General features: G+C 42.6%; 6 protein-coding genes across 10 annotated transcripts in view; 5 read left to right on the forward strand and 1 right to left on the reverse strand.

Moving 5' to 3' along the window:
* The window catches only part of trim24 (tripartite motif containing 24), a 21,558-nt gene extending 3,772 nt beyond the window's left edge, over positions 1-17,786 (reverse strand). The window contains exons 1-15 of one of the 3 annotated variants that reach the window (XM_079493736.1): positions 17,009-17,786; positions 16,489-16,607; positions 15,093-15,240; positions 13,486-13,618; positions 12,571-12,687; positions 12,113-12,227; positions 11,779-11,925; positions 10,861-10,975; positions 10,201-10,394; positions 9,243-9,536; positions 7,634-7,756; positions 6,844-6,973; positions 6,213-6,273; positions 5,190-5,322; positions 40-404 (exon numbers count right to left, since the gene is read on the reverse strand). In XM_079493736.1, coding sequence (XP_079349862.1) covers positions 40-404; positions 5,190-5,322; positions 6,213-6,273; positions 6,844-6,973; positions 7,634-7,756; positions 9,243-9,536; positions 10,201-10,394; positions 10,861-10,975; positions 11,779-11,925; positions 12,113-12,227; positions 12,571-12,687; positions 13,486-13,618; positions 15,093-15,240; positions 16,489-16,607; positions 17,009-17,291 — 2,477 coding nt within the window. In that variant the 5' untranslated portion in view covers positions 17,292-17,786. Of the gene's footprint in view, positions 1-39; positions 405-5,189; positions 5,323-6,212; positions 6,274-6,843; positions 6,974-7,633; positions 7,757-9,242; positions 9,582-10,200; positions 10,395-10,860; positions 10,976-11,778; positions 11,926-12,112; positions 12,228-12,570; positions 12,688-13,485; positions 13,619-15,092; positions 15,241-16,488; positions 16,608-17,008 lie in introns of all 3 variants that reach the window. The other 2 variants (XM_079493735.1, XM_079493734.1) reach the window with 2 other exon arrangements.
* A 6,932-nt stretch (positions 17,787-24,718) lies between these two features.
* Positions 24,719-32,391, forward strand: LOC306916615 (aldo-keto reductase family 1 member D1-like). 2 transcript variants are annotated; one of them, XM_079494570.1, is made up of 10 exons: positions 24,719-25,114; positions 28,621-28,731; positions 28,928-29,095; positions 29,209-29,325; positions 29,719-29,796; positions 30,201-30,323; positions 30,483-30,592; positions 30,798-30,963; positions 31,068-31,150; positions 32,028-32,391. In XM_079494570.1, the coding sequence occupies exons 2-10, from the start codon at positions 28,639-28,641 to the stop codon at positions 32,068-32,070; spliced, it is 981 nt and encodes a 326-aa protein (XP_079350696.1). In that variant the 5' UTR covers positions 24,719-25,114; positions 28,621-28,638; the 3' UTR covers positions 32,071-32,391. The 2 variants fall into 2 exon arrangements, with proteins under 2 accessions (XP_079350696.1, XP_079350697.1); XM_079494571.1 differs by lacking the exons at positions 24,719-25,114; positions 29,719-29,796 and having other exon boundaries at positions 28,580-28,731.
* A 350-nt stretch (positions 32,392-32,741) lies between these two features.
* Positions 32,742-60,241, forward strand: kdm5a (lysine demethylase 5A). The gene is given in 33 exon segments (XM_079494683.1): positions 32,742-34,264; positions 35,083-35,160; positions 35,539-35,661; positions 36,851-37,021; positions 38,234-38,428; positions 39,205-39,283; positions 39,897-39,988; positions 40,096-40,254; positions 40,756-40,875; positions 41,347-41,505; positions 42,200-42,381; positions 42,590-42,752; positions 43,714-43,833; positions 44,005-44,199; positions 44,586-44,767; positions 45,438-45,562; positions 45,958-46,108; positions 46,277-46,397; positions 46,973-47,149; positions 47,602-47,780; positions 47,991-48,129; positions 49,069-49,248; positions 49,564-49,572; positions 49,574-49,600; positions 49,602-49,658; positions 49,661-49,774; positions 49,776-50,132; positions 51,166-51,324; positions 51,900-52,028; positions 52,425-52,572; positions 52,725-52,945; positions 53,985-54,470; positions 58,793-60,241. Coding segments are annotated over 33 exon segments (5,298 nt in total). The 5' UTR covers positions 32,742-34,117; the 3' UTR covers positions 59,147-60,241.
* Positions 60,242-65,605: 5,364 nt separating this feature from the next.
* LOC306916377 (sodium- and chloride-dependent GABA transporter 2-like) lies at positions 65,606-79,916 on the forward strand (the record flags this gene model as incomplete). Its single annotated transcript, XM_079494210.1, has 15 exons — positions 65,606-65,612; positions 67,090-67,284; positions 68,963-69,097; positions 69,828-69,968; positions 70,330-70,414; positions 71,283-71,415; positions 71,721-71,855; positions 73,775-73,878; positions 74,551-74,675; positions 75,303-75,415; positions 75,804-75,941; positions 76,688-76,790; positions 77,401-77,501; positions 77,653-77,823; positions 78,200-79,916. The coding sequence occupies 15 exons, from the start codon at positions 65,606-65,608 to the stop codon at positions 78,350-78,352; spliced, it is 1,839 nt and encodes a 612-aa protein (XP_079350336.1). The 3' UTR covers positions 78,353-79,916.
* Positions 79,917-86,533: 6,617 nt separating this feature from the next.
* Positions 86,534-110,750, forward strand: dyrk2 (dual-specificity tyrosine-(Y)-phosphorylation regulated kinase 2). 2 transcript variants are annotated; one of them, XM_079494324.1, is made up of 7 exons: positions 86,534-86,665; positions 89,140-89,219; positions 93,686-94,016; positions 97,097-97,260; positions 97,977-98,366; positions 107,276-107,366; positions 107,483-110,750. In XM_079494324.1, the coding sequence occupies exons 1-7, from the start codon at positions 86,623-86,625 to the stop codon at positions 108,106-108,108; spliced, it is 1,725 nt and encodes a 574-aa protein (XP_079350450.1). In that variant the 5' UTR covers positions 86,534-86,622; the 3' UTR covers positions 108,109-110,750. The 2 variants fall into 2 exon arrangements, with proteins under 2 accessions (XP_079350450.1, XP_079350451.1); XM_079494325.1 differs by having other exon boundaries at positions 86,579-86,665; positions 89,146-89,219.
* Positions 110,751-121,168: 10,418 nt separating this feature from the next.
* Positions 121,169-126,269, forward strand: LOC306916423 (uncharacterized protein). Its single transcript, XM_079494266.1, has 6 exons — positions 121,169-121,426; positions 123,227-123,392; positions 123,738-123,839; positions 124,377-124,502; positions 125,852-125,893; positions 126,024-126,269. The coding sequence occupies exons 2-6, from the start codon at positions 123,237-123,239 to the stop codon at positions 126,117-126,119; spliced, it is 522 nt and encodes a 173-aa protein (XP_079350392.1). The 5' UTR covers positions 121,169-121,426; positions 123,227-123,236; the 3' UTR covers positions 126,120-126,269.
* The last annotated feature ends 17,910 nt before the right edge of the window (positions 126,270-144,179 follow it).

Here is a 144,179-nt window from a genome sequence, read left to right on the forward strand (position 1 = left end):
GTCCATCAACCAGTTGACTAAACTTAATTTTTTGCTCACCTGGGGGACTCGTTGAGCGCAGGTATGTGACAGTTCAGGTGGAACACTTTTGGACACTTGTCGCAGCAGAGCAGTTCACCTCCGTTCTGACACACAGCGCACCAGTCTTCGTTGGGGTCTTCCTCTGGCGCAGAGGTCTTTACTGGCTGCGGTTGGGTCATGGGTTGGGGTTCTGGTTCTGGTTCTGGCTCCAGTTCTGTCTCCAATTCAGGCTGGGCCTGTGGCTGCTGTTCCTGTGGGGTTCCTGTGGGGCCGTTGGGTTCTGCTGCCGGGGCCGGCTCTGGCGGAGTCTCCCTCTGTTGCTGGGAGTTGGACTGGACCCCAGTGCTGCTGTCTGGTAGACTCGCCCCTACACTGGACTGCACCTGTGGATATATTCATATCTATTGAATAATTTGAAGATGAAGTTTGGCTGGGTGACGAGAATAGATGGTGGTTCCAAAGTTCTTCCATTTGAGAATGATGGAGAGTAAGAGTAAGGTGCTCTTGGTCACTTTAAACGCTGCAGAAACTTTCTAGTATCCTTTCCCAGATCTTTGCCTCAACACAATCCTGTCTCGCAGGCCTATTCTCTTGACCTCATCATGGGTTGGTTTTCACTCCGACGCCTGTATGCACACCATCAAATGTGAGACATTATCTGGTAGGCGACAGGCGGCCGTAATATCTGGTCCAGCAAATTATTTTGTAAATAGTTTAAAATGATGAACAGACAAGACAGTCCCCAATTACATGGATATGAAAACTGAAATGTTGATTAATGTGCACTGTCCCTGGTAAAAAAATAAACAGAAAATCCACCTCCACCTGAAGAAATGTCTATGTTAATATTGACAAGCTGAGCACATCTGCAAGTTGAGTGAGCAGTCAGGCTAAAACTAAATACAAAATATTGTGTCACATGCCTTACTCAAATGTTTCTCTACTTATACAGATGTACATTTAGGTAGGGTACCGGTAAGTGATATTTAAAATGCTTTGTTAAAAAGGTTAAAGCCTACTTCAGTAATCATTGCGATTGCTAGTGTGTTCAGTAACAGATCTCCATCTCTTGCCCACTCATCAGCTTCAATTTTAGTGTTCCAATTTTGTCTGCACATTTCTGTGTGTAATGACATGCAATTTAACTTGTTTAATGTGTATCCCATATGAGTTCTCTCATACGGGATGTCCACCACACCTACACAGTGGTGTCATGGTGTTTTTTTTTTTACTGGTACCACACAATTTATGTCACTTTCACGCACGCACGTGCATGTGGGTGCATGTACGTGCATATTGTTAAATAGTGTGCGAGAGTTTTAGACAAACACAATAGACTAAAAATAGTCAGACAAAACTAAAAAGTTTGCTTTGGACGAATGAATCTGTTCTTTGGAGGAGGCATTCTTCCTGTGTGCAGATTAACACCACTCAGACAGCAGCAGTAGACTACTGGATCCATCTAGCCTACTGCTGTAAGTGTGCATGCTTACCGTATAGGCTACGTGTGCTCAGGAATAAACAGTTAAAGCTGTTATGCAAAGTAGTATCCATTTGATTCGGCACGGTACGAAAATAGAGGGGGGGGGGGCAGTAAACCTAGACCATGGGTACTTGGTGCGTCTTGGAAAGTCTGGTGACGCGAGGTCGATTAGGTGCGTCTTCTCTTGAATCTAGGGGGACGCGTTCCGTTCCGTCCCTGCGCGTGCACGTCACAATTACTGGTACCACGGCGTGGTACTGCGTTCTACGAGCATGACACCACTGCACCTACACAAACATAATATTGTGGTGCACTGTGTGTGTGTGTTTTTCTTATAACAATTAACTAGCATTCACTAGTGTCTGTCTGCAGCCAGCATGCATACAATAAAATAAAAAAATGTCAATAAAAGAAGCCGCCTTGTTTTTACATCATTAGTTTATTCAAATAATTGTTTCTTCGGAATACCATTTCTTTGCGCCACGGTAAAGTGCAGAGTTAGAGAACATTCTATAAAGGAAAAGTGGCAGCAACATAATGACAATTGGAATCCGACATAACATTCGAGCACAATGATACCGATTTAACCAAAACAAATATACATTTTTAAACCGCCTCATAACTGGGAGGCGGTTAGTAATCCACACATTGTAGTGTACCTTATTGATTTTAACACCTAAATCCATTCCATGTTTTCTAAAAAACTATAACTTATTTATTTTAAAAAAAATAAGAAAATCACAAAAATGTTATGCTGCTATATACTGTACATAGCAACAAGAACTCCAAAAGGAGTTCCCGTCTTGAAGGGTAAACACCAAAAGGGGTTCCCGTCTAAATGGGTTTACAAGAACTGTATTTTTGATTGCATCAAGCTTACAGCTTTCAGTTCAAGTAACCTAGGCTTTCTACTGACAGTTAAAAAGAGCCTTTTTTATAACTTGCAACATTTCCATTGAGGCTCCGTCCATTTGCAACAAAGCTCAGTTCATGGAAGTGAGTAGCTGCTGATTTAAAATTCAGAAGTCTCCAACTTTCTCCTTTCAGGTGGCTTCTGAGCATGGTTTTGATTCTTTTTTTTTGTTGCAGCGAGAATCCCTGCTCTGCTGGTACACTTGACACAAGGCCACTTTTGTCCCCTTTAGATAAATGTTGTGAAGCTCTTGGATAAAATATCACAGGCAGTTTGCAATCTTAATCCTCGTAGTCCCAAAGTCACATTTGTGCTACTAATCAGTGCAGGGTCACCGTTGAAATAATCCACAATGCGGCTGGTGAAGCAGATTCATGATGATCTGTGTGGAAATGGTGAGAGATAATTAGTATGACCTTTTTTAGAGGGCTTCAGTAGTCCTCCATTGTATTTGACCTTTTACATATTTTAGTCTGTGCAAGCCTACAAGCAGTGTGCAATAGGCCGATTATCTTTTGAAATCTCAATACATGTAACATCATATTTGTGTAGCGTCATATCACGTGTAATCATTTAGCATGTGGTTTCAATTGAGATATTTTGGTCGAATACAATGATTTAAAAAATAAATTCAGGCTGCTGACAAAATAGCCTACAGGAAAGCAATAGCCAGAATAAAAGGACTCACCGGCATTCTGTGGCTATCTTTTGGGTTTTGATGACAGCTAGGTCCTCCTCTGGGAAGCAAGGTTATAAAGCTTCAGTCAGAGGGTTGATGTAGCACTCTTTGTTTGTTTAGTCACTTCCCTGTGTCATCTCCACATCCCTGTAGACACAGTTGTTGCATTCATCTTGGAACCTTTGTCACTCTGGGTCTGAAGGCTTCACATAGCTGTGAGAGTGCAGTGACACTGAAATGTTTTACAATGTCTTTCTGGAATACAAGATTGAGCTTGTTCATGACAGGGAGGACATCACAACGAAGAAGGTGTGATTACAGGCAATGAATACTGAATAAAGGTTAGAAGCTTGTTCATTGCACTCATCAATTGCCCCTGGGTGCCTCTTCGGTGATCTCCTTGATGATTAAAGGCCAGTTGGATTGGATGCCCTCTACTCAGTGACGTAAGGAAAGCACGTGGTTGTTGCAGGCTCCGTATATCCTCACCCTGAGGGAGGCCAGGCCTTCAGTTGACGGAGGCGACTCAGTCGTGTGGTAGAGTGATGGTAGAATCAGTAGACCCCATTAACACTGTTTATTCATGGCCTTGGTTGCTGCCAACTGAGCACAATGTGCAATAAGAATAGGGACTGCCCCTGTGGCTTGCCTGGTAGTGTGCGTGCCATGAAGGGAATGAGTCTTTCCCACAGCTGGCCTGGGTTTGGGTCCGACCTTGGGCCCTTTGCCGTGTGTCGTCCATTCTCTCTCTCCTGCCTTTCCTGTCTCTCTACTGTCACTGTCGGATAAAGGAGAAAATGCCAAAACAAATAATCTTTAAAGAAAATTGATTGTCCTTTTTGAGTAAAGCTCCCACTCCTGCGCTTTTCCCCATAACTCTGGCCCCATCCGACCCCAGACCGATGTGTTTACTCCTCGACATGCAGCACACCCACCACCTTGTCATACAGTTTTATACATTGAGCAACCTCATCTTCAGTAAAATTCCCAAGAAAACGGGTCTCAGCTTTCTTCCCACTTTTCAGTTTCAGAAATGTTGAGTTTTCAATCCACTTTTATATTGACTTACTCCACAACAATTATGAAGTCACTCCTCAGTTGTTGGTTTTTTTTCATCCATCTCTTTAAGATTTATAGACATCAATGATTTCTTCAAATAATCAAACGAGCCATGATGTTTGTATATGCCTGTCAGCCAATGGCTGAAACTGAGGACTGGGAATGTAGTATTTTGTCATGTAGAAAACTACTTTCAGCTGCAACTCGACTGTGTTCCTGGTAGAGCTCTTCACGGGTCCAAAACAAATGGTCCCGAACCAGAAATTCGACACCAACTCTGGGGGAGCCTGGGATTGAACTGGGAACCTTGCGGTTTCCATCTGGCTGCCGCAAAAGTTAAACTTCATTGCATTTGTCTTCCATCAGTGCAGCATGTCGCGGTCGCACCGCACACAGTCAGACAATAGTACAGGTCTTCTCGGATCCACTCAGGTATTACACAGATACAGACCCGAGTTTCGTGGGACATACGGCCGATTCCGACCCAGCTCCGAGTGATGATAAAACACGGATCCGACCCGTGCGGGTCTCGGGTCCTCTTATGCGCTCCTACTAAGAAAACACAACGACAATCCCACATTGTCCAGTGTTGTGGACTTAAACCAATGGTTCTTTAAGTGGGGTCCGGGAACCCCAGGGGTCCTTGAGGGGGTTCCAGGGGATTTTCAGCTAAATTATTGATTGAATTATCTTACCTGCCCTGATGAAGACTTGTTTGTAGTCGAAACATGTTGGATTTTTAAAACATTTCTAAATAAAGTACTTTTTTATCCACCCTCTCCTCATTTTTAAACTTTTGAGTGCTCTGATCGCCGCCTTCTTTTTACTAAATTATTGATAGTTAGGAACCAAGTGGACCCTTACAGGTCTGTCACTCTTGACAGTATACAAATGATAACAAATTGAACCTTGCAGGTCCATTTGTACCCTGTCAATGTTAAGGGAGTCCGTGGCCTACTGCATACTAAACCGGGGGGTCCTTAAAATTAAAGTTTGAGAAGCACTGATTTATAAAACCTGAGTCATTTGCTTACAAAATGAACTTCATCTTCGTCCTCCGGCTCGTCCTTGATGACGATGATGGGGCCGGGGGACGACCTTCGTCGTCTCTTGGCTGGGGTGGAGGCTGGCGGCTCAGTGGAGCGCTGCTTCCAAGATGTCGACGTCCTTCAAACACACACACACACAGAGAGATACAGTACAGAAACACGGGTTAGGGAATGAGTTATATGCACACACGCCATTTTGGAAAGAACCTGGGCCCCCTACTTCCTTCACAAGTGTTACTGGTGCTGATACTAATCAAGGTTCTGTTCCATTCTGGTGAAACAGAGTCAGGGTGCTGCAATTGTGCATGTTGGCTCACAGGAAACACTGAGTATGTAACTCTGAGATTGTACAAAAATGGAACCAAATGGACCCGTAAGGTTCATACGTTTTTGAAACTGAAAGGGAAAGCTATGGTGAACTGTCAAAGTGCTAGTCGCCACGTTAGCGACCATATTTACAATAGGAAAACCATGCATCTGTCACTTAAACATTGTAGGTTACACACGTTGGAATTACTTAATGGAACCTGCAGCATTAGGTGTGTAAGGTTTGTAGTGGTTGTGCTAATGATAAACGAGCACCTGCTGCTAAAGGGATTTTCCTGCTGCTTAATGTTACAAAAACACTGTAGCATTGCATCTTTTGCATCTGCCCGTGTGAACGCAGCACATTGTGGCAGAATAGGAACGTCCCCGTCCCCCCCACCGCTGTGCGCACCAAGCTACATCTCCAGGTGCTCCTTTGAGGACTAGCCCAAAACAATAATGTGCACCCCTGCCCATTAAGACCCAAGGTCAATTCTACAAATTCCTTCTAACAACGATGTTGCTATACGCAGTATACGGTACATATAGCTAAATTCTAAAATGACAGATGCTTTCCCGGTTTCCTTCAGAGACGTTTTACTTTTGGCTGACTAACATTAAGTTTCAAACAGCTTTTCAGTAGCAAAAGAACTGTTGCAATCTTAAAAGATTTAAATAAAAAAGGGACAGAGTGAGCCTTACCCTGTACTTCTGTCTGAGGAGGAAGGCTTAGCCATCGGTGAATCCTGTCTTCCTTGCACTCCTTGCATGACAGACGGAACAAAATACATTTAAAAAAAAAAAAGGACTTGATCTCATGTTAACACGTTGACGTTAGTGACAACAGAAATAACTGATTAACTTCCAGCCGATAATGAATTATATTCATCAAATTATGTGGTTGCAGTGATGCTAATAGGGTGCATTTTGCATCCCAAAACACAGATTATTGATAATGGACACATCCGTGGACCTTTCTGGGGATCCCATGGACACACTACTGTAATCAGCACTGTACTGTCATTTGGTGCCATTTAATCTACTTTGTTTGCATATACTTTGCAATTGTCAGTTTTAGAATTGTGTTTATTTCTTTCAGATATATTTTCTGCATGAATATAACCATATAAGATGAAATGGGAGTTAAATGCTGCAATTTGTAAAAATGACAAAATATGACTCCTACCGTCGTTGAAGTGGGACTCATACAATGTCCATGGGACCAATCTAAAAGACCACCCCTGGGTCCCAGGACCCATTAGATTGAAAACCTATTTACATCACTGCGGTTGTGTGAATATGTATAAATGCAATCTTGTTTGGTCAAGTATACCGGTCCTGTCTGTGGCCGCTGAGGCAACGTTCTGGGTGAAGCTTCTAGGGATGGAGATGGTGATGGACGGGATGGTACTACCACTGGCCTCAGTCCTCTTCAGGAAGTTGGGATCCATTAGACCCCGCTGCTACAAACAAAACAAGTACAACCCAATAATTCAGTTTTGGTTCTGCCAACTGCAGCAGTACACACACAAGGATTTGTAGCCCCAAAGGGATAAAGAAAGAAAAAACTATAATTAAGATAAACAACTTTATGAAATTACCCTGTCAGTGCTATTTCTTAAGTTAAAAGGGATGTGACAATATATCAGAAGACAATCCATATCAGATCAAACCATCAGTATCAACTGAATTTTGAATTTGTATGTCCAATGCTTGAACAGGCTGTCTATAGGTGACTTGGAAGCACCACGTGCATGTATGTACACATGGTGCTTCCATGTCACCCATTATTAAAAAACATTGTAAGGAATTCTTGTTTTACTAAACTAGTAAAACAAAGTGTTCAAGTGTTGCAACCCCCTAAACTAATGCTACAACTTCCATTATCTCAAGAGAGGCATGTCCGAAAAACTTTACCAATGTTGTACCTGGATTAACGAGAAAAAAATAAAATGAAATACAATCAGCTGATGGATCAGTTGATCAAAAACCAGCCTCTCCAAAAAATATATGACATTGTACATCCGTAGTTTCATATGATACAACAAGAAACTGTGTTTTCCACAGTTGGGCCCAAAACAGGTCTTGGGTCAAATGTTCCACCATTCTGTTCTTTGACCAACCTGCTGTAATTGAGCTTGTGTGGCTGATCCGGAGGTGTGGGGGTGGGCGTAGCGTGAGGTGCCCTGCATGGCGTCCATGGGTTTGGGAGGGAAGTTGGAGCTGTGAATCAGTTCTCTCAGGGACTGGATGGAGGAAATCATCAGAATAAATGTTAAAACATGTTACACTATATCCGAGATGTTGATTTATAACCTGGGGGTTATTTAGCCCATTAAGACCTAAGGCTGATTCTACAAATGCCTTAATCTAAACCAGTAGTTCCCAACATTTTTCAAAAATGTTTAAAAAGTGAGCTTGTATAGCTTGAATAGCAAAGCCAATGCAAATATCTAAAATGACAGATGACAGCTTGTCAACATACTGAGGCACAATGTTGTTGACAATGTGTTGAAACCATTTAGTTTTCACCGTCAGTGGATCAACACCAGCAGATAACACAGCCTAAAACATCAGTGTTTTCTCATGTCCAGAGTCTCAACACAACCATCTATTATGATATTTTACAGCACTGTGTGCCTCCGTACATTGACAAGCTTTATGTTGATGCTGATCTTCCTTTTCCAGCAGTGTGTGTTTCCAGAGCCAAAACTACTAGTAACTGGTGTACTGACCATGGTATTACTGTGCTTAACTGACCAGCCAACTGGCCTGACCTGACCCCACAGAGAATCTAGGTTGTATTATCAAGAGGAAGGTGTTTTCCACACCTTCTGAACAATACAAATTAATTTACGGCTGTTATCAAAGCAAACCTGGGCTTCCATAACACCTCAACAGTGCCACTGGCTGATCACCTCCATGCCACGCCCCATTGATGAAATTATTTGTTCAAAAGTAGCCCAGACCAAGTATTAACTGCATACATTAATATACTTTTCAGATGGTCGACATTTCTCGTTTAAAAAAAAAAAAGTTTAGTGGTCTCGTAAAATATTCTAATTCATTGATAGGATTTTTTGATTTTCATGACCTGTACGGCATAATAATCAAGATTAAAACAAAAAAGGTTTTAAATCACTTTATGCACAATGAATTGAGAATATATGAAAGTTTCACTTTTTGAATTATATTACAGAAGAAAATGAACTTTTACAAAATATTCTAATTAGTTGAGATGGACCTATATATCTGTGTGAGATTAGAGAGATACAACCCCAGGGGAAATATGCTTCATCACTCACCCTGGCCTCATTTTTAAATGAGATCTCCTCTCTGATTAAAAATAAGTCTTTGGAAGAAGGAAAGAACCTAAGTACTAGGCATTGTTAAAGACCATCTGACTGAAAAGGCTTTTGACGACGATATCAAGACGTATTTCCTAGTGAAACAGGGGCTGGTTGCTTCCTCAGCCAATCAAGCTATCAGATTTAAACTCCTGCACACAGCGTCATCATTTTATTGGTTGAAATTGGTACTTAGTACCTGCCGATGTAATCACGCATTGATATGACAGGTAGTAATTAACACAGGACTTTTGTATCTACAGTAAATACAGACATTTTAAAATGAACACATTTCTTGCCCACTATTGTTAGCTACAGTATACAGGACAGTCTATGCCACCGTGTTGCCCATAAGCATCCACCCTCCAAGGCCCCACCCACTTACTTGAGCTGGGGGGAATCCCGTGTTGTGGAGCATAGACGAGGTGGGGCTGCGCGGCTGTGCGTTGGGGTGAGAACTTCCGTACCTACGCCCCTGCTGCTGTTGCTGCTGTTGCTGCTGCTGCTGCTGCACCAGGGCAGGGGGACCCTGCGAGGGGGAGCCCGTCCCCTGGATGGGCCTCGCAGGTGGTGGGGGCCCGGGAGGGCCGGAGGCCCCAGGTGGCCTGACGTTTTGGTACCAGGACCAGTGGTTGGGTGGAGGCTGCTGCCGGTTGGGGTGCTGCGCCAGCTTCTCCACCTGCAAGGAGAGGGGTGAGGGAGGGGTGAGGGGAACCGACCAGGGCTGGGTTGAAAACATGTTCAATGCGATCAATTTAGGAAGCGTTTTTGTTTTCCTTAAAAGAAGTACAGAAAATATCATAAATCCATGATGAAATGGGTTAAAAATAAAAAACTTGTATTATTGATGATGCTTTCATATACACTATACAAATACATATTATCAATGTAATCACAAAAGGGTATATTAACACAAAGCAATATTTTATTAATCAATTACAAAAAAAGAAAAACAGATATGGCCAAAACAGTTCAACCATGTTCTTGTCTTCTCACACTGCTGTATCAAACACACGGCAATTAATTAATTTGACTTAGTTATTAAAATCAACGATGATAGCTTAGCATCCCGGACATCTGAATGCAAAAAAGCTAGCGGATGTTTACGTCTGTTGAACCGGAAGTGATATCGCCAAAATCGGCATAATGGTGAAGTTACCGCCACCATCAGGACTGGGTATAATACTATAGGATTGCCGTGTTAAAATGAGATAGTGTGTATGTCACGGATTTTTCTATTGGCATTAAAATGACGAATTAAACATATGAATAGTGCAGGCAGAAGGCACAATCCACTTTTAATTAGGCTGGCCATAAGCCAGTTAAAATGACTGAACCCTCACCTGCATCTGGAGCTGGGCCAGGGTGCTCTGGCGCTGCTGTGCAGTGGTGGCGGACAGACCCCCAGTAGGGCCAGGGGCCTCTGCTCTGGTGCCAGGCTGATGGCCAGGCTGCTGGCCAGGCTGCTGGCCAGGCAGGCCAGGGGCCAAGGGGCCAAGGGGCGGCCGGCCTGGGGCCCTCTCTACTATCAGAGAACCTGGGAAAAACACAGTGAACCACTTTCAACTAAGAGAAAATGGCAAAGATGCAACTCTACAAGCTACGTTTCATGGCAACGCCTTCTGCTGGTGCAGCAGTCACCACCCACAGTTCACGCACAATTCATGTAATTAAAATTATATAAGTCTAGGAGAGGATATTAAAATAAATTGAAATGATGTTCAGTTTAGTCATTAGCTTTTTCTAAATGTGATGATGTCCTTGTTACTTTATTATTCTGTTAATACCATGCTTTGAACTCTGACTGTCAGAGTTAACCTTAACACCTTCGTATTTTTATAACGTCCAACAGTATTATTGTCAACCACCGTTTTGTGGTCGCGTAAACCTGGCCAGAACATGGTCACTCCAACCAGACACATTGTCAAATACAGATGTCTGCATGTTATTACTTGAATTATTCAAAATATTCTTATAAGTAGTTGTGATCTTAGAAGTCTTACCCAGGTCTACGTTAGTGGCCCAGAATCCAGAGCGACACTGGAAGCGAACCGTGCTCTGTGGGACAATGGAGGAGTTGCAGTTGGCCCTCATCAGGTAGTGGATCTGGAAAAGGATCTGGGGAGGGGGAGGGGGGTGTCACTAACTCATGTCAGAGAGCCTTCCATCATGTACTTAACTTAAACCCACCCTATATACCAACTTCGTTGCCTGGGGTCCCCCATAAGTCTTATCTTTAAACTCCTCCTTTTCCCCTCTACAACAAACATAGCCAATCTACAATCTCTGTAGCGTTGCGAGCTTGTAGATATGACAAATGTTATGACATGCCCAGAATAGGGACATAAGGGTTCAACTCTAGATGCAGGTTTTCCCAGGTGAACTATTTGCTTAGTTCAGTTTGGTTTACCTGCACAAATCTCAGGGGTTATAAGAGTCATATAGGAAACAGGCTCCTCCCGGTGTTGTGTCTAAGTGTTGGTAGGTGTGGTACTCCACCTCTCCCAGGGGGCTAGCACATTGAAACGGGGATAGGCGCAGCTGATACTGACTAAGCCTCTCCGACCCTACTTACTAAAGGCAGACGGGAAGCTGAAGCGATGAATGCGGTGAGAAAGGAAATGAAGAAAAACAGAAAGATGGCAAGCATACAGCACCACATTTGTGAATTAGAAATCACATAAACACCAACGGACTTGCAAAAACCAATCCCTCAAGGATCATCCGTCAACTCAAAACAATCTATTTGATGAATTTCTCAATTTGTATGAATTCTTGTTCTAACATGGGGGATCTATCAAGCAATCCCTCTCTCTGATTAATGTCTCTAGTAAACGCTCTGCGTTTCCCATAGGATGAAGATGAAATGTCATGGTGTCACATCCCGTTAGATCAAAGAGTGTATATTTTAGTGTTTGTACCAGTCTCTTGCAGTAGAGTAGAGCTGTGCCGCTGTGGCTGGCTGTGGCCCACTTTGTGAAGCTGATGACATGGTCTAGATGTCTGGTCAGAGAGCTCACGTCTTCCTGCTGCTTTTTCAGCCCGGACTCGTGGTCCTTGGTCAGAGCCTGAGAATCAAACATATTGCTTTATGTAACTAAATTTGAAACAACATTATCCAAAAAGAAAGAAAAAAAATAATCGAGAGGGACCAAAGGTCACACAAGGATTTGGCAACTAGTACTAAATTGAGGAGAAAATGGGGATATGCAAAATAAATAAATAACAGATTGTGGATGAGCTAGATATGCATACCTCAAGCTGGTTAACCAGGATCTTTCCCTTCCTGTTGATCTCCATGATCAAGTTACAAATGGACTTCTTGATTTCATTGGTGACCGTCTTGCGATTTTCATCAACTTGCTGGAGCCTATCATGAAGAAAAGACAATCTATGCTTAATGCTGCCAAGCATAAAGCCAATTCCGTCTCAATGTAAATAAATGTGGATAAAAATGAATGAATCTCTATCATAACAAACGTAAACATCAATCCCCAGTTTCAGAATAGGAACTCCGTTATGGGTGACGGTAGCAGGCAGGATAGTTCTGACTATTCGGCTGTCTTGGATGCACGATCATTTTTCAGGAAATACATCACATCGGACAACCAAAACAACAGTTTAACAAATTAATTAATACATTTGGTTACCATTTTTGTCTGAATAAAACAAGCTTTAATATTACCACACTCTAGTGTAGAGGATTCCATTACCCAGTACTGATACACTTGGAGACGTCCTCAATGGCCTTCCGTTTCTCCTGTAGCTGAGCTGTCATTCTCTCCAAATACTGCCTGTGGTTCCTGTATGCATCCTCAAGGAACTGGTAGCTATGCAGAGAACAATGATATAAGCATACAGAAACAAAACTGCAACATAGCTGCCAATGATTAATTTAATACATAGGAATGGAAACAAGGAGCCAGGGCTTTTTCATGCCTTTGAGGCATTGTTGTATAACTGTACTTATACTTTTTTCTAACACGTATTCAATCAAATGAATAATTTCCATCCACAATTTTATGATTTCCAATTGTTCCCCATGCACAGTCCTTTTGGTGACAAATCCCCCTGTTGGACTGGGGATGGAGTCAATTATCACTTCTCCAAATACACATGGAGTTGCCAGACACTACTTTTCACCTGACATTGAGGGGTTTCACCACAAATGTGTAACGCATGGGGAGGTTCATGATCTCTCCCCCAGTTCCCCACTCCGGTGAACAAAACATGCATCACAAACAAGTTGTGTGTCTTAGTTGAATCCTTGATGGATCCGGTTTGGCTGGGCGCTCCAAAGAACACAATTGACCGTGTTTGTGGGTGGGAAGCCAGCTGGGCAGGGCGATCTCTGTCGCTGCACTACAGGACTCCTACAGGATGGTCTGTAGAACCAGAGCTGGGAAGGATAGCATGTTCATCCGCACACATTATGACCTCCTGGTGAGTGAGACTCCACAATGCCAGCTGAAACAATGCAGCTGCCAATGCCATGTGTATCAGAGCAGACATGTGGCCCAAAAAAAAGAACAGTAGGGGACAACAGTGACAGGAACTATACACAAGTAAGGATTGCGTCATAATAACTACATTTTAAGAAAATTGGGATAAATAACAAGATTGTGTACTTGTGGTCCTTGTGCCTGAGTAGCTGACAGTCTCGGCAGGTGAGCCGGTCACACGTCTCACAGAACAGCTTCAATGGCTCCTGCTTGTGGATGTCACAGAACACAGGCTTCTGTGAGGACAAGCCTATTGCCTCTGGAATATACAAAAGCAAAGAGGGATGTTTTTTTTTAATATACATTATTATTATTATTATTTCTTTTGCATATTATTAAGTAATTCTCCTGATCCGAGCAAATCCAGTCAATAAATAAAAATGGTATCAAGATGGTCATGTTTGAGTAATATTGGGAAGTCACTAATTTTGCATGTCACTTAAACCCTATATATTTTGCTATATACTTGGCCCCCTCTTTTTGTCCCTCTGTCGCAACAGTCTTTGTCGAAAATAACAATCTAGTGTGAGCGTGAATGTCAGTGATGGGACAACGGAGTGACGCTTAGTTAAGAGAGATGTTTTTCAACTCTGTAAGCTTGATATTAATTGACTCACATGTCACGCAGGTTGTAGATCTGCTATTTCACACACCCTGACTGGTCAGACATATTTACACACTGCTATGTGGACTGTAAGTAAGTAATGTGGACTGTCCTGAAATTACCTGTAAAACTAAGTGTCCCAATCCAACCACAGTGCATTTGATTCATTCAAATAGGCCAGGGGTGGGCAACTGGCGGGCCACATGCGCCCCCCCCCCCCTTCACTTAATGCGGCCCTCAGGTTAATGTCAGAATATACTGATATAATATTGGTTTCAGCTGTTTACAATTCCACAACATGCCAAACACGACCCGCTTTAATTACTTCAGTCTAAATTAGTAGCTCATTGCTCAACACAAATATAATTAAAGGCATTTGAAATGACATAAAAATGTTAATTTTCAGGATTCCAATTCAAAAATAGCAAAAAAATAATTCAAGATTTCAATTTGAAAATAGCAAAAATAGCCGATCTACAAGCTCAAAACTGCGACGCGTTTTGAGCTTGTAGATCGGCTATTTTTGCTACGACATAGTAATATATGGCCCTAGGGAGTGAGTGTGGAAATATAGCGGCCCTTGCCATCGTCAAAGTTGCCCACCCCTGAAATAGGCTAAAGGCTGTGACAGCTTGTCAACTGAAAAGCTGTTGCTTTATATCTGAAGTTTGGTAGCATTAAGGTGGCAGATAAGACAAAAGTAGTTTTTCCAGCTGATTTTTGCCAGTCTAGGTGAACATCTGTTAAAAATGATTACATGTGATCCTTGAAACAGCAAACACCATAATACCAGACAGCATGTGACATTGCATTATGTACAGCTTGCAACTCTCCTACAACTTCAAAATATTGAACAATCAAAGAGCTACAGATTCAATACGTTTGTCACTGTAGCCAAGCACGCCTCCAATCTCAGTTTTGTTACAGATTGTCTTGGAAACCTGTAATTTCATGTAAAGATTTCTTACACAGGCCATGCAATTCCATTTTAATGTAGGCCCACGTACCTTCTATTTTTCTATGTGCAGACATTCTGTGGTACTTTCAGCCCAGGGCTACTTAAAATTCAACTGCCTGTCAATTGGCTTGAACTTGACCAAGCAGAGTATGTGATGGTGAAACACATTACCTGGAGACATCTCCTCCTTCTGCCGTATGGTGTGATCCCTGGTGAACTTGACCCTCTGGTGGGCCTCGATACACGTCACGCACAGGAACTCCACACACTCCACACAGTACCCTGTGGCCTCTGTGTTGTCATCACAGCTCATGCACACCTAAAATGGAAGGGCCAAGTGATGTGTGGGTATGAGTCACAGATACCCAAGAAAGTTACCCCAGGTCAAACAAAAGTTAGGACGGAGAATCAACGCTATGTAATGAAGCTACAGTAAGGACACGATGCACTAGGAGGTAAAGAAAAAGAGCTGAAAGTTCAATGGAATGCTTTTAAATTCATGAGAACTGGGTGCACAAGAATAAGACCAAAATATTTTAAAATGTTTGCAACCTTTGTCAGATTATCGTCTTTTTAGATAGCTCAATACAATTACATTTGTGTGCAGCACATCAAAAACAAGGCGTGAAGAAAGAAAGTGACGTTCATGTCCATATGGATACAGGTGCTTCTCAAAAAATGTGAATATTGTGGAAAAGTTCATTTTCTTCCATAATTCAAAAACTCTCCCTCTCTAGGTCGTCCTCAGACGAGTCCTCCATCTTCACTTCCAGTCAACCCGGTTCTCCATACATTTGGCCACTTCGTTGGTACGTTGCGCATCTGCTGAGTTGACTCCAGTGTGAAGTTAACATAGCCCCAAATCGTCACTGTGTTTTATCAATTGCAGAGTCAACACAACCATCTATTAGGATATTTTACAGCACTGTGCACTTCCATATGTTGACAAGCTTCATGGATACACTGATTTCCTTTTCCAGCAGCACTTGGCACCTGCCCACAGTGCAAAAACTACTAGTAATTGGTGTACTGACCATGGTATTACTATGCTTAACTGACCAACCAACTGGCCTGACCTGAAACCCACAGAGAATCTATGTTGTATTGTCAAGAGTAAAGTGTGAGACACTAGATTCAACAATACAAATGAGTTTAAAGCTGCTATCAAAGCAAACTTGGGCATACCACCTCAACAGCACCACAGGCTTATCACCTCCATGCCACGCCGCATTGATGAAATAATTCGTTTAAAAGTAGCTCAGACCACGTATCGAGTGCATAAATTAACATACTTTTCAGATGGTTGACATTTCTGTATTATAAATGTTTTTTAGTGGTTTCATACAATATTCTAATATTTTGAGATAGGATCTTTTGATTTTCATGAGCTGTATGCCAGAATCATCAAGATTAAAACAAAAAGGGTTTTAAATATATCTATAATATATGAAAGTTTCACTTTTTTAATTATATTACGGAAGAAAATTAACTTTTCCACAATATTCAAAAATGTTGTGAAGCACCTGTACCTTCTTTTCATAGCCTCGAGGAGAATCAAGATACCAACCTGACTGCTTTTCTCCACCGTGCTGCTTGGCACCTCCGCTGAGTCTTTGACAAAGAAGTTGTCCAATACATCCATCTCCCAACATTCTTGTCTACACACAGGGCAACGAATGGCACCTACTGCTAGAACAATTATTTAAAGAAATGATAAAACAAAACATGCAATTATTTAGCAAGGGAGCTTCGTTGCGAGTTGAATTTCTATTCTCTATATTTCTTAGCAGAGCATTTTGGCTAGTCGATTAAGTCTTGCTAATTTCATGTCATGAAAGGAGAATGCAACGTGTGGTAAGTTGGATGCTGTACATCAACTGTGCAAGCCAGTTTATTATAAACTGGAATCATATAAACTGTTTATATGATATAGTTTACAATACACAAAAGGAATCAAATCACTCCTTGAGACAAGTGACAGAAACATTTGTGAGTGACCATGAGGACCATAATTTGGTTCCATCGTGTGTATCCTCCTCTCAGAGTTGAATGAACATAGAAGATGTTACTTGTGGTTGCTTTCTCACATGGTTTGTTGCTGTCGGGAGGAGGCTGCGGGTCTCCGCGCCGGGGGTCTGCGCTCCTGAAGGGGGGCGGCAGACACTTCTTGCAGAAGGAGTGGAGACATGGCAGCAGCTTGGGCTCCCTGTTGTGGAAGCTCAGCTTGCAGCTGGGACAGGTATCCATGAGCCCGAACGATGCGCCTCCCTGCAGCTGCTTCAGCCTCTCCTCCTCCGCGGGGAGAGACTCGGCCTCGTTCTCAACGATGATGACGATATCATCGTCAAGATTCTGAGTATTATCATCCATTTTGATGCAGCTTCCTTTTTTCTTTGCAATCGATTAATAGTCAATCAATCAATATGATATTTTCCGAATGGGAACAATGCAATGGCTTGGCTAGCCTTAAATGTTCTCTGGCTCCAGCAAAGCCAGACGTGCACATCAAATATTATTGTAATTCATTACAACACTCGCGGTGCAGTTATTTCCTTAATTACGTTATTTGAACTCATTAACTGCGATTAGTTGAGTAAATGTTCTTCCCGTTTTACAAGCTAAGCTAGCTAGCTAGCCAACTTTAGCTCACCCATGTGTCCGATAAAAAATAAACCCCTTGGAAGACATTTTTACACAAACAGATGGAGTATATAACACGCACAGATTCATAGACGAGTAAATTCTTATAAATATTCGAAACTGTAAAGTTCGTAGAGGCGTTAAAAAAGGCAAACATTTGTGCATTCTTTCCAACAACACTACAACTACCCACACGCCATTGCGATTGTTAAAAGGTAGGTACGGTGGTTGTCTGAGTACAAACCTAGATGGACTTGCTCGTCAGTCCAAATAGCAAACGAGCAACGACAGACCCCTATGCGACAGATACATGCACTGCACTCTCAATTCAATTCAAAGGGCTTTTGCATGAGAAACCATACTTTCACATTGCCAAAGCAAAAAGTGGAACAATACAATCAAAACAAAATGTATGTACAATTGAAAGTCAGAATCTCCAATAAATCAATTTCTACCAAGATCACTCAATGCAGAATTGCAGGGGGGGCAGACTTTTGTCCGACATACCATAGGACCATAGAGTATAAAGCATAGGCCTATCGTTGGATAAGATTTTGTCCACATTTTGCAGTATTGATGAGTATCATCAATACTGCAATACTACCTTTTCTGTATCATGTAACTTGAGTATGTTAAATGAATGTTTCATTTTACGCTCTCAAGAGTTAAAGATCTATAAGGCTCCATTTGCAGGTTAACAACTCTCCATCATTTAGTGGGGACCAACTGGAACCCCCTCAAGGACCACTGGTTGAAAACCACTGTGTCAGACTGTTAGATTTAATTACCAAACATAATCCAACACAGGTAACATAATAATGAAATATTACGCGGTAGACAAAGCACAACATCCATCCATCTTCAACCGCTTATCCGTAGTCGGGTCTCGGGGGCAACAGCTCCACCAATGCTCCAGACTTCCCTTTCCAGAGCAACATTAGTGACTTCCTCCTGGGGGAACTGGAGACGTTCCAATTAAGGCCTTTGAGTCGATGTGTTTCCTCCAACTGTGCCTTAATTGGTCTTGGTCTCCACCTTTGATTGATTGATGTATTTATTAACAGTTTGCAGAATTACAGTACATTTCAAGCACCACTCAATACAAAAACTGTTAACTGTGAGTGGACGACAACATAAAGTATTACACTTGTTTACAAGAGCGGTCTCTTTCTGTCTCCTTTCCAATTTTACTTACATAAATAACTATAATTAAAAATTTCCAGGGGAGCAAGACGCTTACACTTTTAAAATTGAATGGGTTAGATTTGCTAACCTAATTAAGGCAAAGACACTGAAAGGGGTTGGACTGTATATAACAAATTAATCGGGTCATTCCGTGAGATTAGTGCAATTAGGCCTGGCTTTCCATTTTCACAAAAATAGAAAAGCTCTCCTGCCTGAACAGAGCTGCTGGCTCTTCACAGATACAAGAACTAAGGAAGAGTGGGCACCTTGAACGAAATTTTATTTTGTCCAAAATGTAAAAAAAAGAAAAAGAAAAAAGAAAGTACAACATGATTTGAACATGAACGGTACATCATTATCAGACCTAAATGTATGCTTCAACTTCTTGTTCTCTTCTGACCAACTTGAAGCAGCCCTTATTACCCTGGATCCCAGGTACTTTGCATGTGGGACCGTTTAGAAATCCAGGGTCAGACTCTTGAGGTAGGGAGACACAGTAGACTTCTGTCTTTTGTAATAGTCTCTATAATTGCCTCTGCTCGCCAAAGGTGAGGCTGCTCAATGCTGCTGCATGGTGTGAATTCAGCAGACATATTGGAATTCAGCATAAGGTAGGCACATTAAAAATACATCTTTAAAGATCACAAAATGTCAAACACAAAATGTCTACTCAGTTGAAATTACACTTTGTCACACCACATCATCTAGTATTCTAGTTCATTAGTGTAAAATAAAATCATTTTAGTGCAAAACGTCCATACCGTACATTGCTATTAAAGTTTAAATAAAATAGATTCAAAAGATACATCTGCGGTCAATGGGTCAGTCTACTGTATATCATTATTATCACTTGTTTATGTCCAAAACTATCTAGTCTGAGAATGTGTGATGATCGTCTGGGACTACACCCTAGTCTAGGTGTATACGCCTATCTGTCTCTTGGATATGATGACACTTCTGCAATAGCCTATACGTCTTCACTCCACTTCCACAGCCTTCATCACAAATGAGATTTAAACCGTTATTAGTCAAAGCAATCATACATTTACTTTTGGTTAATTTACTCTTCATGTGACTCATAATACCTACTACTCAGATGACATGCTCTCTAACTACTCCTTATTATGTTGATTTGAATTCTCCACACTACACGTGTTTTGCACATGTTCTATACCAGACAGTGTTGCAGCCAGTCAAGATATTCTCCATGGTGTAGAAGTTGCCCTGTTGTAGAGTATCCTGGAGTCCATACTAAATAGGCTCTATGCAAAACTGTAGTCCTGGGTCTGAAGGTGGTGACATACCCGTTTTGTGTACATATGACACGAAACAGGAAACCGATATGCCACTTTCTGGCCTACCCAGGACTACTGCAGTTATGCAGTCTCATCATTGTCTGTAATCAGGCCAACGGCAGTGGTCATGTCATCAGCTGTGTGGCCACACCATCGTCACGTGTGAACAGCAGCATAGAATTGGCCTGAGCACACAGCCTTTCACCTTCAACAGTGATAGCCAACTCCATTCCCACTTCAGATTAGAACGCTAATCTGTGGAAGAAGAGATGTCATCTTCACTGTTCCAATGTCACGATGAGCACCAGACCACTGAGACCAGACACTGTTGGCTTGTGTGAAATGCAACATTTTTACTACCCAGTCCAGAACTGACAGAATCCATAATTCAAATGACCTATATACTATGTATCCCCACTATCTGTCATCTGTTCATATGCATATACATAGTGTGTAGTAACAGAGCTCCTGATTCTAAAAAAAAAAGAAAACACACACACACACACACACACACACAACTGTGTGCGTGCGTGCGTGCGTGCGTGCGTGCGTGCGTGCAACAGCCAGACAGTATGTGCGTTGTATTTGGGATTTGGGGATACAAACCCAGTCTCAAAACTATTCAGTATTAAAGAAATTCGCTTAAAAGTTAACTTAAAAAGGGAGTACTTGTAGAGAGGCTGGGGAATTGGGAATTGGCTATACTAAATTGGGACTTGAAGGGGAGAAAATGTTTTTCTTTTTTCTTGAAGGGGCATGTTTTGCACAATAAGTCTTTTCATTATGTCTGCCCACGATCTCTTTGATTCATACAGTAGGCTACGTTTATTTACCTCAGTCACTGATACTAAATCTGATATTTTATTTTTATTTTTTCTATGAACCTGTGACTATGAACCTGTGACTGTTATAAAACGGAAATAAAAAGATTTTGAAAAGAAAGAAAAGTTAACTTAAAATAGTAATTAATTGTAGCTTTTAATGAAAAAAATGCATAGCCTACATAAACATATTTGTACATATCTGTGAAAAGGATAAAACACAAAAAAAGCACACAAACGCAGCAAAGGTCGTCGGGACCAGGACTCGAACCTGTGGCATGCTGGTGCCTGGACCGCTCGGCCGGCCCAGGCCCGGATTAAATTCGGTTTGAGTGCAATTGGCGATCCAGTTTTAGCGGCACCATGAGAGAGCTTCTTCAACTCTTAACAGATTTTGTCCAAACTTCACGCAAGTTATTATTATCCTAAACATTGACAATTTCATAAACTAATAAAAACTAGACTAAAATGTTAGGGACTAGTGGACAAGAGATCCAGTATAAATCATTTTACCCTTGGTTACATGCTGAAAATAGCAGATGTACACAGGGGAGGATTATCCAACGGGCCTGTTGGGCCCAGGCCCAACAGGGCCTTTTTGTTGAGGAAATGCAGAGCCAGATCACTATAGCATCTCTGAGGATAGAATTCTGGATGAGCAGGACATGTGCAGCATTTTGAACAAAACAGGCCACTCCTGAAAACTTTGGAAGGCAATGTTAGCCAATCAGTGTACAATCTGAGAAATCCAACAGACTCGTCTTGATCACATGACTACAGAGATCGTGTGTACCGATTTGCGTGAGATTTGGATGAAATCTGTGCGACTAACATAAGCAATGTGTTTAGCAGAAATCGGCCTCATGGTGGCGCTATAACCGGCAGATGTGGAGGGATGCAGGGAAAATGTTTTTCCATGGCCTCTAGGGAGTGCGCATACATAAGTTGTATACAGATTGATGCAGCTAAAAACAGGAATTGGCCTGTTATAGCGCCACCATGAGGCTGATTTGGAAAATAATGAGTGTCGTCCTCGGCTTAGTGGAAATGTGCGTGTATAATTTCACGGAAATTGCACACTGTTTTTGTGATTTGTGGCATTTTGTTCGAAACGGACCATTCATGTGAGCTTTGGAAGCCAATATTAGCCAATCAGGATGGAAGATGGGAAATGGTGCAAATCCGTGTTGATCACATGACTATGTAGATAGTGTATACCGAATTGTGTGATGTATGGATACAATGTGTACGGTTAATCTACAGAAATGTGTTTTGCCTAAATCGGCCTCATGGTGGCGCTATAACAGGCCGTTGAGGAATATTTGGAGCAGAGGTTCATCGTTGGCATCCATGGAGTGTGTGTGCACAGTTTGGCATGGATCGGGCCAACGGTACCGGAGATTAGCTGATAACGGACGGACGGAAGGAAGGAAGGAAGGACACACACACACACACACACGGACGGAGTGCAAAACATACTCTCTCCCCATGCCTTCGGCCTGGTGGAGACAATAACATCCCTGAGGGAGAGCTACAGGGCCTTGTGGGATCAAGGTACAGCCTGAAGAGAGCTCTCATCCTGTTTGGGTTTTGTTAAGGAGTTTTGTTTTGGCCGTTCTTAGCCCAAGGACTGTTTTTGTGCAAAACTAATGCTTGGAATGGATTCAGCATCATGAAAACCCCCTAGTTTGACATTTCACATGCTACATAAAGCATGATGATTTCTTTTTTTTGCCTTCTATAGGTTGTTAATGGAATGGTCACATATGCCAACTAGAAAAAGTGCCCTTCTGGGCACAGGTCTCCACCAGGAGGATAGGACTGTGTGAGATGTTTGGCAAAATGTTTAGGAGTATAATATAAACATGTTTTTTTGTTTTAGTTTTTTGCAACAATTTTCTTCATTTTGTTGAGGAAATGCAGAGCCAGATCACTCATAGCATCTTTGAGGATAGAATTCTGGATGAGCAGGACATGTGCAGCATTTTGAACGAAACGGGCCACTCCTGAAAACTTTGGAAGGCAATCTTAGCCAATCAGTGTAGAATCGGAGAAATCCAACAGACTCGTCTTGATCACATGACTACAGAGATCATGTGGACCGATTTGCGTGAGATTTGGATGAAATCTGTGCGACTAACATAAGCAATGTGTTTTGCAGAAATTGGCCTCATGGTGGCGCTATGACCGGCAGATGTGGAGCGATGCAGGGACAATGTTTTTCCATGGCCTCTAGGGAGTGCGCATACATAAGTTGTATACAGATCGATGCAGTTATAGCTAAAACAGGAATTGGCCTGTTATAGCGCCACCGTGAGGCTGATTTGGGGAAAAGAATTGTGGCATGTCGTCCTCGGCCTAGTGGAAATGTGCGTGTATAATTTCACGGAAATTGCACACTGTGTTTGTGATTTGTGGCATTTTGTTCGAAACGGACCAATCGTGTGAGCTTTGGAACGGCGTTTGGAACGGCGTGACGGCCGGGCTCCACCGGCTTTTTAATCCACCGGCTTTTTAATCAATGAAGGGTGGCTCCACTGCCCGCGTTGACGGAGACGCGACGCGTGCATTAAAATTGAACCGGTGCGTTTTTTGACGCGACCCGACGGAGACGCAACGCGCCCGGTGGAGCCCGGCGTGACGGCCGGGCTCCACCGGCTTTTTAATCCACCGGCTTTTTAATCAATGAAGGGTGGCTCCACTGCCCGCGTTGACGGAGACGCGACGCGTGCATTAAAATTGAACCGGTGCGTTTTTTGACGCGACGCGACGGAGACGCAACGCGTCCGGTGGAGCCCTGGCGTAAGGGTGACACTGACACAGGTGCACTGAGTTTGGTGATTGGGCTGGAGGCCACACAGTTCCTACCAGCAGCAGCACTCAGCACCCATTACATTACATTACATTACAGTCATTTAGCAGACGCTTTTATCCAAAGCGACTTACAATAAGTGTATTCAACATAGGTAGGGAACAAAAACTACTAATCACCAGAAGTCTTTAGTGCATTTTCTGCAAAAACAAGCAACCAAGAGTATACCTAGCGCTAAGGTAAAAGTGCAATATATCAGCTACCTATTTCCTTAAACAGATGAGACAAAATAGCTAAATCAAATGAGCATGAGCTAAAACAATTAAGTGTATCGACTAAACAAGATCCAATAAACAGTACAACAATAGAAAACAAGCGTTCGTACAACTAGTTAACAACAAGTAGGTCAGGCAGAGAGGAAGGGTAGTGTTTCCTGAAGAGGTGGGTTTTCAACCTGCGGCGAAATATGGGCAGTGACTCTGCTGTCCTAACATCAGTGGGAAGTTCATTCCACCACTGTGGGGCCAGAACAGAAAAGAGTCGTGACCGTGTGGATCGGCCAGAAGGACCCTTGAGTGACGAGGCAATCAGTCGCCCCGAGGTGGCAGACCGAAGTGGTCGGGCAGGGGTGTAGGCATCGACCATAGCCCGGAGGTAGGAAGGAGCTGTTCCTTTCACTGCCCTATAGGCTAACACCAGGGTTTTGAACTGGATGCGAGCCGCTACGGGGAGCCAGTGTAGAGAACGGAGAAGGATGGTTGTGTGGGAGAACTTGGGGCGGTTGAACACCAGACGAGCCGCAGCTTTCTGAACAAGCTCCAGAGGTCTGATGGCAGATGCCGGAGCACCATCAAGGAGGGAGTTGCAGTAGTCCAGGCGGGAGATGACGAGAGCCTGGATGAGCACCTGGGCTGCCTTCTCCGTGAGGAAGGGGCGAATCCTCCTGATGTTGTAGAGGAGGAATCTGCAGGACCTTGTCACTGATGCGATGTTTGCCGAGAACGTCAGTTGATCGTCCAGGGTCACACCCAGATTCTTCGCAGTCCGAGTTGAGGTCACCACAGCATTATCAATGGTGATGGCCATGTCTCGGTGCGGACAGCCCTTCCCCGGGAGGAACATCAGCTCGGTCTTGTCCAGGTTGAGCTTCAGGTGGTTTGTCGACATCCACTCCGAGATGTCAGCCAGACAAGCAGCAATGCGTGCCCAGCACTCAGAGAAGCAGACAAACGGAAAGGAGAAAACAAACTTGATACAACTAACTGGATTCATGACTGGACCTCCATTGTTTTGTGTTACACTCACTGCTGCAGGATCACTCCCAGACCTGGCTGTGAAGGAACGAGCCAAGAAAGTTTGGAAGGTGAAAATGGTCCGGCCGTGCCCGTATGTATTTGGTTTCGGAACCCCATCTGAAAATATGTTGTGCCAGGGACCTAGGTGAGACCGCCATACAAGATCTGTGTTGTTAAAATCTTTGAAGAATATAAATAAAATCACACCTGTGTGCTGTAAAGTGAGGGGCGCTCTTATCATCGTACATCAGGGATGTCAAACTCAAATACACAGTGGGCCAAAATAAAAAATAAAATGGTACAAGTCGAGGGCCGGACTGTGTTTCAACACACGGGCACCGGTCAGGAGGACGTCCCAGGCAAACAGCAAAAAAGTAAATGCATTAAAAACTGAAAATGCATTATTATTAAACTCAGTTTCCTGTTCTATGATCCTCACCAAGCACTGCTTTCATAGTAAAATGAGAAAGTAAATCAAATCAAATGCATTGTGGGACTTGTAGTATTATGGTGGTCCGTACAATATACTAGAGGGCCAGTTCTAATACTAATTAAATATCATCCCGCGGGCCAAAGATAATTCATTCACGTGCCTGATTTGGCCCCCGGGCCTTGAGTTTGACATATATGTCGTACATCATCATGACATGACGTAGGCTAACATGCCGATTTGCTCATCCACATATAACGTAACTTCTCCATTCATTGTTAATGGGAATTTTATGTAGGACAAAAATCACACCCGTGTGAAGTGAGGGGTGCTCTTGTTGTACATCATCCAATAATAAATATACTTCTTCATGAATTAATTTGTCAACTTATGTTATATCTTTTAACCATAAAAAAATCACACCTGTGTGAACTGCATGTGAATTAAGTGAGGGGTGAAAAACTCATCTTTTCATCATGACATGTAAGATGACAACTGAATTTATGTGATTGGTTAGCCGATTTGCTCGTCTACATATGACGTAAATTTTCCTTTCATTGTCAATGGCATTTAATGTTTGTTGCCACAAATTTACGTCATATATTTCAAGCACATTTCAAGACGTAAATTCTCCTTTCATTGTTAATGGCAAAAGTGAGACATGACGGGACGAAAAGATGTATATAGGAGGGGCTAGCGCCCCTCAAGAATTTGCTTGTCTACATTATGATGTAAATTCTCCATTCAATGGGAATTTAATGTTTGTGTAGGACAAAAATAGCCGATTTTCTCGTCCACATAGGACATGAATTCTCCATTCATTGTCAATGGGAATTTAATGTTTGTGTAAGCCCCTCAAAAAAAATAAAAAAAGGCAGATCTACAAGCTCACAACGCATCGCGACATGATGTAGATCGGCTATTTTTGAACTGATTTTGATATAGGCTATATCAACAGATTTAGAGGGGGACCCCCTGTAACCTCCTCAAGGACCCCTGAGGGTCCCCTGATCCCACTTTGAGAACCACCACCACTAAAAGTAGGCTAAAGGAAATTATATATTCCTCTTAATGAATAAATTAATAATTAATAATTAATTTATTATTCATTTAATCATCTTATCCGAGTTCTATGAAATTAGTAGTTATATACACAGTTATGATAGCTTAATTATGTCTGAATGGAGTGCAGTAGTGCACTGAAAGAGAACATGACCGTTGTGATGTCACACCATTGAAAGTAATTGAAATTGACCATGTAGTCATTTACTGACAAGTTGGAGGTCAAGAAAGCCAACAGAAAAAGGGAGTTACTTCGAATCTCAAGAGGAAGTGCACCGGGTTGTCTGGTTGAGTCATTACTAGGAAATTATTACTGGTCTGTACGTGGACCATTGGTTGAGAAACTGTGGGATGTATACACAATACACATGATGCATAGCAAGTGTTACAAAAGCCCATATCCTCACCCAACACAACAGTGGTCCCCAGGTTAATTCTAAGTCAGGGTGGTCCCTCCTTCACAATCAGTTCAAAACCCCTGAAGTAAACCCTGGTCTGGGCTTTATGTGATGTATTATTTTTGTGTATTTTTGTTTAATTTATATAACATGAGCATGCACAGGATTTATGGGTTGAGGTTTGACTCTCCCTGTCAGCTCACTTAATAATTATATCTTAAACTAATCATTTTAGTAATGCCCTCAATCTTTGAGGACGGAATTGGTGCAATTTGGGGCGCCCAAAAATGCCCATGTATGGTGCCGAAATTGGGGCTGTGGTTGGCCACTGTGATTGGCTGGAAGGTGTGCCATTCCTCACTGTGATTGGCTGAGCATCGCATAACGGTTGCGCCACAGGGGACACCCTTTATATATAAGTGACAGAGAGATGTCATAAGAGACAGATTGTGAAACACTCTCCTCATACCACCTCTCCTCAGTGGCTGGAGCAATTGATCTGAATTTGAGCACGGGCATTGACAATGCAATCCTGGGGAGTGTGGTTGCCCGTATAGGCAATATAATACATGTGATGTCACTGAATATTGTTCAATCATATGAGGGCAAAAATGAAATTAAATGTATTATTACTAGTATAATTATAATAACAACAACAACAACAAATCCCAGATTAAATAAAGATGACCTCTCCTCAAAGACACTAATGCTCTATTGATATGAGGCCTGTGTATGTGCTTGCTAGAGAGGACTAAAGTGAAACTGCTTTAACCACTTTCAACCTAACAGCCTGTCATAGGGCAACTGTTGTGATTTTGGTTGACCAACCATTCTGGTTAAAGGCCTGGACAAATTACCATTAAGAGTCTCACTGTGACCAGAGGTGAGACAAGGACAAGAACAGAATGTACAGCCATAGATTATAGAACATGCATCTTGTATCATTGTGCACGTCAGTCTCTGATAAAGTAGTTGATGGTCATCGTACCACATGTATCAAATATGCTTATGTAGACGAATGATTTTTGAGGGGCGCTAGCCCCTTCTACAGCTTTTGTCCCCACATGTCTCAAGATTTGCCATTGACAATGAACGGAGAAATGACGTCAGAATTCCGCTAAATATGACAAATTAAACATCAAAACATTACATGCCATTGACATTGAAGGGAAACTTTACGTCATATGTAAACGAGCAAATCAGCTAACCAATCACAGCAACGGGCATTCTGATGCCCCTAACTGAGGGCCCCTAACTGAGTGTGCGCCCCTAACTTCACACAGGTGTGATTTTTTTCTGTATAAGTTCCCAATGGGTTCCCAGAACTCTGCCTTTATACCTCCCGAGCAGGGCCCAAATTAAAGCCTTACCTGAAACCGAACCATAGCATGTGGAATTAAATCCAGAAACTGTGTGAAAATGCTGTATGTTTCACAGCACTTAACACTTACCAGTAGTCAAGAATAGCTACTTGTTACCCATAGCTACAGTGTAACACACCAGAGTGTAGTGTACTGAGCAACACACATTTTACGGTTTCAAGGGAATGTGGTGTAACCACCAGAATGTAGTGTACTGAGCAACAACGGAGTAACGGAGGCGGTTCTGTGGGAGGAGTTTGGCAAGTGAACACAGAGCTGAGAATACCTGTACTCATATAATACAACACTCTAGTGCAGGGCAACAACAGGTTTATCGCTTGACCTTTATACTACCTGACTAACTAAGAGCCAAGCAAACCACACTTGATTTGCATTGCAGTGATTATCTCTCAGGAACATGGACCTGACAGCAGAGAGTCACTATATCCCTTTGAGTGATGGAAACAAAATGCCTTTGATAGGATTAGGAACTTATGGGGATCCCCGGACGGTAAGATGAAAATAACATTTTTTTATTCCACCATCAGAACAGTGATTTCTGGCAACCTTAGTTCAAATAATTATGTAAGGAAAGCTAAACTTTTCAATAATGTAATATATCTAACAGAAAATAACAGAAATAATTGCATACAGAGTAATTATAACTTGACACTACTAAAGATATATGATGTTTGTGTGTTTGCTAGACTGCTAAGGAAACTGCACTTCAATCAGTGAAATTGGCTATTGAAACCGGATATAGACACATTGATGGGGCTCTGGTGTACTTCAATGAGCATGAAGTTGGGCAGGCCATTCGGGACAAACTTGCAGATGGGACTGTGAAGAGAGAGGACATCTTCTACTGTGGGAAAGTTCGTCAGAACATACATATGTCTGTGATAGAGGGATTCTCTTCAAAACCTTTAGAAATGTGGATGTGATCTGCTGGTTAATATCATGTCTTTTGATTTTGATTGACATGCAGCTTTGGAACACGTTCCATCCCCCAGAATTGGTACTACCTGCTTTGGAGCGAACCCTGAAGACCTTGCAACTTGACTATGTTGATCTATACATTATGGAAATGCCTACTGCCTTCAAGGTATAATGTATACTATATGTCATATTCGGCATCCCATTCAGGAAATGTCACCATACTGTATTTAATTTAGTATGGTGATAACAGCATTGCATCAATGGAATACAATCATATGATCATATGATCCCAGTTAACATTATAGCATCTCCTGGTTGAGAAGTAAGTAAGTAACCACTTTAACCAGCATATACTGGGCCTATAGTGATCCTCACATCTATCCACACACCTACGGTTGCACTGCCGATCTGACTCCATATATATGCAGATCTATGTATCTGTCAGTTCTTGTCGCTTTTATGCCCACATATGGAGATCACTGATGACATATATGCCATATATACTGATGCTTTTTTTTTTTCGTAGAGCGTTGTGAAATTCTTTGTCTGTTTTATAAAGCCAGGAGACACATTTTATCCCAAGGATGAGAATGGCAAATGGGCCTACCATGAAACAGACCTCTGTGCTACATGGGAGGTGAGACACACACACACACACACACACACACACACACACACACACACACACACACACACACACACACACACACACAGTTCAAGCAGTTCACTCCTCGTTGATATTAGGACGTTTGTCCTACTTTCAATCTATTACGTAACTTGAGCAAAACATTTGTTTTGTTCTTTCTTAATTAAAAAAGAATAGGGTAGCAGATAATTTTGTATACACAGCCTACAAACCCTCTGTTGTATTTTTGTCCCAGATTGTGTCTTAACCTCCAGTGAACAAAACCATAAAATATCATACTATTGAATAAAGGCCAAAGTCCAGCTGCAGCAAGTCATGTCGCCCTGGCTGTATGATCTTCCCCGGGTTCAATGTGCTAGTACATTCTGACTATTTGTTTTTCCCACTTAAAAAAGGCAATGGAAGCTTGCAAAGATGCTGGACTGGTCAAATCTCTGGGAGTGTCCAACTTCAACAAGCGGCAGCTGGAACTGATTCTAAACAAACCTGGGCTGAAACACAAACCTGTCTCAAATCAGGTAGACACACGTAATCAGACCTAAGCTTGGCCGATTACAGTTATTATAGGCAAGGTGCAATTGACTCAATTATGACCACTACTGGCTCATGGACCCAGCGTGAAAGATATTATTTTATCTTATGTACTTTGAATCACCCGTTCATTTTGTCATACACAGGTTGAATGCCATCCGTATTTCACTCAGCCAAAGTTGCTTGAATACTGCCGACAGAAAGATATCGTCATTGTGGGATACAGCCCCATAGGAACATCCAGAGATGCTTCATGGTATGCTGGAGAAATGTGTTATTCATTACACTGTGATAACCACTTTCAACCTGGAATTCCTATTTTGGTCACTTTTCAGCTGAAAATGTAAAGAGAATGATAATGCAAAGAATGGGAAAGCAGCATGTCTAATCTATCTGTCTCACTGAGGCCATGATATAAGTACTTTTCTGTGTGTTGGTCAATTTCCCATTCATTTCAATAGGGTAAACCTCACATGCCCACCCTTGCTGGAAGATGCAGTTTTGGTATCTATTGCCAAAAAGTATCAAAAGAGCACAGCCCAGGTGGCCCTACGTTTCAATGTCCAAAGAGGCGTGGTGGTCATTCCAAAGAGCTTCAGCCCCCAGCGCATAATGGAGAACTTTCAGGTGTCAACCCAAGTTTATTTATATATTGAACATTTCATACGGCATTTATTCGTTTATTCAGTGTGTGGACCTCTAAAACATGCTTGTTTTGTCAATCTTTGCAGATATTTGACTTTTCGCTTTCTGAGGAAGAGATGAAGGCAATCGAGGGGCTGAACAAGAACATTCGTTTTGTGGAGCTTCTCATGTGAGTAGGCCGGCCTACACAGCAGACAGATAAGCAAATAACAAATGATCTTATAAACACTGTATGCACAAGAAAATAAAGGTGTCAGCTGGAACCGAAACTACTTCTTCAGAGTGATGCCAAGAACCCTTAACATTTAAACCCTAGCATATAGTAATAGTCGGCATTGGGCGCCTTAACCCAGCTTTCGGTTCATCCTGCAGCGCCAGTTCTGCTTACCAAAAGTGGCCCACTGGGCGCTGGCATTCCACGCCCGGCTCCGAGTCGGCGAGCCGAGCCTCTTACCCATTTAAAGTTTGAATTAAATACGTTGAGATCGTTTCGGCCCCAAGACCTAGAGTTCATGGACCTCGGGTCCCCCAGGGAACTACACTTGGTCTCCAAAAATGTTCCCTACACTAAGGGTACATTCGGATATGCACACCAGGAGCGCAGTATTAGTTTATTGCACAGTGTGCCCAGTGCGCTATATCCGAATGCATCCTTAATCTCTATTTTGACAAATGTTCACCTAGCTAAAGACAGGCCCAGAAGAGGGACACTATAGAGGGTATGTGCATGATGCATAAAGTGAGTTTATGGTAGTTTGGCGTTGTTTAATGCAATCAGATAGATCTGTTTGGATGTAGGGGCTGTGAAGGCCATAAAGTAGTTTTTGTTTGCCACTCAGTAGGCATTCCCGCATAACTTCCGGGTATGATGTCATGCGCATACCCTCTATATGAAAGCCATGATGCCTTAAAAAATACTCTATATATGGTTCCTCGAATAAATGTGACCCAAAAAAGTTGAATGAAGAACCATTCACTAAAGGTTCTTTAGTACGTGATTGTTCTTCGTGGAACCATAGCTTTTGTGTATTACTTTACTTTGACAGGTGGAGTGATCACCCTGAGTATCCATTTCATGACGACTTCTAGAGCCTTCGATGAAGACACCTCTATATTTCAACAAATAAACACATACTTTAATACTTTATAGCATTGTCTCTCATTTCATTTACTGTATTTATAATAATGAATTTGAAATATTGACTTGGACCAGCAGGTGTCACTGTCAACCAAACCTACAACCATATAACTCAACACTTCTGTTTCTGGCTGATATTTGTAACTTTAACTTTGTTTTTTTGTCAATTGATTATCAATGCCACAGAGAGTATTTTCTATTTTGAATAACAACAATAGTTTTGTATTTAAGCTTGTTTTATTTCATGTAAGATACAAATAAAAATGCAACTAAAGAAGGCTACACAGCACAATCCTGTTTTTGATTGATTGAAAATTGTATTAACAGTTTGCAGAATTACAGTACATTTCAAGCACAAACTCAATACAAAGGCTGTTAACTGTGTGGACGACCCAATTAAGCATTACACTTGTTTACAACAGGGTCCACCATGTTCAATTCATCAAATGTTACCCTTTACTCACTTGTAACTGAATAGTACGGGCCTATGAGTAGTATTTATATTTATTTTTGTGCAGAGTCAGAGTGGACTTAATGTAAGTCGGAGTGCAACGTATTCTACTATTATGTGTACTTTTCAATTTAAATGTTACATTCAGTTCAGTTTAGGGGCGGGGAGCAGGCTCTAGTCTCTCGTCCGAGAGCCGGAAGTGGCGGAGGAACACATTGTTATTGAGCGGCGGTCGTGCGGCTGTAGTCTGTTTGCAATGCTAGCAATATGCTAACTGTAAGGAACTTTTTACGATATACTGTAAATAACGAACATAACGCGTTGGAAGGTTATACGAGCAGCGACACACAATCGCCGTCCTTCTGCAGAAGACCTGTTGGGATAAAAACAAACGAAGCTTTCATCTCCTACCAACCAACCCCCTCCAGGAAGCTAACCTGCTAGCGTTAGCACGGTAGTCACTTTGTACTGCTAGCCTGACGCTGGGCTAGTAAACGCTAGCTTTACGTTCGTTGAAAATGGAGGCCCTTTGCCGTCAGTGAGGGCCGTTTGTGTTGTGTTTACCATATGGTTTAGTCTCTGGACAAACACAACCATCCGACCCGGGATTGTAACGTCGACACGACGGCTGAGAGGTGCGCAACGACCCCCGGGGGTGCCGTGACACCTGGTGACCAGACGGGGAGCTAACTGTTAGCATGTGGACGTTATCATCAATGAATGAGTGAATGGACACATACTCATCTATAAAAACCAGTACATTTTGCTTGTACAACTAGTTAATTTCCAGTACAACCAGTACCCCTTCTGCATCATCATCACGGCACCACTAGACTAATGCCATTCACGCACGGGAGGGGCTTCATTGATCAGACAGCCACAACGCTGAAAGATCCCTCACCCACTCATCTATTCAGTATTTAAAATAAACAAATCAATGTATTGTAGTAAAACGCCGTAACAACCAGGACGATGCAGTTGGTTTGCTGGCGTGACGTGTCGCAGATCATAAGCGTATAATAACCAGACTTGTGCGTGGTTGTCGGACCTGAACAGAATTAAGTGTGTAATTTTCCGTAAGACAGTGGATCGTGTGTAAATGTATTTATTTATATGAGTTGAGATGAAGGATCATCGGGCGGTGTGATGGATTTCAGCGTCATTCAACAGGGGAGTGGTGGATCAACACTCCCCGGCGAGGCCCGAGGCTTCCGGGTGACGGACATAAACAATATGCTTTGGACATGATTTAAAACGATTTAGATATCCGTTCATTTACTTACCGTCCACATAAATATATGTATATGTTCTTCTTTTTGGACACGCACCAAGAAATGGCTATTTTAAAATGGAAGAACCATAATGCATCAGCATCACACTGAGACGAAGTTCTCAGAAAAAACAGGACAATCTGCCGTTCTTGGAGAAGAATAATGGACTGCTGACATGACACTCGACCCATCACAACTGAGTGCGTTTTATAACATTATCAAATAACAATAATAATTGAAAAGAGGGAAGAGTGGCGGCTGCACATCCACAACATCATGTCTGGATTTGCAGAATTCGTCCCCCCTCCAGAATGTCCTGTTTTTGAGCCCAGTTGGGAAGATTTCTCGGACCCGCTCGGATTTATTAACAAGATACGACCCATTGCAGAGAAAACGGGCATCTGCAAGATCCGACCCCCAGAGGTAAACTTAACTTGGTGTGATTAATAGTAAACATAAGCTGATTATTAAATAACTCATTTTGTGGGGGTTTTTGTACTGCATGGCATTTTGGGCCTATGTGCATTTTGCGATAGCAACGTTAATGACCATTGCACTAATAGAGGTCAAGTGAGGCTTACATCCATCACCGTTCTTTTGCTGTTATTTTGAATCGCTCTTCATTTATACCACGATAAGCAATCAGACCAGTCTGTTTGAATTCTAAATTGAGTTATTTAGTTTTGTTTACCTTTAGTCCTTAAAGCCAATTAAATAAAGGCCCTGATTGGTAGCATATGGCCCTGGTTTAATTGTGAGAAATGCAATAAACACAGAGTAGAACTTTATAATTCCGAACTTTATAATTCCTTATGCTACTTAATCATGTAATGTTTGAGTCCTGCTCTAACGTTAATATGGATATGCTTTATATCACCAGACAAAATATGAGTCCTGAGTTGACCACAGTTGTGCTCTGAAAGAGATGTGTGCTTGGTTTAGTAAATGAGATGACTATAACTAACTGTACCTTTCTTTGCAAATGCAGTGATTGGTCGCTTCATAACAAATATTTGTTGCCTGTCACCAATTCAGCTCTGTTAAAGCTTCTTTTCCGAATATAAGAACTGGTGAATAATCATTTTGACTGAATGTTATATTTTTTGGGGAAAAAGAATAACATACACGCACTACAATGTCAGGGTCCCCATTTTGGTCCTTTCTTTAGGTATAAGTTAATGTGGTGATGCAGTGATTTCCTTCCGAGTAAAAGCTAATAATATGACTTGCCTGTCTATTAGGACTGGCAGCCTCCGTTTGCCTGTGATGTACGCAACTTCCACTTCACCCCCAGAGTCCAACGACTCAATGAACTTGAGGTGAGTTTAACAAGCCTTGGAGAATATATATATATAGATATATAGATATATAGATATGTGTGTGTGTGTGTGTGTGTGTGTGTGTGTAAATGTGTGTATATATATGTGTGTGTGTGTGTGTATGGGTGTGTGTGTGTGTGTGGCATACGTACACCTGGACTATCTCAAATGTAGGCTAAAATGATTAGTGCCATGTGTTATTTGGAGACCTGTTGGGCCACTTCACTTGGTAAATGTCAACTCATTTTGGTCGATCTAGTGTGGCTGCAGCCATTGTAAACAATGAGGGGTTTCTGGTTTTGATGCAACTGATGCTTTCACTTTGCAGTGTGTGCTGGGCTTTATTTTCTCTTATCCCCTCTTCCTTTGCACCTACAGGCGCTCACGCGGGTCAAGCTCAACTTCCTAGATCAGATCGCCAAGTTCTGGGAGCTGCAGGGATCTAAGATCCGCTTTCCTCATGTCGAGAGGAAAATCCTGGACCTGTACCGCCTGAGCAAGGTAGAATTGGACCCTGATCAATATCTTCATTTTTGTGTTAATGGAATGCTCCACTCTTGACAGATTTGTGGATGTTTTTGTCAGTTTGGGAAAATTAAGTACTGAACACAATTAAGGTGGAGGCTGATGACCCTCATTCATCGCAACTCTGTGTTTTATAACATTATAAATAATCATTATGAATAAAATGTTCTAAAATGTTCTAAAAAATAATAGGGCTACATCAGGTCAAACCCTTGTTGGGTTGAAACATTGTCCCGTCCTCATTAAAGTTATTCTCTTGAGAGCTGCATTGCAGACATTCTTTTCAATGTATGTATTTTTGTCCAGCACCTGTTGAAGTTGTTTTTCTGGATGTGCGTGCTTCGCCTTGGACTCGATCTTTGAAAATCAGATCACATTATCAGTTGTGTCAAGTATACCACGAATTGTAGTCAATGGGCTGATGATGCCATACCACATTTTATGGTCCTGTAACTGTCAATTGATGTCAACAATGTTTCGATTACACGCAATACTGGCAATACAATATCCAGAATTCATTCTAAGGGCTTACAAGTATTCCTTTTACAGGAGGGCAGGTCGCCATAGGCCACAAATACCATCATATCACATTAACTACCACTAATATATATCTTTTAAGTAGGCCTACAATCTGGCTGCTCACAATTGTCCAAACATTGAATGTAACTAACTTTCAACGACGGAAGTGGGTTTCAGACTTTCTATTTATATTTACATTTACATATTGAAGCCTTATTTATTGCATCCATAGATACACCCCAGCTCTTTCCTATTGTGACTTGCGTTGTTTCCATCATGCCCCTAATTAGGCCAGTCAATTATTAATTAATCGGCTGATTGCAATTATTTTAGATAACTGCAATTATTTTGTGTAATCAGCAGAATCGTTTCCGTTCATCTGCACACATTTTCAAACAAAAATAGAGGAAATAGCAGATATTCTTTTACTATTTTGGCCATAGTATATTATGAATTTGTAATAATCATACCGGCCATTGTCAGTGATTTATTTGTATATTTACCGGTAAGTTATTTGCTCTCTCTTACATGTGCAATTTTGGTTAACACAACTTTTTTTATCTGTGTGTTCCAATATTCAGTGCCAAAACCACAATTTAATCATGAATCTTATTTTTTGTATAACAATCAATTGTTGTATTTTCAGATTGTGTCATCGGAGGGTGGCTTTGAGACTGCATGTAAGGAGAAGCGCTGGTCCAAGGTGGCCAGCAGGATGGGCTTCCCTCCAGGGAAAGGTATCGGATCACTGTTGCGTTCCCATTACGAGAGAATCCTCTACCCCTACGAGCTCTTCCAATCTGGAGCCACACTCACGGTGAGTGGTGCCGATGCAGGAGTTTTCTGAACAAACATATTGTACAATTGAGTATAATATTTTATTCAGTGTGAATAAAAAGTTCCCCATCATCCTAAGTGACTAAAAAGCCCTGAGTTTAATTAATTGTATAGACAGTTGTGTACATGTGCTCATACATGGATCAAGTAAGGATGTGGTAGCATAGCATTGTTTAATTCCAATTCTGTGTTGCTGAGCTACCGCCTGGAGATACCAGGATGCTGTTGACTTCTATCAGCACAGATGTCACTGCCTGCTGTTGTTCTAACAGCCTTGCACCCTCTTCTGAGTTGCCACGTTGGCCATTATACACTCATTCGACACCTTTCATCTGAGTCATAACCCAGGACAGATCCTTTTCCTGTGAGTCTTATTGCTCTTTTAATAGACTGCAAGTTGCAGTGGATAAGAACGTCTTCTAAATGCCCAAATTGTAAATCATAGACTGCATGTCCTCACAAGCACTCCAGATGTTTTTCGCGGTGAGCTCACTGTTCAAACAAGGGGTCGGGGGAGGGCATTAACTCTACTCCAGTCGCCAACCAAAGGTGAGTACGTTTTGGCTGGGTGCATATAAGTAAGCCTTGCCGAGCTATGAGAGCCCATCTCCTGTTTCTGTAGTGTGATGCAGCTTGATGTACAAGTACACCCCCTGGACATGACGCTAGTATGTCACAGGGACTTACCCCCAATCCAACCCTTGATGCTAAGTGTCAAGCAGGGAGGCACTGGGTCCCGTCTTTGGTATGACCCAGGCGGGGATTGAACACGACCTCCCAGTCTCAGGGCGGACACTCTAACCACAAGGCCACTGAGCTGGTCAATGTTTCTGGGTTTTAGCAGCATCTTTAGCAGGTAACCAACCACCTAGTATGGATGGGGGTGGGGGAGGCCTTGTCTGTTCGGAGGTAATCCAAGATTTTTGCTTTTAGCCACTGTCTGCCTGTATGTTCTCAATGTGATTTCTATAACTTATTTTATATTAACATACAATTAAACCAGGTTCCACAAAGTAACATTTTATTCACTGAAATAAAATGACATGATTGAGCAGCTATAAGTAGTTAACATGTGTATGGAGCGGTCTCAGCTTTTTTTGTCAGTGGGAGAGGAAAAAAGGCTGGGAACCACTGTTTTATTGTCTTCTATAAGTGGACGGATGATTGTGATTCCCTCTCCCTCCCCCCACAGGGCATCCAGCGGCTGTACGATGAGTGTGACGACGACGAGCCCGACGAGGGAGTAGGGGAGGACACAGTGGAGGAGGACGAGCTGGAGGAGGACGAAGACAAGGAGAGGGATAACGACAGGCAGGGGTTCTGTGATGCGCCACATGCCAAAGACCAGTCACGACCCGAGAGGCGATCCCGTCGCCTTCGGTCAGAGGTACAAAGAGACAACATTTTGTTTCAGTAAAGTTGGTAGGATATAAGTATGATGCTAGTAGATATTTATTTGTGTAACCTAGGGATTCAGGCAGAGTGGAATAGTCTCATAATAGAATGTTAATGTTTATTCCGTTGTCAATAATAAGTAAATGCTACAGAAAATGTCAGTATAAGTTCATTACATTTTTAGATTACTATAGTATACTGTACTACTACTGTATGTAACTGTAATTTTGAAAATGGTAAACTAGACCAGGGTTGAATTTTTTAACTAGCTGGGCTATGTCACGTGCTCTTTAATGTAGTAGGCCTATTTATTAGGCTAACAATGGGTTATATTAAATTACAATATTAAATTGTATTCTATTTATTTGCATAATGGGGAAACCTTTGTGTATTTATTATGCATTTACCTTGCAAATGTCACCTCTGTAATTAAATTATTTCATGAATCCATCAGCCACTGTTATCCAACTCTTTAGTTTAGACACCTAGAGTGGGCTACTTTAGTCAATTTTCCGTCACCATTGATATTCATGCACGCCCTGTAATAGCCCTACAGTCAGCTCGCCCCTGGTGTCATCCATTTCCGTATCATTTCAGTTTGTTTGCCCAAAGGCAAATTATTCCTTCTCTTCTTGTACATCTTCTCTTCTGGTCTGTCCTAGATTTCCAGCTGCTTCAGGCATGCTCCCCAGGGGATTTGTCATATTAGCAGACATACTGACATGCCATGATGATCTTATGTTGTTGTCATTGTTCTTTTTCCTCCAGCGGGAAAACAAGGAGCCAAAAGGCCTGAAGTTCTTTGGTGCGAGTCCCAAGATGGTGGGCTTGGAGATCGTACCGGCTGGTAAGAGAAGAGCATCCCAGTTCTTTAAAACGTTTTTTTTTGTGGCTTTCGCCTTTATTTTATATTTTTTATGGAGGGACAGACAGTAGGCTGACAGGAAATGGGGAGAGAGATGGGGGGGAAGACATGCAGTAAAGGCCGTCGGGATCGGGAGTCGAACCCGTGGCACATTGCCAGACTGGATTACCAGCCAAGGTGCCTGGACCATTGAGCCATGGCCCAGGGCGAGCATCCCAGTTCTTTAACCCATTTTTACCTGAGATCAGATTCTAAAAATGTCTTCTGCATCCTGACAGTTTTCTGAAAAAGCTATGTTTCTATGTCAGTCGTTCTTCGATCTTTCAAAAATAGCAGACCTACAAGCTCGTAGCGCGCCACTCGGTGGCGCGCTATGAGCTTGTAGATCTGCTATTTTTCAATAGCTAAAGCATTACATAATGCTAACACCAAAAGGGTTTCCCGCCCAAAATGGGTTAATTAATGTCTGGGTTTGACCATTTGCAACCTGTAACTACAACAGATGATGATGATGATGATGTACATACATATACTATATACAGAACATACTGTCTGCCTTTCCACTCTTAACGTCCACACGTTTAACTGTTTTTAGACGATGGATTCCACAAGAAGCAACGTCACCTCAAAGCCCAGGCCTTTGCCATCAAAATGCGTCCACGCAAGGAGACCCTTGAGGTCAACTTTGTAAGTGCCACTAACCTTTGTGCTTGATCCATGACGCATTAAAATGTCTACAATCGGTGACAGTCACCCTCATGTAACCACCCGCTGCATACGTGTCCATGTCCCAGATTGACCTGTACCTGTGCCTGATGTGTGGGCGTGGCGACGAGGAGGACCGCCTGTTGCTGTGCGACGGCTGCGATGACAGCTACCACAGCTTCTGCCTCATCCCTCCCCTGGCGGACATCCCCAAGGGTGACTGGCGGTGTCCAAAATGTGTGGCCGAGGTAAGGTGCAGAATGCAGTTGACGGGTCTCTCTGCCAGCAGAGTCTTGCACTAGAGAACAATTGATGAGAAAGTAAAATGTTTAAATGGGAAATCTGTTCAAATTTTTAGATTTTGTATTTGTTTAACATGGTACACAAATCTAGTCCCTGTTTTTTTTGTTTTTTTTATATAAAGCTGTGTAAAAGTCCACCATACACTGGTGTTTTTGTGTGCAATTAATTCACCCACAAATATATATTTGTGAACTGTTGGTTGTGTTATGGGTTTATCCACACAGAACGTCAATATTACTATATGGTGATAACTGATAAAGTTATTATTCAGAAAGAGGTTTGTCACTGCAAATAAAGGCATCAACCTGTATGAATGAGGAATTAACTATATGAATAGTTTTGATGCGAAATACTCAATTCTTGTATCGTTTATGCGCCATTCCCCCGGTGTGTAAAGAACGTAATTGCGATGACTCATGCACGGACTACTGTATGACTTTTTGCAGGAGTGCAGCAAACCCAGAGAAGCGTTTGGCTTCGAACAGGGTGTGAGGGAATACACCCTCCAGACATTTGGAGAGATGGCTGACCACTTCAAGTCCGACTACTTCAACATGCCTGTCCATGTATGTATATTTTGCAAATCTCTGTGTGTTAGAATATCTAAGCAACCCTTGTACCATTTCCCTAGTACTGCACACATTTTCATCTTTTGTCGATAGCCGATATAGAAGCTCATATCGCTTTGCGACGCATTGTGCTGAAACAATGTATGTCCAAAACTGTCACTTTTCTGGAAATAGAATTGTTTTAATTTATTTTGTAGTTACAAGCTGTTGTTTAAAATTCTCAGAAATTTAGAACGTGTCAGTGCGACATGTTGTGAGCTTGTAAATCTGCTATTTTTGCGTGACACTCTTGTATGATGAAGGAAGTAAGGTATTACTATACAGAAAAACATTTTCAGATATGGAGATATAAGGTTTCTGCCAGACAGCAACAATATGTAAATATGTAATATGTTATGTCCAGGTAGACTGTTCTCTGTAAGACGTTATGTCTAACATGGCTGATCCGTGTCTTCCTCCCTGTCCCAGATGGTTCCCACCGAGCTCGTTGAGAAAGAGTTTTGGCGCCTGGTCAGCAGCATTGAAGAGGATGTGATCGTGGAGTACGGCGCCGACATCAGCTCCAAGGATGTGGGGAGCGGCTTCCCTGTTCGTGACGGCAAGAGGAGGCTGCTGGGAGACGAAGTGGTGAGTGGATTATTTATTTTTAAATTGCGTCTCGGACACTGGTTGAGAGAATGTGACCTTTTTCTGTGTGTGTGTGCGGGGGGGGGGGGGGGGGGGGGGGGAGAACAAGCACGGCAGGTGATAAACCTTCGCAGCCTGATGTGGAGGATTGAATCAATCACTACGTAGTTGCAGTACGGTCTTGCTGACCACGAAGCCACTGAACAGCTTGCACATCGCCATGAGAAATGGATCAGGTGGAAGTAGCAACATGCCACCTACGTATCTTAACACCACACCCAATCATTAGTAACGGAATACACATTTAAGACACTCCTTGTGGATCTGATGAGATTCATTTTGTTTATTTTATGGTGGGGAGGCTATAACAAGGTTATTATAGTTAAATAAAACAAAAAAACTCAAATTGAAAACATTTTAGTCTGATTCTGGGGAACAGAAAGCAGACCTGTCCCAGGCGACTTGAGAGGTCTTGATGGTTCATGGTATCGCACACTATATTTTGGCCCCATAACCATTCAATGCTTTATAAACCAACAGTAGTACGGCATTTTGAAGACAGTTCTTTGACAGGAAGCCAGTGCAAAGATCTAATACCCATAGAAATGTGATCTACTTTCTGGTATTAGTAAGGATTGTAAGGCATTTTCTCCTGGAAACCTGACCTGTACTTTTGTCTGCCCTCCGTCTGAAGGAGTACGCCAACTCAGGCTGGAACCTGAACAACATGCCCGTGTTGGAGCAGTCCGTTCTGACTCACATCAACGTGGACATCTCTGGGATGAAGGTGCCCTGGCTCTATGTGGGCATGTGTTTCTCCTCTTTCTGCTGGCACATCGAGGATCACTGGAGCTACTCCATCAACTTCCTGCACTGGTGAGAGATACAATGTATATGCTGCCCTCTGTAGCTTTTTAAAACGATCTACCCTTTTGAAGTGACAATTACAATCGTCTCCATCGGGAGACGGCTATTGCATTTATCCATCAAGTAATTTCGTACTTGTATTGTCATGGTTTTACGTAAAATCAGTGTTCTTGCAATCTTCACTTATATTTGTCTCAATCTCTCCCATGGTGTCCAGGGGCGAGCCAAAGACGTGGTACGGCATTCCAGCCTCGGCGGCCGAACAGCTGGAGGTCGTTATGAAGAAGTTGGCACCAGAGCTGTTTGACTCGCAGCCAGACCTCCTTCACCAGCTGGTTACCATCATGAACCCCAACGTCCTCATGGAGCACGGAGTCCCCGTACGTATAAGCCATGCATGCTCCCGTCTCTATTGTCCTCCGTCCAGATTTAACTAGAAAGAAGTTATTTGGGACTTGATGGTGTCGCAAAGTATGTTGTTGTCGATATGATCGCATTCTGTATTAAAAATGAATGAATAAAAATCCACTTTAAAACAGTGTAATCGGCCTGGGCCGTGGCTCAGCGGTCCAGGCACCTTGGCTGGTGATCCAGTCTGGCAGTGTGCCGTGGGTTCGACTCCCGATCCCGACAGCCTTTACTGCATGTCACTCCCCCATCTCTCTCCCCCATTTCCTGTCAGCCTACTGTCTGTCCCTCCATAAAAAATAATAAAATAAAGGCATGGCACAGAATGGAGAAAGCGCTCCGCACCGCTCCACCCCTGCCATTGTAATGAATTGGGGACTCAATTTCCCATAACCCTTTGCACGCTGGAGCGACGGACCTTTTTGCGATAACGTCATCAAACCGCGTCTCCTATCCCACTGTCCGGTGGATTGCCCGTATAAAACTGATTAAAAACGCGGATTAAACAATGAAATCATTACTCGGGCAACTCGCGAATGGGAGGGAAAGTGTTCTACAGTCAATTTACTTGTGTAAAGTGTTAATTAAAAAACAACTTGAATCGGCCGATACCGATGTGTTTGCCGATTAAACTCCCATCACTAGTAAATTAAAGACACTCTGACCAGCCCCTTTCACCTTTTAAAGGTCAAATTATACTCGACGTATAACCGCAAGGTTCTAATGCTTGTCTACAGACGGGCACATGTACCACATAGGGCACGCGGTCACAAAATGTGTGAGGCTCACGGATGTGCGTGTGAACACGAGTTGGTTACATGGCATGCATCATGTCGTATAACCCTAGAGTACAATTTGGCTTTTAGTAGCGTTCTGACTTGACTTTTAGGGTGTTTCTCATATTACTATATGTTGTTTTGACTCCACCCGCAGGTGTACAGGACCAACCAGTGTGCTGGAGAGTTTATCGTGACCTTCCCTAGAGCTTACCACAGTGGCTTCAACCAGGGATACAACTTCGCAGAGGCCGTCAACTTCTGCACTGCTGACTGGGTGAGCCAAAACAACACGAAGAAACAGCAGCATGATGATTATATTATTATTTTCACAGGTTTTACAAATGTCTTTCCCCATCCCGTTGAATACACTCGGAGTGTTACATTTTTATAATGTACACTTTCCTTAATTCTTACTTCCATATCGCATGTGTCTTTGTGGGTCCAGTTACCCATGGGCCGTCAGTGTGTGGCTCACTACCGGCGTCTCCATCGCTACTGCGTCTTCTCCCACGAGGAGCTGCTGTGCAAGATGGCTGCCGACCCAGAGAGCCTGGATGTGGAGCTGGCCGCCGCCGTCTTTAAGGAGATGGGAGAGACCATGGAGGAGGAGACACGACTCAGACAGGCTGTCCAGGAACTGGTGAGAGGAGATTTTTATTCTTAACCCATTTTGGGCGGGAACCCCTTTTGGTGTTAGCATTATGTTATGCTTTAGCTATCGAAAAATAGCAGATCTACAAGCTCATAGCGCGCCACCGAGTGGCGCGCTACGAGCTTGTAGGTCTGATATTTTTGAAAAATCGAAGAACGACTGACATAGAAACATAGCTTTTTCAGAAAACTGTCAGGATGTAGAAGACATTTTTAGAATCTGATCTCGGGTCAAAATGGGTTAATGTTGGGACGACAGGCGATGGTTAAACAGCTATTTAGTCAGGCTATTGTCGCCATATCCATATACTGTATGAGAGCCAATGCATCACATTTTCTCCACTGTTATTCCTCCTCATTCGTTGCAACTTGCAGGGGGTGTTGTCCTCGGAGCAGGAGGTGTTTGAACTGCTCCCCGACGACGAGCGGCAATGCTACAAGTGCAAGACCACCTGCTTCCTGTCCGCACTCACCTGCACCTGTAGCCCTGACCGGCTGGTCTGTCTCTACCACGCCAAAGACCTCTGTGACTGCTCAATGGGAGACAAATGTCTGCGGTGAGATTTGCACTCATCATCATTATATCCAAGGCGAGCAGGAAGCTCCCGGTCTGAGAAATATAGTTACTTAAACCTGTGTTCTCTCTGATGACCAGCAGGGAACAACTCCACTGGTTGCAAATAGATGTCTTGAATACTAGAAATCTGAGAAAATGACCCTACCCTGACCGATTAATTCAAATTGCCTCAGTAAACAAGTCTCTGTGTGTACGTACGTAATCCACGTAACTCGAAAACCGTTTGCCCCACCGACTTCAAATTCGACACGCACTGAACATTCCAACTGAGCATTATGTTACATAGAACGATCTGATGTTTTTGTTTTTATCTGTACAGATGGACCTTTTCAGACACGACAAGCTTACAGGAATCACTAGTATAGCAACAGAGATCTCCCTAGCCACCCGGCTTCCTACCCTCTCTAACACAGTTCATTGTATTTGTAGTACTGCCCGGCCAAGCCGGATGCACCGGTCCGTAGAGGGTTCAAACACCTAATCTCCACTGGTATGACCCAGACGCTGCATTGGGTTTCCCTTTATATGCATTCAGCTCACGTTGCCCAGGGAGAATAGAATATACAGCGAAATTCACTAGTGTGCTTGGTGTGTATTTTGGGCTTAAGCCACTTTCTGGCATGAATCCTTCTTTCTATGACGTCTTCCAGGTATCGATATGACCTTGACGAGTTCCCGTCCATGCTGTATGGAGTCAAGACAAGGGCTCAGTCCTACGACACCTGGGCCAAGAGAGTCACAGAGGCCCTGGCTGCAGAACAGAAGAACAAGAAAGGTACGCAGGCATACACTTTTTATAAACTAAAGTAAAGTCTTTTTTTCCCTTTAATATTCCAGAATGACATCTTTCTACCCATCAACCAGCAATCAACCAACAAGTATTGCAGAGATGCTCACTCTGCCTGCTTTTGAATACTTAATCTTGACTTGGACCCTTCATCCTTTATCGCTGTTCTGTATTATGTCTTTGTTTTATTCACTTCTCTCGTGTGTGTGTGTGTGTGTGTGTGTGTGTGTGTGTGTGTGTGTGTGTGTGTGTGTGTGTGTGTGTGTGTGTGTGTGTGTGTGTGTGTGTGTGTGTGTGTGTGTGTGTGTGTGTGTGTGTGTGTGTGTGTGTGTGTGTGTGTGTGTGTGTGTGTGTGTGTGTGTGTGTCTGTGTCTGTCTCTCAGACCTGATCGAGCTGAAGGTGTTGTTGGAAGACGCTGAGGACAGGAAGTACCCAGAGAACTCTCTGTTCCGTCGTCTCAGGGAGATGGTGAAGGAAGCCGAGACCTGCTCCTCTGTGGCCCAGCTGCTGCTCAGCCGCAAGCAGAGGCACAGGTACACACACACACACACCTTTACATGCCTAGTACTACTCTCTATAAACAATTTTGCTCAACTCATGGAAAGCTGTGTGTTGAATGGTAATATGACATAGTCTTGAGTCTCCATTGTGTAAGTGGTGTACCTGTCCACTAAGTATGCGTACGTTGTGTATGTGTGCAGTAGTCGCCTGCGTGCTGAGAGCACTCGGAATCGCAGTAAGCTGACGGTGGATGAGCTCAAGGCCTTCGTGGAGCAGCTCTTCAAACTGCCCTGTGTCATCAGCCAGGCTCGACAAGTCAAGGCAAGTCCCTTCCATTCTATGACACCCCCCCCCCCCCACACACACACACACACACACACACACACACACAGAACATCTGTTGTTGATGTCTTTCTCACATGAAATCGAAATGGGGTAAACCATTGTCAAATTTGCTGAATGACATCTACCGTGAACATTCTGATGGCCGTTGGATATCATGCTCGTGCACGTTAGGGGAGGCATTACAGCATTACAATGCTGCCTGAAAGTAACTAGTGGAAATAAAATTCCTTGACACTTGAGGAAGATGATGGCATGCTGCGACTGCTGTGTCCCAGTCCGGGTGGACTGGGACTCGAAAACCCCTTTTTTAAGGATAAAAATAGCGCATTCTAATTAACCGTTAGCCTTAACGGCTAACGGTTAATTAGCCGGCAAGGCCCGACGGTAGCCGGTTAATAAAATGTCTCCATTTGGCCAGCCCTAGTCAAAATGATGTATTTTCGCAGAATAAAAGTGTGTTTTGTAATAAAAAAGTATTCTCTTTTCTGAACCAGTTTCCTCTCTCTGTCACAATTTGAGATGTCCCTTTCTCTCTCGCTCCTCTTATCCAGGAGCTGTTGGAGAACGTCGAAGACTTCCACGAGAGGGCCCAGGTGGCCCTGGCGGACGAGATGCCAGACTCCTCCAAGCTGCAGGCTCTGTTGGACCTGGGTAGTGGGCTGGACGTGGAGCTGCCCGAGCTTCCCCGCCTCAAGCAGGAGCTCCAGCAGGCCCGCTGGCTTGACGAGGTAGGGCTCCGTCCATCTGGAAGCAACTGGCGGTTCCGCGTAGTTGGGAAGGATGAGCTGTATTTATGTTGATTAGTATTATGTTGATACCGATAAGGAATTCGCTGCAGTCTGTATGTGTCAATCGACACAAGGCCTAAATCTGTAAGGACATTAGTTGTACGTTGTAGTTTGAAGAGTCACACTCAGGTTTGCTATGTTCTGGACGGTTTCTGTTGTTTCCCATGAATAATGGAATAACGGACACAATTTTCCCCTGCACTGACGAGAGCAAGCCAGACTTGCGTATGTAATATGTAACGTTGTATTTTCTGGCACCTGTAAAAGTGAACAGAGCTAATTAGCTTACTAGCTCCCTACTGCAAGAGTTTATCCCCTCAAGCCAACAACACACTATCGGAAGAACGTGGTAACATTAAAAAAAAAAATCATTCCCTTTTCACACGTTTTAGGTGCGTGTTACTCTGGCTGAGCCTCACCGCGTCACCCTGGAGCTGATGAAGAGGCTGATAGACTCTGGCGTGGGCCTGGCGCCTCACCACGCCGTAGAGAAAGCCATGGCGGAACTCCAGGAGATCCTTACCGTCTCCGAGAGATGGGAGGACAAAGCCCGCGCCTGTCTGCAGGCCAGGTCAGTTCGCACACAAGTCATCACACAAACATTTAAGGGCTTCATTTCTCGTGAGCCTGACGGCAGATTTGCTATTTTCGGCAGGCGACACTGTCTTACAACAAAATACGAATCAAGCTTCAAGCAGACATCCTCAACTCTTTATTCTGACATCTAGCTCAGGGCTGTCGATTGTGTGACACGTTGCGTGGTGTGTTTCCTTCCCCACAGGCCTCGTCACAGCCTGGTAACTCTAGAGAGCATCGTGGTGGAGGCTAGGAACATCCCAGCGTACCTGCCCAATGTCCTGGCCCTCCGAGAGGCCCTGCACAAAGCCAAGGACTGGACCGGTAAAGTGGAGGCCATTCAGGTACTACTGCGAATGTGCACACACTACATGTTTCCGCCACTGTTCTCATGTGTTCACACATGGTACATTTTATATTTTTGTAGAATGGCCCAGCCATGTTATGTTTGGACAGAATTAGCCACAAGGTGGCGACTGGTTCAAATGCCAAACCCCCATTTATAAAAATGAAACAAAATCTCAACAAAGATCTGTGCATACAGAGTTTTATCTTCACTGTTGGGTGAAAACCTCATATGTCAAAGCCTGTTTATTATTAATTCTAGATAGATAGATTCAAGAAATCTATTAAAATAGTGAAAATGGACGATCTACAAACTCACAAGGCATTGTATCGTGACACTTTTATGCATTGAGACCAGCTCAGTGGTTTTGTGGTAAGTGTTCGGTCTGAGATTGGGAAGTTGGGAACCCCCTCTCGCTACAGAAACAGGAGATAGGCTCCTGCCCTATGGGCCTTATGGCTTGGCAAGGCTTACTACTTGCAATAGTTTAGTGCTTAAAAATGCATATGTATTTGCCATTGAAATCATAGCATTTATTTAACTCTGAAAAGAAAAGTATCTGTCGGTGGCTTTTCACTGTATCAAACGGAGATATTCTGAAGCAGCTTCTAATCATGTGGATCTCTGCGTCCGTGGTTCAATGTGAATGCCATCTGGTGTTTACCTAGCTAAGATGTCAGACTGGTCCACTATTGCAATATTAACTAATTCATTTTTGAATCTGTATAGCAAGGACTGCAGTACAGCATATAGACGTTTCATTGAAAGTATACATTTGTAAATATATTAGGCAAATCAAGCACTTTAAGTCATTAAAATGAAGTTAGAAATATTATTAGGGCATTGTGTATATTGTGTACTACGTTAGAGTATTTGTGATTATTTGCCTTGTGGATGATGGTATTTTTTGGCAACGCTGCTCTAACCTCCTTTCCAGAACGGCAATAGCTACGCATACCTGGACCAGCTGGAGAGCCTGCTCGCCAGGGGCCGGTCCATCCCTGTCCGCCTTGACCCCCTGGCCCAGGTGGAGTCCCAGGTCACCTCGGCCAGAGCCTGGAGGGAGAGGACAGGCCGCACCTTTCTCAAGAAGAACTCCACCTACACCCTTCTGCAGGTGGGACCGCACCTAGTATATGACTGTAGAAGACATTCAACGTTGTGTTGTGTAGACTTCGATTTTCAACCTGGCTTCCCTATTTAGGGTCATAGGCGAAAATGAAAATGTTGTTTAAAAAAAATAGCTGATCTACAAGCTAACAGTTGTCCATTGGCTATTTTTCCTATTCCTCGTGTATATGCAGTAGGGTAGTTAAGTTGCAGTAGATGGGGATATTCGGTATCTAATAACTTATCGCAGATGCTTTTCAAATCCATCCATGGATTGTCCCCCAGCCCAACCTACACTGTAAATACCTCCGTCTCTCTCCAGGTGCTGAGCCCCGCGCGCAGACATCGGCATCTACGGCAACAGCAAAGAGCAAGCGCAAGCGTGTCAAGGAGCTGTTGGAGAAGGAGCGTGCGGCGGCAGCTATGACCCCGACGGCCCCTGCGACGCCGAGGAGGGCGCGGACGAGGTGCGCGAGCCGGCCGTGGTGGTGGCGGCCTTCAAGGCCAAGGAGCACAAGGAGGTGGAGGCCATCCCACGCGCTGCGCGCCGCCAACCTGGCCAAGATGGCCATGGCGGACCGCATCGAGGAGGTCAAGTTCTGCCTCTGTCGCAAGACGGCGAGCGGCCTCATGCTGCAGTGCGAGCTGTGCAAGGACTGGTTCCACGGAGCCTGCGTGCCGCTGCCCAAGACGGGCCAGCAGCGGAAGCCCGGCACCGCCTGGCAGAGCAACGGCAAGGAGTCCAAGTTCCTGTGCCCGCTGTGCCAGAGGTCGAGGCGGCCGCGGCTGGAGACCATCTTGTCACTGCTAGTGTCTCTGCAGAAGCTCCCAGTGAGGCTGCCCGAAGGAGAGGCTCTCCAGTGTCTGACGGAGAGGGCCATGGGCTGGCAGGTACACATCCATAGAACGATGCTCACGGGGCACTGTGCTACTGGTTGGATGGAGAAACATATCTAGTCATCTTTTAAACATTTTGTTATTATAGCTGTTGTTAAGAACAACACAATTCCCCGAAACGAAAAGCAGCCCTATGAACAACGGGAGCAGGGCTGTAGGTATTAGCATATAAATAATGCAATATGCTTTGTAAGAATGAGTCGCCGACCAAACTATCTATTAACCACAGCAGTTTGAGAGTGCACATTACCATGCACTCAGACCATTTATCTGCCACTAAAACATGCCCACTTATACATCATGGTTCATCATAGATCCATAATCTTGATCAAAGCTCCTGTACCATTTTGTGCTTTAAATTGCTCTGTGTATTTTTCATGAATAATAAAGCAAATATTCCAATCTGCCACATATTGTGTGTTTCACAATGTCGGAAGTTTAAAGGTGGCCCGCACACCAGGATCGGTAAAAAAATAGATCTTTATTTAATTCTTCTGACAACGTCTTGATCCTGTTGTGGATCTTCATTAGGTCATGAGAAGACCCACATTTTCCTTACATTATCACATTCAGGTACACTCAGCCCTCTCACAAGTAGAAGATATTGCATGGCATGACCAATAGGGATGCACTGAATATTTGACCACCGGAACTATTCGTCCGAATAGCCGAATATTCGGTATTCGGTTGATTTTAGAGCCGAAACCGAATAGTCAAAGAACCGGGGTTACCTTTCGTAACCTACTGTTTTGTTGTGATGACGTGATCAAAATGTAGTCATGCCTTTTGCTATTATCATGTCACGTAAAATGTACGGCCATGACAGCAATGGTACAAAAACTGGTTTAAAAAAAAAGATAATATTTTCTATATTCGGTTTTGGCCAAGAATATCCCATTCGGTGCATCCCTAATGGTCAAAAATACGCTGTAGTTGATATTTTCTGCATTGTATTCCTTATGGCTTATATTTGGCATGTCCCCAATTACTCATGGGCTCTCCTGTCTGTCCTGTCCTGTCCTCCCAGGACCGAGCCCGTCAGGCGCTGGCCACAGACGAGCTGTCCTCGGCCCTGGCCAAGTTGTCTGTCCTCAGCCAGCGCATGGTGGAGCAGGCCGCCAGGGAGAAGACGGAGAAAATAATCAACGCAGAGCTTCAGAAAGCTGCCGCCAACCCTGACCTACAGGTACTGCTGGAAATGAGGAACTGATCAACTGTGCTAAAGTCTCATGGATTAAAGTTCTCAGTCGCCACAACTGATTTCAGCCTTTTGGATTCCATAGAAGTCAGCATGTCTTCTATAGAAGTGTGTCCTGCTGCGCGACGTGTTGTAAGCTTGTAGATAGATAGTCTATTTTTGGTTATTAGTTATTTCAGTCTTCCAGAAACCCCTAATGATCTAATATATGTCGTTAACGCCTCAAATCTGCAATCTCTTCAACTGCTGTTGATCTATAGGTAATATATGTATGTATGTCGTTCAATTGGCCATATTGCATATTCCATCACTTCTAATGTTTGCATTGATCGTTCTTTTTTTCTTTTTCTGTTGTCACAGAACATACACATTTCTCAATAGGCTACACATTGATTCTGAATATTTACACTTTGAAAAATGTAGGTAGGTGCAAGACCATGAAGAAAGTCTGCAGACAGAGCCAGAATATTCAAATGTGTCTTAAATGGCAGTGTGGAGTTTTGTTGCAACCGTAATACTTGAGTCATGATTATGTGTCCCCCCCCCCCCCCTCCCCTCCCCAGGGCCACATCCAGACGTTCCAACAGGCCGGCTTCAGCCGAGCCATGTCACCGCGGCAGTCTGTAGACTATGACGACGAGGAGACGGACTCGGACGAGGACATCAGGGAGACGTACGGCTACGATATGAAGGTACACAAGAACGCACACACAATATGTATTACGATACTCGTGAGGATGTTCCTCTTAATCTTCAGTATATGGCTAAACCTTTTCTCTATCCCTAATCTATCTCATCTCTCAATCTAATCTATCTCTATTTAAAAAAATGTAAAACAAATCCCTAAAATGGCCCAAATATGCTTGCATTCCTGCATTTTCTTCATCATTCCATTACGTGGTCAAGGACCTCCACTACTTGTGGCAATGTTTCTGTGGTTGAGAGTGTTATCCAGTGTTTATTTTAATGCTATCATCGCATATTTCCTGGTGTGCCTTTTTTATGCTTGTTTTAATTTATTTTAAAAGTGTTTATTTGTATCTTTTATAAAGCACATAAAACATCTTCTATTGTTGTGTGTTCCTCAGGACCCGGGGGAGGTGAAGCCCTACCTGTTCTGTGACGAGGAGATCCCTGTCAAGTCTGAGGAAGTGGTGAGCCACATGTGGCCAGCCGCTACGCCCTCCTTCTGCGCCGAACACGCCTACTCCTCAGCCTCCAAGTCCACTGTCCAGAGTAAGAAGCTGACATTTCACCACTGAAACTCTAGATAATAGTTTGTTGGCCCGGGTCTGTCTGCTTTGAAAGGAGCATTTACCTTCCTGTGGTTTGTTTTGTGCCACCGTTAACAGTTCTCGCTATCCCATCTCCCTCCCCCTCCTCCCCAGGCATGGGCACCCCCAGGAAGCAGCCCAGAAAGACCCCCCTGGTCCCCCGCAGCCTGGAACCTCCGGTGCTGGAGCTGTCGTCTCAGGCCAAAGCCCAGCTGGAGGAGCTGATGATGGTGGGCGACCTGCTGGAGGTCTCCCTGGACGAGACCCAGCACATCTGGAGGATCCTGCAGGCCACGCACCCCCCCTCAGAGGAGAGATTCCTGCAGGTCATGGAGGTAAGGTTTTGAATGGAGTTAATCTATCATTTTAATAATAAATATAGCTGCAAGCTGCTATGAGACGGCGTCAAGCCCAAAAAGAAAAGAACTATACACAATATACACAGTGAGCTATATAAACATTGATGAAATTCACTGCTGGACTTTAGGGCGTAGGTAGACTGGAGATGACGTCAGTTTGTTTGGTTACGCTGATTGGCTGAATGGGTTGTTTGTCAAAGCTGTAGTCGGACTCCATTCGCATGTATGGAAATGCAATTTCTGTTTAACGTGGCCAAAAAAGGCTGAAAAGTGGATCGAGCAAATCATAACAATTTACTCATCAAGTGATCTAAAGGTCAAAGGTCTTTTGATGAATGAGTGTGAGCTTCAGTTCCTGAAGATCCTCACGGCCCACTACCATATTCAATTTCATGAAAAACTGTAGCACAGACCTGCCAAAACTGCTAAAATGTCGGAATTATCACGGAAACAAAAAGGGTCTTTTGGGCTTGACTTTGCCAAAAGAACACATTGAGATACAAAACTTGAGTGTTAGGTCAATCTCATGGAAATTTACATATTCTATAGAAGTACATATATTTTTTTAAATCCAGATTTATCTGATATGTCGGTGAACATCACGTCAAAACCGCTACTTAGCCAAACGGTAGACTTGCCAGGACGAACAGTTGTTCTGAGTGACGAGGGAATAGGGGGCACTTGTGTATTTACAAGCGCCACTGGGGCCGGAGTCACCACTCACCATCCTATGTGCGTGGGCGGTGCTTATAAGCCCACATGGCCAGGGTTTGTAAGGAAACCAAGCACTTTCCTTCCCTAGTTCAGCTACAGATATGCTGGATCACTGTAACGCACCTGGGATTGATATAAACTGATGTAAGGTGTAGATTATCATGAGATTTAGTACATGGTTTAATCACAAACCAGCCATTCAGAATCAAGTATTGGGACTAACCATTTTAGAAGAAGGTTCTAAAGTTCATTTATACCGTGTCGCATACAACTTCATGTTTTATTACCCCTCTCTTTCCAGTCGGACTCTCTGATGGGGAAGCCGCTGAAGCTCAAGCTGAAGGATTCAGAAAAGAAGAGAAAGAGGAAGTTGGAGCGAGCCGAGCACCACCACATGATGATGGTGGCCGCTTCCTCCTCCTCGGGCACCGGAGCCTCTGGCCTGGGCGACCACCGGCCCGGCGGTGCCAAGTCCAAGGAGCTGAAGAGGTCAGGCCTGGAGCTGGGCCTCGGAGGCAAGCCCAAGAAGAAGAAGCTGAAGCTCAACCTGGAGAAGAGCCGCGAGATTAAGCAGCTGGCCAAGCGTCTGGCCAAGGAGGAGAAGGAGAGGAAGAGGAAGGAGAAGGCGGCGGCCAAGGCCGAGGCCGTGCGGGATAGCCTGGAGAAGAGGAAGGAGAAAAAGATCCTCGACATCCCCTCCAAGTACGACTGGTCCGGAGCCGAGGACTCCAACGACGAGAACGCCGTGTGTGCTTCCAAGACTTGCCAGAGGCCCTGCAAGGATAAGGTGAGGGTCAGTCAACCGTCCATGTCAGTGTCTACAGTGTAGCTAGCCTTTTGGTCCATGTATTTAGAAATGTGTTAATACGGCATTCCTGATTGATTTGACTATAGACGAATTCAGAAACTGGTCTCCTGTAGGCGGACTGGACATAGCTGCGGGGTTTAAACCCTCACCAGGCGCACCTCAGTGGCAACATTCCAAAAGAACGGAATGTCAAAATATCCACCGCGGGGTCTGAGACCAGAGCCATTGAGTAATGGTTGAGACGAAGCAGTGAAAGGTCCTGAAAGATAGATAACGTCAGTCTTACCCAATACCCAATCTTTCTGGTTTATGAAAACATGGCTGCTGTACTTTATACCTCATACTAAGCATTTAAAGTATGAGGTATAAAGTACAGCAGCCATGTGTTCATAAAGCAGAAAGATTGGGTATTGGGTAAGACTGACGTTATGTATCTTTCAGGACCTTTCACTGCTTCGTCTCAACCATTACTCTATGGCTCTGGTCTCAGACCCCGCAATGGATATTTTGACATTCTGTTCTTTTTTTTTAATGTTGCCACTACTGTTGGAGCAGCCATAACTAAACAGGTTCATCTCGATGTTCTGGGCATCTTTGTAATGTTAGTGTTAGTAAAAAGCAGGTAAAAAAGTAACGTTTGAGGCAGACTAACATCAGTCACTCTACCGTTCACTGTAGTAGAAGAGATGCGCCTGGTGAGGGTTTAAACCCTGCAGCTATGTCGAGTCCGCCTACAGGAAATACGTAAGCTGCGACCATGATAGGTTTCCCTTTTGTGAAGGCACGGGGGAGGGGCTGTAGCCTGGCATGGTCAGACTAATCATCACTGCGTCCACTTCGGTGTGGAAGATTCATTTCCGAGGAGCTTGCGATTACAAAACAGATTCAAACATCACAAAAAATGGCCCACTTAAAAATATCGTGGGCTCTGATTAGTCACCCACAACTCTGGGTGTGAGCCAAAGTAAACCGGGGAGTGCCAAACAAATCTGCCCAGGGCATTTTTTTGCTTTTTTCCTGTGGCAGATTGGTCTGGTTTCCAGGATAGAGGGGCTGCTCAGTGCTCACTGCCCTTACGTGAGGTACTTTACTGAAGTGATGCTGCAGAATGTTATTATTATGACATATGCATTTTATTCATGAGAAACACTTGAGTGTCAAATGGCTAGAGAGTGGTCGAGATTTTATTCAGACTTTGGGAAATTTGTATGGGATTGCAGCAATACAGGCTGACAATAAATACAAAAACCAATGTGACAATACAAAAGGCACATTAAAACGGACAGGAGAAAGCACTGGGAACAGGCATGTGCACACGTGGCAAGTTCCGATGAACGGGATCTTGACTGATGGGCATAAAAAGGCCTGTGTCATCTAGTGAAGTAATCTTCTGGGTAGAACGGCACACAGGTGACCCATAGATGATTCATAGAGACAACTTTAGCTTAGCAAGTAACAGAGGGCAAAAGGTGATGTAGCAGACTAGCACATAACTGAAGTGCATCTGTACGGACTTACGGGAATCTGTTTCTAAATTAACATATCCATTTAGAATCAACCCATTACTGACTGAGTTCAAACCATCACTTACTAAAATGTGGCTACATAGTAAGCGTTGTTTTAACCCATTCTGGGCGGGAACCCCTTTTGGTGTTTTAACTAAGCATTATGTTATACTTTAGCTATTGAAAAATAGCAGATCTACAAGCTCATAGCGCGCCACCGAGTGGCGCGCTACGAGCTTGTAGCTCTGCTATTTTAGAAAAATCGTAAAAATGCGGCACAAATCTTTGAATATATATTCTTTCAGAGCGAACATATTTTTTTATTTTGACGTCGGGCATAAATGGGTTAAAGTGTGTTTAATGTTCAGAATGTCTCTAGATCTTTAGTAAACAGAAAATAACATTTGGGCTCCGGATACTCATTTTATCCAGACAGGAGAGAGAACTCCTGCAGGATAAACGAGAGAAATTGGAAATGGTGAAACAAAAACAAAAAAGCAAACACATTTTTAACTGGAAATTAGTTTAGTTTAGTTTATTTCGAACCTTTCACATGTATAACAATACATAATACATTATACACTTGAGTGGCCCGAAAAGGTGTAGGCTGAAGCTAAAAGCTTATAATTGCCTACCCTATTGGTTTACAGAACCAAATAAAAAAGAAATAATAATGATAATAAAGCTGACAAAACTGTCAGACAGTAAACTAAGAAAATAACATAATAATAGTAATAATAATAGTAATAATAATAATAATAATAATAATGAAATGAGTTCGTGTATGGAATAATAAGACTCAGACCCTCTATAGATTGCTTCTTTGTAATATTTATACATTACTTATTAATAATTGCATTTGTATATATTTAAATTGATTTAATTATTTGGTTTTAATATTTACTATTACTTATTAATATAGGTTGAAGCTGATCAATAATGTTTGTGGGCTCCCCACAGCAGGATATATCCATCTTCATTCTGCAATACTGTTGCTTATATGCAGCCTGATAATTGCATCAAATTAAATAATGTTTGAGATGAACTACAGAAAGCTGATACTGTTGAAAGTTCAGTACAGGTTGCCTGGATTAGTCTGGTAACCATAACCCATTAAAACCGGGAAAGCATCTGTGTCATTTTAGATTTGGGTGTGGGAACTACTGATTTAGAAAGGCATTTTGTAGAATCGGCCTCATTTAATGGGTTAAATGATGCCGTGTTTTATTTTTTAAAGATATTGTTGTTGCTTTTCTGCCTTTACTTGGGATGGTACAGTCTGAGTGTAGAGTGATAGGAAACGGGAAGAGAAGCTAAGGACGCCAGACGGATGCCGTCTTTCCACCAACACGATCCATCATCGCTATCTGGTTACATAACACGCAAAACAATGCTTAGTAACATTGCTTTATACGGTAATAAGACAAATCTTGTCTGTCACACACTGCATACATAATATTTGCAACCTAGCTGCAATGCCATTAAGTCCTCGACAAAACACATATAGATGTTTACAAGAGATGTGTGCTTGATTTTTCAAGAAATAATTCATTTAGAAATCGGTTGATCAATCGATTATTCGTCTATTCAATTTTATTAAAGTGTCAAATCACAACAAGTTGTCTAAAGACACTTTACAAACCAACAAAGATCCACCCAGAGCAAGCAATATTGCGACAATGGTAACAAAAAAATAGAAGAAAAATAGGAAGAAAGAATAGAAGAGAGATAGACAGGGAAAGAGATACAGGCAAATACAAGTAGTAGCAATAACAATAATAATGAATAGAATGGTGTAGGATAATATAATTAATGAAATAGTGTAAGATAATATAATATGTTATAACAATGGTGTCGGATAATAACATAATGTATGAGAATATTAGGATATAGTGTAGTGGTGTAATAATATGATAGCAGTCCACGGTCACACTTTGGTCTATGAAGGGAAGCCCTAAATGCAATGGCCCCATGCAGCATCACAGCACTGCACGCTACTAGTTCCCAAATGTCAGCCATCGCCATCTACTAGGCGATACGGTCAAGTCGTACCAGCTCTATCCAGCTTTCGCAAAGTCCTGATGCCGCTGCATTTATAAATGTGAAAGACGCTCTGGTCACAGTAAGGCCCAAATGATGATAAAATAGGTCACCGGTGTTAAAACGTAACCAGTTCCCGGAGTGAACTCCACATTATGTAAATGAGCTACAAAAGATTCGCTCTAACGAGGGCTTTCAACCTGTCGATACTGACTAAGAAGGTGTGTGTGTGTGTGTGTGTGTGTGTGTGTGTGTGTGTGTGTGTGTGTGTGTGTGTGTGTGTGTGTGTGTGTGTGTGTGTGTGTGTGTGTGTGTGTGTGTGTGTGTGTGTGTGTGTGTGTGTGTGTGTGTGTGTGTGTGTGTGTGTGTGTGTGTGTGTGTGTGTGTGTGTGTTGTGAGACTGCCTACCCCCCCCCCCCCCCCCCCCCACAGAGCCAGAAAACCAGTTTTTTCTTCTAAAGAACATGGATCTTTATTGAATATCAACAGCCGATAACAGCACTGGAACACCTTAAAGAGAGTTACACATAACGTATTAACAGGGGGGGTGTGACCGGTCAGTCCTCTTTAGGGAGGGTACAGTAAAACAGTGACATGGTCCTATCCTTCCAAGTCAGTGGTAGAAACATTCTCATGTTAAGGACCTCCAAATTAATTTGCTATTTTCTACTAGTTTGGGTTTGTGCTGATTCTCACTAACATTTGTCATTTGCGCTGCATCTTTCTCTCTCTCTCTCTCTCTCTCGCCCCCTCCAGGTGGACTGGGTGCAGTGCGACGGCGGCTGCGACGAGTGGTTCCACCAGGTGTGTGTGGGCGTGACGTGCGAGATGGCCGAGAACGAGGACTACATCTGCGTCGACTGCTCCCGCAAGGCCGCCGGCTCGTGCGGCGGCGCCATCCTGCCGCCGACCTTGGCGGCGGAGGTCAAGCTGGAGGAGGAGGAGGTGGTGACGGAGGAGACCGTGGTGACGCTGGCGGGGCCGTCCGTATGCATCTCCGCCAGCGGGGGCAGTGCTGTGCATGTGCAGCAGCAGAGCCTCCCGCCAGTGTTGCACCTAACCACCGCCACAGTGACTTCACACCAGCAGCAAGCCCAGCAGGGCAGCTAGCCTTAGCGCCCTCAGGGGAAAAAAAGCCCCTGGACATTTTTTAACGAAACAAAAATGAACGCCGAAACGCACACGTACCGTACGTGCGGATGAAACCACTGTACCGAACGGACCGGGCTACTGGATCCGGGTGTAACGGAGTTTAGAGATCACTCCCATTCCCGCTTGCCCACTTATGAATGAATTTGGCATAAAAGGGAGCAGAATGAAGATGGCACCTTGCCTATTACTGCCTGGATGTCAGAGCACACGATAAAAGACTCCATTAAAGGAGGAGAGAGAGAGAGAGGATAGCGGCGACCTCCCTTTCACAGACTGGACCTTCCGAGTGCAGATCCGTGATGACAAGAGGAGGGAAATCGAGTGGACACAAACGCACACAAAGCGACGGATAGGGACAACTCCGTCCTTCGCACACAACGTGATGGACGCTGAACAGTTAACCGTGACGCCACCGTTCAAGCTCGTCCCGAATGTTCCCCGGCGTCCTGAGCATTGAGATGTGTCCAAAGTCCAGTGGTTCTCAAACGTCATTTCAAGGACCCCCGTAACTCTAGATAGTGTGCAAATGGATCCAAACGGTCCCCGGGTCTGTTTGGATCCATTTGTATGCTCTCAGAGTTACAGTCACACACACACACACACACACACACACACACACACACACACACACACACAGGTCGGCGCTTCTGTTTCCAATCTACTCATCACAGCCGGTTTACTGTAACTAATTTGTCTCTAAACGTCAGAAGTTTGCGACCCTACACCTTTTCATCCTCAACCTATGCTGTCGTGTTCAGTCCGAACACGGAATATGATGTATCGCCAATATCTATGACTGTTCTTAACTCAGCAGTTAATGTGGAACTGGTCCTCCTCCCTGCCTTGCTCCTCAGAAACATAACATCTCAATTTTTTAGGATTACAACAACTAGGAACAAATGCAAGCAGTTGTAAACAGTTGTAATGTAGTGGAATTATTTATAATGTATATAGGTTTTAAGCGATTAAATAATCGGGATTGTGGCTGTTGTTTTGAGTTTCTTTTCCGTTTTCTCACCTTTAATAAAAACTATTCCTAGTTAAATCACACAATTATCTTTCAGGTTTTTTTACTTAACACATTTGATTTCCCCAAATTCTGTTTAAATTGTGTGAGATGTTGGCCCACCTAGTTCCATGAATGGCATAACCGAATTGTCATTTTTGCCCTTTCCAGTCAGCCAATCTATATTAGAGAGAAAATGACGGAATATGACACAGAGTTATCTGAGTTAATCGTTTACCTTCATTAGGAGACAGACATACTGTAGTAGCAAGTCACAGATTTAAAGCATGTAATCTTTTTCTTTTCTTTTTTTACTCTGTACTGCACATTGTGCACTGGACCAGTCTTGAGAGCTTTCCACATTTTTCATATTTCCATGCGTTTCGCAAAGAGCTTCATCTTTTCTTTCATTAATTATTAATAATTTGGAGGTTGTTTAAAGGTGTGCTCTATTTAGTTTCTAGTTGATTGCCATTCGGTAGGAAAACAAAATACGTATAAAAATGTTTAGATATTACTGGATCGTTATCGTAGTAATCATCTATTTGCTACTAGTCTATCACTCAACTGTTTGTGTAGATGAAATAAGATCTATACATATATTCCTATTCATTCAGGGTTACATTCCTTTGCAACACTTCTCTGTGGTGTTCAGCGGTGTTGCCCCCTGAAAATAACCCATCTACAACACGCTCAAACCAATTTGAAGATCTTCGGATCTTGTAGATTGCCTTTTTTTGTTTTAACCCATTAAAACTGGGAAATAATCTGTCATTTTAGGTTTGAGAGTTGGCTATTCAAAATTAGCAGATGTACAAACTTGCAGCGCGTCACTTTATGCCGTGCTGTGAGCTTGAACACCTGTTACCTTTTTTTTACACTTTTTAAAAACAATATTGAATTACGGAAACATTTTGAGAACCGCTGATTTGATTTAGAAGGCATTTGTAGAATCGGCCTCAGGTCTTAATGGGCCAATGACCAACATATATCCAATCGACGTCCATCTACTGTACTGTCTGCATCAGGTGATGGAAGCGAGCCTGATCCGGTCTGAACTGACCTCAGCTGCTTCTACCTGACCCAGTCACCTCTGTCACCCCGTTGACCGCTGCCACAAGTGAGTTAGAACCCTGCAGACACACACGGGGGGTGTCGGTGGGTTGTTTTGGAACCATGGGTCACCAACACCAGTCCTAGCCATGTTGAAGGAGCACTAGATCATTAACCAGGACGGACTGTCACTGGCATTGTCACAATACACGCGGTAGATTATGTAATTTCTGCCCAGTTACCTTGGTTTTGTGCATCTCACATGTGTCCCGTTGTATTTGAATTCCCTTTGTTATACAGTTGCAACACATATATTATGACAGAATTGAGAAGATGTTTTACTACTTTTTAGTTTCAAAGATTCATTGTGGAGCTACTGCAGAATGTACTGTATGCTGTTTTTATACTCAAGACTGACCCAGGTGCAGCCTTGGAATTTGCTCCAGCCTTCAGACCTCAGCAGAAATTGCCACATTGTTGATCAGAGATCATTTTATAGTTTCTCATCCCTAGCAGTTGTATTTGTTAATGTTTTTATAGGCTCAATATTATATGACAGATTATTAATGACAAATGTTGTCTTCTACAGTTACACCTCAGAATGTTTACTTACAATCTTTCCAGAACCCGTGTTATGTCAATCTGGAAACCCAGAGATTAGTTTATAGTTTTATTTATATATAGTCAGTGCAGTCAAGGGCAATGAAGTCAGTTTATGCCCTATGATAATAATTTTCTCCCATATATGTTTACCTACGTACATCGTGTATGCACCGACAATCACTTGCCCTGACTTTGAAATGGACTGTGAACAATGATGCACTACTAATGGGCTCTATGCACACACGCCTTTTTGAAAAGAACTTGGGCCCCTTCCCTAATTCCTTCCCAGGTGTTACCTTACCGATGATACTAATGAAGGTTCTGTTCCATTCTCACCCGCTTCGAAATGCCATCAATGCATTCAAAGGGAGAACCTAGACGGCTAGACAGGTAGGTCAGTAGGTCGTCTACTGAGACCATTGAAAGCTGTGATGAGATTTTCTCCGTTTGAATGCGTTGATGGCATTGTAAGTGGGTGCACATTCACGATTCTTGCTCAAATGTGAATCTCGATCTTCCTCCACAAGAATTGAGATCACGATTCTCACACGATTGTAATTTCCATGAAAATATTTATTGTCTTTACTTTAGTCTCTAGTTGTTGAGCATTACTACATACAAAATGTGGCACTGGGAGCCAACTACTGTGGCTTTAAACAGACAACATCAAAGGGCTTCACTTAAACCTCTCCTAAAGTCTCTCTTGTAGCAAAAACATAAGAGTAACTAAAATGAGTTGGAATGGAGAGCCAACTAGTGCTGCACGATTCTTGCGCAAATTCAGGAAATGAGATCGCATAGGTGTCTGAATCCAGATCTAGATCTTTTTTTGATTAATTGTGCAGCACTAGTCGGGGTTCTGCTGCTATTGTTGCATGTTGGCTCACCTGAAAAACACTGCTACACCAGTGGGTCTCAAAGTGGCCTTGATTGGCCCCGTAAGGGTGCGTAACTCGGAGTGTACAATTGGACCCGTAAGGTTACGGGTCCAGTGGTTCCATTTGTACACCGAGTTATAGGGGTCTTTGAAATTAAAAAGTTTGAGAACCACTGTACACTAAATGGAACAGAGCCTTAATATAATTAGTATCATCGGTAACACTTGTGAAGGAAGTAGGGAAGGGGCCGCCGCCTGGTCTGCGTGCATAGAGCCTATTTGACCTCTTAAAGTTTAAACCTTATAGTCATGGATGACTTAATTGAGACAAGTTGCAGAGGGCTCTTTTCTTGTAAGCCTCAAGTCAATTGACACATTGATGATACAAAAGGCTTTCCTCAGACTCAACCTCACCCCCCACACTCCTCTTTCCTTTCCGTTTGTTCCATATTTTGGATAGATGCTAGTTGAGCAGAAATCTGTTGGTTGTATAGACAGACATACAGCATGCTGTTTGCTTGTCCACGAATGCTGTGTAGGCATGTTATTTAGACAGATACCCTTACAGTCAGTTATTTGAAGGGTAACTTTATTCTCCTTCAAACCATACACAAGTGCACAGCACTGTACTTTGTAACATTTAAATGATATCTTGGCACTGACACTCTATTTACCTGACCGTTTACCCTGTGGTTTGTTGTGTAGGGTTCACTTCATACTATAAAGATCTTGCTCTTAGCAAGTTGCTCTGAATCGGAGCATCTGCTGAATGACTAGATTGATTTGTCCGTGGAATACCATGGTTGTGAGGGCTTTGATTGATTGATTGATTGAAGAATTTATTAACAGTTTGCAGAATTACAGTACATTTCAAGCACAAACTCAATACAAAGGCTGTTAACTGTGAGTGGACGACCCAATTAAGCATTACACTTGTTTCCAATAGGGTCCACCATGTTCAAATCATCAAAACATTTAGAGACGTACAAATAGACACTAGACAGAACAGGAATTCATCATAAAGGAGGTAAAAAGGGAAAAGAAACATATACAGTGAGGGGAAAAAAAGGGGTGGGCGGTGGGGGGGATTCACGTTCAGCTCCGTTAATTTGTTTGTTTTCCTTGGAGGAGCTGCGTTGGGTCCCCAAGTCGGCTCCGTGGCCGTACCTTGAGTTGGCTGTGTGGCCGTGACCGTCTCTTGTGTTGGCTAAATTTAGACAACAGTCATACGGCATACGCATATTCGTAATGACCCTATATTAGAATTGACTACGTCAGTGTTGGGTAGACAGCGGACGTCACAAACGTAACGTGCACTGTTCACGACACAACCGAAGCTGGCTGGATCGGTAGTGTGACGTATTATGTGAGGGCCGCATTACAGCCCAATCTCTACATACGAGGAGCCACACACACAGTGAGTGGTATACTGTCTGTATAATGTAATCACATGCACAATATCCAACAAGTTAGAGCACTGTCCTTACCCGTTATGCCCTTAGCCTTTGAAGCATTTAGCATTTAATGAGAATGATGCCGGATTGTCCTGGGAGTTCACAGGAAGCTTTCATAGTTTGTGCTATCATTTACAGGTCTATCGGGCTTAAAACAAATACTTGTTTACTTTCCACCACTGGAGGTGGTCTCTGGACCTCTGAATGACTGAGAAGGGTTCCTCCCTGATCCACTGGGACAGAAGAAGTTAACCCATTCAAATCAGCTGTCCAGAACCAAGTCTTATCTTAACCCTGAGAGTGTAAAGGTCCATTTGGTTCCGTTTCGGTGTAGAGAAACAAGCCTGGATCCGTTTACAAATATGTGGAATATTGAGCTCCTGACTGTGTCTTTCCAGTACCTGGATATCAAGGTTCATTGCCAAGACAGGACCTACTTATTTTTTACACTTACACCTAGGGCAGAGATCTGGGTATTCAACAAAGTATAAAATGACTTGTCTGCTAGTTCTACTGGATCTCTTCTCCACTAGTCTCTCGCTAAAAAATTTGTCTAGTTTTGATGAAATTGTCAATATATTTAGTCATAGTTTTAGTCATCATAGCGTGGTTTTTATTTTGTTTTCCTCAGTGAAAAAACGTAGTCAAGTCGACAATTTTTTTTTTGTCATAGTTTGTCAAAGAAATCAACAGTGTTACAGAATATTCCTCACCTGAAGAAACCCCCCGACGTATGTGGTGTGTGCATGGTATGCTGTATATAGTTTGTACATTTATGCGAATGACATGAAATCATCACAAATCCTATCGGCCTAAAATGACCTTTTTCCTTCACCAGGGCAGCAGCTAGTGTTTTGAGTTAAAGTTTGTACTATTCGCTAATGAGTATCTTAAGGAGACACAATGGGATTTGTTTTTCTCTGCTGCAAATACAGTACATGCATGTCAGTTGACATAAGATAAAGAATAGAGAGAAAGGCTCACAATGCCATGCCAGACGTCTTCCGGGAGCCTCTGCTCTTCCTATTGTCTGTTTACTAAAGAGTTGATTACCAATTACCATTGATTGCAATAAGAATACAGAGCTTTACACTTCAAAAACCACATCATTTACACCTCACTTTTAACTGTGTGTGTGTTGAGGGGACAGGGGAGGGGGGGGGGGGGGGGGGGCGATGGATGGTACAGAGTAATCTCTCAGGAAAAGACCTTTTCACCCCTGCAGACATGCTGGGTGCTGCACTTTGATCAGGGAGAAGTCAAAGGGACAAAAAGTGGAGGCTGGCCTATGTTTAGCATTACTAGACCCCACCCCCGTCCCCACACACATTAAATACTAAAACTTCAACCTCCAAAGATCAAAATTCTGTCATCCCTTCAGCCTTGACACAAGAGTTGGACACAGAAGATCGGTTGGCACTGCAATGCATGGTAAGACTTGTGAAGTGAATTGCCATTTCTCCAATTATTGTTCATTAGGACTAGTGCATTAGATTAGAGGCTATAGTGAAAATTCATTTTTTTGACCGTTACAGATGTATTTTTATACAATTTAATTCAGGTTGGACAGGTTTTAGTAATACATAATATGTATTACTAAAACCTGTCCTACTTGTTAAAGGTTACAATATTATTGTAACCTTTAACAAGTGTGTGAGAGACTAATTAATATTATATTTGCTGGGGACTACTGTTCTTAATTGACATTATCCTAGTGCAGATAATGCCCTTTAAAATTCAGCCAACGGTTCTAGATGAAAAGTTATTTTGTCTACAATGAAAAAAAGATTCATGCAGTAATAAGTTGTACGTATAACATGTTCCTAGCATGTTTTTGACAGTTACAGATGTATTTTTATACAATTTAATTCAGGTTATAATTTGGACAGGTTTTAGTAATACATATTGTAACCTTTAACAAGTGTGTGAGAGACTAATTAATATTATATTTGCTGGGGACTACTGTTCTTAATTGACATTATCCTAGTGCAGATAATGCCTTTTAAAATTCAGCCAACGGTTCTAGATGAAAAGTTATTTTGTCTACAATGAAAAAAAGATTCATGCAGTAATAGTTTGTACGTATAACATGTTCCTAGCAATTCGGACTGATACAATACAGTCCCACATAGTGCAACGAAGAAATTAAGTCAATGAATGTGAACTTACAACTCAAATGACAATTCTACTAAGATGCACTCCAAATAACGGTTTGCAAGACGCTGTCAATCAGTTGACTTCTTATATATTTCTTACAATGCTGCTATTACTGAATATCTTTTCTTTATATATTAGTAATGTATCCATTTGTAACCAAAATGTACCCTTTCAGGTCAATTTGGTAACATTCACACACACTCTGAGTTCAATTAACTAGGCATATTTCCTTTGATCTAGAGCATGTGGTGGGGTGCAGGGAACCTCAGGGTTCCTTGCTTTCCCATATGCATGCTGAAGGGATCCATTTTTTTCGGGGTCAATGTGGAAAAGCGTGCTAAAGTTAATTGTGCTTTAAGCATAATAAATTAAACTTGAGCTCACCCATTTATGGAATGAAATAACTTTGCATACTCTTCTTCTGTACGGTTGATTCTGCTTAAACAAAAAGAGAAAGCTAAGCTTGTTAGATGTCATCGCTGGAGAACCGGGTGCCCGGGTGCCACGTCTGAGGACGACCTACAGAGAGAGTCTTGACTGTCACAATACATGATATAATGTGATTAATGTAAAACACACAGCTGAAAGGCAACAAGACGAACAAGTTGTCTTAGTTACGTCAATGTGAAGTAACTAAGTACATTTACTCAAGTACTGTACTTAAGTAGTCACTGGTCTAAAGTAAGAAAAGAATGATTAGCGTATCATTGTGAGAAAGCTGCAGAAAACAGGTGTCCTAATTGACTTGCAGGAGACGCGGCCAGTGCAGGCATCTCCAATGGCTCCGTCCGACCCAAGCAGCAGGCTCTGCCGCAGTCGGAGCAGAAGATGGAGGAGAGAGGAGAGTGGGGCAATAAAATCGAGTTCATCCTCTCTGTGGCTGGGTCCATCATCGGACTGGGCAACATGTGGCGCTTCCCCTATCTCTGCTACAAGAACGGCGGCGGTAAGGGACTTCACAGGACTTTATAGGACAATGCATCAATGGTTCACGTGCATGCATGTATGTGTGTGTGTGCATGTATGTGTTTGTGTGTGTGTGTGTGTGTGCGTGTGTGTGTACAATATACATACAGTGCATACAATGCATGCATGTATTGTATGTAGTAATGCACGTTTTGTGTATGTGTTCAGTTGCATGCATGTTCTTTTGTATGTGTATAATGCAGGTGTTCATACACATGCATACATGTCCGTATGCATGTTTGAATTGTCAATAGTTGCAATTATTTTACTGTATGTATGAATGCATGTATGTATACATATATATCCCTGTCCCTATGTCCCTGTCCACAAGTAACCCTGACCTGTTTGATCAGAGTAATGTGTGGGGGCGTGCTTGTCTAGCTGGTATATCAGAACCCCCCCGCCCACACACACACATACCTAGTCTCTCTGTGTGTCTCTGTGGGGTGGTTGGGAGTCAGGGGTCAAGGGTCAATAAGGTCAGACAGCTGTTGTTGCTGGATCGCACAGCGTGGCTGAAATCTGAGCGCTCTGCACATCCTGATCCCGGGGCTGCCCAAAGTCACTTGGAACACACAGAAGTTGAGTGCGTGAGTGCGTGAGTGCGTGCGTGCGTGCGTGCATGAGTGTGTGTTATGTGAGAGAACACTCAGAACAGTGATAATGATGTTTGTTAATGATGTTAAGTCTGTGCTACCAGCCACCAGTGGCACCACTTTGGCTTCGGTTCCTCTGACATTCAGGGACACAGGTGACAGGTAAGCCCTAACCACACCAGAGGGTCTCCATGCAACTCCTTGCAACAACTACTTAAGTTGCAACCATTATTCCCAATGGCAGTTGCAGCTGGTGTGGTTTGGGCCTTAGATGGTTCAAACAGGTTTATTGCAGAGAGGGGCAAGCAGTGGTGGAAAGTAACATTTACGTAATTGTACTTGAGTACAATTTTGAGTTATTTGTACTTTACTTGAGTATTTCCAATCTCCAGTACTTTTACTTGTACTCCACTACATCTCAGAGGCTCATATTGTTTTCTTTATTTACTCCACTACATTTATTTGAAAACTTTTGTTACTAATTACTTTGTAGATTTTGATTATTATTACAAAACATGCAGTAACCACTTCAGCGCTATATACATTTCAGCCATTTTAAAATAGCAGTTCTACAAGCTCACAATGCGTCGTGAAGCATTGTGACCTTGAGATCTGCTATTTTCAAAATATTTTTAACATTCTGCATAATGAGTACTTTTACTTTTATTACTTTAAGTACAGTATGCCAATACTTTTATACTTTTACTCAAGTATATTTTGAATAACGGACTTTTACTTGTAACTGAGTAGCTCTATATTGCAGTATTGATACTTTTACTTAAGTAAAACAAAATTGAGTCTCTCCTGTGTCTGACATCTCACAGTGTCTTCTCACCACCTCAAGCTGAACCCAGACAAGACTGAGCTTATCTTCTGCCCCATGCAGGAGCTAACTATTTCCATATTGGTAACTTTGGTTCCAACAGCCAAGAACCTTGGTGTTGTCCTGGACAGTCAGCTCTCATTCAAAGCACTCATTACAGAGGTCACTCGACTATGGGTCAGGCATGTAAGAATCCTGCTCCAACCTCCCCTTCTTAACTGTTCCTCTTTGGCCCCCAGGAGCATTCCTGATACCCTACTTGATCTTCCTGTTTACCTGCGGAGTTCCTGTGTTCTTCCTGGAGGTGGCTCTGGGACAGTTCACCAGCGAGGGAGGCATCACTTGTTGGAGGAAGATCAGTCCTCTGTTTGAAGGTACAATGTTTACTCTTTCTGGTACAGCAGTAAAGGTGACTCTGGCATGGTCGTTTTAGTTTTGAGAGAGGCCACAGAGCAGATTGATGGAAGTTGCTGACAATAGAACGTGATATTAATTTAGAATCTAAGAGGCATTCTTTAACTTGGGTTTAGATGTATATACTAGACCCGTTGGGCACAATCTCATTACTCTGACATTTAACCTCATCCCTAAACTTAAAGCTACAATCTGTAAGTTTTGTCTACCCGACACAAGGATAAATGTCTCAATGGAAGTGTAGAGAGACCACCTCCAACTCTCTGAATTAACTTTGCACATCAACTGATATCATGGGCCCTATTTTATCCTATTTTATTCCTAAACTTCTTCTTTTTTTTATATATTTTGAAAGACTTTTTAAAATCGTTCAACTACCTGATCGATACGTTGTGAGCTTGTAGATCGGCTATTCGAAAAATATTTTTTCATTAGTTCAAATAGCGAATCTACAAGCCCACAACGTGTCGAACAATTTTAAGATGTTTTTCAAAATGGTAAAAAAAAAAAAAAAGGCAGAAGTGTAGGGATAAGGAAGGCACTGGTGAAAATAGGGACCCATGTGTGCAGGTCTAGTCTAGGTATATGGCATTATATCTGTACAGTAACAGTTGGATATGATGTGTGCAGGTCTAGTCTAGGTATATGGCATTATATCTGTACAGTAACAGTTGGATATGATGTGTGCAGGTCTAGGTTATGGCACGCAGGTCATAGTGACTCTCCTCAACTTCTACTACATCGTTGTGTTGGCCTGGGGTATCTTTTACCTGTCCTTCTCCTTCACCTGGGACCTGCCCTGGTCCTCCTGCAATAACACGTGGAACACAGGTGAGGGCTTCTGTTATATGAATTAATTGATTAGTTTAATAAGCATGGCGTTAATAAAACAGGTTTCAGACTGGCCATAGCCTGGGTGATAAATGATGCATTCACAAAACATAGGTATAGATGGATTTGAAAACTATTCAGGAATTTTGCTTGTGCAGTCTGCATGAGAAATGTGATGTTTGCTGAATTACACACACACACACACACACACACACACACACACACACACACACACACACACACACACACACACACAGGGGCGAAAACATAATCTCCCCCCTACCCTGTATACAGTAATAAGTTCCATGTCTGTAGAGAAACTGGAGTTGCATTGACTGACAGCTGGGCTTTTCCCCCTCAGAGAACTGCGTGGAGTATCAAAGGAGAGTGGACAACGTCACAATGGACCGTCACAACGCTACCTCACCTGTCATGGAATTCTGGGAGTGAGTTTTCCAGACCTCTACTGCAGTGGTTCTCAAAGTGGGACCCATGGGGTCCTTGGGGGGGTTCCAGGGGGTCCCCAGCTAAATGATTTATAGTTATAGTAGTTATAGTATTTATATTTGGTTCCATTTGTACACTTTTAGAATTATGGGGATCCGCGGCCTAATGCTGCTGGAGCAAACTGGGGTGGTGCTTGATAATTGTTGTTCTCTGTCCCTGTGTAGGAGGAGAGTGCCAGCCTGCTGAGGTGTGTCTTGGGGATTGACACACCTGGTCCCAATTATCCCCTTCTTGGGTATAAAAGCAGGCTGGCTGAGGCCATTCTCTCTCTCTCCCCTGCACAGGTCACACTGCCTGTTTGGTTATGTTTGTTTGAAGTAGTTTCAGTTCAGTTGCTTTCTGCACTCGCACATACAGTCCATGATTACACAGCCCTACATTTTGCACCGTTCACGCCGGTGCAAAATGTATGAGGTGTGAATGGTCAGTGACATCATCAGTAGTGTAAGGTGTGTATGGCTCTCCTCCTACACAGGGACACAATAATTAGTATCCAACCAAACCAACCCCACACACAACCCCATGGGATGGGTCATCACAATACTAAACCCCCACATTCATATCTATACCCCCCCCCTCTAACTCTGGCCAAGTAACCCGCTCAACTAACCATTTGTTTACTAAGTTAAATTAACACAACTCTCTCTCTCTCTCTCTCTCTCTCTCTCTCTCTCTCTCTCTCTCTCTCTCTCTCTCTCTCTCTCTCTCTCTCTCTCTCTCTCTCTCTCTCTCTCTCTCTCTCTCTCTCTCTCTCTCTCTCTCTCTCTCTCTCTCTCTCTCTCTCTCTCTCTCTCTGTGTGTGTGCAGGAGGAGAGCTCTGAGGATATCCCCAGGCATCGACCACATGGGCTCTCTGAACTGGGACCTGGCACTGTGTCTGTTCATTGCCTGGGTCATGTGCTACTTCTGCATCTGGAAGGGGACCAAATCCACAGGGAAGGTGGGTAGGGGGACGGTAGTGGCTCTCCTGGGTCCAATCCGGCATAATAATCACATCCTCAATGTAGTATTACGAAAGTGAAACCTTTTAATTGGATGACATCTGGGTTCCTGCTCTTGTTGTCATCGGGATCAAAACATTGAATTTAATTAAATGTCAATGTCCAAATAACGCCAAACTTGTTTTAAACATCATAATCGTTCTAACTCAGGTGGATAGCATATAGATAATATGGTTATAGTGCTTGGTGTGGATTGGCCTTTAGCATAATCTATTTTTTGTTTTGTTCACGTTTGCGTGTACAGGTGGTATATTTCACCGCCACCTTCCCGTATCTGATGCTGATCGTGCTGCTGGTCAGAGGACTCACTCTACCTGGAGCTGCCATAGGAATCAAGTTCTACCTTTATCCTGACCTGGGAAGACTGGCTGATCCACAGGTACCATGACACCCCAGACAGACAGACAGACAGACAGACAGACAGACAGACAGACAGGCTGCTTATCCAGTGGCCAGCCTGACAGCATTTCACTCCCCATCTCTCTCTCCCCGTTTCCTGTCAGTCTACTGTATACACTATCAAATAAAGGCAGAAAACTAAAATAATTATATATATTTCAACCAAGAAACAATATAGTAGCAATACACTTCAGTATACACTAAAAGCAGCAGTTGTTTCCGGATTGCTCTGCAACCCCGTGGGCGAGGGGGCTCACCAGATGCAGGCATCCCAGGGTTCTGTGCGGTGCGGTGGGGATGGTGTCGTTGTGTGTGTGTGTGTGTGTGTGTGTGTGAGTGAGGGCCCATCTGTGCTCCATGAAAGAGTCCCGGAACACAGAGTTCACGCGGAGGGCCCGGACACCGCTGGGCCCGCAAATACAAAAAAAAGGCCAGCTAGAGACACGACCCCCCTCCACAGCTTAAACTGGTCCAGACCGGCTCAGAACCAGACACAAGGCCAGTCAAATGCTCAGTTTTGGACCCTTACTGGTCCATTTGGTTCCATTTGTACTTTTTCTGAGTTACGTTAACACAGAAGCTCTTGCATTATAACATGGTAAAATTTTTCGATGCTACCCAGATATAGTAGAACATTTAGATAAAATACTTTTTTTCAACTGAAATTTCTGTGAACATTTTGACCTATAATGACATGCCAAAAAAATAAATAGGGATGCCAGGTTGGAAGTAGTTAATAAGTAGTGGACCACAAGATGTGCCTAACGTAGTAACGTGTCCTAGTGTCATATTGGTTTGTTGGTCAGTGATTACCTGAAGTTAATGAGAACATGTAAACACTCCACACGTGCACCCTTCTGCATACAAACACAATAATACACCTGTTACAAACAGGCAAATGACTCGAGGCAAATGTGTGTAAATTTACTTCTCAACGTGGGGCCCAGGGAATTCATTTAAATGTAATTTCTCTGTCTAGAAGTGTGCTGTGTTAGAATGATGATTCAGATCATAGTTATCTCCTCAGTTACAGCCTTTTCCACCGGTTGGGAACCGGTTCAGTTCAGAACCAATTCTTAGTCCACAAGCCAGAGCTCCAAAATTGGAACGTTAATTATGAATTGAGTGTGCAAAACCATATCTATAATTGTTTATAGGATCAATATACATTAATATATGATAACCCTTCCACAGTAGTATCTTTTTTTTCATATTAGGTTTTTCATATTTTCCTATATAATGCCTAATTTGCATACATTTGTAATACAATAAATCATTGTCTTCATCATCATCACCAGACTTCCCGGTCCTTCATTGCCATCCCCAGTTCCTGCTTACTGATGCATGTGTCCCTAGCGATCACATCAGGGAACAGTTTTCTACCTCTGGTCTGCTTTGAGGCAGTATTCCAGAGAAGAAGGGAAGATAGAACCTCATGATCAGCTCTGTAGCAGTGGCCAGCAAACTGTGTTCTTCTGGATTGGACTAGTGAAGAAACACGAGGAAGGTTGCCATATATTAGAAAAGTCAATGGGTGGTTCTTCCAAGAGAGATTTTGCACTCTCATTAGAAGGCGAGCCATTTCTCTAATTTCTTTGAATCATAATTGATTCATAGTGATTTGGAGAAAATTATCTTTTATACCATTCATGGTATAAAAGTCAATCAGATATATAGTTATGTTAAACTACATTAGGCTCGCTTATTGTTAGATGGCTTCTTAATTAATTGCTCACTAATGTTTGTTTACTAACCAGGGTTTTTTACAGTTTTTCTAAAAATATAGAAAATAAAGATCTACATACGTACTTGTAGATCGGCTATTTTCGCTATAAATGCAGGTAAAACGTAAGAAAACCACCGTCTCAAATAAATGTGATGTTTATTGTGTGTGTTTAGGTGTGGTTGGACGCCGGCACTCAGGTCTTCTTTTCATATGCCATCTGTCTGGGTTCACTCACAGCGCTGGGCAGCTACAACAAATACAACAACAACTGCTACAGGTGAACACTCATATCAGGAAATGACTGGCACATCATGGCACTTTAATTAACCACATATCACGTATACTGGGGGGAACAGTTGGAAATTCCGAAATACATTCGTAACATTCAAAAATAGTAGATCTACAAGTAGATCTAAAGAGATTTAGTATTGAGGGAGAGCAGGCACTGGGGTACCCACCCAGGTCAACTGAGTCTATAGGGTTTAAGGGAGAACAAAATCATTTTTACAGACTGGATGTAATCTTTTTTGAGAAAGTGAACAAATTGAATATATATTGATTTATTATTGATAGGGATATCCCGATCACGTTTCTTTGCTCCCCATCCGATTCGATTTGATTTTAAGTATCTGCTGATACCGATTTTTCCCAATCCAATATGTATATTTATTAGACCACTTATGCCATATCACAATAGTACAATATCCAAAATCACAGAAAATATCCTGTCTAATATCATGATATGGATATAATATTGTTTCAAGGATGTCCCGACTCCCGATCACGTTTATTTTGCTTCCGATCCGATCATTTGAAAATGACGTGATCGGCCCCGGTTTCCGATCACCCGATCAGATCGGCAATCGGCACAACCCGAATTATTTACGAACCATTTTGGAAACGAACGATTCCATTGCTTGGCTAACAACAACAAACGACTGTTTTCCAGAGACTGCGTGTCGCTGTGCGTCCTGAACAGTGCTACAAGCTTCGTGGCGGGCTTTGCCATCTTTTCCATCCTGGGTTTCATGGCGTACGAACAGAACGTCGACATCTCGGAGGTAGCGGAGTCCGGTGAGTCACCCAACAAGCTTTACCCATGATTAAAGGGACATTTCACCACTGGAAGAAACTGCAGTCACTCAATGTTAATAGTATTTGTAGTAGATAACAGTAGCACAATTTGAAATTTGCACCCTATGGCCAGAACAATAATGAAGTGTTTCTGTGTCCTAAACATCATTCAAATAAGCTCTGGTTGCAAAAGTGGCCCTTTACGACCTGAGAACTGATTCTACAAAATGTCTTGACGTGGTGATAGACAGGAAAGGAGGAGAGAGAGACAGGGAGTGACATACAGCGAAGTTCATCAGGAACTGGACTCAAACCCGCAATGCTGCATTAGGAGCCTGTAGGTACCCGGACCGCTGCGCCCGCCCGGGCCCGCCCGGGCCCTCCCAGGCCCATGTTGTTACTTTTAGTTCCCCGCATGTGTTTTATTTCTTTTAATAGTCCATATTCATTTTAGAATGGAAGTCGATGCCACTGAGATGCGGGTGCCCAGATTTCAAGAGGACTGACTTTGGACTTCTTTATTTGAATGTGTTCTTCTTTCCAGCAAGTGTTTCGGATGTGCATAAACCTTTTACAATATGTCCTTATATTTTCAATCAACTGGTGATTTGTCCTGTCTTCATTCAGGTCCCGGGCTGGCGTTCATAGCCTACCCTCGTGCTGTGTCCATGATGCCATACTCTCCTGTCTGGGCGGTTCTGTTCTTCATCATGATCGTTTTCCTGGGGCTGGACAGTCAGGTATAGACCTTACAGCATTGTTTCTCAAACATTTTCATGTATTTGGCTGTGGACCCCATCTGAAAAATGTTGTACCGGGTTCCCCCATAAAAGAAGATAATTGTGGTGTTAAAATATTTCAATATTATTAGATTTTTTTCACAAATTGACAAGTGGTACTGGCGGGAGGTCAAAATCTATTACACCCCCGAGCAAGTAGGGGTGCTCAATTTTCCCAAGGGTAAAATGTTTTCGCACTGGTGCGGTGGACCCGGGTTTAAATCGTGGCATTGATGTTACCGAGTGCAGCTTTAATGGTTAATGTGGTTAAACGCTAACGTGACATGGATGCGTTCCAGGTCTCAATGGATTAAGTGGCGTAAACATGGTTTTGAACGTGTGTTGTCAGTTTGTGTGCGTGGAGAGCCTGGTGACGGCCATAGTGGACATGTACCCTGAAACGTTCCGCCGCAAGAACCGCAGGGAGCTCTTCCTGTTGGTGGTGGCGTTCGTGTCTTTCCTCATGGGCCTTGTGATGCTGATGGAGGTGAGGCCCACACACTACACATACTGTACACATACTGTACACATACGCAGCGTTTTATGATGGCGACGATAGGAATGCCATTTGTACAATTTCTTTGCATTTTAACCCTAACCCTGAAGCTCAAAATAGCCGACGTATAAGCTCACAACAGGCAAAATGCCTGAGCAGAACACACACACACACACACACACACGCACATGCACACTCGTGCACAAATAGATGAATGGACGCACACACTTCCTGTGCCTGACGCTGGGGGTCACACCTGGGAGGTTGTGGGAGTATAATCCATGTCAGGATGCTCTGTTCTGGAGAAATAAACTGTTCATGCAGTTCACTCATTTTTGCCTCTGACACAGCTGCCTTCCAGAGCTCTCTCTGCAGCGTGTTAATGTAGGAGAAGAATTTTTAGAACCTGCTTTTCGCATTTAGAGCGTTTTTCTTTTCAATTCGTCACATCAGGAATTGAGGAATGGCGTGACATACAATATTCAACCTAAGTAATTAGAATGATCTAGAATTGTTTGATTCCCAAACTTTCTTGTCCCCAGAGGGAGTTTTGGGGCATGTTATTTGCTTTGATTTGTAGTATTTATTTGCTTTGTTTTGTCTTGACCTGTTCTGTCCACTCCTCCTACTACTCAGAGTTCAATTAACACTCTGGACTGTGCCTACTGTATTTATGTCCTGTAAAATGAGGTCACATAGTCATTGTATACTCAGTGTATATCTCTGTCTCTTTACAGGGTGGAATGTACGTCTTCCAGCTCTTTGATTACTATGCAGCCAGCGGCATGTGTCTTCTCTTCATGGCCATCTTTGAGACCGTCTGCATTGCCTGGGTCTATGGTGAGTTGTCCTGTAGATGTCCCATAGGTCCTTAGAAGCACCTCTTACATTAGAAGTAATAACAAAAAGAAAGTAGTTTCGGGTAGGCGCTTATTGGTGATGTTCTTTTAATATATATTATGTAATAATGTAATACTTGACATATTACTCATTCAAAATGAAAAGATATAAACAAAAAAAGAACTTTATCCACAATATTCAATGCATGCTAACTCTGAAGAGGAGAGGAAGATTGGATATTTATGTGATTAAATTAAATTAAGCTCCATTCTGAGTATGTCGTGTTGTTTAGCCATGTCTAACCATTTTCCAAAACATACTGTAGTTTGGTTGTCCTTATATTTTCATTTTTATTTTTACATCCATGCTGCTGCTGCTACTGATTATTATCTTGTTATATTCTATTGTGGTGTTAGCACAGTCTTTGCAGGACGTGTATGCCACCTAACGTTTCGCTGCTTGATTCTTATACTACTCTTGATGGTCTATGTTTATGTACAAAGCTGTAAATGGACAACAACATACAGCATATTGACGCCGCTATCCCTGGTTCCTTTAAGACCCAGTGTTGTAAGCCGTGTCCTTGTTTCTCTTCCGGCTATTATCCCAGGTGCGGATCGCTTTTACGATAACATCGAGGACATGATTGGCTACCGACCAGGACCTTACATCAAGTACTGCTGGTTGTTCTTCACCCCAGCCACATGCATTGTGAGTGTCAACACAACACGACGCATGATCACAACGGGTTGTGGACATGTAGATCCTAGACTTGTTATTTTTTCATCTTTATTTTTATTTTATTTTTTCCAAAAAAAGGGTTAATGTGATTAAACGCTATATCTACTCCTTCCCCCTGCAGGGTACATTTGCCTTCTCACTCATCAAATACACCCCTCTGAAGTACAACAACGTGTATGTGTACCCGTGGTGGGGCTACTTCGTGGGCTGGCTGCTGGCTCTGGCTTCCATGATCTGCATCCCCATGTGGATGATCTACAAGATCAGCATCACACAGGGGACACTCAGAGAGGTGACTGATCATCCACTACGTTTCAAACTGCTGTGTCATTTCATTGTCATGGGCAAAATCTCATCTTTTACCAGGGGGAATTACAGTTTATGTAGCATTGGAAAATTGTGGAAGAGATAGTCTGGATTGAGAGACAGGTTCCCTGGTGTATCTGTGTCAACCTGTGAAATGCTTCCTGGCTAGTAGTGCCCTTGACCATTCCAGATGATGAGAATCTTGGTCTTAGCTCGTTTGCTTTGACCACTTATACCCCCTGTAGTTTGACCACTTTTTCCATCATCAATTCAGCACTGTGTTCTGCCGTGTGTTGTATTTTAAAAGTTAAAGAAAGTAGCACAAACTAAAGCTCACAATGCGTGTGTGTGTCTGTCTATAGCGTGTCCGGCTGCTCATCACGCCATCTGATGACTTACCAAAGACCAAGCGGGAGCAGGAGAGGATGATGGTCATTTTTGCTCCTGAGGGTGACGGCACCGCAACGAACATGAACGGCTACTTCCCCGTGCCCGAGAAAGACTCCAACATCTGAGGTTCCGTTGTTGAAAGAAAATGTGTTTTTTTTTCCAACAGCCTCGCAAAATCTTCAGCACGTCGAACTCTGGCCTGCTTCTTGAAGCTGGCCGTGTGTGTGCCTTTCTCTCCTATCCCTCCGTTGTCCTTTCTTGAGAAGGAGAAATGCGGAGATGATATGATATACAGTAGTAATCTGTAGTGTTAGGAAGTACTGGAATACATGTAAAGGGATTGGATTATTCTGATTACCACATGGACAAAACCACCTACCGTATAATGTGTTACAGACAGTGTTCAACTTTAGAATATAGTAGTTAAAGGTATAGGTTAAGTGATCTTCTTTGGTTAAAATAGGTGTTAAATGGCTCTATATTCTGATACTACTGCTATTAGAATACTAGTAGTAGTAGTAGTAGTAGCATTGCGTATGTGTTCGGTAACAGGAGTCTCCATGTCTCTCCAGCTCTTTAATACATTTCCAGGTTGGGATACCAATTTGATCCGAACTCAGTCAGGATACTGATTAACAAGTGACATTGGAAGTGTTGACGGAAATAAGTGAGCAGACAAAATTGATCTGTAGTGTAACACTATAAAAATTAAGCCATTACATGGGTATTCTCTCCTGATTGGCTGTAATTTTGTCACCTACCTGAAAATGTATTTTCCCTGTGACTGAACAAGCATACAGAGCTTTAACCTTGGAACAAATCTTAGGTACCTACCTTTAATTACTTACTGGATTACAGAGAAACATATTTACTGGGACATGGCGTTTTAAACTGTACAAACAAGTTGTGAATTGGTATAAATATATATTGTAAGTGTATCTATCTTGTTAAAGGATTTCTGATTAAGTTGAAAGTGGATGACATTACTGACAACAAGTAATTAGCCCTTCACTAAATCCCACCCCAAAAGGTGATTGTCCAATGCCAATCCAAATAGTTTAGCAACGGTTGCTATGCAGGTCAAGCTTTCTTCGCTGCTAACGTGCCTATTGGACAAGGATGGGTTGGGGAGGGACTTAGTGAAGGGCTAATTGTCCTTCCCAGCCGTGGCAATGTGAAGAATCGATCAGAGGTTGTTCTAAGGAGCTTAGGTTTCTCAACTTTATAGCCAATACATTTTGGCTCATTTTTCCTCCTTTTTCATTATCGACACAATATCAACATTGAGATATTTGGTTGTCTGTTGTCTCGCACAATAATACTGAGATTGGTATACAGGATTTATGGGTACAGTAACAGTACATTTTTATTTTTTTGTCTCTTTTATCACTCCATCATTTCACGATGGGTATTAAGACTTTGTATATTGTTATATTATTCCTATATGGCTCAAATAATTGTTACCTTTTCCTTCTTTACTTTACAGGATTGATGGTAAACTATTATGCTGTACAGTATTTGCAAATGAGACTGAGAGGCTGTATGCTTGATGTTGCTAATCAATGGAAATGTGTTGTGATGTGTGAAAATTGTTCTATATTATTAGCCTATCATACATATACTGTATATGACTAATATGAAATGTGTACATTTTAGTTTTTTTTTGTGTATAACATAATATGACTGTACAAAGATATGCAGATTGTGTAAGTACCTTTTGAAATAAAGATGTACAAATTAACTGAGTTATGTTATCCTGTTTCTATTTTTATGATTTGCTAATGTTATTTTTGTGATCATATCTAGGTTATATTTTGTGTTTGATGTTTTATTTATTTATTCAATATGTTAAAAACATCCTCACACTGGGTTAATGCTCCGGTAGCCAGATCTGGGCCAATTATGTCGTGTGTGTGTGTGTGTGTGTGTGTGTGTGTGTGTGTGTGTGTGTGTGTGTGTGTGTGTGTGTGTGTGTGTGTGTGTGTGTGTGTGTGTGTGTGTGTGTGTGTGTGTGTGTGTGTGTGTGTGTGTGTGTGTGTGTGTGTGTGTGTGTGTGTGTGTGTGTGTGTGTGTGTGTGTGTGTGTGTGATTTCTTTTGGAGTAATTTCCCTTGTAATATTCACTGTGTCCACATGAGGACGATGGAGATGACGGAATGAAAAGGATTGACTCAGGCCCATCAGCAGTGTACTCTCTGCTGCCCCATCTGGCGGAGTCAGGTTAATCAGCAGTAGCACACCAAAGCAATCTTTTGACTTGGTCAGAAGTACTATAGCTTTAAGACGGGGTCAAGCCCAAAAATAAAAAAGATATACGCAATATACACAATGAGCTATATAAACAATGATGACTGAAATTAATAACAAATAAAGTCATAAATAAAAATCACACCTGTGTGAATTGAGGGGCGCTCTTATCATCACATTATACAAACATTACACAAATGGGCTTGCCCAGGTGGGTTTTAATTAGATACTACCCAAGCCAGAGGTCATCCCAAAGCTGCTAATTTCTGTGTGGTTGACATGGCGTAGGTAGACTGGAGATGACGTCAGTTTGTTTGGTTACGCTCATTGGCTGAAGGGGTTGTTTGTCAACGCTGTAGTCCCAATTGCAATTTCTGTGACGTGGCCAAAAAAACGCTGAAAAGTGGATCGAGCAAATCATAACAATTTACTCATCGAGAGATCTAAAGGTCTTTTGATGCTAGCAGCTGACTTAGAACTGGTGCGGACCAGGGGAATCCGACGCGATGTGATTTCTGCCCAGTGCTCTGAATGTCAAAGTGAAGAAATTCAATCAAGCGCGGGTAAACGGCGGGAGCAAAGGGGGTCTAAATGCCCTTGGGGCTTGACCCCCTATAATAATAAATATAACTGCAAGCAGGGATAATATGAGTCAAGGCTCATGTGTAAAACAGATCCATGGATTTTGGCCAAATGAGGCATGAGTTATGTCTGTTCAAAGGTTTCATTTTCCAACGATTGCTATAGCGCCCCCTTTGGCCAATTGGAGTAAGACTGTTTTCAGCAGCACCATTTGGCATGATCCTCTACCATGCTATAATGTGTCATAAACATGTGACTCCGCATGTATGTATTAGGGCAGGGCAGAAGAAGAATTTTCATAAAACTGCAATATTCATTGGTTCATAAACGCTTCATTTGTTCACTTACAAACTGTTTTTCATATAATTAAAAATGGCGGGCGATCTAAAGGTCAGAGGTCAAAAGTAAAGACCTCATCTAACCCTGGATAACCATACATGGAGAAGACTTCACCTAGATCTGCATGTATGGAGCTGACCTGTTCTGACATTCCATATGTTGATCCCTCCCCACCCGTCCTTAATTCCTGTTCTGACATTATGTTGATCTGTATCTCGAGTATGGGCACTGATGACGCGGAGGAGAGAACACGCCCCCAGCGCCCACGGTGTCCCCAGCGGGAATCGAACCCAGGACCTTCTAGCTGTGAGGCAACAGCACTATACCGACTGTGCCACCGTCCCCCCTTTTTTTCTCTCCCTGGAAAAAAAACGTCCCCCCCTCTCTTCTGTGTATTGCTCAGCCCCGCCCCCTCCACATCTCTATCTCTCCATTAGTATAGAACAGGCTCACCTCTCTCTCTCTCTCTCTCTCTCTCTCTCTCTCTCTCTCTCTCTCTCAGGCATAGCACTCAGCTGTATATTGAGTCAATCCATTACATTTAATTGGAGGTCCTGCAATTTGATCTCTCGCTCGCACGCACGCACGCACGCACGCACACACACACACACACACACACACACACACACACACACACACACACACACACACAGACAAAGGGCATGACGTGTATAATTGCATACCGACATTGCACTAGTACCTACAGTATCTATTACATCTGCACGTATAAAGCCCAGCCCACACCAATATGATTCACGATGCCACAACACTGTTGCATGCAGAGAGAGAGATTACAGCTATCTGGATTGCCCATTGCAGCTTGGTGCAGTCTGATGTGGGATTCTGTTTGCAAGTTGCAACTTGTCGCGTCGCGAATCAGTGGCGCTGAACGACATTAAGGGTTTCATGAACAAATGAGATAAACCTGAATAGGCTGCGAGTGCGAGTGCTTCCTCTAGGAAGGATGATTTGGCCCTGAATTGACCCTAAGCTTCAGGCATGCCTGTGTTGTTATCTGTATCCGTCTTTCTGCGTGTTTTGCCCAGATATGGAGATGACCGACATTATAGATGACTGTAATACTACACTATAGTAACAGTGACATTACTGAAGATGACATCAACATGTTGACATCACCACTCTTTCGTTTGGCAGCGGAAAAAGGCAATGCTGTATTGTTTCGTTTATTTCCATCTTTATGGAAGATTTGTACTATAATCCAGAAATTATGTTAATGTTAACACGGCACAAGCAGCATGGTTCACTGTAGTTCTTGTTGTCAAAAAGTGACATATGACATCTATCTATGAGGTCAGTATTATGACATTGGTCTTATCCATATTTGTGCATATTTGGGCTCAGTGTGTGTGTGTGTGTGTGTGTGTGTGTGTGTGTGTGTGTGTGTGTGTGTGTGTGTGTGTGTGTGTGTGTGTGTGTGTGTGTGTGTGTGCGTGCGTGCGTGCGTGCGTGCGTGCGTGCGTGCGTGCGTGCGTGCGTGCGTGCGTGCGTGTGTGCGTGCGTGACATCAGACCAGAACTCTGGTCAGCGTATTTAAGGTGTGGAAATGACTTCACACTTCCACTTCATTAGAAAAGGTCAGAAAGAGGTAGATAAGAGAGGTGGGAAAATATTACAGCAGCAACAGGACCTAAACTCCATCCCCATCATAGTCCATGAGAAACTGCAGCTTTAACCATGAACCGCCACTCCTGGAAGGAGTGACGTCGCAATCTTCTCAGGTGTCCTGTCCTTACACCTGCGCCTTCACTTTTCTCCATGATCACATGAAGAAGAGCCACAACGACCTCTATGGCCAACTCCTGCGGAATGAACAGAGAGTCTCCTGTTCAGAGTTCCCATATGCCTGTGCCGGATCGTTCCTCCATGAGCACATGAGGAAGGACCACAACGACCTCTACGGCCAAATGCTGACGAATTGTGGACAGATCTCCTCGGCGGCCCGTCTGCAAATCATCATCTCTGTAACGTGGCAGAAACATGGGGACACAGATGAAGTGAGATCTTTCGGTCATCGGCTTCTTGCCGAGACTTTAACTCGGCCAGGAGACGTGAAGGCATATCGCCCGACTGGCACAGGAAAGAAAACGCATGTGTGTAAACAGTGCTGTCGGAGCTTCAGTCAGTCAGGTCACCTGAAGACGCACCAGCGTATCCACACAGGAGAAAAGCCGTTCCAATGTAAACTCTGTGACAAGAGTTTCAGTCAGGTAAGTAACCTGTGGACTCACCAGCGTGTCCACACTGGAGAGAAACCCTTCCACTGCACACAGTGTGACAAGAGTTTTAACTTGTTAAGTACGCTAAAGAGACACCAGCATCTCCACACAGGAGAGAAACCGTTCCAATGTAAACTCTGTGACAAGAGCTTCAGTCAGCTATGTAACCTGAGGACACACCAGCGTATCCACAGTGGAGAAAAACCGTTCCGCTGCAAACAGTGTGACAAGAGCTTCAACGTGTCCAGCACTCTGACTAGACACCAGCGTATCCACACCGGAGAAAAGCCCTTCCACTGTAACAGGTGTGACAAGAGTTTCAGTCGGTTGGATATTTTGAAGGAACATCTGCGCACCACCCTCCACAACTCTCACCATAAATAACTCCAGCATGTGGGATCCCCCCCCACCCGCCCGCCCCCCGCAACGGTGGTCCCCACATGATGACTGTGAAGTGACAATTTAAGGCCTTTTTAATAAAAAGAAAAGAAAGATCGAAAAAGACCATTACTGCATCAAAAGGCTATAGAACAACTAACTGGTCAAACTGTCAAAACACATAAGAGGCGAGGCAAACCAATTTCAATTCTTACAATTCCAAATTCATCAGGGTGGGGGGTCCCCAGTTGAAATATGATTCAACTAAATGGCTTCATACGAACCATCCAAAACGAACATGAAGGTGATGTGGACCTTCAAGGTCGCGTCCAGTTCATGTCTATTTCAGACCAAAGCATACTTCCGGTTGACGGTTGTCTGCTTCTTTGTCTCGTGACCTGTGAACTCTATGACTCACATGCCGTCACAGGGGCAGAATTAATTGCAAAACAAATCCCGTTCATTTCAATGGAGAAATTCACAGGGCATGGCGGAATAAAGAGTGGAAATAACATAGTGGGTTAGTCCACAATTATCTATAATCCCTGCATAAATGTTCGAAATCTGTGTGTGTTTGTCTCGTGCACAACTGGAGGACTGTCCGACTCCGACCAATTGACTTCGAACCCTATAGTGAAGTTATCAATTATGATGTCATCTCTAGACTGGCCTCCAAGTGTAATCAACAGCTTAACTGTAATTGCATAATCAAGGGGTTTGCATTAGCTCTGGTCCATTGCATTTAGAGCTATGTTACTCTAGACTTCCGCCGTTCGCATGAATGCAGACCACCAGCCTCTCGTCTTTAGCGTAAATAAAAATAACGTTTTTGTAGCTTTTAGGAGAATAAAGGGTGGGTTCATATTCTTGTCATTATAGGCAACAAAACCTACACAAAATATAGCAGACTTACAAGATTACCACTTATGTTGTGATCTTGAAGATTATGCTATTTAGCTATTTTCACATAATACCATTGTATGACAAAGTTTACAACAGAGAGACAAAGAAGAGCAAAACAGAGTAATTAAGCTAATATGATACTGATAGGATTATAAAACTGGTCAGCATATCATATGCACAGCATATTATATACACCATCAGCATTTATCCATAACTGCACTTGTATATTGTGCACTTGCAGTCTCTGGTGTAACATTAGTGTAATGACTAAACTGATTATATTATATGAGCATGCACAGATCATGCCTGAGCTGAAAAGGGTTCTTTGTTGTTGTTGTTGTTGTTGTTGCTGCTGTTAAGTTGTTAATCCGATTCAGATCAGAGTCAGACTAATCAATGTAGTTGGTTTAAAAAAGATCACACCTGTGTGAAGTGAGGGGCGCTCTTATCATCTTACAACATCGAGGAGGGAATTCGGTATAGCTTGGAGCATGATGTAATGATGATGTAAAACAAACGGTGTCAAAACAAACATTAAATTGTCTTTATTGTTAATGGGATTTAATGTTTGTGTTATGGACAAAACAAACATTTATTTCTCTTCATTGTCAATTGCGTTTTTAAAACAAAATTGAACAAAAAAACAAACATTAAACCTGGATATAGAGGGGCTAGCGCCCCTCAATAATCAGAATTTATTCACTTCATTGATTTGTTGATATAGGCCTAAAGAATATATTAATATAAGGTTTTCTAGAATAGTTGATTAATTGAAAAAGTCAAAAAAAACAATTGATAGTTTTATCCCTATCCACAACCCATTAAGTGGTTCTGACCCTCAGTGCCCTATGTGCTGTTCTGTTCTGTTGGGTTGGGTTCGGATTGATTCTGTTTTGTTCCGGGGATTGATTGATTGATTGATTGATTGATTGATTGATTGATTGATTGATTGATTGATTGATTGAAATATTTATTAACAGTTTGCAGAATTACAGTACATTTCAAGCACAAACTCAATACAAAGACTGTTAGCTGTGAGTGGACGACCCAATTAAGCATTACACTTGTTTACAAGAGGGTCCACCATGTTCAATTCATCATAAAGGAGGTAAAAAGGGAAAAGAAACATATACAGTGAGGGGAAAAAGGGAGGGGCGGTGGGGGGGATTCAGATTTTACGGGGGCCAGTTTCGAATTGCAGCCGTCCGTAGGTAACCTTTGAGAGCGGTTTTGAAGGAGTCAAGGGATTCACATGTCTTAATGACTGTTGGTAGGGCGTTCCACATTTTGGTGGCGTAGGAGCGAAAATAATTTAGTCCCTTGTTTGTGCCGAATCTGGGTTGGTTGGGTTGATTGATTGATTGATATTGGTTGGTTGGTTGGTTGGTTGATTGGTTGATTGATTGATTGATTGATTGATTGATTGATTGATTGATTGATTGATTGATTGATTGATTGACCACCAAGCGCAGTAACTCATATATTTTACTCGGTCTCCCTGGGCAACCAACCAGCCAATCGCAGCGCAGCCGTCTCCCCAGGCTATGGCATCCAGACTCTACCTTTCTATTTGTGGCTGATCAGGGGAAGGGGGAGGAGTGACCGAAGAGAAGGAGGAGAAGATGGGGGGAGGAGAAGGACGAGAGGAGTGGAGGAGGAGGTCTCCTATCTATTTGTGAGCACAGTGGAGACCACAGGAGGAGCGGCGCCATGTTGACCAAGAAAGCCCCCTGCTCCGAGCTCCTTCCTACCGGTGAGTCCTGCCTGTCCTCCCCGCCTCAGCCTTCACACAGCCCGGCTACACTGTGTGAGACACACCGCCTCACTCCCGGAACCCCCAAACGTCTCAGCCAGGGCGTCATTATTAACATTACTAATAAAACACATGGAATGTGTTCACGTCGACGTCCCTTTCCCTTTGGAATTACGTCATTTTTGTTAAAATACGTCATATTTGTCGAGCAACATGCTGATGCTATGTAATAACGTTATACGTCTGTAGTAACCAGTAAGTGGACACGTAACGTAACATGTGTAATAACATGTACAATTCTATAAACGACATGAATCTGTGATATTTATATTGCGTGTAAATGTGTCGTATGCGTGTTTTGTCAGTTAAAAATGTGTCTTTCGGTGTGGTTTCATGTGTTTTTAGCATTAGCAGCATGCTAATAGGCCCTCGGAGCCTCCGCGTTTCCGGGGGGTGAGACCCTTCAGAGGGAACCAGCTAAACCCCGATACGAACCACACACACACACACACACACACACACACACACACACACACACACACACACACACGGTTATAACTAGCTCTGGTCCATAGCTCTAATGCCTTCATGAAGCCAGTCATTACTTATTAGAGCTATCTATGGACAAGAGCTAAGTTATAACCTATAACAACAAGACAACACCACGTTCCTTTATCCGTTTATGTTCCCCCTTCAAGATGAATGTAACGACAAGGAAAGTCCTGCATGAAAGTTGTACTGATTTATGTACTGATCATGGGTAACCTATTTATTGATCTGTAGTAAGTAGGCTAATGCAGGGTATTAGCCAGTATTAAGTACTGTGACACTACCCCACTGTTGAGCCTGAGGACTAATTATGCAATAATGCAATTATAATAATGATGTAAAATAAACAAAACAGACACGTGGTTAGGAGTGGGTTATGGGACTCTGGTCTTTGTCTAGCTCTAGAGCTCCTCGCACAGTACAATCCTTAGTGTTTGTAATTACTTTAACTTACTTTAGCCCTGAGTGTGTGCAGTGTGCACTGCAGATTCAAGGGTCCATTTGGTTAGATCTCTGAGTTACAAATGGATATGGATATTACAGTGTATGAACCTACAGTAAATCACCAGGGGTAATTGTGTTATTCTCCTCTCTTGCTATTGGTGTAGATATTTGAACACAAAGGTACCAGGAACTTAAAAAGACATTTAAGCAACACATTCAGAATTAACCTTCCTGGCATTCCTACTTCCCTCAGACTGTGTTTGTTGTTTGTTTATGGAGTGTGTTTGTCTGTGTTTTGTGGCCAGAACCTTCTTGTCAGCCAATGGCAGATTCAGGGAAAACGTTCCTGGCTTCAGTACAGAGGAGTTTATTTTAAGAGTCTGTGGTTCGCTTCTAACATGATTTCTGTCAGTTTGAAGGCCTCTCATATGTTGGAGAATGGACAATAACTAGCCGGCTGGTTTGAGGTTGTGAGCCTGGTTGTCATTGTGCAGTTGAAAGATGATTTGAAAAGTTGCGACGAAAGCAGTCAATGGACAACAGATTATTGAACCACTTGAACCCGATTCTGCATTCAGTGAACATTCAGTTGACGCTCTTCACCTGTAGTAGTATAGTAGTACCCGTCCTGGGGTGGAGTTGAGTCTTGGGGGACCCCAGGCAGTCAACTAACCTGACATCACACACGTAACATCACGCTGTGATGTTACGTGTTGTAAGCTTGTATTTACACTTAGTAGTTGTAAGATGAATTATGTATGGCTTTCGTGGTTAAATGCTGACATTAGTGTTTAAATGCAGAAGCAAGTGTTACAGCATACCTCATTACGATGACTGGTTAGTAATGTGATTGCTTGGTCACTCCAACCCATTGAGCTATAAGTAACTTAAGTAAGTAGCCTTTACCATGTGGCCCCATAGGTCAGGAGCCTATCTCCTGTTTCCGTAGGGTGAGGCAAATCGATGTACAGTTAGTAGAAGTATCCCTCCTGGACATGACGCTAGTATGTGTCCCATAGAGATGTTCTGAAAATACCAGTTTCGGAAAAAACTGCAGATACTGCCTGAAATGCTGGTATCGGCGAGTATGCCGGTCCATGCTAACCCATCCCATGTCATTTATTACACGATATGTCATTTAGAGTCATCAATTATATTAAAAGTTTCAGTTGATGTTGCACTATTGTTTTATACTGTATTATTTTCATTATTATTTTACTAACTTGTAGCTGCATGGAATCGGTTCATCTCTGTCGCAGAGACTTACCCCCATTCCAACCCTTGAGCTATACAGGGAGAACCCCTAACCTTGCTTGCTCGACCCGTTGAGAGTTGTTTGGCTAACCGTCAGTCTGTGGGTTGTCAAACAGGTTTGACTGACACAATGTGATGTGCTTTGAGATAAGATACCTGCTGTCTATGGAGAAGACGCTATTCCAATGACTAATCTCGGTCTGTTTGTCCGTCCGTCTGCTTGTCAGGTAAAGGGGGTGAGACAGTGTCTCAAGAGGCCTCCCCTGTCAGCCTGCCCCTCCTCCACCACAACAACAATCCTCTGACGGTACGCGTACACACACGCACACACGCACGCACGCGCGCGCGCGCGCACACACACACACACACACACACACACACACACACACACACACACACACACACAGTGTTAACATTCTAAAGCATACAGTACATCAGTAATATTTTGTTGCCAAATTCAGTGGTCGATAATCTTGGAAGCTGAAAATGCCATGACCATATCACATTGCATGACATCACTCTCACATTTGTTTTCATTTAAAAAAAATCACACCCATGTGAAGTGAGGGTTGATCTTATCATCATACATCATCTCATTCCGGCCAATCAGAATTTGCGCCCTCACCTTCGTCAATTCAATGTTTGTTACGCAATGTTTGTGTTTACACAAACACTCAGAATTGTCCATTCATTGTCAATGGGATTTATTGTGTAGGACAAAGTTTGTGCACATACACCAAAAGCTGGACATAGGAGGGGCTAGCGCCCCTCAAAAATAAATAAAAACAACATATTTGAGACAATTTTTCATTTTTACCGAAAATCAGGATTTTAGTTTTTGGCAAAATAGAACAGCCCTAGACTAGTAGACTCGACATCCATTCACACAGTAAACTATACATTAGACTCGACATCCATTCACACAGTTAACTATACATTAGACTCGACATCCATTCACACAGTAAACTATACATTAGACTCGACATCCATTCACACAGTAAACTATACATTAGACTCGACATCCATTCACACAGTAGACTATACATTAGACTCGACATCCATTCACACAGTAAACTATACATTAGACTCGACATCCATTCACACAGTAGACTATACATTAGACTCGACATCCATTCACACAGAAGACTATACATTAGACTCGACATCCATTCACACAGTAGACTATACATTAGACTCGACATCCATTCACACAGTAGACTACATTAGACACAAAATCCATTCACACAGTAGACTATACATTAGACACAACATCCATTCACACAGTAGACTATACATTAGACAGACAGTAGAATATACATTAGTAGAGCAGATAGTGCTCATAGCGTATGTTGAAAAGGTCAGATGTTATCTATCTTAGCAGGTGTGTTCCAGTGTTGATGCTAAGAATAGCATTGAGCACTGCACTGTAAAAGTCTGATTGGTTTATAGCATGGTTGTAAGGACACAAACGCACTGCTACACTGACAAATATTGAAGTGTTATTATTGCAGTTTTAATGTATTCTGATCTATTTTTAATATAATATTAGCGCTGGTGGTAATGAAATACAGACGGATATCCCTTTCTACATGCTGTATTGTTATCACGTACAGTTACAGTCATGTAAAGTCTGTAGTATGACAGACATGCCAAACTTGTATGTGTATGTTCTGCTGCATGGAACAAAGTTGTGTGTGTGTGTGTGTGTGTGTGTGTGTGTGTGTGTGTGTGTGTGTGTGTGTGTGTGTGTGTGTGTGTATCTGATGGTCTAAAATTAGTGTGGCAGCAGGCTGTTTGAGGGGTGACCACACAATCACACATACTGACACACAGATCTACTGTGTGTGTGAGAGGACATTTGTGCTACTTGGCCGATATCGTTGTAACCACTTAAGTGCCCTATATACTTTGTTTAACAACGAGTAGCCGCTTAATGCGCTCCCTGCTGCTCACAGCGCGCTGCGATGCGACAGTTTTGACAAATCCATCATTTTGTTAAAATGATAAATTGTGATTTATTTCTTTTTCTTTTTAATGCTTGTCTTTAATGACATGCTCGTAATGGGGACACCAGATTGAAAGTGGTTTATATGTGAAATGCATCAAGGCACTTGGGTAAAGATTCGGCTGCAATCAACACGGTTAAAACTAGGGATTAAAAATAAAATAAAATAAAGACGCTAGAGAAGCTACTTTGTAGTAAGTAGCTAAGTAGCTATGTAATTTTCTTTGCCGCTAAGGAACTAGCCATGCGTGACTGAGGCAGCTTGATGTAGAAGACCGCTAGTATCTCCCCTGTATGTGACGCTAGTTATGTGTCAAGGACTTGCCCTCAATCCAGCCCTTGATGCCCCCCCCTCCACACACACACACACACCCACACACACACACACACACACACACACACACACACACACACACAGGTTTGTACATACAGTACCATACATATCCTTGTGGGGATATTAAAAAAAATGTTTTGGGGAAAACATTTTTAACCCTGAATCATTTTTTACCCATGAAAATGTCTCTTTCCCCCAATGAGACCTGATCTCCAAAGTGTGTGTGTGTGTGTGTGTGTGTGTGTGTGTGTGTGTGTGTGTGTGTGTGTGTGTGTGTGTGTGTGTCTATTTCTATCAGTCATCATGACCTGCTTCTGAACCCACACCTGTTGGAGAGAGACACACACACACACACACACACACACACACACACACACACACACACACACACACACACACACGCCTGGCAAGGCAGGAATAGAACTAGCAGCCTACATGAATAATACAATTAGCACTCAAAACCCCTGTACCCCGTTCATTCATTAACCCTTGGGCAAGGCGGAGGCAGTACTGGCATAATGGAACACGAACACACACACACACACACACACACACACACACACACACACACACACACACACACACACACACACACACACACACAGCTCTCCATTAACCACTTAAACCCTCTATACTTAGTAAACTAATGCTTAGTTGACCCACTCTGGTCCGCTCTTTTTTTCCACTCTACACCGAATCTCTTCACTGAAAATAGCAGATATACAAGCTCACAACATGTCACATTTGCAACACATTGTGAGCTTGTAGATCTACTATTGTTGGCAAATGTCCCCCCCCCCCCCAGAACAACAATGCTAGGGTTCAAGTGGTTAAAGTAGTTGGATTATATAGCCAGTAAAGGGGTGTGTGCATGTGTGTGCAAATCTTTAAATCGTCTTTGACCTTAGAGTGACCAAACTAGCACTAACTCCATCCACTTGCTGCAGTATGGAATCAAACAACCGCTGTTGTTGTTCCGACGTCAGCGGTTACCCTGGCAGCAGAGATGAATAGCAAAACACATGAGAGACGAGAGACAAAGAGAGGAGATTATGGTACAGGAGAGAGAGAGAGAGAGAGAGATGGTAGAAATTATTTCAGTTTTCAGATCTACTGGTAAAAAGTATAGACCTCGGAGGCCTGTGGTTTGTGGGTAGTAAACTGGCTCAGTGGTTTCACTGTTCCGTGTAGGCAGGGCTGGGCGCTATGGATAAATATCACACTATACCTCAATATCAATATTAGGAAGATAATATATGTATGAGCTCACAATGTATCGCATCGTAGCTTGTAGATCTGCTATTCAAAATGAAATACAATAAAAGCCAGTGTTCCCTTTCATTAGGCCCTGCACAAACGTACAAACCCATTAATTGTGCTGCTGACTAACAGAGTCTAGAGGCCAGAACTAGAGGCAAATGAGGTTCAAGTTGTGTACCACACTCTTAACCACAAGGCCACTGAGCTGGTGTATAACAGTTTACAGTCTATCAATGTATTTAGAACTGTACAACACAGAACGTTTATTTATTTATTTCATTAAGTTTAGAGCTGCTTTAACTGATTCTGGCAGCAGGATCAATTTCCGCTCGTTGTGTCAATATCTGTGTTGCCAGGTAACGTATTTGTAAGTGGTCATTTTGTTAAGTGGTATCTATCTAGTCTTGTATGACCATTAGCCAGACATTCAGCATGCTCTTATAGGCGGAGTAGATGGAGCTGTGAAAGGTCCGTCTAGGCGAGGCATTTTTGTCAGGTGAAACCACCTGACAGAGACAGTGCACGAAAACAACGGCCGCGAGGCGCGAGGTTGTGCAACACAAACATACACGTTACTAAAATATGAATAATCATACTAATATGGACACACACACACACACACACACACACACACACACACACACACACACACACAGCGGAGACAGCGCTTATTTCACCTGTGATCATTTCTTGTTGTTACTTTTGTAGCTTTTTATTATTAGCTTGAGGGAATAATTAAGTTGGCGATTTGTTACATATGTTTCCAGCTGTGTATTATCTATCTTCTTGTATTGGTAGTCCATCATATCAGAACGTGTTCAAGTCATAAACTAGCAGAAATTAACCTGTTTTAGTTTTTAGTTTTATTTAAGTTTTTAATTTAATTTTAGTTTCTAAACCCGCCATGTCAGAACATGTTCAAGTCATAAGCCATATCATCCCTGTCTTTGTTTTTCTTTATTGTAATTACCCGAAACCCTGTACTTTTGTGGTAAAAGCGCTCAAACTTTCTTCTTTCTTGCCTTGATCTCTTTAACCCCCCCTCTCTCTTCCTCCGTTTCTTGGAAAAAACACGATGGGAACTATGCACAAAACACGAATTTCACCTACTTTTTAACTTGTGAAACTGTGATGTGACAGAGCAGCTGATTCTGATTCTTCTTTCTTTTTGCAGGGAGGTTCTAAAGCTGCCATGTCGGAACACGTTCAGGCGGCGGCGCAGCAGGTCCACGTGACCCAGCTGTTTGAGGAGAACAGCAACAAGCGTCCCGTGCTGACCTCACAGCCTAATGGGCTCACGCCACGGGGCTCCAGGCCAGGGATCCCTTTGCCCGAGCGCCAGTCGTCCTCAGATCCCGCCCACTGTCGCCAGGGAAGCAGCACGTCAATCAAGTCGACAGACAGCAAGTCAAAGGCCGCTCCCATGACCCCGGACCAGGCCATGAAGCAGTTTATGTCCAAACTCTCCTCCTTCGAACATCATGAGGTCTTCAGCTACCCTGAAGGTATTGTGTGTGTGTGTGTGTGTGTGTGTGTGTGTCGTACGATTTGTCACAAACGTTACCGCAGTGAAATTTGTTCTCCGCATTTGACCCATCTCTTGGGAGCGGTGAGCCGCAGCCGTGCCGTGCTCGGGAATCCTTTGATTAATTGATTTTGTTTTTTTTTATATTTTTGTGTGGCTTTCGCCTTTTATTTAATATTTATTTATGGAGGGATTACCAGCCAAGGTGCCTAGACCGCTGAGCCACGGTATAGCACAAATAGCAGCTCTACATACCTGCAAGCTTGTATTTTTATCTGTTCACTGAGTTCCTAGGTTTGTCACGATCATGACGATTGACGATTAATTGGCATACAAATAATTGAGATTAATGATTTCATTGTGTTCTTGTCATTGAACACGGAAACATAAAAATGACATTTCGTTTTGACTTTTAGGCTTTGTACAAAGAAATGACTGGTACCAATAATTGAAATAAATAATGAACTAAATTTACAATCTCACAAATAACATTATGCAAAATTTTGCAATTAGCTCAAAATAAATCCTGATCAGGCGATTATGTAATGATTGTGACAGGCTAGCTCAGTAGCTCTGGTCCATAGCTCTAATGCCGTTGCATTAGAGCTATGTTACCGATGACTTCCGGGGCTCGCATAAATGCAGACCAGCCTCTCATCTTTAGCGTAAATAAAAATAACGTTCTTGCTTCTCACCAATACAAAGGCGAGTTGTGTCATTAGAAAGCCTGAGCCCCCCACCACACGTATAAAAGGTACCTTTTGGCCAAAAAGGGATTATTTTTCCACCGGAAAAAAATACTTTTAGTTACTCCACTGCACCCTCTACTGATATTGCCAAGAGAAAACCCTCATACAGAATATATTTCCTCCGATGGAAAAGAAAATCCCTTTCTGGCCAAAAAGTACCTTTTTATACATGTGGTGGGTGGCTCAGAGTGCTTCCACTAAGGAAAGTAGGCTTTCTAATGACACAACCCGCCTTTGTATTGGTGAGAAGCAAAAACATTATTTTTATTTACGCTAAAGACGAGAGGCTGGTCTGCATTTATGCGAGCCCCAGAAGTCATCGATGGACCAGAGCTAGTGACAGGCCTACCGAGTCACACATAGACATGAACTGCAGCAGCTGTTACACACACACGTGGAACACTCACTCGTGCACATGCCCATACAAATGCACACAGCAAGAGCAAACATGAAGCCCTAGGATGGCCTGCACCAAATTGAAGGGTTCCTTGTAGTTGGTCCAATTTAATTGGATAAGTACACATCTGCACTGCTGTCAAAACAGGGTTGATTCCTGGGCTGGGCGGATTTTATTTACACAGTCGAGTCCGTTTATAGACATGGCCGACGGCGTTCATACCAACACAGTGCTGCAACTCTCTCCAGTGCTTAAAACAAATGCACCTCTGCAGTGATGTCATGTCACACACAGATGTTATCAATGAATTGTGTGTGGTCATTATTACTATGAAGTTTGTTTATGTGTTTGGATTTCTTTTTTCATGGTAAGCGATAACAGGGAATGAATAAACCTCAGAGCATGTGTAACGGCCAGGATTGGAACTCGGGTCTCCCGCGTGGAAAGCCAACCTCTTATTCACTAGCATAAAGGTCCCCCCTTGGCCGAGGGAGATATTAGGCTTTTGGTCATCAGGCAGAGTCTCTGAGCCACTACTGTCCTACTACACGTGTTTTCATCTGTCCTGGTTTATTTGAGTAATTACCGTATATGTAACTGCTATAAAAAATGCTGAGGCCAGAGTTCATACAGGTGAGCACTTATGGTGCATTTGGTCGGCTCTCGTCAACGTCTAAAGTCACATTATCAGGTTGAGTTCAGATGGTCATCAGCGACTGGTTGAGCGATGACATGGCCTTTGGCAAGTTGTAAATGGAGGCCTGGTGTAAGTTTGCTGTCAGTGCCATTACGTGTAGGCTGTTAAAATAATTTAAGTTATATGGGGTCATCCACCATGTGCTGTAATCATACGTCACAACTCGTAAACTCTGATATCACTGACCTTACCAGATTTGACCACTGGTATTTGCGTTTGCCAAAGTTCTGGTAGTGAAGTGGGAAATGAATGACTTAACAAGTTGACGAGAACAGGCCCTAGCACAGCAATAGTAAGGAGGAGGACAGACTTCTTTGTCCCATGAGTCTTTGTCCAATGAGCAGGCTGCAAACAAGGTCAACAAATGCATGAACAAATACAGTACAACACTGCCCCCTTTATATTTAGTAGTAGGCCGTGTATGAATTCAACAAATGATAAATATCAATTGTAAATAAAATGGACCATTACTATCTTAAAGGACCACTTCACCACTTTTAAACATCTCTTCATATAATTGGTCCTCACTAATGTTCATGATAAAACACCACCATTTTTTCCTACTCAGTCTGTGTCTCATAGGAGGGCTTTGGGCAGTTCGGACACCCGTCCACCAGTGACATCATCATTAGGCAGTTTTTTTTTTAAACAAGATTTGTTTTAAAATATATTTAGATTTTTATTATCGTGAGAACGATGGCTTCAACTTTTGCATTGCAACTTTTCAGGAAAAGAAAGCCTGTCGTTTCTATTAGCTTGGATTCACCATCGATATGTCACTGGTGGACGGGTTTCTGAACTGCCCACAGCCCTCCTATGAGACACAGACTGAATAGGAAAAAATGGTGGTGTTTTATCATGAACATTAGTTAGGACCAATTATATGAAGAGAAGTTGAAAAGTGGTGAAGTGGTCCTTTAACAATATAGTTAAAGGCCGCCCTAGTGTAGTGGTTAGAGCATATGCCTTTCATGCGGAAGGTTGCAGGGTTCGAACCCTGCGTGGGGTGGATGTCAGCAAGGGCATGCGGTCGCAACGGGTTCCTAACGCCAAATCAAATGGGTTCAGATCTGAGCCAAGTCTCCTGAGGAGGCACGTCTGAAGCCTGTCCTGGACAGGGTGTCCGGACGTAACAACAAATACATACAATATAGACAATATGGTCATCTTCTCTGACTAACCATTCCAACCCCCTCTGTCTCTCTCTATGTCTCCAGTGTATTTTATTGGTCCAAATGCCAAAAAGCGCTCAGGTGTGATGGGTGGGGCAAATAACAGTGGCTTTGATGACGACCAGGGGTCATATATCCACGTAGCGCACGACCACATCTCCTACCGCTACGAAGTACTGAAGATCATTGGCAAGGGGAGCTTCGGGCAGGTAAAAATGCTACTGCTATTACAGCACCAGTACAATTACTATTAACACTACCACTGCAGCTTGACTACTGCAGCTAATACTACTACTCCTGTATTACTACTTAAACACTACTACTACTACTACTACAATGTTACTACTATAAGGTGTTGATGTCTCATTTTAGTGGTTAATTTCTTTTAAGTTAGGGATTGTATGAGATCCAGTGAATACAAATCGAATCCGCAATAGTAGTGAGTTAAGATTTTGAAAAGACTTTTGAAAAATGAAAGTCTGACACCTCACACCATAAAACTTTGAAAAGACTTGAAAGGCTGGTATCGGTTCGCCTCTAGCCCTGTTCTTTCCTAGATTCTCTGTGGGGTTCAGGTCAGGCCAGTTGGCTGATCAGTTAGGCACAGTAATACCATGGTCAGTACACCAATTACTAGTAGTTTTTGCTCTGTGGGCAAAAAATAGCTAATCTACAAGCTTAGAAGTGCGACACTGTGTGAGCTTGTAGATCTGCTATCTTCTCTATTTTCAAGCTACACTGTCTGTCATACAAGGAAGTACAAAAATAAAATAGGGCTTAAGTTTAACATATTTTCTTTTGAGCTGTGGTGGTTCCACTAGTTCTGACGTTGCGTCACATTCCTTGCTCCCTTTTCCGCTGTGTTTGTCTTTTCTGTCCTCTCCCTCACCACTGTCTTCTCCTTTTTTCCTCTTCCTGGTTCCAGGTCGTCAAGGCGTTTGATCATAAGACGCACACCCATGTAGCGTTGAAGATGGTTCGCAATGAGAAGCGATTCCACCGGCAGGCGGCCGAGGAGATCCGCATCCTCGAGCACCTCAGGAAACAGGACAAAGACTCGTCCATGAACGTCATCCACATGCTGGAGAACTTCACCTTCAGGAACCACATCTGTATGACCTTTGAACTCCTGAGCATGAACCTGTATGAACTCATTAAGAAAAACAAATTCCAGGGCTTCAGTCTGCCTCTGGTCAGGAAGTTTGCTCACTCCATCCTCCAGTGTCTGGATTCTCTGCACAAGAACCGCATCATCCACTGTGACCTGAAACCTGAAAACATCCTGTTAAAACAGCAGGGACGTAGTGGCATAAAGGTTAGTACTGCTACTTGTACCAGTGCTTTCCACATGTCTGAAATATACTGTACATGGAGAGGTGGGCCTTGTCTGCACAATGTTTTGAGTTGTTGAATACATTCATTAATCCATTAACCCATTTAGGCCTGACCTCGAAATTTAAAGGTATATTCAGTGATCTCACTTAATTCAAATATCACTTATTTTTTCTTATTTTTTGGATAATCCTCCCTATTATAAAGTGTGCTGACCATATATGGAGTTCCTCCCTGTCCCCAGTGAGCCCCTGGGGTCAAAAAACCCTAGTTTCGGTTTGGGCTTTGGGTGGCAAAGCCTTCATCCAATCAGGAGGAGAGGGGCCTTCCTCCAATCATGATCGAGTGGGGCGGGCCTTGGTGCACGTGCTGTTGGTCTGTTGTACTTCCCCCACTGTAGAGCGTGTGCATGTGCACATCTTGTTACCGGGCGGACCGTTTTTTTTTTCCAAATCACCCAAATCACTGAATGCTCCTTTAAAAAGTTTCTTCTAAATCCTCCAGTTTTCTGAAAGAAATATTTTCACGATTTAAAAAAAAAATAGCAGACCTACAAGCTCGTAGCGCGCCACTCGGTGGCACGCTATGAGCTTGTAGATCTGCTATCTTTCAATAGCTAAATTATAACATAATGTTTAAAACACCCCAAATGGGGTTCCCGCCCACAATGGGTTAATTAATTAATTCATCCATTAATAATTAATGAATCTATTAATTTAACTGTATTTCCCACCTACCCACGTGAGAAGAGTAAGGTAGAAAGAACACTAAGGTGACATTCACACCAGAAAGCTTTACTGCGATTCAAACGAATCCTGCTGCGCATTGTCCGAAAGTTCGCTTCGTTTGGCAGGTGTGAAGGCTCATTCGAATCCTAATGCGCAGCAAAGAACCGCATTCTACTCTTCCCAAAAACGGGTGTTTCACTTCGCTTCCAAACGCACTTGATTTCGATTCGGTGCAGGTGGGAATGCAATCCGTAGCAAATAAAGGAAATTAAGCAAACTATCATGTGGCGGATAAGGAGCTAAACACAGTTGGAGACGGAGAAGGGATATTCATTTTACGCAGTGCAAAGATGTCCCGTTATCATGTGACGTGGTCAAATAAGGAGACCGAATTAAGCCCTCATCGAAATATGAGGACGAGCACATTAATCTATTGCTTAAGGAAACACATAAAAAACACTGCAGTGTACAGAATATTCTGTCTGTCTGTCGTGCGTGTCTGTCTGTCACTGTGTGGGGATCCGAGTGGAGACTTTCTTCATCTTGTTTAAATATAAATACTTCAAAATTAAAACACATGTTTAGCTCAGCATGATCTATAAACTGTATAGCTAACATGGAATATGCATAATAATTGTGATCGGATCATCAATGGGACTCTGGGAGTAGGCTATCTATACTATTGTAAACTTCGGATCATTTTGCGCTCCCGTCTCCGCTGTGCCTCGTTCATGTGCCCAAAAAAAAGAACAGTGGCGCGCACACACACACACACACACACACACACACACACACACACACACACAGTAAGTCCCCGACGACACACTGCATCCGTTACTCTCACTTTACGTGAAAAGTCTATTTTTTTACATCGGCTTCTAGGCCGTGAGCCAGGACCCCAAATCTGGGGTCATCTGTACCGATGGGGTGAATAAGTCTCATAGTGATTTTTGGGAAGGTATACATCCCTAGTGCTAGGAAAAATGTGATAGCATTGCATCTGTGGTAGCTTTCTGTGTGTTATCACTCCATTTATAACCACATGCCAAAACTCAATTTTCAAAATCCGAATGGAGCATTCTACTTCAAACTGATGGTTCTCTCCTATTATTGATCATATATCTTTGAAGAATGGTTGGGATACAGCTCAGACTATATATTTCTCTGAAAAGTTGTTAAAATTAGCACATCTAGAAATGTTATCTATTACAGGAGAGACAACATATAGGGACTATATATTACATGAGACGTACTTCTGTTTTCATGAAAGATGCAGCACAAAGGTTCCCTCTGTAAATAACTGTAAATATTTAAAACCATCTTAGAACATAAATTCTAATGAAATGTTTTATGAAATTCAATAAACTAAATATAGTGTAAGTGTACAGTGTAAGTAATGCATAAGATAACTTTCCGTTCACCATTACATCACCTTTTAGTCCATTTGACACTTCTATCTGTTCAATACCAAACCTAATAATGCTGTTTCATATTACGTTTTTGTTGTTGATTTGTGGGACATTTTTAGCTTGGTTGCCCAAACTTTGGTAATTGGCATAATCAAAAAAGGCCTTTATATCAGGTCAATCTCACATGTTAAAGGTCTGGTCAATGAAACAGAAACAACTATTTCTATTTCTATAACAACTTATACTTATACATTTGTAATAATAGCATAAGAAAATATGATAATATTTATCTTTTGCAACTACATTCAATATCTGTAAGCTTCAACTCATAATCAGGAACATAAAATCAACCCACCACATCCCCCTAGCCCTCCTGATTGGCAGCAATATCTTACCCAAATCCTGATCTACCTCATCGTCTCTTTATTATCAACATCACTTCTCATTTGTAGCTTCAACATCTCATCAGGTGTCAGGTCACCCTTAGCAAAATGTGGATCTCCCATCCAAATTGTGTGACATCACCTGAACTTTCAAATTGAGCTTGGTGGTCTGCCACATTCCACTTGTATATGAGTACAACTGTCGTGGTACAACAGCAGCAACAGATTGTTACATTGTGACACCCAACTCACCCAGCACATCAGGGTAGTCTGGGAAGTTCCCTGCCAGCAAAGTATTTTGTGCTCTGATCTTGCCTTTGCACATGGATATGAGGTTGCACAGGACTGTCCCATTGAAGGTCGTTAATGTCAAGGCAATTATGTTTATGCACTGTCAAATAGGTCTACATCTATTCTATGGTAACATATAGCTGTATAGTCATATTATCCTGCTCATTACTGTGCACAAATGTATACATCTTTGTGTTTGAGCACAAATGCATTTTGAGAACCCCCACATTTTCAGTAAAGCGTGCACGCTGTGCGGCCCCCCACACACCATCATTCTACAGTTCAATCTAGTTGAATACCCCTGCTGTAGGTTACAACAACAAACAGCTGCATATCAATGGTAAGGTGAATACTGTGCATGTCAACCAGTGACCATACTGTATCTCCTGCATGCTTGGACACACCTGCTTATGAGACAGACATTGACCTGACCTTTAGCACATAAGATTGACCTACTTATAAGAAATTGATTTTATGTGACAGTTATTCTGTTCCATTTTGTAATTGTAATGTTTTTACATAATGCAGTACAATAGAACATCACTTTGGGTGTGGTATGGACACCATTTTGGATTTGGCAATACATAATTAACTAGTGATGGGAGATTAATCGGCAAACACATCGGTATCGGACGATTTGAGTTGTTTTTAGATTAATCGGCATCGGTTTGATTAATCAGACCGATTACGTTTTTCAATAAACTTTTCCCTACTCCTTTTTCGAACATAGTAACTGCGAGAGTGAGGTCTAGCCAACACCAACTCGGGATTCCTGGATCGCTGCCCTCCACAATGTCCTATCCAACATCAGGTTATTGAGCTCTGCAGTGTTGTTAGCCAAGCTGTCGCGCCGCAGCACGTCTACATAGGTGGTACGCTTCTTTCCCCCCCTTGGCTTTGCCCTGGGTTTGGCTCCCATAGTCAATTTACTTGCCTCAAGTTCTGGGTACCTGACGCAGTGCCCTGCCAGCCTCATCCTTCTCTCTCTGACTTTGTCCGTGACCCGTGGTAGGTCCCCATAGAAGAGGTCCACATTTCTGATGTGACACCTAGTGCCATTCGTAGCATTCTTGTGTAGACTCCATCCAGGGATTTTTCCTGTTGTACTGTGAGGGTCCATGTCTCGACAGTATCTATGAACAGCCGCCTCTTAGGTCTTCTCCCATGTCTGATTTCCACACTCTCCTCATCCCGTGCAAGGCTTTCCAGGCAAGTGCTCTCCGAACCTTCAGATCCTTTTCAGTTGAGGCAGTCCAGGCCCCGAGGTACTTGAAGTCCTCGACTCGCTCGAGCACCGTCCCGTCTGCAGTGGCAATGGTTTTGTCCTCTGTGTTGACTGTCATTACCTTTGTTTTCTTGGTATTGAGCTTGAGGCCGAACTTGGACCTTGGCTCGAGTCTGGCTGTAGCTTGACTATCATCTGGACCAACTTTTCTGGAACTCCGTAGGCACGTAGAATACTCATGAGTTTCCCCCGGTGGATGGTGTCGAAAGCCTTTTGGAAGTCAATGAATGTGATCACCGCTGACAGGTTGCGCTCCCATACCCCTTCCAATATCCTCCTCAGTGCCAGTATCTGCCCGACTTTCGAACATAAACATAAGTTAAGGATTATGAAAGATCATTATTATTATTATTTTTGGACGTTTATTTCCTTTGTCTTTTCTCATTTATATTTTAACATGTTTGGAATAAATAAAAAAATGAAAATAATTAAATTAATGAATCGGTCTGTCTTTACAGATAAACAAGCCCAAAGTAACAGTTTGAACAGATCTACAAGCTCACAATATTATAAAGGTATTTAAGTTAGATGTGACTTGCCTAAGCCTGCAGTGCAGACACCCTGTTACATGTATTTTTCAGAATAGACAAAATTATAATCTTTCAATACAGAATGAGATCGACATTGGTAATATTGGTTATCGGCCATAACAGCAATTAATTATATCGGATATCGATATCGGCCAAACTGTCTCATCGGCACATCCCTATAATTAACTGATCACTTTCACTGATTCAGCCACATTCCTTTAGTCCTAAACCCCCAAATAATGATGTTATAGCCATTTTAAGCTCCTGGCAGCCATATTGGACGCCATCTTGAAAATGTATATTTTCCTATATTTTCAGTATATTCTTAAGCATGCCTAGAGGTACCAGAACCAATTGGAAAAACCTTTTCTATCATTTTTGGGGGGTGTATTACTATTTTTTTTCTCATATTGATCCATGCAATTTTCGCCTAGTGTTATAAAATAAAATGCATGATAGCACTCATAAAGCTACCACGGGTGCAATGCTATCACATATTTTCTAACTCTAGACATGTATACCTTCACAAAAATCACTATGAGCCTTATTCAGCCAGATGGTACAGACCAACCCCCCTGGCTCACGGACTATTCTGAACACATTGATAAAATTCCCTGCTACGTTTCCTTGCTGCGCCTGACACAGCCAGTGTGAAGGCAAACCGCATCAAATTAAATATGCAAGAATCCAAATTCTCCGCCCATACGCATTTGAGTCTACCGAAGTATTAGGTGAGAATGTGACCTAAGGTTTCTAGGCTCTTTCTATGTTTTTTGAAGAAAAGCGCCAACACCTGTGTATATGTGACCAGGTCTAGCAAAATGGTCCTCATCTCGCCTATAATGAAAAGGCAGATTTTTTTTTTGGATTTTCGTTTTTTTCATATTAACACAGCTTGAATGTTGAAGAAGGTTTTCATTCCAACAGATTATTGATTTGGGCAAATTAAATGTATACATTTATAAGTCAGTAGGCTAGCCAGCTCTAGGTGTTGAAATGTTGTGATTTGCTCAGTTTTGGGTAAAACGGCACAATCATTTTAAAATGGTCATATCTCCTTCAAATATTTTCCAATGTCATTGAATGATACATCATATGAAAGCTTACATTCTGTACTTTAATAATCTGTAAAAAACTGAAAAATTACTCTGGTCGAGATGAGGGCCTATTTGCCAGACCCGGTCACATATGTGAACATGACTGGTTCTGCTCCATTCATCCATATTCGCACATGCAGCCAGGTGCTCCCCTTTCAATCTGAAATTAGATGCAAAATAAATCCATAATTTTATGCGGAAAGAAATACAAAAGTGTATTTCTTCTTCTCCCCCAGCGCTCTACTGTTACCTCTGGAATCGAGAAAAAGCTTGAATCTAGTCTCTGCATTGTCTCACTGTTTACTGCAATTGTAAATTCAAAACAAATTAACAGATGTGTAATTATTGAAGCGTTTATCTATTCGCTACATGTGGTGCTGGCGTTGCTCATGCTTGCGTCGCATTGTTTTAAATTATGTTTGAATACTCGCGTCTGGTGAGTTAACACATGGAAGATTAGTAGTCTAACCTTTTTTTTCTGCCATGCACATTGGTTACAGGTGTGCTGAATAACACTTGTCAAGCCATTACCAATGAGAATAATTACACAATTAGGATTAAGGAGATTGAGTTGCTTAATCTGGTCTGTGCTTGTAAGTGATCCTCCGTGTCTTCTAGCGCAGGGGTTCTCAACATGGGGGTCGCGACCCCTCAGGGGGTCGCCAAATAATTTTGGGGGGTCCCCAGATTATTTTCACAAATGAATGGCTGGAAAATGGAAATTAAGAGTTTACATAGTACACATAGTACATGCATAAACTTTCCTTAACCCATTTTGACCTGAGATCAGATTCTAAAAATGTCTTCTACATCCTGACAGTTTTCTGGAAAAGCTATGTTTCTATGTCAGTCGTTCTTCGATTTTTCAAAAATAGCAGACCTACAAGCTTGTAGATCTGCTATTTTTAAATAGCTAAAGCATAACATAATGCTAACACCAAAAGGGGTTCCCGCCGAAAATGGGTTAATGATTATATCTGGTTTCAGTATTTATTTATGATGTATTTTCTCTATTATTAAGGTTATTGTAGCAGTCAATTTGTATTGGGGGTAGGAAGTGGGGCGGGTGTTTGTGCACAAAGTATGCCAAGAACGTGGATTTCCGTTTTATTTTGTTTTACTGAGATTAAGGTTAGAAATATGTTTAGGGTTAGGCATAGTTTTACTGGGGTTAAGTTTAGGAATAGGGTTAGGTTTAACCGTTTAAGCATAATTTACTTGGGTTACTTTAGGAATACCATGCCGTGCAGTTCCGCCGGCTGTACGCCCGAGGCGAGTTGGTAAAGGGGCGAGTTGTTTGGTATTCAGCTACATACAGGGAGCTTCTTTGGGTTTTCACAGATTTTTCTGGCACTGGCACCTAGAGGGCTAGCATTTGTGTTTAAATGGCTCCAAATATACTTCGGTAGCCCTTAACCACTTGAGCCCAGCATCCCTGTTCTGGGGGGAACATTTGTCAAACAGCCGATCTACAACCTGACAACAAGCTGCGTTAGGAGCTTGTTGACAAAGATTTGTGCGATTCGTGACAAAGATTTGGTGTGAATGGAAAAAGGAGGGGAATCAGTGCAGAGTAGACCACAGAGCCCTCGAGCCCTGGGGGACCCGGCTCAAGTAACTTAGCATATACTAGGTTTAAGTGGTTCAACTAGACACCAGGATTTCCCAAACATCTCAGAAAAGAGCTTGGGTTTCCAAAACACTTGCACATTGCCAGAACATATTTGAGATCCCAGACCCAGGGTTTCCTGGAATTTTGCCTTGGAATTTTCTTAAGTTCACCTGTTGTTTCACACTTAGATGTCAGCCCACTACTACAAGGGAAGGAACGTAAATGTTTACCTCCTATTGAACCCTCTCCAATGAGCACCTGTTTTCAGTTTCGGATAACTACGGCCCACGCATCGCTTCCTCTTTTCTCTATTCAACTTTATATGCACGTCGTACAAAACGTCTGTGGTGGTGGGTTCTTTGGAGCATGGTATTGCAGTTCACCTTCGTTTCTCATGTAGCTTCCGGTATACTGTATATGGGGACTGTTCCCAGAGTTAAAACTTTCTGAATTTAGTTTTTAATTATGCCACACAAACCAAGTTGGACCAAACGTCCAGAGGGTCTGAGGCTTGCTTGCACTAACTACTTTCAATTCCAAGATAAAAAGCATATGTATATCAGAAGCATAGCCTCCATTGGGCCACAGGCCCAGTCAATTGAGATCTTGCCCAGTCTAGCTTCTGAAATACTGGGGCAAAGCAACAAGAAAAACAATAAAATATAGCCTACATTGGCAGTAACCTTGCGTCACAAGATCTTCTAGTGACATCGGCAGCCCGTCACCCTGTGCATGCACGTTTCTGTTGTAGCCAACGTGTCCAAAACCACACCAACCACTGCAAGCCGCCTTTCTTTTAAATGGTCCCCTATTACAGTTGGGTGCCACCGATATTGTCCCTTATCATTTGACCCATTTAGGCCTGACCTCAAAATTTTAAAAAATCCTTCTAAATCCTCCAGTTTTCTGAAATAAATATTTTCACGATTTTTCAAAAATAGCAGACCTACAAGCTCGTAGCGCGCCACTCGGTGGCGCGCTATGAGCTTGTAGATCTGCTATTTTTCAATAGCTAAATTATAACATAATGTTTAAAACACCAAAAGGGATTCCCGCCCAAAATGGGTTAACTGTCCTTTTGCGCAGATCACGCAAACCTCAGCAAAAAGAAAAGGACAATATCGATGGCCTCCAACTGTAGCTAGTCGGCAAAACCGGTTTCACCTATCGGCCGTGTGGCGGCAATAATTCAGCATTTCTTTTGAAAATGTATTTGTCTGCTTATTAAAGAGCTGTTACTGACACACTATAGTTTTTCTAAAGTCGTAACTTTAACTTGGTTGCTTTCCTGTATTTTTGCTTTCAAATTTATTGTATGTCTTTGAATGCAATCTTATGCATTATCGAAAGCACCTTGAATTGCCTTTGAATATATCAATGTGTGCCTTCATATGTAGAAATAACACCATCTTTCCCTAATTCATCACAATCTTTTCTGCTGAAAATGCAGTCATTCGGTGAACACAAGAGGCCTGCTAACACTAACAGCTGTTGGGACTGCCTAGATAAACAGACACCATTCATCACCATCTGTCTCTCTCTCTCTGTTGTCTCTAGGTGATAGATTTTGGCTCGAGTTGCTATGAACACCAGAGGGTTTACACCTACATCCAATCCAGGTTTTACAGAGCACCAGAGGTTATACTTGGTGAGGGACTCATCCTGTGGTGGAATAATGACTGAAAACCAAGCTTTTACACACTTTACTGTCATCTCCTTTTTTCTAATTTCACCTCCTGTCTCCTCTTCCTCTCCTCTCTCCAGGTTCTAGGTATGGTATGCCCATAGATATGTGGTCCTTGGGTTGTATCCTAGCAGAATTGCTAACGGGCTACCCTCTGTTGCCGGGTGAAGATGAGTCCGACCAGTTGGCGTGCATCATGGAGCTACTGGGCATGCCCAGTCAGAAGCTGCTGGACGCCTCCAAGCGGGCTAAGAACTTTGTGTCATCTAAAGGGTTTCCTCGTTACTGTTCGGTCACCACCCTGCCGGACGGCTCCGTGGTTGTGAACGCCGGACGCTCCAGGAGAGGGAAGGTTCGCGGGCCGCCGGCCAGCAGAGAGTGGAGCACGGCCCTGAAGGGCTGCGATGACCCTCTGTTCCTGGACTTCATCAAACAGTGTCTGGACTGGGACCCCGCAACCCGTATGACCCCTGGACACGCCCTCCGACACCCCTGGCTCAGACGACGACTCCCCAAACCCCCCGCAGGCACCTCGTCCTCTTCATCAGCCGAGAAAACCTCCTCCTCCTCCTCTTCCTCTAAACGAGAGGGAGGCATTTCCTTACCGCCTCATTCTTCCTCCAAGGCCAGGACGAACCTAGCTAACATCACCGATGCTAACGGAAATATCCAGACCAGGACAGTTCTACCCAAACTGGTCAGCTGAGACTGGACACTGGGAGGGACTGGGTCTGTTTTCAGTCAGGCAGAAAACTGAAGAGAAACCAGTTTGGTTTTATGAACCCATTTTGGAATGGGTTTGAAACCTGGCTGTGGGGATTGAACAGTTGGTGTTTAGACAGCCTGTGCTTTGACAGAACCAACAACCATCATCCAGTGGATATGACCAGTTGCACCAGGACAAAACCAGTTGTCTTGTGGTGTCTTCTACTGGCCCAGAAGACACACCACCTTGATTGGGTGAGAACTGGACAGTCTGCGTGAACTGGTTTATGGTGTGTTCAGACAACCTGAAGTGGTGAGACAAGTGAGTCTCACTTGTAACCTGCCTGTTGAGCTCTGACAATCTCCACACACACACACACACGCGCACACACACACACACACGCACACGATTAATATGGTGCTGACACGGGACTCATTGAAAACCAGGTGTTACACCTCGATGGTCATTGTTTTGCAGGATGTAGCAGTGCAAAGCAACAAGGCAGATGCACCGACAGAAGCGTGCTAGAGCCAGTGCGATGGCTGCGCTGTTTACTCTGTGCCATCGGAGTTGGATACCAATCAGTTCTAATCTATTTAGACATTGCATATAGTATTTGAATGTTGATATATGAAACAGTTTTGGTTAAGAAAGGTTACTTAACATTCAGTGTATCCGTGGCTTGCAGAAATGTATTTTTTTCTGGCGACCAGGATGCAACAGTAGCATTTCATGGAAGGAGCAAAGATCCAAGTGTATCTTAAACAAAATAGATAAGTAGGGCTAATGTCTCCCATATGGTTTAACTTTGGGGTTACGGCAAAGATTAGCTTAATGAACAACATTTAGATCACGGTTTTGCTAGCGTATCCAAAAAGTAACAATACGACTCAACCTGAGCCACGGAGAAGGGGACAATGCTTTAGCTGGCTAGCTGTGAGCAGCAAGCATAAGCTGGCTAACCGTTAGTATACTATCTGTAGCTACCTGATTGGTAATGTGGTGTGCTAGCTGTTAGCTGGCTAAATATCACCTGGCCAGCTAAATCTGTCTTATGTGCACATTAGTTGTAGCTATCTACTTATGAATTAGCTGCCTCTTTAAGTTGTAAGTTTGTAGCTATAACGGTCACCTATAATAGTCCATTAGCCTGTTAGCTGTCTGTTATTGCCATTGGGGTGCATACGTTTGTTGGGAGTCTGACAGGCATTAGTACGACAACACCGTGGCTCCCGACATGCGCGGCAGGTTAAAACTAACCAGTGGCGGGTTAAAACTAACCTGTGGCTCCCGGCATGCGTAGCAGGTTACAATAACCCGTGGCAGGTTAAAATCAACCTGTGGCTTCTTGTGAGGTTGGGTTTTGGGTAGGGTGTCGTACTCATGACTGTTAGTACGTCGGACCAAACACATGCACCCATTGCCATTGAGATGGCTAGCTTTTAACCTGCTAATCCTTGGCCTATACTGTTGCTAGTGGTCTGTTATTTATCTGCAGACAATTGGCTTATAGCCTGTTAGCCATAACTTGTTAGCTGTACACTGCCCAGCCTTAAAAAGCTCAGGACCACAGTAGAACACTGGTCTGAGATCAGATCTGTGAAGAATAGGAGGTGTAAAATGACTGTTGTTTTCCTCGTTCAACCACAGAGGATGAGCCAGCATTACTAAACCGCTGATAGAATCCTGAATGGAACCAGGGCGTTGTTGGAGGAAATGTTGATTTTAAAAACAAAAAGGAAAAACAGTTACATGAATGTTTGCCATGTACTGTAGGAGGAGTAAGTCGAAGTGGCTTATTGTCGGTATCAGCAGAGCAACAAGGGCGTCGATCCCCCCTTCAAGGCGCTAGACCAGGGAGATTCCTGTGGTGGAGCGCCACACTTACCGTCAGCTCCCAGTACTTAACTGAGTCGACGGTGCCCAGAACTTTGGAACTCAAAGAAGAGTGATCTGCCCACTGAGCTACCCGGGCACAGGAGGACAGGATTGATGATTAATAGGTCAAAGGCGCAGGGCGTTAATTGCCTCCTGCGTGGACAGCAACCAGTCACACGTGTTGAAGCACATAACCAACAAATAGCACAATGCTAGCCACATGGCGTTACCGTGGTAACAGCCAGTTGTTAAAGAGTAATGAAACACGAAAGTAATGAAACACGAAATTATGTAAACCTTATTATAAGCTGGTAACGCATGTCAAGCCTAGTCATTTTTAGTAGTCTGTTATCAACAACGTTATTGTACAAACCTGTGTGTTTCATCAGGATTATATAATGTAATATGAAGGTCATGAGCTGAAACACATCGGTTTTTACAATACTGCAAACGTTGGTGGACATGTCTTTGTGTTGCAATTTTGGAGTGCATGTAAGGAGACTAGTGGCTGGCAGCAAAGCATTTGATTTTGTTAACTGCGTTTTAGAATGGATTTAATCCAATCGAGTGCATCTCTGCCGGGCCATTGCGTCTGCGAGCGAGTGCACCCAGTGTTAGTGTCACCATGTAAATACAATAACAGCACTGCTGTTTTTTGTCACAGATTCCTCTGTGACTAACACAAATTACATTGACAGATAGTGCAGTTCGCCTTTAGCTTCCCAGGCTTTTCTGTCGTCTCATCTGTATATTATTTTCTCCCCCCCCCCCCCCCCCCCCCCCCCCCACTGACAATACACCTAACGGCAGCATGCCAACAGTGCATGTCATTGCGATGCGGTTTGGTTAGTGTAACATGCCATTACAAATCTGCCTGTTTTTAACCTTTTTAATCCCGTTTACTTGCACAGAATTGATTTTCAAATTTGCAGAACCAAATGGATTCTGTACAAGTTAGAAAAGGAATGCAGTTTTTGCTTTACAATCATGGAACGATAGTATATATGTATTACGGGGTGGTTGGCAACCCTCGTAGTTAGTGGATGCAGGCTGAAAGTGTGTTTCATTACTCTTTATTTTATTTTACCAAGGAAGTCCCTTTGAGATCAAAAATCTCTTTGACAAGAGAGGCCTTTAATGTGAATAGGACAGTTGGTGGTAGGACACGGGTGAGGAGGAGGCATTTTGTGACATGGCTGGTGGAGGATATGATAATATAAAACATATATTTACTAAAATATGTACATTTCCATATACTTGAAGTTTATCGAATATCTGTGTGAAGATTCTGGAATGTTCTAGAACAGTGCTCACCACGCACAACTCGCACACTAAGTAGTAGTCCTGGGTTTCTTAGGATCGCAAACGTTGAAAGATGGAGGTATGCAGTGTCCCGTCAAAACAAACGAATAAAGTAAGGTTGGCTAGGAAATAGCGGATTGAGTCTGTGGATCAGGAGTGCGGCGGAGTGGATTAGAAAGGTGGAGTTGGCGGTGGATGTTAACGGTGGAGTGGTCTAGAAGAAGTATGGAGCATGTGATGTACCACGCGGGAAACCAACGCATAAAAACCTCCTCGGCTGCCCCTTGGAGATGTATTGATGTCATAATAACCTGTGAATAATGAAGGGGTAGCGCATGACTCCCATGGCGGGGCTACAGCAGAGGTTTGTGCTGCTCATGCGCTATGCCAACGGACGGTTCCCTGGTTCCTTTTTCTGGATCGAGGTGCACAAAATCTCAACAGTGTGCGCGTGCCGGGCCATCCATCTCAGATGGGTGGCGCGTGTGCCGTGCATTTTCGGACCACATTTTGTTTTAATGATCAATCGATTGTGTTCCGGCTTGAATCAATGGAACTAGCATACCGGTAGTATACTTTCAAGGGAATATTTATCGATATGACAATGACAATTCATTTTTCAAGGTTAAAAAGAAAATATCATGAAATTTTTTACATTAATCTTGTAATATTATGGTTATATTATCATTCAAATCTTAGTATTTTGCCAATTATTTGGGGGCCCACTTGCAATATCCTCACGGCCCTCCAGTGAGCCCCGACCCACATTTTGGGAATTGCTGGGGTAAGGGGGTAAGGGGTCACCTGTATTGATTTTCTATCTGTTTTTTAATGTTGGTTTTTTGATTGATGGATTGTTTCTGTGTTTTTATTGTGAACTGACAAAGATGAGCGTTGACTAATGTGCCTTTGGTTTAACAATGCCATGCTGGCCTAAGCCCAAATACACCAACTGCACCTAAATGCACCTATGTACACCCAACTACATCTAAATACACATACACGCATACTGTATCTACACCTAAACACACGCAACTACACTATGGGTGGCACACTGGCTCAGTGGTTAGAACTTTGGCCTCGGAGTGTGTCGTTTGCATGTTCTCCCTTGTGTTCACGTGGGCTTCCTCCCACATCAAAAACATACATGCTAGGGACAGACTCCTGCCAAAGCCCTAGAGCGAGGCACTGGTCCTTTGAGCAGGAGCTGGTCCCTGGCACTGAACATTGGCTGCACATTCCCTCTAATAGACCGACCCTAATAGTTCAGATGGGGTCAAATTGTACTTGTATCAAAATAAATATATCAAACTCAACTACTCCCCTCCCCACTGATACAGTGGCACAACATACACTACAGACATATCGGTCAACTGTTGCTACATGTTGATTCCAAGCGTGACAATGGGGTTAAGCAAAAAAGCAGATCAACTAGCATCCTGCTAGCTGCACTGATGTTTCTCTATGGTGAAGCTAACACTAGCCTATTGATGCTAGCATCGCGCTAGCCGCACTGATGTTTCTCTATGGTGAAGCCAACACTAGCCACTAACAGCTAGCATGATGCTGGCTGCAGTGAGGTGACTGAGGTCTCTGAATCATGCAACGTAGCTGCTAACATTTGCATTAGTGTGGTTTGACACTCCTACAGTATAGAGACCAGTGTTTTTCATATGGTACCTCAGATTGCTCTGACTTTATTATTCATAACTGTTTGTTGTAGTAGTAGTGTAGTTCTAGTAATCTTGTCATACTTGTGATTGTAATAACTCAGCAGGGCATTTGGTTAACTTTACCAAAGTGCATTCCTTTATGACTGAAGAGCTAGCTGCCATTGTCAATCAGACTGACGGACAGACAAGGACAAGATAGGGACAAGCTGACACAAAAAAATCTAAAAGTTAAGAAATTTGTGTTTAGAGACTAAGAAGTGTGTGTGTGTGTGGTGTGTGTGTGTGTGTGTGAGAGAGAGAGAGAGAGAGAGACTAAAGAGGCTGCTAACAAACTGTTTTGTAGATTGTTCTCTCTGTTTAAATGGAGAAACCACCGTATCAAATTTCGTTTGGTGGCAGATTGTTTTCACAGACAGAACTTAATGTTGTGATGTTAGTAAGCCGATTAAAATAAAGATGCCAAGGATAGGACCAGTGACATAACAGTCATTGCTGTGTGGCCTGTTTGCTGTCTTAAGTGCCCCACGAGGATCAAGCATTTCCACCTGGTAATACTTTGTGACATCTCTGACAAATCCTTTGTGTCTTTATTCTAGGTTAGTTAGTAAATGGTTTGATATCTGGGTTAACATGATTGCTTGCTGGCTAGTTGGTTGCTTATCTAGTTAGCTTGTTCTCAAAGTAACGGCTTGTTTTCTAGATGGCAGGTTAACAAGTTAGCTGGCAAACTAGTTAGCCATGTGCAAGGTTAGTTAAAAGGTTACCTGGTTAGTTGTCCTTTTAACTTGGACTTTGGAGCAACGTGTCTGCTTCAGAAAGTTTGAAACTAAGCAAACACAGTGAACATGTGTTAACCTGCGCTGTGTATAAATGTGATATTTGCTCTAGATTTTATTTGTAAATAATGTTGGACAAATGTTTTAATAATTATTTTTTGTGTTATCTTTGTTTTTCTCTTTTTTGTATCCGCTGCTGTGCCACGCTGCGGTTGTAGTGGGGTTCAAACCCACGGCCAGTTTTACACTACGTACTGTATCTATTGTACAGAACACATGAAGTCAACACTTTTCTAGTGATCCTTTTGTTAAATTTTATTGTTGTGGCCAGGGGAAAACAAATTATAATATTATTATTATTAAAACAGTTTTATTGTTGATCTTCAGTTGGTGAATTTTTCTTTCACAGACATAAAGCATAACAAGTTTTGTTCCACACTTCACTCACAGTCACAATAAGTACAAAGACCAGATCAGTAATATTACAATCACTGTAAATGAATAGTTCAATTTATTGCAGTTTACACAAAATGACAATAATCAGACCTTAAACTTTAAAGCATGAAAACAACACCAATGATACATACATTATGCACAAACATGTAAAACATGTTATTTTGTTAATTCCTTCTTAATGAATTGTATCTTGTGTTGTAAATTGAGTTGACAGCTGCATCATGTCTGGTCTGACTGGTCGCTCTACATAGCAGACGAGCTACTGCGCTTGTAATAAACACACACACACACACACACACACACACAGGTGGTGTGGTGTGGTGTGATGTAACCCGGGTAGATCAGGTTACAGGTGGATTTCAGAAAGCATTTACCAGCTGACGGGAGGGAGACAGAACAGAAGAAGACAAATGAAGTATTTATAGAGACAAACAGCAGGACAGCTGAGAAGATCACAGTAGAATCCGCACTGTTAATTTAACTAGGGAGTGTACAAATGCGGGCACGTTTGGTTACGTTCGTAAAGTCTTGAGTTGCAAATGGCACAAATGGAATTACTTACATTAATACATCAAGATTATTGTAAGCAATAATAGTATAATACATCAAGATTATTTTAAAATCTGTCTAATTGCAAAATAAATGCAAGGTCAATGTCTTGAACTTGCAAAAACACTTTAAAATCGGTTAATGAACAAATATGTTTTGGGTCCTTTTTTTATTTGGCTTCCTGTCTAAGGACCGAAACATTGAATTATGTTCAAGATAGTGTATATATAACTCTTAATTTGTGTTTGGACAACTCTCTTTAAAGGCCCGGGGTGCACCAAGAAGAAGAATAAAAAAGCTTAGTTTAGGGTTAATCAAAGATTTATTGATCTAGGAATTTCTTCGTTTTTTTTTTTTAAATTAAAAGCAAAAGGATGGTTTAAAACTAAACCTGATTAGTGAAAACAAGTTTACAGTTTGGTGCAACTGGATTAAAGCTTAATCCTTGGTGCAACCAGGCCTGCTTTGGACTTCAATCAAAATGAAAACCAGGATTGTGCTGGTAGCTGACTGGATAGTGCATAAAAAACACATGTGCCCTCGGGTTTAATTTCAGCTAGAGACCCATGCCCTTCCTGTCTCTGTCCTCAGCTTCCTGTCTCTAGTGTCCTCCTCCTGGCTATAACTGGTCATCCAAGACAAAAAAATAAATAAAGACATGTCATCTCCTGTTAACTGTGTAATTCCAATGGGAGAGTGAACACAGCTTCTGAACGATTATTTTTATCTCCTTGGTCACTGAACTAAACTTTTTAAACAATCATCACAAGCCACACAATTTTCTCCAGAAAAGAAATGTGTTCCAGCAAGACACTTTTGTGAGATCTAGCAGTGCACCAGTAAACATAGGATGTTTGTGTACCATTTGTGTACAATTTGTTTGTGTACAATTTGTGTACCATTCCACCTCCATCTTTCTATCTTTGCTGTCATCTCTCTATGGTCCTCTTCCTGTTTCTACTAAGACTCTTAAGTCTAAGTATATACTTTCCCCAAGTATCTTTACTATCCTCTAGACTAGAGTCTTCAGTCACTGTTTCCCACAGTGGATCGGGACCGATGTTTATGGGCCGTGAGTACATTTCACCTACCTACAAGCATGACCTTGTAGATCTGCTATTTTCACCAGTTTGGGTCCCGGGCCAAATGTCTAATTTCTCTTTTGCGTCTTGAGCTAAAAGGAATGGGAACCATTCCACTGTGGTCTCTACTGTTCCTACATGTTCCTACTGTTCTCTACTGTCCTTGTGTCTACTGTCTTATCTAAATCTATCTGAATTGCACAAAAGACCAATTCAATTAAACGTAGTTGCCATGCGAAGTTACGTTCTGTGTTTCAGTTCCCAGCTGCATAGGTTATTAGGTTTGTTACAATACCATGGTTAATTTATGTTTAAGGTTAAGGTTTCTGAAGACTACAATGACAGCCATCAGCCACAGGAATGTCTTCTCCATAGCAACAATTTCCTGTGTAAACTGAAAAGAACACACGCACGCACACGCATGCCCACACACACACATACACACACATACACACAGCAGTCATTAACCCACCCTGTAATTGACAAGGTAATGAGCTCACCATGGCAACGGAGGGTCAGACATGCGATTGGACGAGCTGGGTTCCATTTTAGGAGCTGAGGATTAGCCAGCTAATTATAGATGCTAACAGGATGCTAACACACACATATACCAAAGCTCATTATAGAGGCTATCAGGATGCTAAAAGGCCAGAGATAAAATTAGAAATAGAGAAGAGATAGTTAGAAATAGAAATCACATACAAACTCTCTGTGTTTGTGCGTGTGCGCGCGAGTGTGTGTGTGTAGAGGTCATCAATAACTTTGCCTTCCATGGTCATGCTCTCACACGTACTAACTCACGCACGTGCGTTCACACACCACACACACACACACACACACACACACACACACACACACACACACACACACACACACAGAGGGCACTGAGTTTCTGTATATTTAGAGTGATCCAACCTTTCCCATAATCTCTAGGGACCTGCCAACAGGATGCCCATCTCTCTCTCTCTCCCCTATTCCTTCTCTCCATCTTTCTCTACACGTGTTATGTATTGTGCAAGGTATTGTAGTTTATAGTGTACTTGTAGTGCACCATATTGTACTCTATTGCATTCCATTCTGTATTATGAAGAGTAGCTTACTAGACAATGTACTGGTGTCTATTAAGCCCCACAGTGCGAGAACCTGCGTTATATAATACTATTTCACATAGGCTACATTAATTAATATCACCACTATGTGATGTGGGCGGCGGTGGCTCAAGGGTAGAGTGGCTGGATGGTAACTGCAAGGTTGCCAGTTCGAACCCAGGCTCCCCCAGAGTCCGTGTTGAAGTGTCCTTGAGCAAGACTCTGAACCCCTAATTGCTCCTGATGTGCTGGTTGGTGCCTTGCATGGTTTCTGCTGCCATCGGTGTATGAATGTGTGTGTGAATGGGTGAATGTAATGCACAATCTATGTAAAGTGCCTTGGATAAAGGTGCTATATAAATGCACCATTTACCATGTGCAGTTTTGAACAAAATACTTATTTCCCTCAATTCCCTGTGCTGCTGCTTCTGCCCCTGGGCAGGTTGATGTTAAGGGTCAAATGGTTAACAGGGTCAAAAGGTTAACAAGGTTAAAAGGTTTAATGGGTGTGTTTTATTACCACGTGGCTCTACAGGAGTCTAGCCTAAGAGGGACAGTCTTTGTGTGTTTGTCCGGATCCAATCTGGCAACCCGGCCATAGGCAAAAAAAAGGCAAAAAAGGCAAATAAAAATGTGTTGAATTTGCAGTCGCAGAGCTCTGAATCTGTTTTGAGAGATTAGTTCAGAGCTAATTTCGCTAACTGCTGGCCTGATCAGCACCAAACTTTATTTGCACGCACAGTGCCTAGTAGGTCAGATCGGTACCTCCACTAATTGTTTATCACATTATCCGTATTACTTTTTTTTTTTAATTATTCAACTTTCATTTTAAAATGGAAGTCACTGAAGCTCAGGCTGAAATCTTGGGCATATGCACATATACAGTTGGAGGCCATCGATATTGTCCTTTTCTTTTTGCTGAGGTTTGCGTGATCTGCACAAAAGGACAGTTAACCCATTTTGGGCGGGAACCCCTTTTGGTGTTTTAAACATTGTTATAATTTAGCTATTGAAAAATAGCAGATCTACAAGCTCATAGCGCGCCACCGAGTGGCGCGCTACGAGCTTGTAGGTCTGCTATTTTTTGAAAATCGTGAAAATATTTATTTCAGAAAACTGGAGGATTTAGAAGGATTTTTTAAAAGGCCTAAATGGGTCAAATGATAAGGGACAATATCGGTGGCACCCAACTGTACACAGACACACTACACATAAAGCAAGCCAGGACATCTTGGGGGTTAATTGTTCTTAGGTCAACTCCCACAAGCCGTGGTGACAATATCCATAATGCACATCTTTCAGTGATTGTCAACTCATGGTGTGAGAGTTGACACGTTGAGGCTCCGTCTCACACACGGTCATGTTACCCAAGAACATGTGTCGCCAACTCACAGTTTTCACTTACAGTTTTGCAGTTTTGTGATTCGGTCTACAATTTAGGCATTTAGCAGACGATTTACAGTAAGCAATGTACACAATGTATAATACATTTGATGTACATATCAAATGTATAGAAATAGTCATCTAGGATCATAAGTAAACTAAGAACCTAGCTATCGTTCATCTAACGGTAGGCTATCCAAAGAAAAGCAATAATCTGTACCTATCTAGTATCTAAATAACATTTTTAGGGCAAGTGCTACGGGCTGAGGTGGAGTCTGAAGACTTGAGTCTTCAGATTACGGCGTTAGATTGGGAGTGAGTCTGGAGTTCTAATTGCAATGTGGAGTTCATTCCATACTTTGGGAGCCAGAAGGGAGAGGGGTTGCCATACCTTTGGTCTAGATCAGATATCCCCCTCGTTCAGATGTGTCTTAGGGACTACCAATAAACCCCATGATGTGGTGCATGTTAGTTCATCTTTAAAATAAAAAATAACATGAATTTTATTTTAGGCCTATCCATGTTTTATTGTAACTTGTAGAGACTAGCGAGATCATGCAGGAACAATAACATTGCGGTACCTAACCGGATATATAATCGGATATTAGTAGTATGGGGGGAAAGGCCTTACCCCGATCACCTAAATTCATTCCGAACGAAAAATAGGCTTTCCCCTATGTGGAAAAGCCTGGTGACGTGAGGTTACGCCACAGTGAACCGTACAAAACAAACGTCATGCTCCCTTTCACCCAGCAGATTATAACATTGTCAAGATGGCTGCGGTCAGGCTTGGCATGTGTGGCATGTCGCAAATGCTTTTCACTTTTGCAGTCAGTTTAAAGTTCACGGGCATCAAACTCGCTTTGATCGATTCAAGCCAGGGAAATGCAACAAATGCCTCAGAGATTGTCTTTGGCTTGAGAAAACATGCAATACTGCAAAAATAAATACTATCCTCCCTGGGCACGGTCACCAGTGTTGAAGCAGACAGAGGAGACATGTGGTTGTCTACTCTACACCCTTCTCTGACCAACTGTGACCGTCACAGTCACACCATCAGCTGTGATCTACAATGTCATGTCTCAACACTGCATTGTGAACATGTTGTGAACAGAGACCCATTTGTATAACAAGCCACGCTGCTATGATTTTGAAAACTAATCAGCTGTAGTATAGTGTAAGTACACTGTGAGTCATTAATGGGCTAAACATGCCAGACCAACAGCTATGGTCCGTTCATTTTGGCCTCCCAAAAAAATAAAAAAAAATAAAACGATGGTGACCTAGTTGTTATAGCCATGCATAACCGTACTCTGTCTGAGAGAAGGTTGTTACTCTACACCGCCAGACTCCACAGGTGGTCTGCTGTGTGAAACCCAAGCCAAACATCCATCTCTCTGTCTCTGCCGACCCCTTTTCACCAACAAATAAAAAAACATGCTCCTAAAACACCCAGATGGACCTGTATTGATGACGAGTAAAGTGATTAGCATTGATGTATTGATCAAGTAGATGACAGATTTTTTTGTTTTTCCCATGAGGGAAGGTCTCAACACACGCACACAAGCACACACACACACACACACACACACACACACACACACACACACACACACACACACACACACACACACACACACACACACACACACACACACACACACACACACACACACACACACACACACACACACACACACGGTCAGTGGGCAGCAGTGGCATACGGGTTTAGAGGAGCGCCCTTGTTGCCGAAAGGTTGCCGGTTCGATTCCCCCGACGGGCAGGAAAAATCTGGGTCGGGAAGTGATTGGTCGGAAGTGATTGGTCATCACTCACCCAACACCGCTGAAGTGCCATTGAGCAAGGCAGTGAACCCCCAACTGCTCAGTGGCCAACAGTATAAGTGTGTGTCTGTCTGTGTGTTTCTATGTGCAGGGCGTTGCTGAGAATGAGCACTTGTGCTTAGCTACTACCCTGGGTAAATAAAGACACACACACACACACACACACACACACACACACACACACACACACACTCTTAGACAGAAAGACAGATCAATATCTCAGCCACCCCTGCATGTATCTGGCTGTGACCTCAGCAGGGGTGGCGGGTGGGTGACCTACAACAGACCCATTTCAGGCAAATCGATAGATGATAGATAAAATGTTTTGGTTGTTTTTTCCATGAGGGAAGTCTCAACACACGCACACACGAGCACTCACTCACGCACGCACGCACGCACACACACACACACACACACACACACACACACACACACACACACACACACACACACACACACACACACACACACAGGCCTATGCATGCAGCAGCTAAGGTGCCACCAAAATGTGGAATGCTCTATGAACAGCCACGACCGACTTCGATTCCCCAGCCAAATTTAAATCTGACCTAGAAAACATGGTTGTCCTCAAAACAAGTGTGTGCAAATAACACACTCCTCAACAACTGTTTTCTGTAAATGCATCTACCGGCGTTATTATTGCTTTCAGTGTTGTTGCTGTCACTGATATAGGCCTATATGTATTGTATGTCATGATGATGAATTGAGTACAATGAACCACAGTGGAAACAAGCCCTGCTGATCGATCGATCGATCAATCAATCAATCAATCAATCAATCAATCAGTACTGGTATTATGCAACCCCTCCCATAATCTCTAAAGACAACAGGTTAAAACTCTCTCTCTTTGTACACACAGGGTGCAAATATTGTACGATGCTGCCCCCTACTGGTAAAATACGTGTAGTGACGTTTCTCCTCATGTAAGCATTGTCTCTCCTCTAGTATAAAAACGCCGACTCGAAACGTCTCCGATGCTACTCCTCTAGTAACAAGGAAGACGCGTTCAGATAAATATATAAATGTTATAAATATAAAACATAATTTAGAAGAGCAACCAGTTCACCCTCATTTGTCATAATCATTGTTTGTTATTGTTATTATTATGCTGTTATTAGTCTAACACCGGAAGGAATATTCGGAAGCGGAAGTGTTTTCCGGTAGGCGGTTAAATCAAGACTGTCCCGCGCCGCCACCGTTATTGCTCTCAACCCAGCTCTATGCTCCCAACAGAAAGATTTTTGAAAGCTTTTACTTAAACTAAAGGTAAGAACTGTGTCTTAACGCAGCGTCTCAATGTTATTTTGGTGTGCCTGCGTCTCTTTGTGTGAGAAATGAATTGACATTGACACATTCAGAGAGTGTACAGTGGTTGTCAATCAAACGTGAGAGTGGACAAATTACGAAATTAAATGGAAGTTCCATTTTGGACCCGGAAGGTGGTCGGTGCGGTGGTCCACTACCCATTCGGTTCCCAGCTAAATTAGTTAATATGAAATCACTTTAACCACTTTACCCCTATTTTATACCCTACTACTTTGGGTTTTAGAAAACATATCATGTGATTTACAGTGGTTCTCCGTTCTCGTGTGTCCAAAAAGGTCCTACCTTAAATCACAGGATTGTACGTCAGGGTCATTCCTAGTATTCGCTGGCATTTGTGTCCCCATGACATAGCATAGCTTGTGTAAAATAAGCAAAACACGAATTCCATACTATTAAAGCTTTTCTACCATATAAAAAATGAAATAATTATAAAAGAATCCCTTTGATTTGAGTAGAGTAGAGGTATGCTAAAATGCCCCCATTGTGTTTATTCAGCCTCAGTTGAAAATATAACTAAATTCTTATATAGTCTATTCTTATATATATCTATAGTTCTAATGCTTCTCACCAAATGTTGGATAAAAGTATTTTGAATGCTTAAAATCTTGAAATCAATGTTGTCCCTGACTTTACGTCCCCCCCCCCTTTGCTGATGCAAATCCACCTGTAAATGTCTCCTTCTCTAGCCACATGACTTCAGAAAGTAGCATATATATTTTTGATAGGAAACCCTATACCAGAAGAAGTATAAGTATCACTGTTTATTAACTGCCCCTTTATCAATGTTTTAGGTTGCGTTACATAACTATAATTATAACTATAGAGGAGATTGATAAGATATAGTTTACTAGGCTGAAATTACACTGAATAGTAGGCTAGTTATGATGACCCATCACATAGAGTTAGGGTTTTCAGGCTGTGACCGTGCAAAATAATCATATTTGAACTGGGGACCCCCCAGAAAATAGTGCTAAAAATAGTGATATGTTCAAAGTGGTTAAATGCCTGACTGTAGTTTTTTATGGTGGGTATACACTACACAGCCATGGCTCCAAGGAAAAATAGAACCAAACAGCAAAAGATAAAAGATGTCAAGATGAAGAAGGTGGAAGATTTCCTTCAAGACTTTGACAGTCGAGTGACAGCTAGAATTGAAATGCTGAAAGTGAAGAAAGACGACCTCTTGAGGAAATCACAGGACGCCTACGACGTGGCACTGTTCAAGCTTCCCGAGCAAGTCAGACAAATGAACTGGTTAGAATATCTCAGGTCAGAATAAACGACTTTCTCACAGAACAATATTCCTCTGTAGCCAGGGATCCTGTCCAATTTTGGGCATGTGGCTCCCCGGCTATCTGAGGTATTCTGGAATGTTGAGTCAAAAACGAAAGGCTTGATTAACAGTAATTAGCAACCAAAAGTCTCCCACAATTTTAGCAAAAACATTGATTTGAAAAAAGGGAAAGAGGCCGCACAACTCGTAGTCACGATGCAAGAATTATTTATTGAACCGACGTTTCGGCAAACAGGATTCCTTCTTAATTCAATGTGCAGTTCAATGTGCGGCCTCTTTCCCTTTTTTCAAGTTTGATCTCCTGCGGTCAGCACCTCCCAACTACTGGTGTGCGCTCCTTACCTCTTTGTTTTGTTCAGCAAAAACATTGATAAAATCCTTTTCCCTTTTGAGTCATTTTGCTGTAAAAGGAAGTTGAAATATAAATGTACCATTGTTACAAACAGGCGTAGCAAAATGCCATCTAACGTGGAGATCAAGGCCAGAGTGACCGACGCTACGCTATTGGCTGAGAAGGCTCGTCAGCTCAGCAAATCAGAGGGCACCGTCATCAGACAACATGACACATTTTTTAACTGCAGCAACGGGAGACTGAAACTGCGAGACTTCATGGTGACACACACACTCACACTACACACTACATTCTAGCCTATCCTATTTATGATGGTTTTGTGTATTGACGATCGCCGATTGGCAACACATCGGCAAAGGTAAATATTGTGCCATTTCACAGTAACCAGCCCTTTTTAAATCATAGTTGATTTACTGCTTCAAAATTCCAATCAGTCCGTTGTGGGTCAAAAGTAATCACCTAAATATGGATTTAAACACACACACACACACACACACACACACGATCAAATCCATAACATTGCCTTTACATGTTGTAACTGTCTGTATTTTTCTCTGTCTGTTTACACCTGTCTGTCTGCCGCTGTGTTTCTGTCTGGGTACCAGGATGGAACAGGACAGTTGATCTTCTACGATCGTCCAGACTCCGATGGACCAAAGCTGTCTCGTTACTCCATCACTCCCACACAGAACCCTGACGACCTGAAGGTGACTGACACACTAGTGCTTCTCAAATGGTTTAATTTCAAGGATTTCAAGGACCCCCACAAGTCTGCCCCTTATGGGTCCATTTGGTTCCACTTGTACAGTCTCAGTGTTACATACCTGGAAGTGTCCATTTACTAGAACCCACTAAAAAGGAACCCCCTGGACCCCACTTTGATAACCAATAACATTCAATGGATGCTGATTGTTGGTCAATAATCAATTTAGAATTGCTATATCGATATATTCATACTGTATATCATAGCATCCTTATTAGGAACCAAATACGGGTCCATTTGGTTCCATTTCTACACTCAGCATTATGGGGGTCCTTGCAGCTTAATGCATACCAAAATGGGTGGGGGTCCTTAAAATGAATAGGTTTGAAAAGCACTCTTAACTGTGTGTGTGTGTGTGTGTGTGTGTGTGTGTGTGTGTGTGTGTGTGTGTGTGTGTGTGTGTGTGTGTGTGTGTGTGTGTGTGTGTGTGTGTGTGTGTGTGTGTGTGTGTGTGTGTGTGTGTGTGTGTGTGTGTGTGTAGACGGTGCTGTCTGATGCCCAAGGTATTAAAGGGGAGGTGCGAAAGGAGAGGCATCTCTATCTGATCGGTCAAACAAGGGTTCATTTGGACACAGTGGAGGGACTGGGACACTATATGGAGCTGGAGGTAATAAACAGACACACACACACACGGTAACACTATGGAGCTGGAGGTTCAGATGGTGACCTCAGAAATCTGTCAAAATCAGTGTTGGAGTCATGAGGTGAAGACAGAATGTATATTTAATTAAATCGTGACTCACATTCATCCTAACAGACACTGAGCTACCAGTCACAACACATTAGTCATCTCTATATCTATAAATGCACCACGTCTCTGTACGTATGTCTGTAACCTACAACCCCACCCACTTCAAATTCGACACACGCATTCTACAGCCCCACAGGGAGTGCAGTGCCTGATGTCGAGTCCATCGGATAGCCGGTTGTCCAGAACCAGCACAAAGGCCTCTTGCCTGGGCTCTGGACCTGATCACCCCTATATCTCCATATATGGAGCTAGCCTGTTCTGACATCACAATGATGTTCTGACATCTGCATATACTGTACTCCATATTTGGAGTAGATAGACATGGATGATTATAATATCTCTTTCCCTCTATTTTGGCCATTTTGAAAATAAAAAAGAGGTTAATTTTGTGCTTTGCTCTAACTCACACGAATTAAAGTTTGCAAAGTTCATGTTCTGTGCCACGCATCGACACTCCAAAATAGAACGCCTCCTTGAGAGAGGCGCCAACAGGTTTTCACACGCCCCAGTGTGGCTGCACCCGTTGTGCAAGTGATAATGCATCTGTCTGATGCAAGTTTAACCCATTTCGACTGAGACCGGAAAAAAAAGTCTTCTAAATCCTAAAGGTTTTCTGAAAAACCTGTTTCTATGTCAGTGGTTCTCAATATTTCATGTCAAGGACCCCAAAAATGATATGTAATTGGCTGCCGACCCCCATCTGAAAATATGTTGTTCCAGGGACACCCCCAGAAGCAAAGATTTGAGTTAAAAACGCTCTGAAAGAATATATATTCAAAGATTTGCGCCACATTTTCACGATTTTTCAAAAATAGCAGACCTACAAGCTTGTAGATCTGATATTTTTCAATAGCTAAAGTATAACATAATGCTTAAAACGCCCAAAATGGGTTAATATTTTTATAGAATACTGGAAATAGCTAATCTACACAATGCACTGCATGAAAATGTATAAATGAACATTTTTCAGCAGATTCATTTATTAAATTATGACAAATTATTGCAATCGTCTCAAATAATTGCGATAAGGTGATGTATTGATTGTGACAGACCTAAACATAATGTAAACTTTGTATTGGATGCATGAATACATAATTACGGCTGAGAGTAATGTCAATACCTGTGATTGGATTTTTGTCTTTATCTCTCTCTCTCTCTCTCTCTCTCTCTCTCTCTCTCTCTCTCTCTCTCTCTCTCTGCGTTAGGTTGTGATGCGTCCTGACCAGAGTGTTGAAGAGGGACAGCAGGTTTGTTTTTCAATTGTTCTTCTTTTCTCCCTCGGGCTGCTCATAGTGAATAATTGATTGATGTATTTTGATATTGACGACACGCTGATCATGAATGTTTAGAGTTTCATTGGTGTTGTTTTGTTTTAAGGTGGCCCGGGATCTCATGAAGGCACTGGGAGTCTCAGAGGACAGTCTGGTGACCGGAGCTTATATGGACCTGCTGCTGAACGGACGCTCCAAGTGACAAATCAGCCCCACCAGTAAGAGAGCAGGGCTCTGAAGTCCAGTTGGTTGTGAGGAGCGTTTGTTTTTTTGTTTTTTCTGTCTACAACATTGTTGTATGTACAATGTACATATTTGTTTGTAATAAAACACGGTAAAGCTTGAGAGCTTATTTCCATTTTGTTCCTTTGAGTGAGTGAGGGGGAGGGGGTGCAAAGAGACTCATTACAGAAAAATATAATTTTAGCATGTTAGCATTATAATGTTGGTGGCAACGTAATTCGCAAAATAAACTTAGACAAAAATACCTCATTGAAAGTCAATGGGGAGACCTGGCTTACATGTAACCAAATGGACTCTTACAGGGTCTGAGAGGCTAAATGTCATCAAATACTGCACAGACTTGGCGAGCTGCAGGCACCCAGTAAAATGTATTTAAATTTTGTTTCTAGTCTATAAATGCATTCATACAATTTCCAATGTGGGCCTACAAGACAACTAAATGACAAAAACAGCAAGGGTGTATGGACGTGGAGAGCTTAAAATCATCATAATGTGACCCACGGCATGAATTATAAGGAAAAACTGAATGTTAGTCGTGTTTGTTTCGTAGTATGACTTGTAATCAAGAAGTGCCTGTGTCTGGAGTTTTCAAACAAATATTTTCTATAGCCTATATAGACCCATTATGATTTATAATACCGGTAATCACAGACATCCATATGTTTTTTATTGATTGATGTTATTGTGAAATGCATTATATACTGTCGTCTGAGACTCCCTCATGGGATTATATATATGACACCTTTTCATACAGTTACAATTATTCAGGTATACACTTCTTTTTACACTGGTTACCGGCATTGCTGATCGCTTACATCATCATATCATATCATCATATATCATCATACTATAATACTATATTTTATATATATATATATATACTATATTTAACTCAATGTCTGTGAATGTGTGTCAGAAACAGCTCCTCACTGCCTGCACCAATCACTCCCACTTTTCACACAGGCATTGACCATAATAATATGGAGGTCTTAACAAAGCCCTTTTTCCCATTTACCACATTAAAAATTAATAATTACTTTATTAGTGCATTAAAATGTTCCCATCTACTTACATGGGAAAACACGCAACCTCACACCTCCACCCCCTAGCGACACCTGCATCACAGGCCACCATTATCACTGTTACCCCACTGGCAGCTACCGCCGCAACACAACAAACAGTGGCCTATACAATTTTGCGCCGCCATCTTCCTCCTCCCCTAGCGACACCTGCATCACAGGCCACCGTTCTCACTGTTACCCCACTGGTATGCTTCCTCTAGCTACTGCCGCAACACAACAAACAGTGGCATATACAATTTTGCTCCGCCATCTACAGCCCAGGACGGTAAACAATTCCAGCTACTTTCGCAAAGCACGTGTGTGTGTGTGTACAGTGGCCGATACAACCACTGCGCGACCACGGCGCACACACACACACACACACGCTTATTAACTTCACACCACCGTGGCGTGAACAGCACTCCTACATTTTCATATATCACGCAGGATCCACAGCTTATTTCACACGTTGCCTTCCACCACTTCCGCCATCTACAGCCCAGGTAAACAATTGCAGCTACTTTCGCAACGCGTGTGTGTGTGTGTGTCTGTGTGTGTGCGCGCGCGTGTGCGTGCGTACACGCGTGTACGCACATACAGGCTGTACATGGCTTTTTTCCTCAGGTCCCAGGCCTTTTCTAGATAGTTAAATATATACACACTTACATATGCATGAACCAATCAAACATCTTTATTTTTTTGAGTGGTGCAAACCACTCCAATAACCAGCTTTGTCTGTATCTATGTGTCTATGTATGTGTGTACCTGTACGTGGGGCCACGTACAGGTGAGCATGGTTACTATGGTCACTGACATTACGTCAGACCACAGCTGATCAGGCTATATTAGACCTTGCACCACTCAGTTCACACGGGTGTGATTTTTATGTTAAATTACACCAGCAGAGGGTACTGCAGCTTTATATATATATATATATATATATATATATATACGTTGTCATTTACTGCCCTAAACAAACATTAAAGTCCATAGACTTGGCTGGCCTGGTGTAATTTCGGAAAATCCATGAAAAGGTTTTTTTCACAATAATACCAATACATAAGAAGTAAACATATCAAGAATAGACCTTTATTACTTGCGCAAGAAGTATTGTTGTCGGCTGGACCAAAAGTGGTATGTAGGCTATGTATGATGGGCATGGTGGTCATGTTCTATAACTTGTAATTGGCTGTTGATGGTGACGTAATTAAGATAGGTTTCAGATTACATACACACATTACCTTTTACCCGACATTGAAACGTATCTTAATTACGTCACCATCAACAGCCAATTATAAGTTATAGAATATGACCACCATGACCACCATACATACATACATACATACATACATACATACATACATACATACATACATACATACATACATACCACTTTCGGTCCAGCCGACCACAGTATACTACTTTACAATTTACAATTTACAATTTAGGCATTTAGCAGACGCTCTTAATCCAGAGCGACTTACATTAAGCAATAACAAAAAGCATGGCATACATCACATGTATAAAAAGTAGTTATCATGAATCATGCGTAAACTAAGAACGTAACAGTGGAGTATCTATGTAAACTATACATACTATACTATATAATATATTATACATGTGTACTATAAAGTGCTATGACTACATAAAGTGCAATTCTAGAGCTGTCTACATAACAAGCTATAAGTCTGTTTAAAATACTATCTAAGTCTACATAATGTGCTATCTAAGGGGCTAGGCTAGGGCAAGTGCTACGGGCCATGGTGGAGTCTGAAGAGGTGGGTTTTCAGACTACGGCGGAAGATTGGGAGTGAGGCTGCAGTTCTGACTGCAATGGGAAGTGCATTCCATAGTTTTGGAGCCAGAAGGGAGAAGAGTTTGGGACGTGTGGAGCGTTGTCCCGGCGTTTTTAGTGAAGGTACCTCCAGCTTCCCTGCGTTGGCTGATCTGAGTGAGCGGGAGGGTTTGTAGGGTACGATCATACTTGTGAGATATGGGGGGGCCATGCCTTTGGTTGCTTTGAATGCCAGCATCAGAGTTTTGTATTCTGTGCGGGCAGCGACCGGGAGCCAATGGAGCGAGCGGAGAAGGGGGGAGACGTGTGAGAATTTTGGTTGGTTGAAGACCAAGCGTGCTGCGGCATTTTGGATCAGTTGGAGGGGCTTAAGTGCACATGCCGGTAGGCCAGTAAGGAGGGAGTTGCAATAGTCAAGTTTTGACAAGACTGTTGTCTGGATTAGGAGCTGGGCTGACTCCTGGGTGAGGAACGGTCTAATTCGTCGTATGTTGTAGAGTGTAAACCTACAGGATCTAGTGACAGCTGTGATGTGTGTTTTGAACGAGAGCTGACTGTCCAGGACAACACCAAGGTTCCTGGCTGTCGGGACAGACTTTACCAGGGCGTTGTCTACGGAGATAGTTAGCTCCCGCATAGGGCAGGACTTAGCTGGGAAGAACAGAAGCTCAGTCTTGTCTGGGTTCAGCTTGAGGTGGTTGGAAGACATCCACTGTGAGATGTCAGCCAGGCATGCAGTGATGCGCTCTTCTACCTGGGTGGCAGAGGGGGGGAAGGATAGAAACAGTTGTGTGTCATCGGCATAGCAGTGATAGGATATATTGTGAGCAGAGATGATGGTGCCAAGGGATTTAGTGTACAGTGAGAAGAGGAGGGGACCAAGTACAGAGCCCTGTGGGACCCCAGTTTGGAGGGTGCGGGGGGGTGATAGCAAACCTTTCCAAGAAACCTGGTAAGTCCGGTCAGAGAGGTAGGAGGAGAACCACTTCAGCGCCGTCCCGCCTATGCCTAGATCAGCTAGGGTGCCTAGGAGCAGCTGGTGGTTCACTGTGTCAAATGCCGCCGATAGGTCTAGGAGAATCAGGACTGCAGAGTGGGAAGCAGCCTGGGCAGCATGTAGTGCTTCTGTGACTGCGAGGAGTGCAGTTTCCGTGGAGTGTGCCTTCTTGAATCCTGACTGGTTGGGATCCAGCAGGTTGTTCTCTGAGAGATGGAGAGAAAGCTGGTTAGAGACAACACGTTGAAGGGTTTTGGAAAGAAAGGAAAGGAGTGATACCGGTCTGTAGTTCTTGACATCTGAGGGGTCAAGAGTTGGTTTTTTGAGGAGTGGTGATACCCTGGCTGACTTGAAGGCAGATGGGACGCAGCCTGAGGTTACTGAGGTGTTGATAATGGAAGTGATGAAGGGGAGCAGGTCAGGTGCGATGGTCTGGAAGATTGGAGACGGGGCGGGGTCGAGAGGACAGGTGGTAGGTCTAGTGGATGTGACTAGTTTCAGGACCTCATCTGGGGATAGAGGAGAGAAGGAGGACATGCATGGTATGTTATGGTTAGCATTGGTTGAGTCGAGTGCTTCTTTATGGGGGAGGGGGGTAAAGGAGCTACTGATATCATCAACCTTCTTTTCGAAGTAGTTGGCAAAGGCCTCCGCGGTGAGGGATGAGGGTTGAGTGGGGGGAGGGGGTTTAAGGAGGGAGGAGAAAGTGGAGAAGAGTTTCCTTGGGTTAGAAGTGCAGGATTGGATTTTGGTGTGGTAGAAGGAGGTTTTAGCGGTGGTTAGTGAGAGGGAGAAGGCAGAGAGGAGTGAGTGAAAGTGGGAGAGATCATCTGGTAGCTTTGTCTTGTGCCACTTCCTTTCAGCTGCCCTGAGAGGTGTTCGTTCAGATCTGAGGGTTTCAGATAACCAGGGGGCCGGTGGGGATGAGCGAGCTGGCCTGGTCGAGAGAGGGCAGTGTTGGTCAAATGCAGATGAGATAGAGGAGAGGAAGGATGTGGTTGCGGGGTCGGGTGAGAGAGAGAGGAAGGACTCTAGGGAGGGTAGAGAGGAGAGAATAGAGGATGAGAGGGAGGAGGGGTTTAGGGACTTGAGATTGCGTCGGGTGGTGACGGTCGGAGGGTGAGTAGGTTTAGGTGGGAGAGTAGAGAGAGAGAGGGAGAAGGTTATGAAGTGGTGGTCAGACCTAATTAAGGGAGTAACAGAGAGTGTGGAGGGGGAGCAGGCTCTGCAGAACACGAGGTCCAAAACATTACCAGCCTTGTGAGTGGGAGGGGAGGGAGAAAGGGAGAGGTCAAACGAGGATAGGAGGGACGTAACGGGAAGATACTTCTCTGCCGTAGGTAGGTTAAAGTCACCCAGTAGAATCAGGGGGGTGCCATCCTCCGGAAACGAGCTGATCAGAGAGTCTAGTTCTTCCAGGAAGTTCCCAAGGGTTCCTGGGGGGCGATAGAGCACAATGAGGGTGAGGGGGACTGGTTGTGATATTGAGATAGCATGAAATTCACATGTGGTGAGAGAAAGGTGAGAGAGATTTAAGACACGGAAATTCCATTTCGGGGACATGAGTATCCCTGTACCACCCCCCCTACCTGTTGAGCGAGGGGTGTGTGTGAATTTGTGTGAAACAGAGAGGGCGGCGGGGGTAGCTGTGTTATCAGGGGTTATCCAGGTTTCGGTTAGAGCAAGGAAATGCAGAGACTTGAGGGTGGCGTGGGCTGAGATAAATTCAGGCATTTCCTCTTTGGTAGCTGCGTGGCAGTTCCAAAGGCCTCCCTCCACCACAATGTGGTGACTGGGTGAACGAGCTGGGTATATGAGATTTGAGGGATTTCTGTGGCGGGGGAAGTAGTGTCTAGGGCGACATGAAAAGGGCAGGATAGGGATGGTGGGAAAACACATAGTACACAGATAAATAAAAATAAGAAATAAGCGTAATAATAGTAAAAATAATAATAATAATAGTAAGAAGAAGAAGAAGAAGAAGATTGATACAAAACCCTGGGAGGCTGCCTCCTTCGTTAGATGTGTCTGGATGTCCGGGTCTTTGGCTTGGGCACCAGGCTAAAGTGGTCGTTGGTTAGCCGGAATGAGCTACGGATCAAGGTTCATTCACGCGCGTACTAGGGCAGTATGTATGGAAGAAAGGGAGGAAGTAAAAGAACCAACCGCAGAGATGGTTGAAGAGTAGAGGGGTAGCTTTAATGGATAGTTTATAGGGGTTAGAATAGAATAAGTGCAAAAAGGAACGGAATAAGTGCAAAAAGGAACGGAGTGTGTTCCTCTACCTGTGTGTGTGTATGCAGGGATTCAAAGTTTAAACAGCTGTGTAGCTGTTTATCTCCTTGTCTCTGCGACCGTGAGTGAGTGACTGAGTGATTTGAGAGCAGATATATACTGCCTGAGGCCTTTAATTAAAGCCTTGATCTGGCCAGCAGAGGGACTCAAGTAGATCACTCAGTGAGTGGTCTGTTTGATTCTGTCTGATGGCTGATTCAAAATTCAGATCAAAAGGGTCACTCCCACAAGGACTTAAAGTACCCACAGAGTATAGAAAGACAAACAAGAGAAAATACAAGATGACAGAATATTAGCAGAGAGGGTAAAAAACAATGCAGACAAACAGAAACAAGCTATAACAAAAAGGCAGAGTGGTAAGAAAAGGAGTGAGAATGAGAGAGATAGTTTTTAAGTGGTTAGAATAGAATAAGTGCAAAAAGAACAGAGTGTGTTCCTCTACCTGTGTGTGTGTGTATGCAGGGATTCAAAGTTTAAACAGCTGTGTAGCTGTTTATCTCCTTGTCTCTGCGACCGTGAGTGAGTGACTGAGTGATTTGAGAGCAGATATATACTGCCTGAGGCCTTTAATTAAAGCCTTGATCTGGCCAGCAGAGGGACTCAAGTAGATCACTCAGTGAGTGGTCTGTTTGATTCTGTCTGATGGCTGATTCAAAATTCAGATCAAAAGGGTCACTCCCACAAGGACTTAAAGTACCCACAGAGTATAGAAAGACAAACAAGAGAAAATACAAGATGACAGAATATTAGCAGAGAGGGTAAAAAACAATGCAGACAAACAGAAACAAGCTATAACAAAAAGGCAGAGTGGTAAGAAAAGGAGTGAGAATGAGAGAGATAGTTTTTAAGTGGTTAGAATAGAATAAGTGCAAAAAGAACAGAGTGTGTTCCTCTACCTGTGTGTGTGTGTATGCAGGGATTCAAAGTTTAAACAGCTGTGTAGCTGTTTATCTCCTTGTCTCTGCGACCGTGAGTGAGTGACTGAGTGATTTGAGAGCAGATATATACTGCCTGAGGCCTTTAATTAAAGCCTTGATCTGGCCAGCAGAGGGACTCAAGTAGATCACTCAGTGAGTGGTCTGTTTGATTCTGTCTGATGGCTGATTCAAAATTCAGATCAAAAGGGTCACTCCCACAAGGACTTAAAGTACCCACAGAGTATAGAAAGACAAACAAGAGAAAATACAAGATGACAGAATATTAGCAGAGAGGGTAAAAAACAATGCAGACAAACAGAAACAAGCTATAACAAAAAGGCAGAGTGGTAAGAAAAGGAGTGAGAATGAGAGAGATAGTTTTTAAGTGGTTAGAATAGAATAAGTGCAAAAAGAACAGAGTGTGTTCCTCTACCTGTGTGTGTGTGTATGCAGGGATTCAAAGTTTAAACAGCTGTGTAGCTGTTTATCTCCTTGTCTCTGCGACCGTGAGTGAGTGACTGAGTGATTTGAGAGCAGATATATACTGCCTGAGGCCTTTAATTAAAGCCTTGATCTGGCCAGCAGAGGGACTCAAGTAGATCACTCAGTGAGTGGTCTGTTTGATTCTGTCTGATGGCTGATTCAAAATTCAGATCAAAAGGGTCACTCCCACAAGGACTTAAAGTACCCACAGAGTATAGAAAGACAAACAAGAGAAAATACAAGATGACAGAATATTAGCAGAGAGGGTAAAAAACAATGCAGACAAACAGAAACAAGCTATAACAAAAAGGCAGAGTGGTAAGAAAAGGAGTGAGAATGAGAGAGATAGTTTTTAAGTGGTTAGAATAGAATAAGTGCAAAAAGAACAGAGTGTGTTCCTCTACCTGTGTGTGTGTGTATGCAGGGATTCAAAGTTTAAACAGCTGTGTAGCTGTTTATCTCCTTGTCTCTGCGACCGTGAGTGAGTGACTGAGTGATTTGAGAGCAGATATATACTGCCTGAGGCCTTTAATTAAAGCCTTGATCTGGCCAGCAGAGGGACTCAAGTAGATCACTCAGTGAGTGGTCTGTTTGATTCTGTCTGATGGCTGATTCAAAATTCAGATCAAAAGGGTCACTCCCACAAGGACTTAAAGTACCCACAGAGTATAGAAAGACAAACAAGAGAAAATACAAGATGACAGAATATTAGCAGAGAGGGTAAAAAACAATGCAGACAAACAGAAACAAGCTATAACAAAAAGGCAGAGTGGTAAGAAAAGGAGTGAGAATGAGAGAGATAGTTTTTAAGTGGTTAGAATAGAATAAGTGCAAAAAGAACAGAGTGTGTTCCTCTACCTGTGTGTGTGTGTATGCAGGGATTCAAAGTTTAAACAGCTGTGTAGCTGTTTATCTCCTTGTCTCTGCGACCGTGAGTGAGTGACTGAGTGATTTGAGAGCAGATATATACTGCCTGAGGCCTTTAATTAAAGCCTTGATCTGGCCAGCAGAGGGACTCAAGTAGATCACTCAGTGAGTGGTCTGTTTGATTCTGTCTGATGGCTGATTCAAAATTCAGATCAAAAGGGTCACTCCCACAAGGACTTAAAGTACCCACAGAGTATAGAAAGACAAACAAGAGAAAATACAAGATGACAGAATATTAGCAGAGAGGGTAAAAAACAATGCAGACAAACAGAAACAAGCTATAACAAAAAGGCAGAGTGGTAAGAAAAGGAGTGAGAATGAGAGAGATAGTTTTTAAGTGGTTAGAATAGAATAAGTGCAAAAAGAACAGAGTGTGTTCCTCTACCTGTGTGTGTGTGTATGCAGGGATTCAAAGTTTAAACAGCTGTGTAGCTGTTTATCTCCTTGTCTCTGCGACCGTGAGTGAGTGACTGAGTGATTTGAGAGCAGATATATACTGCCTGAGGCCTTTAATTAAAGCCTTGATCTGGCCAGCAGAGGGACTCAAGTAGATCACTCAGTGAGTGGTCTGTTTGATTCTGTCTGATGGCTGATTCAAAATTCAGATCAAAAGGGTCACTCCCACAAGGACTTAAAGTACCCACAGAGTATAGAAAGACAAACAAGAGAAAATACAAGATGACAGAATATTAGCAGAGAGGGTAAAAAACAATGCAGACAAACAGAAACAAGCTATAACAAAAAGGCAGAGTGGTAAGAAAAGGAGTGAGAATGAGAGAGATAGTTTTTAAGTGGTTAGAATAGAATAAGTGCAAAAAGAACAGAGTGTGTTCCTCTACCTGTGTGTGTGTGTATGCAGGGATTCAAAGTTTAAACAGCTGTGTAGCTGTTTATCTCCTTGTCTCTGCGACCGTGAGTGAGTGACTGAGTGATTTGAGAGCAGATATATACTGCCTGAGGCCTTTAATTAAAGCCTTGATCTGGCCAGCAGAGGGACTCAAGTAGATCACTCAGTGAGTGGTCTGTTTGATTCTGTCTGATGGCTGATTCAAAATTCAGATCAAAAGGGTCACTCCCACAAGGACTTAAAGTACCCACAGAGTATAGAAAGACAAACAAGAGAAAATACAAGATGACAGAATATTAGCAGAGAGGGTAAAAAACAATGCAGACAAACAGAAACAAGCTATAACAAAAAGGCAGAGTGGTAAGAAAAGGAGTGAGAATGAGAGAGATAGTTTTTAAGTGGTTAGAATAGAATAAGTGCAAAAAGAACAGAGTGTGTTCCTCTACCTGTGTGTGTGTGTATGCAGGGATTCAAAGTTTAAACAGCTGTGTAGCTGTTTATCTCCTTGTCTCTGCGACCGTGAGTGAGTGACTGAGTGATTTGAGAGCAGATATATACTGCCTGAGGCCTTTAATTAAAGCCTTGATCTGGCCAGCAGAGGGACTCAAGTAGATCACTCAGTGAGTGGTCTGTTTGATTCTGTCTGATGGCTGATTCAAAATTCAGATCAAAAGGGTCACTCCCACAAGGACTTAAAGTACCCACAGAGTATAGAAAGACAAACAAGAGAAAATACAAGATGACAGAATATTAGCAGAGAGGGTAAAAAACAATGCAGACAAACAGAAACAAGCTATAACAAAAAGGCAGAGTGGTAAGAAAAGGAGTGAGAATGAGAGAGATAGTTTTTAAGTGGTTAGAATAGAATAAGTGCAAAAAGAACAGAGTGTGTTCCTCTACCTGTGTGTGTGTGTATGCAGGGATTCAAAGTTTAAACAGCTGTGTAGCTGTTTATCTCCTTGTCTCTGCGACCGTGAGTGAGTGACTGAGTGATTTGAGAGCAGATATATACTGCCTGAGGCCTTTAATTAAAGCCTTGATCTGGCCAGCAGAGGGACTCAAGTAGATCACTCAGTGAGTGGTCTGTTTGATTCTGTCTGATGGCTGATTCAAAATTCAGATCAAAAGGGTCACTCCCACAAGGACTTAAAGTACCCACAGAGTATAGAAAGACAAACAAGAGAAAATACAAGATGACAGAATATTAGCAGAGAGGGTAAAAAACAATGCAGACAAACAGAAACAAGCTATAACAAAAAGGCAGAGTGGTAAGAAAAGGAGTGAGAATGAGAGAGATAGTTTTTAAGTGGTTAGAATAGAATAAGTGCAAAAAGAACAGAGTGTGTTCCTCTACCTGTGTGTGTGTGTATGCAGGGATTCAAAGTTTAAACAGCTGTGTAGCTGTTTATCTCCTTGTCTCTGCGACCGTGAGTGAGTGACTGAGTGATTTGAGAGCAGATATATACTGCCTGAGGCCTTTAATTAAAGCCTTGATCTGGCCAGCAGAGGGACTCAAGTAGATCACTCAGTGAGTGGTCTGTTTGATTCTGTCTGATGGCTGATTCAAAATTCAGATCAAAAGGGTCACTCCCACAAGGACTTAAAGTACCCACAGAGTATAGAAAGACAAACAAGAGAAAATACAAGATGACAGAATATTAGCAGAGAGGGTAAAAAACAATGCAGACAAACAGAAACAAGCTATAACAAAAAGGCAGAGTGGTAAGAAAAGGAGTGAGAATGAGAGAGATAGTTTTTAAGTGGTTAGAATAGAATAAGTGCAAAAAGAACAGAGTGTGTTCCTCTACCTGTGTGTGTGTGTATGCAGGGATTCAAAGTTTAAACAGCTGTGTAGCTGTTTATCTCCTTGTCTCTGCGACCGTGAGTGAGTGACTGAGTGATTTGAGAGCAGATATATACTGCCTGAGGCCTTTAATTAAAGCCTTGATCTGGCCAGCAGAGGGACTCAAGTAGATCACTCAGTGAGTGGTCTGTTTGATTCTGTCTGATGGCTGATTCAAAATTCAGATCAAAAGGGTCACTCCCACAAGGACTTAAAGTACCCACAGAGTATAGAAAGACAAACAAGAGAAAATACAAGATGACAGAATATTAGCAGAGAGGGTAAAAAACAATGCAGACAAACAGAAACAAGCTATAACAAAAAGGCAGAGTGGTAAGAAAAGGAGTGAGAATGAGAGAGATAGTTTTTAAGTGGTTAGAATAGAATAAGTGCAAAAAGAACAGAGTGTGTTCCTCTACCTGTGTGTGTGTGTATGCAGGGATTCAAAGTTTAAACAGCTGTGTAGCTGTTTATCTCCTTGTCTCTGCGACCGTGAGTGAGTGACTGAGTGATTTGAGAGCAGATATATACTGCCTGAGGCCTTTAATTAAAGCCTTGATCTGGCCAGCAGAGGGACTCAAGTAGATCACTCAGTGAGTGGTCTGTTTGATTCTGTCTGATGGCTGATTCAAAATTCAGATCAAAAGGGTCACTCCCACAAGGACTTAAAGTACCCACAGAGTATAGAAAGACAAACAAGAGAAAATACAAGATGACAGAATATTAGCAGAGAGGGTAAAAAACAATGCAGACAAACAGAAACAAGCTATAACAAAAAGGCAGAGTGGTAAGAAAAGGAGTGAGAATGAGAGAGATAGTTTTTAAGTGGTTAGAATAGAATAAGTGCAAAAAGAACAGAGTGTGTTCCTCTACCTGTGTGTGTGTGTATGCAGGGATTCAAAGTTTAAACAGCTGTGTAGCTGTTTATCTCCTTGTCTCTGCGACCGTGAGTGAGTGACTGAGTGATTTGAGAGCAGATATATACTGCCTGAGGCCTTTAATTAAAGCCTTGATCTGGCCAGCAGAGGGACTCAAGTAGATCACTCAGTGAGTGGTCTGTTTGATTCTGTCTGATGGCTGATTCAAAATTCAGATCAAAAGGGTCACTCCCACAAGGACTTAAAGTACCCACAGAGTATAGAAAGACAAACAAGAGAAAATACAAGATGACAGAATATTAGCAGAGAGGGTAAAAAACAATGCAGACAAACAGAAACAAGCTATAACAAAAAGGCAGAGTGGTAAGAAAAGGAGTGAGAATGAGAGAGATAGTTTTTAAGTGGTTAGAATAGAATAAGTGCAAAAAGAACAGAGTGTGTTCCTCTACCTGTGTGTGTGTGTATGCAGGGATTCAAAGTTTAAACAGCTGTGTAGCTGTTTATCTCCTTGTCTCTGCGACCGTGAGTGAGTGACTGAGTGATTTGAGAGCAGATATATACTGCCTGAGGCCTTTAATTAAAGCCTTGATCTGGCCAGCAGAGGGACTCAAGTAGATCACTCAGTGAGTGGTCTGTTTGATTCTGTCTGATGGCTGATTCAAAATTCAGATCAAAAGGGTCACTCCCACAAGGACTTAAAGTACCCACAGAGTATAGAAAGACAAACAAGAGAAAATACAAGATGACAGAATATTAGCAGAGAGGGTAAAAAACAATGCAGACAAACAGAAACAAGCTATAACAAAAAGGCAGAGTGGTAAGAAAAGGAGTGAGAATGAGAGAGATAGTTTTTAAGTGGTTAGAATAGAATAAGTGCAAAAAGAACAGAGTGTGTTCCTCTACCTGTGTGTGTGTGTATGCAGGGATTCAAAGTTTAAACAGCTGTGTAGCTGTTTATCTCCTTGTCTCTGCGACCGTGAGTGAGTGACTGAGTGATTTGAGAGCAGATATATACTGCCTGAGGCCTTTAATTAAAGCCTTGATCTGGCCAGCAGAGGGACTCAAGTAGATCACTCAGTGAGTGGTCTGTTTGATTCTGTCTGATGGCTGATTCAAAATTCAGATCAAAAGGGTCACTCCCACAAGGACTTAAAGTACCCACAGAGTATAGAAAGACAAACAAGAGAAAATACAAGATGACAGAATATTAGCAGAGAGGGTAAAAAACAATGCAGACAAACAGAAACAAGCTATAACAAAAAGGCAGAGTGGTAAGAAAAGGAGTGAGAATGAGAGAGATAGTTTTTAAGTGGTTAGAATAGAATAAGTGCAAAAAGAACAGAGTGTGTTCCTCTACCTGTGTGTGTGTGTATGCAGGGATTCAAAGTTTAAACAGCTGTGTAGCTGTTTATCTCCTTGTCTCTGCGACCGTGAGTGAGTGACTGAGTGATTTGAGAGCAGATATATACTGCCTGAGGCCTTTAATTAAAGCCTTGATCTGGCCAGCAGAGGGACTCAAGTAGATCACTCAGTGAGTGGTCTGTTTGATTCTGTCTGATGGCTGATTCAAAATTCAGATCAAAAGGGTCACTCCCACAAGGACTTAAAGTACCCACAGAGTATAGAAAGACAAACAAGAGAAAATACAAGATGACAGAATATTAGCAGAGAGGGTAAAAAACAATGCAGACAAACAGAAACAAGCTATAACAAAAAGGCAGAGTGGTAAGAAAAGGAGTGAGAATGAGAGAGATAGTTTTTAAGTGGTTAGAATAGAATAAGTGCAAAAAGAACAGAGTGTGTTCCTCTACCTGTGTGTGTGTGTATGCAGGGATTCAAAGTTTAAACAGCTGTGTAGCTGTTTATCTCCTTGTCTCTGCGACCGTGAGTGAGTGACTGAGTGATTTGAGAGCAGATATATACTGCCTGAGGCCTTTAATTAAAGCCTTGATCTGGCCAGCAGAGGGACTCAAGTAGATCACTCAGTGAGTGGTCTGTTTGATTCTGTCTGATGGCTGATTCAAAATTCAGATCAAAAGGGTCACTCCCACAAGGACTTAAAGTACCCACAGAGTATAGAAAGACAAACAAGAGAAAATACAAGATGACAGAATATTAGCAGAGAGGGTAAAAAACAATGCAGACAAACAGAAACAAGCTATAACAAAAAGGCAGAGTGGTAAGAAAAGGAGTGAGAATGAGAGAGATAGTTTTTAAGTGGTTAGAATAGAATAAGTGCAAAAAGAACAGAGTGTGTTCCTCTACCTGTGTGTGTGTGTATGCAGGGATTCAAAGTTTAAACAGCTGTGTAGCTGTTTATCTCCTTGTCTCTGCGACCGTGAGTGAGTGACTGAGTGATTTGAGAGCAGATATATACTGCCTGAGGCCTTTAATTAAAGCCTTGATCTGGCCAGCAGAGGGACTCAAGTAGATCACTCAGTGAGTGGTCTGTTTGATTCTGTCTGATGGCTGATTCAAAATTCAGATCAAAAGGGTCACTCCCACAAGGACTTAAAGTACCCACAGAGTATAGAAAGACAAACAAGAGAAAATACAAGATGACAGAATATTAGCAGAGAGGGTAAAAAACAATGCAGACAAACAGAAACAAGCTATAACAAAAAGGCAGAGTGGTAAGAAAAGGAGTGAGAATGAGAGAGATAGTTTTTAAGTGGTTAGAATAGAATAAGTGCAAAAAGAACAGAGTGTGTTCCTCTACCTGTGTGTGTGTGTATGCAGGGATTCAAAGTTTAAACAGCTGTGTAGCTGTTTATCTCCTTGTCTCTGCGACCGTGAGTGAGTGACTGAGTGATTTGAGAGCAGATATATACTGCCTGAGGCCTTTAATTAAAGCCTTGATCTGGCCAGCAGAGGGACTCAAGTAGATCACTCAGTGAGTGGTCTGTTTGATTCTGTCTGATGGCTGATTCAAAATTCAGATCAAAAGGGTCACTCCCACAAGGACTTAAAGTACCCACAGAGTATAGAAAGACAAACAAGAGAAAATACAAGATGACAGAATATTAGCAGAGAGGGTAAAAAACAATGCAGACAAACAGAAACAAGCTATAACAAAAAGGCAGAGTGGTAAGAAAAGGAGTGAGAATGAGAGAGATAGTTTTTAAGTGGTTAGAATAGAATAAGTGCAAAAAGAACAGAGTGTGTTCCTCTACCTGTGTGTGTGTGTATGCAGGGATTCAAAGTTTAAACAGCTGTGTAGCTGTTTATCTCCTTGTCTCTGCGACCGTGAGTGAGTGACTGAGTGATTTGAGAGCAGATATATACTGCCTGAGGCCTTTAATTAAAGCCTTGATCTGGCCAGCAGAGGGACTCAAGTAGATCACTCAGTGAGTGGTCTGTTTGATTCTGTCTGATGGCTGATTCAAAATTCAGATCAAAAGGGTCACTCCCACAAGGACTTAAAGTACCCACAGAGTATAGAAAGACAAACAAGAGAAAATACAAGATGACAGAATATTAGCAGAGAGGGTAAAAAACAATGCAGACAAACAGAAACAAGCTATAACAAAAAGGCAGAGTGGTAAGAAAAGGAGTGAGAATGAGAGAGATAGTTTTTAAGTGGTTAGAATAGAATAAGTGCAAAAAGAACAGAGTGTGTTCCTCTACCTGTGTGTGTGTGTATGCAGGGATTCAAAGTTTAAACAGCTGTGTAGCTGTTTATCTCCTTGTCTCTGCGACCGTGAGTGAGTGACTGAGTGATTTGAGAGCAGATATATACTGCCTGAGGCCTTTAATTAAAGCCTTGATCTGGCCAGCAGAGGGACTCAAGTAGATCACTCAGTGAGTGGTCTGTTTGATTCTGTCTGATGGCTGATTCAAAATTCAGATCAAAAGGGTCACTCCCACAAGGACTTAAAGTACCCACAGAGTATAGAAAGACAAACAAGAGAAAATACAAGATGACAGAATATTAGCAGAGAGGGTAAAAAACAATGCAGACAAACAGAAACAAGCTATAACAAAAAGGCAGAGTGGTAAGAAAAGGAGTGAGAATGAGAGAGATAGTTTTTAAGTGGTTAGAATAGAATAAGTGCAAAAAGAACAGAGTGTGTTCCTCTACCTGTGTGTGTGTGTATGCAGGGATTCAAAGTTTAAACAGCTGTGTAGCTGTTTATCTCCTTGTCTCTGCGACCGTGAGTGAGTGACTGAGTGATTTGAGAGCAGATATATACTGCCTGAGGCCTTTAATTAAAGCCTTGATCTGGCCAGCAGAGGGACTCAAGTAGATCACTCAGTGAGTGGTCTGTTTGATTCTGTCTGATGGCTGATTCAAAATTCAGATCAAAAGGGTCACTCCCACAAGGACTTAAAGTACCCACAGAGTATAGAAAGACAAACAAGAGAAAATACAAGATGACAGAATATTAGCAGAGAGGGTAAAAAACAATGCAGACAAACAGAAACAAGCTATAACAAAAAGGCAGAGTGGTAAGAAAAGGAGTGAGAATGAGAGAGATAGTTTTTAAGTGGTTAGAATAGAATAAGTGCAAAAAGAACAGAGTGTGTTCCTCTACCTGTGTGTGTGTGTATGCAGGGATTCAAAGTTTAAACAGCTGTGTAGCTGTTTATCTCCTTGTCTCTGCGACCGTGAGTGAGTGACTGAGTGATTTGAGAGCAGATATATACTGCCTGAGGCCTTTAATTAAAGCCTTGATCTGGCCAGCAGAGGGACTCAAGTAGATCACTCAGTGAGTGGTCTGTTTGATTCTGTCTGATGGCTGATTCAAAATTCAGATCAAAAGGGTCACTCCCACAAGGACTTAAAGTACCCACAGAGTATAGAAAGACAAACAAGAGAAAATACAAGATGACAGAATATTAGCAGAGAGGGTAAAAAACAATGCAGACAAACAGAAACAAGCTATAACAAAAAGGCAGAGTGGTAAGAAAAGGAGTGAGAATGAGAGAGATAGTTTTTAAGTGGTTAGAATAGAATAAGTGCAAAAAGAACAGAGTGTGTTCCTCTACCTGTGTGTGTGTGTATGCAGGGATTCAAAGTTTAAACAGCTGTGTAGCTGTTTATCTCCTTGTCTCTGCGACCGTGAGTGAGTGACTGAGTGATTTGAGAGCAGATATATACTGCCTGAGGCCTTTAATTAAAGCCTTGATCTGGCCAGCAGAGGGACTCAAGTAGATCACTCAGTGAGTGGTCTGTTTGATTCTGTCTGATGGCTGATTCAAAATTCAGATCAAAAGGGTCACTCCCACAAGGACTTAAAGTACCCACAGAGTATAGAAAGACAAACAAGAGAAAATACAAGATGACAGAATATTAGCAGAGAGGGTAAAAAACAATGCAGACAAACAGAAACAAGCTATAACAAAAAGGCAGAGTGGTAAGAAAAGGAGTGAGAATGAGAGAGATAGTTTTTAAGTGGTTAGAATAGAATAAGTGCAAAAAGAACAGAGTGTGTTCCTCTACCTGTGTGTGTGTGTATGCAGGGATTCAAAGTTTAAACAGCTGTGTAGCTGTTTATCTCCTTGTCTCTGCGACCGTGAGTGAGTGACTGAGTGATTTGAGAGCAGATATATACTGCCTGAGGCCTTTAATTAAAGCCTTGATCTGGCCAGCAGAGGGACTCAAGTAGATCACTCAGTGAGTGGTCTGTTTGATTCTGTCTGATGGCTGATTCAAAATTCAGATCAAAAGGGTCACTCCCACAAGGACTTAAAGTACCCACAGAGTATAGAAAGACAAACAAGAGAAAATACAAGATGACAGAATATTAGCAGAGAGGGTAAAAAACAATGCAGACAAACAGAAACAAGCTATAACAAAAAGGCAGAGTGGTAAGAAAAGGAGTGAGAATGAGAGAGATAGTTTTTAAGTGGTTAGAATAGAATAAGTGCAAAAAGAACAGAGTGTGTTCCTCTACCTGTGTGTGTGTGTATGCAGGGATTCAAAGTTTAAACAGCTGTGTAGCTGTTTATCTCCTTGTCTCTGCGACCGTGAGT

Source organism: Electrona antarctica (assembly GCF_951216825.1).
Source record: "Electrona antarctica genome assembly, chromosome: 23".
Lineage (NCBI taxonomy): Eukaryota > Metazoa > Chordata > Actinopteri > Myctophiformes > Myctophidae > Electrona > Electrona antarctica.

What these genes read in the sequence shown, in the direction of transcription:
- LOC306916615 (XM_079494570.1), top strand. Translation starts at nt 28,639, where the DNA reads ATGGACCTGACAGCAGAGAGTCACTATATCCCTTTGAGTGATGGAAAC. An exon ending in ACAAACCTGTCTCAAATCAG is followed by an intron (nt 30,324 to 30,482) that starts GTAGACACACGT and finishes TGTCATACACAG; the next exon opens with GTTGAATGCCATCCGTATTT. An exon ending in CGTTTTGTGGAGCTTCTCAT is followed by an intron (nt 31,151 to 32,027) that starts GTGAGTAGGCCG and finishes TTACTTTGACAG; the next exon opens with GTGGAGTGATCACCCTGAGT.
- dyrk2 (XM_079494324.1), top strand. Translation starts at nt 86,623, where the DNA reads ATGTTGACCAAGAAAGCCCCCTGCTCCGAGCTCCTTCCTACCG. An exon ending in GCAAGGGGAGCTTCGGGCAG is followed by an intron (nt 97,261 to 97,976) that starts GTAAAAATGCTA and finishes TCCTGGTTCCAG; the next exon opens with GTCGTCAAGGCGTTTGATCA. An exon ending in AGCACCAGAGGTTATACTTG is followed by an intron (nt 107,367 to 107,482) that starts GTGAGGGACTCA and finishes TCCTCTCTCCAG; the next exon opens with GTTCTAGGTATGGTATGCCC.
- LOC306916423 (XM_079494266.1), top strand. Translation starts at nt 123,237, where the DNA reads ATGCCATCTAACGTGGAGATCAAGGCCAGAGTGACCGACGCTACGCTA. An exon ending in AGAACCCTGACGACCTGAAG is followed by an intron (nt 123,840 to 124,376) that starts GTGACTGACACA and finishes GTGTGTGTGTAG; the next exon opens with ACGGTGCTGTCTGATGCCCA. An exon ending in GACACTATATGGAGCTGGAG is followed by an intron (nt 124,503 to 125,851) that starts GTAATAAACAGA and finishes TCTCTGCGTTAG; the next exon opens with GTTGTGATGCGTCCTGACCA.